The following is a 144,179-nucleotide window of genomic DNA, read 5'->3' as shown; positions in this document are numbered from 1 at the left end:
GACTGAAGAGAAAGCATAACTAAGTGATGATATATAATTAATAAGCCAATGAAGGAACAATAAATTTTATTTTATAAAGTTCTGCTTTTTATGTGTATTTATGGATCTAGATGATCCATAAAAACACTGACTCATTCATGGTAGTCATGACCAGTATCATAAAATGAACTTAGCATGTTTGCAACCCTTGAGTGTATTTGACAACAGTCAAATATATTCCACATAGCAGTGAGGTCTTCAGGATTGTTCTTTTCTTGGCTGTTCTGAGAAAATATTTTTTCTGCCTTTTACATATTGTTTACATTTTTCAAAAGTCCTTCAGGTGATCTTGTTGGTTATAGTCTTTTTTCAATTACTGTAATATAGTTTGTTAGTTTTGTTACATCTCTTTTCTTAATGCTTCTGAAGGATGAAGTATGGTTGTGAAACTTACTTTTGAACAGCCCTTCTATCATACCACTATATCACTCTGAGGCAGTGATATGGAGTTTTTGTCTTTCATGCTCTTCATTTTGGGACTTGAAGTCCCATTATCAAATTCTATTGATAAAAACTCTATAGTCAATTGCTAAATTATAGCATACCTTAACTTCTGCTTTTTAAAAAAACACATCAGCTATCAGGAGACTGATTTGCTTTTGACTCCATTCTCTAGAAAATCTCCTCTGTTAGTAAGACAAAAGTTTATATAGGTGCAGACATGACTGTGTGGTAAGAAGTTTGCTTCCCAACCATATGGCTTGAGTTCAGTCTTGCTGCATGGTTTCATAGGCATGAATCTTCTACTCTGCCCCAAGTCAACCAAAGCCTTATGAGTGAATTTGGTAGCTAGAAACTGAAAGAAATCTGTTGCATATATATATGTGTGAGTGTATATATATATATATATATATATATATATATATATATATATATATATATATATGTATGTATGTATGTGTATGTGTGTTGTTGCTGGTAAGTTTATGTTGTCAACTGTTGCTGGTTAGTTTGGTGCAATGAGCAGCTAGTAAAAGCAACAGACCTCAAAGAAATGAGTATGGGAGTCAATTTGATCAACTAAAACCCTTCAAGGCAGTACCCCAGCATGGTTGTAAACCAATGACTGAAGCAAATATACGATATATATTACCATGATGCTAATAATGCAAATGAAAGTAGAAACTATGTACTTTGTACACATCCCAAGACATACTGGTCTAACCAAACCTGAAGAAAAATTTCCTAAACCATTTTGGGCAATGTTTAGTTTTATTTGAAACTACAAGTAACATAAACTAACATAAAATGCATACACACACACACACACACGCACACACACATATCATACATTACAAATTCACACATATTTTATATGTACACATACATTACACGTATGTACTTTACACAAACACTCAATCACCTGTGTATGTTAGATTGGTCAGAATTAAACTGTTTGGTCTGCAGAGTTTGTGCAGACACATGCATAAGACAGGAGAAGCATGGACATATATATATGTGCATTTGTGTCTTTAAATCCAATGCCTCATAAAGCAAGGATAAAGTTCAATTTTTTTCATTCCCTGTAAAAGGACAGCATACCAATTTAAGTAATTGCATATATATATATATATATATAGTATAGTATAGAGCACAGTCAATACGTGTTTTAATCATTTCAAAATCACTAAAAAGCACTCACAATGGTTGAGTTCATTATTAGACTTTACTGACGTGTGTCAGAAGTTTGTGTGTGTGTGTGTGTGTGTACAAAAATGCATACAGATCTATCTGCATGTTTGTGTATATGTACATATATACATTTATATACTCATACACACATTTAAATGGCTTTAAATACTTAGTTATTTGTGATACTAATTGATTCGAAAATATTTCATGTCTTCCTTTAGGTTTTAATTCTGAACAGTATTGCTTTGACTGATAGAGAAATTATACATTTATTTTCATAATTTTATAAAATTATCATTTTTATTTTACCTTCTGTTCTAGTTTTATATTGATGCATATTTTGTTGCTGTAATATTTGTTTGCTACCTCAATATACATTTGAAAGTTATATTTCTTCATGTTTTATTAGCATTTGCATATGTGTATGATAATGAGCATGAGAGAGAGAGAGAGAGAGAGAGAAAGTGAGAGTATGTGTAATCATGTGTGTGTATATGTGTTAGTGTGCAGAGAAACCAATACCTATTTCAAAGGAAATGGTAACATGATTTATAACATAATGGGGTTAGTTTGTTTAACTGTTTTGCTCCTTCCCCTACCTGTTCAAAAACATTTGTGGTGTTTATATGGACAATCTTTCTTTATATTTTAATTTTATAATTATGTACATTTGTACATGTATCTAACCCATCATTCAATTTAACACCATCACATGGCTCTTGAATGTCATTAGCAGAATTGAAGTATTCCATCAGGTCCTCAGTTTTGAGGATGCTTTGGATGCACTGCTTTCTTCTTTAGCTATCAAGGAATTGCAGCTGTTTCTTCCCTTTCTTTCTACTTGTCGCTAGTGCCTGGCAAAGGACATGGATGTGTCCCCTTAATCCTCTCACCACTATAAAAAGGAAATATGTGATTGTCTAGGTAAACTGTGTCTATAGATTACATATCTTGCTCAATATGTGCCACTAAACAACATGAACATCTTAAATTCTTTTAACCCTTTCATCTCTGCACAAGGAGTGAGTTATTCATGTAAGTATGTGATTGGCTATTAAAAACATAAATTCCATTCCACTTTCAACTTCTTCAGTCATTTTTGTAATGAGATTTCCGTTTGAATAAAAACTTGCAGCTATTTTTGAATTGAAATCTTTTTGGTGGCCAAGATTATAAAGCACCATTTTGGTTGCTTCATTGTAACTAGTTAGATGTCTTTCTGCATTCAAATTCCATATTTAAAGTCAACTTTCATTACACCTACATTGATAAAATAAATACCAGTAATACTGAGTTGACTCTAAATACAAAATCTACAAGAAAAAAACAGAAACCAAAATAGACCAAATATCTGTCTTGTGTCTTGTGAAAAAGTGAATAGTTTGGTTTTTTTACCATTCCAATTATCGTTTTTATTCTTTTTTTCCTATTTTTCCTTAAAACTTTTCAATTTTACATGTTCTACTGAATGTCTGAAATATGGCTCTTATTTTGCTTTATTGACGACATTTAAACACTGATCTACTTGAAGTATGTGGTATGGATAAGTCTATCAACATTTTATTAAATTCTTTAAGTCTATATCTTTACTTAACACGTCAAAGAAAAAAAAAACAAATCTAGTTTATCATAAAATTGACTGGATTTTGGAAAAATATTGCACAGTTCATTTTTGACTACTAAAGACTTCTTTTTTTAAATTTCAATATATTTACATTTTCTTCAAAATTCATAGCAATGCTTCATATCGTAGAAATAACTTCATAATTATTTTTAACAAAAATCTTTTAGGGTTCCATGTCAATACTTATTGCCAATTTTTTGGTTCAAGTAATAAAACCATCAAAAGTACCAAAGTAAGCACGTATGTTTGTGTGTGTGTGTGTGTGTGCGTGTGTGTGTGCATGTGTTCTGGATTATGAATTGGGTTGAGGCTAAAAGTTTAAGGTGCTGAGTTTGTAACTGTACAACTTTGAGTTCTTATCTTGTTTCATCTATTGCAATGTGCCACTTCAGTAAGGCATGTTGCTACTTCTATTAACTACAGCTAATGTTATATAAATATTAAAATTGGCATATCTGTATGTGGAGGGATTTAAAAATTGAAATTCTTTAAACATTCTTTTTAGACTTACATATGGTTGTATAAAATGTTGATTTTTCTACTCATTATGATTATTTTTTTAGCAGTGTTATTTTAACCATTTGTTGCCTACCTCTGTAGCATTTCTACATCCCAGTGATTAACTTCAACCTTTCATGCCAATTAATTCTGCAAGTATGATAAACATTGGATTAAAATAAATCTCTACATTATAGTAAAATTGGCTGGTTGGGTGGTTGGTTTATTTCTCCAGTCATCAGTCACACTTTACATCATATAGAGAGAGTTAACATAAGAGGTGGAGGATGAGTGCACATACTAGACTTGGTGGGAGACAATGAGTAAAAGAATGCTCTACACAAGCACGAAGTAAGAGAAAATGAAATTATATAGACGGAGAATGAGGAGTGGTAAACAACTAAGTAGTTATGAGAAGAACTATACAAATGAGAAATTTATTTTATTCTAAGGTAATAAATATTTTTCTTCAGAAAATTATTATTCATTTCACCATTTTGTATAACCATCAAGAAATTTGATCAAAGTTAAATTATAATTATTGTATGTCTGTCATATTTCCTGATATTATCCATTTTGGCAAAAGTATTCTTCTAAATTTACCTCATCATATGACGTGAAACACTGTAGTTGAATTATAACTTGTAAAAAATGAAAAAAAAAAGAGTAAATATTTAGATTTATAGATAAATAATATTCAAACATATCTTTACTATGGTTCACTTTGCCTTTCTTTTTCCTGAAAATAAATATCTGGGTCCAGTGCCACTTTAAGGCATGGGCACACTGGGCAATTGCCCAGGGACTCCATGGGTTTAGGGGACCAATGCTACTATGTGTATACTGTTGTATATATGTAGATTAAGTATCTAGAAACCCCAGTGTATTACTTTGTTTGAGGACCTATAATACTGTTGAGATAATCCTGCCGTGATCAGATGTTAATTTCAGTCGAGTTTTCTTTATTCATTTCCATTATCACCAAAAGTAACATTTAAAAAAAATACAAAAGAAATCTAAGAGTGTACATGGCCAAGACAGTAAAATGCTGAACCAAATGCCTATTCTTATTATTTTGGTTTGGTTAAGTTCCCTGTTTTAACTGTGCAATTCTATCTAGAGTCTAATTTTGAGAGGGTTCAGTCAGATGTTTTTCAGAATAATCTGACCTCATAACTTTCAGAAATTGATTTTACTATTCAATCTGGTAACTAAATGTAAAATAACACTGATATACCATCTTTTTTCTGGGGTATTTGACCTCTTAATTTCCCAAATTGCTTTTGTAATTCTACCTGATGTCTATTGAAGACTAATTCTGAAAGACATTTTCTCTAGAGAATTTTACTTTTTTCCAACTTAACCCTTATTTTTATTGTGCAATTATACATGGAGTTTAATTGCAGAATACCTCTGAAAGACATTTTTCTGAAGTCTGACTTCATGGCTTCCAAAATTTGATCATGCAGATTTTATATTGAAGAAATGATTCTGGAGATTCTGATCCTTGATTCCCCACCAAAAAAACCAGTTTTATCCCAAGTCTTTTTAAGAAATGGTTCTGGAGTAGATCCTGGCTGTGTGACCCCATCTACAAAAGAAAAAATATATAATTGTGTTATTTCATCTGGGACCTAATTGAGATCACTTTGAAGACATATTCTGGAGAGTCTGGGATTAGACCTCACATTGTTAAAACGAAGAACAATGCACTCAACAAAGATTTTATGTTTATGTTTTTTAAGCTGCAAATATCTTTTGTGTTTTATATGAAAGTTAAAAAAAGACAAAAAAAATCTTATTTAGTTTCACCCTTTTGATACCAACCCACATGAGCTTGCTCTTGGTTCTCTTCCATCAACATTTTATGTTCATTTGTTCCAACCAATTTAATAATGACAGTTATTTTATCAAATATTTTACTACTTTAAAAATTGATGGAAACAAAGGTAGTATATTTCAATAGAATTATGGTAAAAAAAAAAAGGTTCTACAAACTTTCTGTGTATGCATTTATGTGTTGTTGTTTAATATCAATTAATTGTTCAAGTTCTATGACCATCTCATTTTTTTTTTTTTTTTTCAGGAATAGCATAGCCTGGACTACATTATCCAACTTGTTATTTCCTTATTTCAGATTGTAGAGTGTGATCTGAGGGAGATTTGGCTGCTACTTCTATAAAAGCAAACAACTAGGTAGAGGATTCCTCAATGGCTCTGTTTATATGCATTTGTTTGTATGTCTATGTGAACATATACACATTTATTTCAAACTAATAATGTGTGTGTACACATATGTGAGTGTGTGTGAGTGTGCATATGTGTATGTGTGTGTGAGATAGATAGATAGATAGATAGAGAGAAAGAAAGAGAGAGAGAGAGAGAGAGAGAGAGAGAGAGAGAGCACTCTAGTACTGGTGGTAATCTCCCGGTGAACAAAGTCTGCTGCAATCTATGTTTAACTGCTGCTCATTTATTTTTTATTTTGCATACTGTAATACATATTTGTGTGTGTGAATATGATTGTAACATGGGCATTGAATGTGTGGAAAGTTTGTGAGGACTGGAGAGAAGTGCTTTGGCTATGAATGATAATGAATTATAAAGGTGGAGTGAGAGTAAACTGAAAGGATTGAGAGAGAGAGAAAGAGAGTGCAGATGAGAATTAAGGGCACTGATGGATGTGTGTGTTCATGACAGATGATTACTTTAGTGATGTGGAAATGTAATTTAAAAGTACAAAGTTTGTATGAGTGATGAAAGTGCTGTGTCCTGGCCAAAAAAAAAAGTAAAAGATAAAAAAAAATAACAACATGGGTAGGAATGATAATGAGTTCAGATCTTGAGCTGTTGGTTCTCACAGACAAAAATGAGAAGACAGAATCAATACAAGTGGGTTGTTCGATTTGCTTTAATGCAGACCTATCCAACCCACACTAGCATAGAGAATGTGGACACAGTAATGATGATGATGACAATGATAGTGATAATGGTGAGGACATTGAGAGGTGATGGCAGCAGTGGCAGTGATGATGATGATGGTTACTCTGTGGGTGTGTATGTGTGTGTGTGTGTGTGTGTGTGTGTGTGTGTGATGTTAGGCTGGTATTTCCTATCTACTATGATCACATCGAACATTTCATGCTTGAGTGAAGTCCTTTTCTTATGTATTTTGTTTGTTTTATTTTTTTCAAACAAACAAACAAAGACGAAAATGGTGTTGAGAAGCTTTAAATGTAAATATCTCAAGGTTGTTACTTCTGAGTTGATGGACATTCTGACTTTTGAGATCTCTCAATTGGGTAAAAAAAAAATGAAAAAAAATCACTGACACTAAACATGGTTTCTCAGGCTCTTATACACATACACGTGTGTACTTGCACATGCATATATCTGCAGAAACACATATACATGTTTATGCATGTATTTGTGTATGAGAATACATATTCAAACAGATGCATCCATATAAAACTAAAGGGAATTATACATTCATTGACCAAAGTGATACATTTATGCTCTATTCACCTTTCATTACAGTCTATATATGATAACAAAAAGCCATTATGTTATGGACCGTCTTCTGGTCCCACATTGTTTCCATGAAGTTCTTCAATCTGTGAACCGTTTCCAATCTCCCATTGGTTGTTTCGTTAATGTTGTTTAATGCCTTTCAGAAAGGCGTGACTGTCATTTCTCATAAACCCACTTCCTCTCAATAAATCTGAGGCATTTTGCCTTTTTATGGAATCATATAAATTACTGTAAAAAAAAAACGTATATACAAATTGTTGTTATTTTTTCTTGATTTGTTTTGTCATCTTTCTATGACTGCTTTGATTTTCATAATGTTAAACTATAATTTAATTTGAAATAGACATACATACATACATGTATACATACATACATACATACATACACACACACACACACATGCATGCATACATACATACATACATACATACATACATGTTGGCACTCCGTCGCTTACAACGTCGAGGGTTCCAGTAGATCCGATCAACGGAACAGCCTGCTCGTGAAATTAACATGCAAGTGGCTGAGCACTCCACAGACATGTGTACCCTTAACGTAGTTCTTGGGGATATTCAGCGTGACACAGTGTGACAAGGCTGACCCTTTGAATTACAGGCACAACAGAAACAGGAAGTAAGAGTGAAAGAAATTTGTGGTGGAAGAGTACAGCAGGGTTCGCCACCATCCCCTGCTGGAGCCTCGTGGAGCTTTAGGTGTTTTCGCTCAATAAACACTCACAACACCCTGTCTGAGAATCGAAACCGCAATCCTATGACCGCGAGTTCGCTGCCCTAACCACTGGGCCATTGCGCCTCCACACATACATACATACATACACACATATACAGGGTTATGCAATATTTTAATAAGGAAAAGCAATAGGAAACTCCAGCTAAGTCACAAGTATTTACTCTCACTCAACTTTTATTTCCTGTTTTACAAGTGTTCAGTGTAGCTACCACATGCATCATGGGCAACATCAGTGTGATAAGAGAATTCTTCCCAGACATGTATCAGCATGTCATGATCCATCGAGTTGATTGCTGTTGTTATTCGATGTTTAAGGTCATCGAGGTTAGTGAGTAGTGGTGGAACATAAACACGATCTTTTACTTATCCCTACAAGAAAATAAATCACACACATTGAGGTCTGGGGATCTTGCAGGCCAAGCAGATATGTGTCTGGGAGGAATTCTCTTATCACATTGATGTTGCCCATGCTGCAGGTGGTGGCTGCATTGAACACTTGTAAGACAGGAAATAAAAGTTGATTGTGTGTAAATACTTGTGACTTAGCTGGAGTTTTCTATTGCTTTTTCTTATTAAAATATTGAGTAATGAAATCGGTTCATTCTTTTTGAATAACTTTGTATATATATATATATATATATATATATATATATATATATGAAGGGGTACCCAAAAGAAACTGGAATTTTGCAATATTTTATTCACTTAGTTTTACATGTTTAAACTTTTATTACCTTCAAAGTATTCTCCATTTGAAGCAATGCATCAGTACAGATGCATTTTCCACTGTTTGAAGCAGTCCTGGAATTCTTGCAAATGCCTCCATGTTTTTTTTTCTTCACTTCTTCCACATCTGCAAACGTTTTCCTTTAAGGACTTTTTTGCATTTGGAGGGACAAAAAATGTTGCAGGGAGCAAGATGGGTGAATAGAGAGGTTGGTAAGTGAGGTCATGCCATTTTTAGTCAACAACTGTCTCATACTCAAGGTGGTGTGCACAGGTGCATTGTTGTAATGAAACCACCACTCTCCACTTTGTCACAGGTCGGGGTGTTTTTGTCTTATCGCGTCTTGCAAATGCTTCAGAACTGCCAAGTAAAATGTCTAGTTAACAATTTGACCAGGAGGAACAAATACTGCGTGGACAATTCCTTTTGCATCAATGAAACAAATCATCATCATCTTGACATTGGACTTCACTTGACACTCTTTTTGAGGGTGTGGTGACATTGAATGCTTCCATTGACTTGATTGCTGCTTCATTTCTGGGTTGTAGCCATAGCACCACCTTTCGTCACCAGTGATGACCTTTGAATAAAGGCTTGGATCAGTTTTCAACTGTTCTTTCAGTTCACAACATGCATTCAGTCGTGACTGCTTTTGATCTTCCGTGAGTAAGCGTGGCACAAATTTTGCTGCAACTCTTTTCATTCACAGTTCCCCACTCAAAATTCATTGGCAGGAGCTCCAGGACGCATCAGTCATATCAACAAGTTTGTCAATTATTCAGCAGTGGTTCTCCAAGGTCAGTTCATGAATTTTCATGAAGTTTTCATTCATTTGGGAGGTTGATGTTGGCCCTGAATGCGGTTGGTCTTCAAGCAACAAGTGACCATTCCTAAAACATGGGCACCATCCTTGTAAGCTGTTTGAAGCATGAGAACTGTTTCGGCCACTGTTTTCCCCAGCAGAAAACAGAATTTCATAGAAGCATGCTGTTCCTTTCTTTCAGTCATTGCAAAAATTAACAAACAGGGAAGAAGCATTGCAAAACAAAGATGCATCATGTGACAGTAAGACTTCACACACCACTGCTGGTTGGCAGACAGATGTCTGAGGGTCACATCAAGTGGCTTCTAGTGGTGGAAGCCTGAACTACAACAGACTTGTCCCACAGAGGGTGTTTTCAGTTACTTTTGGTTACCCTCTCATATATAAACATATACATATATATATATATATGCACAGGTATAACTAAAGTTATAGGGGCAGGCATGCCTGTGTGGTGATGCACTTTGCTTCTCAACCAGATGGTTTCAGGTTCAGTCCTTGTATTTTAAAAGGTACAGCCTTGTTATACAATGTGTCATGCTGATTTTTCTTGAGAATTAGATTTATGGTACACGTCTGGGTGGAGGTGCATGGCTTAGTGGTTGGGGATGTTGGACTCATGATTGTAAGATTGTAGTTTCAATTCCTGTACCAAATAATGCGTTGTATTCTTGAGCAAAATGCTTCATTTCATGTTGTTCTAGTCCACTCAGCTGGCAAAAATGAATAATCCCACGATGGACCAGTGTCTCATCCAGGTAGGGAATCTATACACCATGCAAACCAGGAAACTGACCCTTATGAATTGGCACAACTCGAAAAAGTAACTTTACCTTTTTTTACACATGCCTGTAGAATGCTCAGCCGCTTTTACATTAATTCAGGAGTAGGTAATTCATTTGATTTGACAAGTGAATCCCCATTGTCAAATGACAGGGACCTATCGTTCTCTGATATAACATTTCAATCTCAATAACCAGAGATCACTGTGCATCTCATGAGATTATGGATCTGCAACTGAAAAGCTTCTCTCCAGAGCACATGTTTGCAGTATTCTTTTTGTTTTTATGATGTCAAATTGGCTGAGTTGTTCAAGCATCAGATAGAATACCTTGTGGTATTTATTCCTGCTCTTCTGTACTGTGGATTCAAATCTAATTAAAGTTAACTTTAATGTTCATCCTTTCATCTGTTCATCCATTTTAGTGGGGTCAATAAGTAAAGTACCAGTTCAGCACTGTAGATTGATGAAATTGTCAGGGTTGGATGAGATGCCTTGCTGTATCTATTCCATTTCTTTGCATTCTAACAGTCATGTATGCTCTGACATTGATGCCAAGCTGTAGTGGAATCGCCTTTCTCTTAGATGACATTGATGACATCAAGAAAGTAGATTTACTGGTCTCCTATGTAAAATAACATTGATAAATATCTCATTTATGTAGTGTAGTTGTTCTGGCTTTTAACCTCATCATTTGATATGTAAAAAATGTTCTAATATTCATATCCACGCTATGTGTTGACTATTTTGGCTTGTGATCATTGTTAGGTGATTTATTCCAGAATGTATGGAGGTGTACATTCAACCAAACTGGATTTGAACTAAGAATCTTTATTTCTAAACGTTGGGTAATAGTGTATCAGTAAGTCATTGCTCTTAGTTTGGAGATGTACCTGGTTTGAATCAAATTTGAAACTTTGTACACTTCTAGAGATGAGACAACAGCAACAGTGATAATAGTGTTGATGACAACAATGGTGATGGCAGCAATGATGGCGATGAGGATGATGATGATGGCAGTGATGATGGTGATATAAAATTTAGTGTCAACATAAATATTGGGAAAAGAATTCTCATCTCTAAAGTTGAAATCATTATTAGTCTGAAAAGTTATCATCTTATCAACAATTCAAATTTAGATCAGCAATTCTTAACCTGAGGGAAATTTTATGTCTGAGGATAGATTTTAGGATATCAATAAAAACTTTGAAAACTTCAATGGAGAAGTTGTTTTCATATTGAAAAATTCTGCATTATTTGCATTTATTTTCATTTGATTTATTTTCCTTAATGCTAATCTTTTAATGATGCCAATATTAAATTAAAATAAAGCTGTTAATGTTATGCAATAAATTGTGGTGTATACAAGGCATTTTCCTGATGATATGTGAGTAAAGAATCGGGATGATAAACTGGAAAAAGGAAGAAATACTGAAAAATGTTAAAAAAACACTGATTTATATAGACTAAAAAAATTACTAAGAACCTTAAAAAGGTATTTTATGTAAAGAAATAAACTTTTTTTCAGTGAGAAATAATATTTCATTGGACTACTTATAACAGCATGGAAAGTAGAAGATAAACAATGATGATAAGTACTTGTTTGTCTGCTGTTTTTTAAAAATTTTATTCTTTTCTTTTGCATGACATTTGTCGAACTCTTTACCACTGAAGGCAGTTTTCCAGCATGGTCGTGGCTGTTATTACTAAACAAACTAAAATACTAACGATTCAAAAGTATGAAATGGTTCTTGGTAAAGATTTTTAACAAGCTGTACAGCTTGTATGATTTTATAAACTTGTTTGTATTTTGTAAAATACCCAATATTTTATGTTCATTGCTGTGTTAATTTGTTATTTTGAATATAACCTAACAAAAGTTTCTTACATGGAATTACAATGGATGGTCTTTTATTGAAATATGAAAATTTCAAGACCAGTGGTTGTCTATCTGAAACCAAGAAGTGGTATTGGACAGGTATGTATAAAACAGATTAAACTTTGCTAATCATCTTCAATAGTTTATAACCTCTTTTAGAGCAGCCTCTTAATCAAGGAGTCTTGTCTTTCAAGTTACTGGGCAATTTCAGTAGCACCAATGACATGAAAATGTACCCAGCACATCCTCTAATGTGGTCAGCATTAGAAAGGGAGTTCAGTTGTGGGGACCATGCCAAAACAGACAATGGAGGTCAACCAGTCAGATCTTGTCAAACCATCCAACTCATGCCAGCATGGAACATGGGCATTAAATGTTGATGATAATGATGATGATGAAGATGATGACGACGACGACGACAACAATGACGACAATGAAAGCAATAGAGTTGAAATAGGTTTTTGGCTGATTCTCAAAGTAATGCTTAGTAGTTAGATAGGAAGCCAGGGGTTGTAAGCAGCCAAATTTCTCTCAGAGACTTCTTGAAAAGAAGTCTAAATCTAAAATTGGGTGACAATGCTGGAGTAACTTTCATCAAAGATCTGTCCAATTAGAGCTGGCTTGGTGTTAATCAACAGTGACAACAACAACAGCACACGTGCATATATACAAACATGCACACAAAACACAATGCAATGAATAAGACACAATACTCCAACATGACAAGAACGAAGCTCACAAATACCTAAGCTAAAGAATTACATATCAGTTAGTTAAGATTGATCTCGTCATGGTCATTTATTATTTAAGCTTAAAAGTTGGCAAGCTGGCAGAATTGCTTGCATGCTGGACAAAATGGTTAGTTGCATTTCTTCAGATTTTATGTTTTGAGTTTAAATTCCCCTGAGGTTGACTTTACCTTTTATCCTTTTAGCATCAATGAAATAAGTATGAGTTGAACACTGGGGCCAATGTAACTGATGACTCCCTCCCGCAAAATTTCAGACCTTGTGCATATGGAGGAAAGAATTAATTAGTGTTGGTTACTGAGTTTTCAATTTTATAACTAAATCCAACTTCCTACACAATAAATTTTTCTCATTATCATTTAGAATATAATGAGTAATTATTCTCAAATAGATTTACTACTTCTGTCAGTTATATGAAATTTCATATTTTAGTAATTTTAACCATTGTTGGTGCCTAGACTCAGGCCAATTTTGATTGAGTAGACCTGTGATCAAAGACACTTCAGTTGTGAATGTCTCTTTGTATATCTATGAATACATTGTTCAGATTTTTACAACAGTAGGGTGTGAACTTTCTATTTCTAGCAAACTGAGTGACTGCATAAAAGATTTTCTTATTGCCATATATTTGTAACTATTGTTGCTTGGCACCAGATCAGCTGTTATTAAGCAAATTTATAATGAAACACATTCTAGGACACAGCATACAAGGTGGTACCCAAACAAAACTGGAATTTTGCAATATTATTTGATTCACTTAGTTTTACATGTTTACGCTTTTATCACCTTCAAAGTATTCTCCATTTGAAGTAATGCATTAGTCCAGACACATTTTCCACTGTTCAAAGCAGTGCTGGAACTCTTGCAAAGTGATGGCTTTTAATGCCTCCGTTGTTTTTTCCTTCACCTCTTCTACATCTGGAAATTCTGTAGCACCAGTTTTGTTATCAGTGATGACCTTCGAAAAAAGGACTGGATCAAGTTCAGTTCACGACATGCATTCGGTCATGACTGCTTTTGATCTTCCATGAGCAAGTGAGGCACAAATTTTGCTTCAACTCTTTTCACTTGCAATTCCTTATTCAAAATTTGTTGACAAGAGCTCCAGTACACACTGGTCATAACAAACTCATCAATTGTTTGGTGATGGTTCCTGAATTTTCATGATGTTTTCTTTCATTTGGGAGGTCGATGGCTGTCCTGAATGAAGTTGGTCTTCAAACAACAAGTGACCATTCCTAAAGCAGGGAAACTACTTGTAAGCTTGTGTTTTGCTCAAGGCAGTATCCTTGTAAGCTGTTTGAGATACGACAACTATTTTGGTCACCATTTTCCCCAGCAGAAAACAGAATTTCATGGAAGCATGCTGTTCCTTTGTTTCAGCCATTGCAAAAATTGACAAACAGGGAAGAAGCACTGTAAAATAAAAACACACCACATGGCAGTATGACACCACACGATGCTGCCGGTTGACAGACTGATGCTTGAGGGTCACATCACGTGGCGTCTAGCTGCAGAAGCCTGAACTACAACAAGTTTATCCCTCAGATAACATTTCCGGTTACTTTTGGGTACCCCTCATATGTTTCACTACCCAATGTATGCTTTTTTTTTTATAATGATGCAATAGGAAGGAGATTGGGCTGTTGTTTCTTGCAGGTTAAATGACCACATAGAGGCTCTCACATTAGCTAGTATTTTAAGTTGTTCATTGTTATGTTGGCATATGGAAATACAACATAATAATACATGGGAATGAATCAGAGTTATTTTAAGGGAGATAGTTTTCATTTTTAGTTTTTAAATCCCTGGATGTAAGTTATAATTGCTAATTATAAATGCAAATAATGGCATCAAAATATTTTTATTCTCTATTTTTCAAAGAAATTTTTTACCAAAACAGAAAATAAAAGGAAAATACTTTTAAAAAGAATCAATATTCTCTCATTAAAAAGAATAAATAACTTGACTGAAATAGAAATATATTTATCTATGATAGGAAAACTAATTGTCAGGAGATGGTGAAGAGAACAGACACACATACACACAGAGGCATGGATGTGTGGTAAGATATTTGCTTCCCAATGACATGATTTTCAGTTCAGTTCTACTGTATGTCAAACAAAATCACTCCAGAAGTAACCACAAAAATGACAGATATGTATTTCACTATAGTTGCAGCTGATCCATATGTACACGATGGACTGCCTCACAGTTTTCACCTATCAGATTTATTCACAAGGTATTGGTTGGCCTGAACACTTGCCCCTTCCCTCTATGTCAGCCTGACTGAGCAGCTTTATGGTCTAAAGTGCTCCATCATTGATAATCTTGGCTTCCTATTCAGACATGATTGATCCTCTGTTGGTTTTGACAACTGTCAGTTGTTCAATTAACTAACCTAGCTGCTTATTAAAGTAACGTGTGAATGGCTGAATATCCCATCTATGACACATGTTTTCTTAATATAATTCTTCGGTACCACCGGACTGGCCCTCGTGCTGGTGGCATGTAAAAAGCACCCACTACACTCTCAGAGTGGTTGGCGTTAGGAAGGGCATCCAAATGTAGAAACTCTGCCAGATCAGATTGGAGTTGGGTGTAGCCATCTGGTTCACCAGTCCCCAGTCAAATCGTCCAACCCATACTAGCATGGAAAGTGGACGTTAAATGATGATGATGATGCCAAATCAGTCAAGCACAATATGTGACAAAGCTGTTACAGTTCATCTTTATTCTTTTACTTGTTTCAGTCATTTGACTGTGACCATGCTGGAGCACCACCTGATGGGTTTCCACACAAAATTTCTTTCTACCCACTTTCACTCACAAGACTTACCACTTCATGCATGGTGCTACAGTTTAGCATGATGTCATGTGACTTTATGGTTAGGGTGTTACACTCATGATTGCAAGATCATGGTTTCAATTCCATGACCAGCAGTAATTGTATTTTAGAGCAAAACACTTTATCTCATGCTCCTCCAGTCCCCTCAGCTGTAAATAGGTAATCCTGCAATGGATTGGAATTCTGTTGAGAAATAACATTGGCCTGCTTATCCAGCCAGTATGATGGCATCATTTTAAAGCTACAACAATGCAAGGAAGTGCAGTATCCATTAGTCTGGTTGATACAGTGATTACTGTGTAGTACTGTCATGTAGCTAGCTGTTAGTAGGTACCACATGGTGGTATAGTTCTTTATAGTAAGCAGGGTACCATTTTGCTATAGTAAAGCAGCTGTTTCTTGGTATGTTATGGTGGTATAGTTCTCCATTGTAAGCAGGGTACTATTGTGCAATAGTAATGCAGCTGTTCATAGGTACCTCATGATGGTATAGTTTCCCATTGTAAGCAAGATACTATTGTGCTATAGTAATGCAGCTATTCATACGTACCTCATGATATAGTTCTCCATAGTAAGCAGGGTACTATTTTGCTATAGTAATGCGGCTCTTCATAGGTACCTCATGGTGGCATGCTTCTCCATTGTAAGCAGGGTACTATTGTGCTATAGTAATGCAGTTGTTAGTAGGTACCTCGTGGTGGTATAGTTTTCCATAGTAAGCAGGGTACTATTGTGCTACAGTAATGCAGTTGATAGCAGATGCCTCAAGATGGTATAGCTCTGCAGAATATCTATGTTAATATAACAAACTTAAGCTGTGTGGGAGAGGTGAGATTATAAATATAATACACTTGGCTATGACAGTCATAATATTCAGATTCAGTAATAAATTGCAAGTCAGATTAACTGAAGCATTAGGAAACTATACACTACCTTGTAAGCTTGTTCTAAATCTGATATGGGTAGCATAGTCTTAATGTGTAAACAGAGAGGAAGGGGGCCTGGTAAACATAACTATTACAAAGTAATTATTGTGGTTCTTGAAAGATTCCTAGAAGCAAGCAAAATTACACTGTATAGGATAAGGTAACATGGGTAATACAAAAAATGATTTTCTATATATAAAGAGTGAATTTGGTAGAAGGAATCTGTGTGGAAGTCTATGATATATATACCATCTTCATTATCATCATCACCGTCATCAGTTAGCATCTGCTTTCCATGCTGGCATGGGTTAGACGGTTTGACTGAAACTAGTAAGCTGGGAAGCTGAACGAAGTTCCAATCTGATTTGGCATGGTTTCTACAACTGGATGCCCTTCCTAAAGCCAACCACTTCAAGAGTGTAATGGGTGCTTTTTACGTGCCACTGGCATGGGTACCAGTTACATGGCACTGGTATCAGCCACAACTATGATTTCTCTAAGCTTGATGAGTCTTCTCAAGCACTGGCATATTGCCAAAGGCCTCAGTCACTTGTCATCACCTCTGTGAAGCCCAACGTTTGAAGGGTGCTTTTCACTAGCATAGGTGCCAGTTATGTGACATTGGCATCGTCTTTGTGTTTGTCTTTGACCCACACAGTGCTTAACAACTGGTTTTGGTTTTTATATGTCCTTGTAGCTTGGTGGTTTGGCAAATGTGACCAATAGAATAAGTAGCAAACTTAAAAAAGCAAAATAAGTACAAAGTGGTGCACCAGTATGGTTGCAGTCAAATGAATGAAACAAGTAAAAGATAAAGATAGGAAAACATTGGACACATTAGGGGTTAATGATGCTAAAGAAAAGGTTTAAATAAGACCAAAACAATGTAAAAGATATGAAGGATAAAATCAAGACAAAACTCACAAAAATAGCAAGAAAAAATGGAGAAAACAAACTTCTCTGTGACCAGCATCCGGCAATATTCAACAGAAAGGAAGTGAAGCAATATTAAAGTCAGCAATAACTCAAAAGATCGGGAATAAATGTAAAAACAAATCTAATTTTAGATGTGTAAGATTAATACCGAAACCACGAAACAATGCTAAAATTAAGTAATAAAATGGAAATTCATGTCAACTGCTAACTATGCAATCATCAAAGTTTGCTGTTGACATAAATTAACATAATTTATGGGTGATTTTTGTAAAGACAAAATATATCCACATATATTATTAGGTAGCTATAATAGGTGCAGGAGTGGCTGTGTGGTAAGATGTTTGCTTCCCAGCCAAAATGGTTCCAAGTTGAGTCTCACTGTGTGACACCTTGGGCAAGTGTCTTCTACTATAGCATTGGGTTGACCAAAGTCTTGTGAGTGAATTTGGTGAATGGAAGATGAAGCAAGCTTGTTATATATATGTATGTGTCATCATTATTATCATTTAACGTCCGTTATCCATGCTGGCATGGGTTGGATGGTTTGACTGGCCTGGCTCGCTGGAAGGCGTGAAGTATTCTTTACATGCCACCAGCATGGGTGCACTTGGCTTGATGGGTCCTCTCAAGCACAGCACATTGCCAAAAGTCTTGGTCACTAGTCATTGCCTCTGTGAGGCTCAAAGTTTGAAGATCATGCTTCATCACCTAGTTCCATGTCCTCCTGGGTCTACCTCTACAACAGGTTCCCTCCACAGTTAGATATCAGCACTTCTTTACATGGCTGTCCTCGTCCATATGCATCACATGACCATACCAGTGCAGTTGTCTCTCTTGCAAACCACATCTTATTCCTCTTATGCTTAACTTTTCTCTCAAGATGCTTACGTTCTGTTGAACATGCATACTGACATTACACATCCAGCGAAGCATATTGACTTCATTTCTTTCAAGCCTACGCATGTCCTCAGCTATCACAGTCCATGTTTCACAGCCATGCAGCATTGCTGTTCGCACACAGGTATCAAACAATCTGCCTTTCATTCTGAGAGAGAGGCCTTTTGTTTCCAGCAGCGGTAGAAACTCTCTTAACTTTGCCCATCCTAATTTTATTCTCATAACTATGCTCTTGGAGCATCCACCTCCATTACTAACTTTGTTACCTAGATAACGAAAGCAGTTGATGGAGTCTATTTTCTGCTCATTTTCAGCGTTTATTGTACTTGTATATCTTTCAAATACAAAAGCTAGTTTCCCTATTAACCTTCCTCTGATATTGCTGCTCCTTTTATGTGTCCAAAGCTTACACTGGGTGCATCTTATGGAGTTTCTCCCTACACCTTTTCTACAGTTTGAGCAGGACCATCTACCTGAAGGGATTTGTGATTTGTCTGTCTTCCTACTCACTAAGACTTTGGTTTTTGCTAGGTTAACTCTACAGCCCTTTGATTCTAGACATTGCTTTCATACCTGAAACTTCTTTAGCTCAGGTAATGATTCAATTATATGAACAAGGTTATCGGCATAGATGAGCTCCCAAGGGCAGCCTGTCTTATATTCCTCTGCTATTGCCAGGAGGACTATGATGAATAAGAGGGGGCTGATCACCGATCCTTGGTGAACCCCTACCTGTACTCTGATTTCTTCACTGGACTCATTGCCAACCCTCACCTTACTGGAAGCATCCCTATACATAGCTTGTACAGTTCTCACCAACTACTTGTCTATCCATAACTTCTGCATTGACCACCAGATAAGGGATCAGGAGACCCTGTCAAAGGCTTTCCCCAAGTCAACAAAGGCTAAGTACAGAGGTTTATCTTTGGCTATGTATTTCTCCTGCAGCTGTCTCACCAGAAATATAGCATCAGTAGTGGTTCTCCCTGGCACTAAACTAAACTGCTACTCATCTAAGTTAACTATCTTCCTAACTAGTTGGGCTATGGCTCTCTCCATAACTTTCATCACCTGACCCAGCAATTTGATACTTCTGTAATTATTTCTATCTTAAGCATCACCTTTACCTTTGTGGCAGTTGACGATGGTGCTGCTACACCAGTCATTGGATATGACTCATTCATGAACCACCTGATGGTAACAATATAGGTACCTAGACTATAACACACATCGCAGATATTTTAAGCATCTCAGCAGTTATTCCTGATGGGCCAGGGGCTTTTTCTGTTTTCATATCCTTAATTGCTTTATCTACCAAGGAACTGTTGATTCAGGTAGCAGGTCCCTCAATTGGGTCAACATTTGGCAGACTTTCCTCCTCCCACTCATTCTCTGTGTTCAGCAATCTTTCATAATGGCATTTCCAAGCCTCCTTTTTTGCAGAATCATTACATGCAAGTGCACCATCATCCATATGGACACGTTTCTCTCCTGTGACATCACAATTTTCTCTCACACACTGTCTTGCAATCCGAAACACTTTAGTTCTTTGGTCCTCATGTCACTGAACATTTCTTTTCTGCTTCTCCCTTGATTAGATATATTTGTATCCTAGCATCCCTTCTGGCAATCTGACACAGTACCCTGCTACCCCCATTCTTCCAGGCATTCCACTGGAATTTTGCACCAGCCACTGATCTGGTCTGTGGCACTCATCAAGCTATTCCTCAACAATTCTCAGTTGCCCTCTATGTCACAAGTCTGTAGCTCCTCCTCCCTTTCATTTCTCAATTTCTCAGTTAGGATGTCCTTAAATCTCTGACCATATGAAAGGTCCTTTAGCTTCCAAATCCTTCTTTTCCAAATTGGTTTGCTTCTTGGCATCCTTTTGGCTTGGAGTCTAAAGTCACTTTTGACTAGACTATGCTGTGGGGTACATTCTTCACCAAGGAGGGACTTTGCATTTAGGAACAACCATGCATCCTGCTGTTTGGTGAGAATGTATAAATATATATGTCTACATGTGTGTCTTTGTGTCAATATTTGTCCCCCATCATTGCTTGACAATTGGTATTGTTGTGTTTACATCCCTATAAGTTTGTGGTTTGACAAAAGTGACCGATAGAATAAGTACCAAGCTTTACAAACTGTTGTGTGGACGACCCCAGGCGATAAGTAGGCTAGTCCACTATGTATAAATAGCTAGATGAAAAGTGTTGCGTAGAGCGAGCCACAGCCGTCGGTAGACTAGACATAGAGTTGTTGGAAGTGAGAGTTGAGTAGTTGTGTAGAGGTCATCCGCACGTGTGATATAACAAACAAAGAAAGAAAATAAGTTCTGTGGTCGATTCGTTTCACTAAATTTCTTCAAGTTAGTGCCCCAGTATGACCACAGCTGAATGACTGAAACATGTAAATGATAAGAGATTGTAATTGCGTAACATGCAGATTCTTCCACATGCAAACTGATGATAAACAATATCAATATAGTTTGAATCTAGTATGTATCAATGGCTATGATACTATGGAATATGTCGAGACTGATAAAGAGATAGAAAAAGAGCCACCCTGATATCATGAACACAGACCAAAATGAAACACTGTACATTTTTATTTCTTTATTGCCCACAAGGGGCTAAACATAAAGGGGACAAACAAGGACAGACAAAGGGATTAAGTCGATTACATCGACCTCAGTGCGTAACTGGTACTTAATTTATCGACCCCGAAAGGATGAAAGGGAAAGTCAACCTCGGCGGAATTTGAACTCAGAAGGTAACAGCAGACGAAATACCGCTAAGCATTTCACCCGGCGTGCTAACGTTTCTGCCAGCTCGCCGCCTGTACATTCTGATAAGCATCATGATTTCTTTTAATCAAAATTCTTCTGGAAGATAACAGACATTACCAAAGTATAAGGACTTTGAGCTGGAAGTAATTGTACTAGTTGTAACTGGCAAATTAACCCTTTTATTGCAAAAATTAAATTTCATGGTTATTCCAGAAATGATCTTAAATATGTACCAAAAAATAGTTGAAAATAATTTAAAGCATCACTTAGTCGAGGTGATCTTAATTTTGGGAGCTATATGAAGAGAAAATGCACCCAGTACACTCTAAAGTGGTTGATGTTGGGAAGGGTATCCAGTTGAAGAAACTATGCCAAAGCAGACACTGGGATATGACTCAGTCTTTCAACTTGTCAGATCCTGTCAAACCATTCAACTCATGCCAGCATGAAAGACAGATAGATGTTAAAAGATGATAATGACACACGTATACACACACACACACACACACACACACGGCATTCAGGCTAAATTTGTCAAACGTTTATGCCACCTTTTTTTTCAGGAACAACTTAATATATTGGTGAAACATCAATGGCATTGGAGAGCATAAAGATTAAAGATGTAGTTGAAAAGAAGTTAGCTGACATGGAGGACTGGAAGCCATCTGAATACTGGAAAAGAATTACCTGTATCATGATGATTTGTACTGGGTATCAAGATGCTGACATCATGACTCAGTGCTCTGTGAACAGTGTAAAGGCCGTAAGACATGACTTGGACAGCTGCAATGAAGACTACAAAGCTGTAGGGGACAGAACAGGCATTCTGATTGAGTCTGCACACTGGAATTCATCCATCAACTGCAGGACAAGGTGATGGAAGATCTGAAAAGGGAATTCAGGATTTGGTGAGGGAGATGTATGTTGGAGTCACCACCATAAAGCTGGCCATGAATGAAGGCCTTCACTATCACTTGTACAAGAGGTACAAGAGATGAATTTTGATAGCTAAGGCCAATGCGAACCACTTGGTAAAGAAAAAACTCCTGAACAAGCTGAGACATCTTGTTGACCCAGGGATGATCTGGTTCTTCTCAAACAGAAAGAATTTCTGCCGGGAGCAGTTGCACAACATCCAGAACAACAGGTGGCTTACCTACAATCCATGTAATGACCCACATGTCATGAAAACTAAGTTTCCCCAAAGTATGATGTGTCTCCAGTGAGGGTGATGCCATGTTGCCACACATCTTTGAACAGAGTCTTAGGCTCAATTCAAATGGCGATGTGAAGCTGCTGGAGATGAGATCAAACCCTGGCTGGAGAATGTTGCTGCTGAAAGGCAATATGTGTGGTACTAGGATTTAACTTTTTGCTATACCCCCAGAAAGAGTCAGAAGTGGTTGTCAGAGAATTTCTATGACTTTACCAGCCCCAATGTTTGGCCTCCTAATTCCTCTAATTCTGATCTTATGGATTACTATGTGGGGCATGGTTGAGAAAGACACCAACTACTTTGCCTGCAACACCAAGGTTGAACTGGTGGCCAAGATCAAGGTGTTGTTTGAAGATGTTCCCAGGGACACAGTGAAGAATGCCTGCCCCAGGCTCTGGAGCTGACTTGAAGCTGTTGTGGAAGCTGAGGGTTGCTACTTCGAGTAAACTGTTAGATCCTTGTGTATATATATATGACAGGCTTCCTGCAGCATCTGTCTATCAAATTCACTCACCAGACATCAGTAAGCCAAAGGTTATAACAGAAGACGCTGACTTATCCAAAGTGGTGTACAGTGGGACCAAACCTGAAACTACATGACAATACCTGTACTTGTTTGTAAGTATCAAAAATTATTTAATTTCTAATGAGGAAGTTTAGAGTCAAGAAAATCTTATCAAATTATATATATATATATATATATATATATATATATATATAAGGGAGAAAGAAGGAGGAATGTAAGAGAAAGAGAAAAAAGGGGGTGTATGAGTGGGGAGAGAAGATAACAGGGAAAGAAACTACTTCAAAAATATGAGAGAAGGGTTTTCAAAAGTGTCCTAATATTGTTTTTTATTTATAAAGATAAGGTTACTAACCTGAAATATAATTTAATTATTCTCATTGCTATGAGACTTTTAGATGAGACAGATTTTTGTATTTGAAACAGCAGAGAAACACTATATCTTTATACAAAACGAGAAGCTAGTGGTAGTAATTAATATCTGACAGTTTGTATTAAAAACCCGTATTAAATGCACCAGTCTCGAACCAACTGACGATGATGATGGTGATGACGATGATGACATACCTCCACAGACACATTAACACATTTAACATTCCATCAGTACTCAAAATAAGACATCTCTCATTTACCCATACACTGAATATTTTACACAATTAATACACGTCAACAGATGCCTATACTGTCCACCACAATCACCACTACCACCACACCACCACGATCACCACTACCACCACACCACCACTACCACCATCGTCACCAGTGCTAAACATATGAGTTTGAAACTAAAGGGAAAACAATATAAGTACATATTTTAAATTAACAGACAAAAATGTTATTAAAAGCTGTTAGTCATGTGTTCAAAGAATTCATAAACTATACAAAAATGATAAAAGGCTTAATTTGTGTTTACATGATGCTATTGATGACAATGATAGTGGTGGTGGTGGCGGCAGAAGTGGTGGTGGTAGTGGTGGCGCTGATGATGACAGTATGATGATTGCAGTAATGCTAACAGTAGAAATGGTAATGCAGACTAACTGATCTGTGTTGTTGATGATGACAAGTTGGATGATAAGAGAGAGTGTTGTATATATGTTGATAGCAATGTCGTTGTTGATTAGTCTCAAGTCAGCCATGATTGAGCAGACTTATGAGAAAAGGCACTCCAGTCATAACTATTGGACACTGTAGCAATTCTGCTGCATGTAAGAGCATTTTCTGTCAAAGGGATTATGTCTTTTGAACGAGTTATTTTATCTTTCTCACTCTCCAGCATTAGAAAGAAAGATATAAGGATAAAGAAGGAGGGATAGTGAAAGAGAGAGAAAGAAAGTGTAGAAGAGAGAGAAATGGTGTAGGTTGAATGATCACATAAAGGCACCCTTGGTTCATACTGTTGTTATCTAGGACAACATTTCGGTTTGTGTTTGTGTGTATGCATTTCTTTACACATGTTATATCCATGGGTGCATGGCTTAGTTGTTAGGGTGTTGCACTCATGATCTAGTAATCATGGTTTCAATTCCTAGACTGGGTGGTGCATTGTGTTCTTGAGCAAAACACTTCATCTCACATTGCTCTGCAATCACTTTGACACCTGATGCATGGCATCTGTTCAGGCAGTGTCGATTTGATGGAGAGAGTGAGTTAATGTGTAGCATGAACATTTGGTCACTATAAACAATTCATTTGTGCAGGTCATTCAACAAAAGCTCGTACATTGTCTTTGATGGCAGAGTCTATTATTATATACATGATGGCCGTCCACTTGTGACCAAGGAAGACCATTGCTGACCATCACGAACATTGTGCGCTCTAGGACAAACTTATATTTTGCATTTGCGGCTCCATTGGTGGCTAATGGGCCCTGCTCTTGACATGCATACACAACTGCAAACATTGCAGACCAAGCTTTCCCTATTCACTATACGGGCCGTGCACTTTCGTGCAGCTCGCTTATGTTCTTCTTGCTGGATACATGCTCTCTCAAAAGTGTTGATCCCCTGTTTAACCTGCTTCCTCCATCTGTGGCGATGACACGCATTGTTCTCCCAGTCAGTGTCCTGCATATCACAGGCCTTTATATACATACATACACATGCACACAGACATGCATGCATACACATATATACATATCATTCATTTGTTTATTTAATTAAAGCATCTAAATAAAGCTGGATTAGCCATGACAAACTGTCAAAGGTATATAAAACTCCTTAGGTATTAGAAAAAAATGAAAACAAAACTGACTTAAAAGAAGAAAAAGAGGGTGAAAACTACAGATTAAGAATAGTTAAATGTTTCTGTTGTTAGACCTTTTGGTATGAAGATCTTATTTGTGGTCAGTGGATCCTTGAAATAAATTGCATTTCTAATCATAGTAGCCATTTTAAGACATTTCAAAATGTTCTCTCTCTGACTGGTAATTTTTGCTTTGGAACAAAGAATGCCAGCACAAAGGTAATTTCATACAACCTCTTCATGAGAATATTTGAAGTGCATTCCAAAAGTTTTAAAAGTGTTTTTTAGGAGAGGCTGTAATAACTGTTCTAGATTATTGTAATTTTAGTATATCATTACTATGTATCTAATAAGCTGAACTACCACCTTTTGTTATTCCAGATTGAAGGAGATAACTGTAGCAGCACTTTGAACACACCCTGCAAAACACTGCTTTTCACAGTTGACTAGTTTGCAGATGGGATGTAAAGCTTAAAGTTTTGAGTTATACTGGGCAAAAACACTACAGAGATATATTGAATACTCCAGATTGCTTATGGATTAACTTCTATGAGCCAAGCATCTGTTTTTCAATGGCACAAAAGGTTCAAAGACAGCAGAGAGGAGGTGAAAGATGATATGGGAGGGATGTCAGAACATCAGACCTGGTTGAGAAAATTTGCTCATTGTATGTCTATGAAGACAATAAGATTACAGTTTGGAGTTGGTGAAGCAACAGTACACAGAATTAATCATGAAGATCTGAACATGAGCAAAATTTGTGCAAAGTTTCTTCCCAGGGTGCTCAGTGATGAACAGGAGGAAAGACTTGTTGACTGTAGGGAGATGGTTGAGCTCATTACCTCCAATCCAAGAGAGCGTGAGACTTTGGTGACCTGTGATGAAAGCAGGATCTACTGCTATGATCCAAAGTCCATGAGGCCATTGCCTCCTGGCTCTCTATTGTAAAACAGTCTTTTACCACTTTTGTATCTGTCTTTTGACAACAGTTGTCGCTCTGACAGATATTGTTATATTCCAAATTCGTTGATAGAGTGGTTCTATCTGGCACTGTACAACCCCCAGTCATACAGTGTTATTATCCTCAAATGGTTGGAATGTTATAACGTCCACTCAGTACCACAATAAAGTTACTATATCAGCACAGACATGACTATCAACACAAACTACATGTACTTTTGACCTTCTGTCAATCAGCTACTGGTCTATTTATAATGGCTGGTTACTACCACTTTTTACTGAGAGGGGTGTACAGTTTCACTATACAACACTCTGATACCCAAGAAGGCCAGGCAAAGCAAGTCCACTAGAAAGCTCATGAGGATCCCCTTTTTCAACAGCAATGGTATCCACTACACCCACTGAGTTCCCTCTAACCAGATGGTCAACAAAGACTACTTTATGCAGGTTTTGAGGTAGTTCAGGAAGAGATTTTGTCATAAAAGACCAGGGTGTCTGTACCAGAACAATGCACCAATCCACAATTCCATTCTGGTAATAAACTACTTGAGATGAGCATCAAAACTATTTCTCATCCTCCATACAGTCCTCCCTACATTGAGAAGATGAAGGAAACTGACAAGGGTCCTGGATACCTTCATTTTGTGAGACTTACATGGGGCCTTCATGAAGTGGCTGGAGTGCTGTAACAAGGGCATTGAAGTCAGAGGATCCTACCTTGTAGATTAGAGTTTTGTACTTTGCAATAAATAAATCTCTCTCCTAAAAAGTCTCAAAACTTCTGGAATACATGTGGAGTTTACTATAGTTCAAAGGAATATGACCAATTCAAAGCCAACAAGTCTTTACTCAGTGTATGATATTTTCTGGCATACCAGTCAAATATTTTAGACCAAAATTTACAGCCCCAAACAGTAGGTTGGTTTGTAATACACCAAAGTGACTTTGGAGGACCAAAAATTTCAAACAATGAGGATTTGGAAAGATGTTAAAATGCTTACACTAAATACTGTCAACCTTTATACCAGAAAATGCAGTGTACATTGACAGACCTGACAGGAATAGTCATGTACTAAAGTTTGATAGTTTATCTCTGAATTCTTCCAGTATTTTTACCCCTTTGACTAATTATACCTTCAGTGAATGACTTTAAAATATAATGCATGCATGTATGCATGTACATATGCATGTATGTTGTTATTTTATGATTGCATGAATAGATATTTAACATGCAACAATGTTTGTGCATAGATATATTCAGTTTACAGTTATATAGTAAAGTAGAAGGAGTGTTTTATTCCTGTTTTTAATTACTTTCTTTATTTTGCTTACAAATTTGTTTGTATTTCTGTGACTCCTCCTCCTCCTTTTCCTTCTCAAACTTTGTTCAAATAGGAAAGAGTTTTTTTAGTCAACAGGCCTGCAAAGATTCTGATACAGATCCCAGTCAACATATCCAAGTTTCCTTTAGTGCTGTTGTATTCTAAGCAGCCATTTCAAAATGAAATTGAAAAATTATTTCAACTTTGTTATTATTTGTTTCACTTTGAAGAGGAGCTTTTATGTTCAAAATATTGTAAGATAAAATAAATGTTATTTGTTTTATAGAAAACAAAATCTGCATTGTCATGACTTTTTTCTTTTATTCAAGTACTCAAATATGTATATATGTGAGTGTGTGTGGCTGATATAGGTGTGTATATATTCATGTGTAAAAATAGGAACAAAAATATAATATAATTTAATTAAAAAAAAAAAAAAGAGAGAAAGGAAATAATTTTTTCAGTTTGCTTGCATATAAGTATACAAATGCCGGAGCTAAGAGCTTTGAGGCATTTTCATCGGCTATTTTGACGATAGACACTATGAAAACAAAACCGTTGAATAAAAGGGAAGTTATTCTAATCGGCATAAAAAAAATATAAAAGATATAGAATATAAAAAAATAAAACAAAAATTCACACCTTAAGCTTCAGACAGTGGGATAAAAGAAAAACGAACAAATTATCCAGTTATATATGGTTCTTAAAAGAATAAGATGTCAGCTATCAGATTCACTGGAAGATCTTGGCCAAGTGTAAACCTTATACCAACGGCAGTGGGAAGTGCAGTCTTTGTGATATGGAAAGATGGCTCGTCTGGAAAAGTTCATTAGATCCCACTACATGTCTCAATTCAAGAACTGAACTTTTTGGATCATGTCTACATATGTTACGGTTTTGGGCCCCCCAAGATCACGGATAGACCCTGCTTTTTTATTATGTCCCTGTACAAGCCTTCCATATGTCTTAACATTTTTTATTGCTTTATATATTTTTATATTTTTTTCATTTTTTTCTTTTTTTAATTGTGTGATTGTATTCATGTGTGAGTATATATATTAAATGTATGTGTGTGTATATATGTGTATGTATATGAGTGTAAGACTGCATACGGTGCATAAAGGTGACTGTCATACACATGTCTCCTTCCTTTATACGTATTTGTATGTACATATGCTTGTATATTTGCAGTTGTAGGTGTGTTGATTAATAGACTGGAGCCTGGTGTTGCCATCCGGTTTCACCAGTCCTCAGTCAAATCGTCCAACCCATGCTAGCATGGAAAGCGGACGTTAAACGATGATGATGATGATGATGATGATGTACCTCTACATATATGTAAATTCATGTATGCCGCGAATGTGAATATATGCCTCTACGAGTGTGCATATATGTATATGTTTACGTTTGTGTATGAGTATATTTATTTGTATAAATGTCTAATTTAAGTGTAGGCATATATGTATGTGAGGATGAAATTGTGTATACATATATACGTACAATGTGTGTATATATTTATACATATATATGCATATACATGTATATGTATATGCGTGTGTGTAGAGAGAGATGTGCATATGAGCATGTAAATGTGTGTATGGGTGTATATATATATATATATATACACATGTCTGTGTGAGTGTGTATGTATGTAGATTTTATGAACGCAGAAGGTTTCTATCTATTGTGAGAATGTGGTTGCATGTTTTTGATAAATTTTTTTATTTAAATAAAAAAATTTTTTTTATATTCTATATTTTTTCATGCCTATTAGAGTAACTTCCCTTTTATTCAATGTTTTTTTTTTTTTCGTAGCGTCTATCGTCAAAATATCCGATGAAAATGCCTCAAAGCTCTTAGCTCCAGCATTTGAAACTCTGAGTTCTATTATGACAACTTACTGAGTGTCCTATACTATATATATATATATAACTGATATTGGTGAGATTTGAACAGTGTGCAGAGACTCGGATAAAATTCTGCAAGTCACTCTATTTACTGCTCCCATGACTGAGCCAATTTACCACAATAACCAGTTGAATATTCTGGTCAATTTAATCAGCAATACTCCACCACATAATTTATGTGCGTGTGTGTGTGCATCAATTAGAAACACTTATTACATTAAAAGAATATTTTATTGTTTGTAAAGAAAAGAAAAGAAAACAAAGCAAAGCAAATAAAAAGAAATCCATTGAAATGATTATTGACATAAAGCTGAGAAAGTCTTTGAATAATAAATCCATTAAGCGTGATATAGGTATGTAATATACATTTAAATTTCATTTAGGTATGAAACTATAAATTATGCCATATTAATTTATATTGGGAAATTTATAAATCCTCTGAATATCTTCACACTTCAGTTGTGTGTGTGTGTGTGTATCTAAAAGTGCATACATATGTATGAATATATGGTCTATAACTTTGATTGCTGTATAATAATGGTTTACAGCTCCGGAGAGCTTTTAATTGGTAAATAAATTTCACAACATATCTTTCTGGCTTGCAATAAAGCAAAAAAACACAATGGGAAAAATATATATTTTAAAATAATTCAGTTTATGTCATTACATTTTTTACTGCTTTCTGCAATATGGCTGTGGCTATGCTGGAGATACTGCTATTATTTAATTTCTGAAAGAAAAATGTGTTTATTATATATTTATCATGTGTTTTGCATTAAATAAACTAGCAAATCTACCCATCTACGATGGAGGCATAGAATGAGGGAGGGAAGTCATAACAGCAGTATGTATTGAAAAATGTGTAATGGACTTGGTAGATTACTGGGTGGTGTCTTAGAGAAATCACATTATTGTTGGTGATACAGCATTCTATTGCAGCTATATGACATGTGTTTGTGACTAAGTGACATGTGATGACGGTTTGCTCCCCAACTAAAATAGGCTCCCAGCCACTGAATCATGAATGGTTAGGTGGACCACTCCTAACGAAGGCCAGAGCTTCCTTCAACCACTACATAAAAAAGTATTAAGAAAAAATGTTATTTAGATATACTTTTATCTTAGTTGTTTACACTATTTTATGCTTGTTTACACTATTTTACGCTTGTTTACACTCTTACATATTTAAAGTTCACAAATTTCCTTATTTAAATTATAAATCATATTCCTTTCGATAATATCAATACAATTACAAAATGTCTTTGTAGACAATATTTTCTGTTTGGTCAATACTAATTTTCAAATTATGGGAGTCCGTAGCTCTCCTCATAGTGACGTATAACTGGCTGTGTGTAAACACTGGAGTGGGTAAAAATACACCTACACAATCTAAAGTCTGGCCCTGTGCCTTGTTTGCTGTGAATGTGCAAGCGGAATCTTTGGAGTTGCAAAAAATCAAATTAAGACTTACCTCTCACTGTTCTATGTGAATAATGTCTTGATGTTCTGTTACCATGGGTTATTTTGATTGATAAAATTGAGATGTAAACAACAGCTGCTTCGATTAGCCGTTTCGAATCCTACTCAAGACTGACGCACTTCAGTAACCACTAAATAATCACACACACTATATACTGACACATACTTTTACCATTTTATTTTTGCTATTAACTGTTCTCATGACCCTCTTTGTATCTACGATGGGGAAACAAGCTATACAATAAAAATCCAGAGTTACTTGTGGTTGGTGATTTTTTTCCAACGTGGTTTATCAATCCAAAAATCGATATCCAGTAAATAATAATACTTTCTGAGTTTTTAAAGCAAAAAAAACCCTTCCTGATGACTATCTTTGTAATCCCGAAAAATATCGTAACCATTGGTCCAGCCGACTGGCTGTGAAGAGGGAACAGACAAAGAGACGGACAGTTAGACAGACATAATGCTATTTTTCCCAACCACAAAATCCCACGTCTTATGTGTATAACAAAAAAAGTCTAATGTTACTACTGTTATTAGGGCCGTGGATTGGCAGAATCATTAGAGCATCAGAAGAAAATGTTCTGGCTCTTTACATTCTGAGTTCAAATCCCACTACGGTTGTCTTTGCCTTTTATCCTTTCAGGTTTGATTAAAAAAAAAAAGTACTGGTCAATTACTAGATTTTATGGTACCAATTAAACACCTCCCCGCAAAATTACCAACAGTGTGCCTAAATTCTTTATTATTTTGGTAGAAGGCAAGAAGTTTTGAGGGAGGGAGCAAGTCAGTTACATGGACCCCAGTATTTAACTCATACTTTATTTTACCGAGCCTCTAAGGGTTAAAGGTAGAGGTGACCTTGGTGAGATATGAACTCAGATTGTAAAGACGAAGAAGAAATGCCATTAAGCATTTTGTTCGATGCACTAATGATTCTGCCAGCTTACTGCCTTCTTTGCACTTAAATTAGAAATCATTATTATTGTTTCTGTTGTTGTTGTTAGTAAAAGAAGATAGTAATTATGAGGAACTGTATTTTTGGAAAAGTTGGTGACCAGAATTTTTAGAGTCAAGTGATTAAATTAGAAAGAGTACAACCCCCCCCCCCCCCCCACCACCACCACCACACACAAGAAAAATAACACTCCAGCTAAATCAGGAGGCTTAGTGGAACAAGATGGCAGATTTGTCTCATCTGATGAGAAGGTGAAAGTAGGTTAGTTAATGTTTGGTCCATTTTAATAAGTGCATCTAGTTGAAAGAGAAGAGATGATGCATATTACTGTTACAGCACTGCTTTGCAAACCAGTAACGTTTCTGCTGTTTATGTTTGATTCAAAATTCAGTAATTTGATATCTATATGAAATATAAGGGAAATATAGAAGACATACATAAACACACATTTTCATATACACAAACACATATAAAAGTTTTCAATATATATCGGAGAATTTATGCATTCAGTTGAAGTTGAAGCTTTCCTCCTTTACTAGAGTTTTATATTTTCAAAGTTTATCATGACTGGACACACTGTCTAGAAGAGCAATGAGAATCAGTGACAAACTTTGGAATTTAACTGAGGGGAGTAATGAATAGCAAGATTAGTAGAATGCCACACAAAATGCTATGCAGTTAAGCTTTTTCACATTCTGGGTTAAAATCACACTGAGAACCAAAATTGTTTTTCATCCTTTCAAGGCCAATATATGTACCATTAAAAAACTCATCTGGTTCCAAGGTTCTCAATTGGGAAATTGTGAATTGTCACCACTAATCCCTGTTCTACACTTGCCTGAGTTCACAATATCTGTCAAAGGCCCCAGTTATAGGTCCTGTGGCTAAGGCATACATAACACAGAAAAACTGATTTCTTGAGATGCGTTTGGTTATGCTCTGAAGTCAAATGAACAAGGTCCCATGCCTAAGGGTAAAACACACTCTGTGCTTCAATTATAAGCTCTTCTGATCTTACTCTTCTGGTAAGCAGAAGACAATAGGAAACCTGGTGTATTTTTCCTGTGCAAAACCATGACTCTTCAGATTTTGGCATGGAGGTTGTCTATGATAGCTGATTCCTGTAGGAATGGCACACAAAGAGAAAGAGAGAGAGAGGAGGGTGAGGGGACAGTTCTTCTCAAATTTGTCATGTTCATGTAATTTATGAAATGCCATAAATATCTGGTAACGTGGGACACATACTAGTTACCTGCATAGTCCGTCAGGTTGTTTCATCCCAGGTAAAATTTTATTGAGCAGACTTATAAAGAGAAGCATTCAGACTATGACCATCTTATCTTTTTTTAGGAGATATCTAGGAATATATTATCTAGTGAGTCTTTCTTATTGTAAGATATCATTTGAAGTAGATTTGACTGTTATTTCTTGTAGTTCGATCATTTGTGCAGAGATTCCAGTCCAGTCATGCAGGATGGGGTAGCAATATTCTCGTTAACTACTACAAGGGTAGGGGAGATATTCCAGAAAGAAATACAGAGGTATGAAAGTAGTAGAAGGAATTATAGTAGTACAGGTAAATAGAAAAAATAATTAGTTTAGATGAGATGTTCTTCAAATCAGTATCATGCTGTAGGAACACCAATGCTCTCTTCTCAGTGATTAGCTTTCGCTAGTCTTTTTGTTTGAACATAAAAACTGATTCCTCTGTTATCAAGAAGAGAAATTAAAATGTTATCACTGGGAATGTGATAGAAATTAATCCATAGATTTCGAACTGGAAGAATTGTTAGAGAATCGAAAAATGCCTGGTGACATTTGTTCTGGCTCTTTACATTCTGAGTTGAAATATCGCCAAGATTAACTTTGCCTTTCATTTCTAGGGCCAGTAAAATATAGAAACCAGTCAAGTGCTGGAGTCAGTGTAATCAACTAACCACTAACTATCTTCCCTCAAAATTACTGTACTTGTGCCTAAATTAGAAACCTTTATTATTGTAACTTTGCCTTTAACCCTCCTGGGGTGGGGTGATAATCGACTAACTCCTTTCCCTTGTGTCTAAATGATATTATCATTACTCCTGTTGTCAGTTCTCGAAGTGTACACCCATTTGCTTCGCTCGGTATCTAAGTCAAATTTATAGCAATACCAAGGGAAATTTTCTTTGGAATACTAGCTAAAATGTTTTACAAAACTATGAAGAATGCCAACATTCGACGGTTAAAAGATTTGTTTTTACAGACATTTTCATAGTCAAAATATCCACAAAATCCAAATGAGGTACACGAAAAAACATTACAAAAGCTAACGAGGAAAAAAACAACACAAAAACTGCACAACTGCAAGTATAAAAAACGAAGAAAAATGAACATTTTAATGGAAAAATATTTCAAACAGTCTAACAACCAGTTTTGAAGATAGGGACGGTAACAACAGCAGTAGAGAGATATGCACTATAAGTTCCTCATATAGCTGTGTCAAAAGCTAGTTTTGCTTCAATTATGTAACAAACAGAATTTTTGTACATAACGTTTCCGAGGAAAAAATAGTTGGGGGGGGGGGGAATTCTCTATGACTAAATAGTATTTCATTGTCATGGAATCTAATTCAAAGAGAACACAGAAAATTATTATATATCTGTGCTTTAGAAAAGATAGCATAAGACTGAATATACCCTAATGACAAGAATAAGCACTTCAGGATATTTCGTAAGAAATTCTCTGAAGTAAAAAAGGTTAAAGTTATGGTACTCTCTGCTGTTCTCTCAAAACCCAACATCTCGGTAGAAACACGGGCTGAAATTGAATTCGACATACATCTACCCATGCATTTGTGCCCAAGTACATCAGGTAAAGAAATACAAGAGTGACAATAAGAAACATTGGAAATGATGTTGATCCCTGGTTAATCACTACTTTTGTATCGCAATATAGGCAAGCGGTTAGTTAAAACAGAGCTAGCAGTGGTCGGTGAAATAGACTTGCAAGCCCTACTGACCTCCGAAGGCCACAGAGCTATGTCGAAACTGTGCCCAGTAGAAGGTGCCGAGACAAAGGGCTGAGAATGATGATACAGAATAAAAAAGCTTAGCCGTTACGTTTATCGTAGTAAAAAAAAGAACCCGTTTACACTAAAGAACAAAAAAAAGATTAGGCAAGAAAATGAGAAATCAAAGTAGAGGAGACCAGCCGAGACAGTTACAAGAGAAACAAGCCCCAGTTTCCAGAACACCATTAGTCAAAATTTCAGGAATGGCGAGAGAATCGCTTTATGTCCAATCCAAGAAACAAGTCTGTCATCTATCTGAAGCAACGATTAGCATCACTCCAAAGTTTTGTAATGAGAGAACACTACAAAACATTGGTTCTCAAGGAATGTGTCAAAGAAAACACCAAAGAAAAACGCCCCAAACAAGAAAACATCAACTAAATCGTATGAGGTGGGACAACTTGCACAAAACAACAACGATGTGCCACTTCAAAAAAAAAATAATAATAATAATAATAAATAAATAGAAATGAAAACTATAATAAAAAAGAGAAAATGCTTTATATTTCTCATTTTGTGTAATATTTTCACCCATTCCCTTCCTAATTTCATTTAATTATCTGTTCTTCGTCGTAGGATGGTGTGGTTTTACAAGTTTGGGGACGAGGTATTTGCTCATCCGCTGTTTTTGATCCAGTTCTCTATCTGGTTGATTTTCTGCTTACGCTTGTTGTTGTCAGAAGACTTGGTACCTTTTTTTGGTCTGGCAGTTGTCCAGCGTTCCAATTGGTTGATTCTCTTAAGAAACCACTGGTTTCGGTCGACTCAATGTTTATTTGTTTTTTCCCTGAGGGTCCGGTTTTAACCAGAAAACACTCTCATTGGTTGATCTTAGGATGACGTCAGCAACTGGTGCTTGGGAAGGTGTAAGGTGTTATTGTACAGCAGTTTGGAGTTAGGGTTTCGAATCCCTGAGGTAGCCTGTTACTAAAACTTTTGATATATGTCTGTTGTCTCTGGTCGTTTTACGCGAATAAATTGTGTTTACTCATTCTGGTGTGTTTTTATAGGGTATTCGGTTGTGGTTTATACTTCTTAAGAAACATATTTTCCTCATTTACTCGGAATTGGGCTGAAGCGTTTCCAGTGCATTGATAGAGAGGGAAAAATTTGGTATTTCAGATTTCTGTTTGCGGGGTATTGATCTAAGTATTTACCTTTGGAATTTTCCTGGTTGTGGGATCACGAATCTGTTGCCTGTGTACTGTCGGTCTTTCCTTCAAGGTCAAGCTCATTTGATCCATGTATTCCCGACCACACCCGCCACATTTGTGAACATAAATTAATTTCCTCGTTGCACAGGTGAGAGGTTTTTGATGGAGAATGTTTGACCTGACTTGAATTCATATATTGAACATTCCATTAGGTTGGTGCAGGCCTCGTAATTAGGGCGGTTACATATTTTGACTAGTGGGGTTGCATTTTTGGTGCATGATTTGGCGCTAGTGATTTAGGTCGACTTTTATTTTAAATAATTTTATGTGCTTCGAGTGCTTTTTTAGTCGCAGGTAGTTCATGAGAATGGTTATATAATGATGGATGATGTTGTATGCTTCCATGTTTCTTGGATTGTATGTTGACACGAAAGATAAAGTTTTAGGTGTGTCAGAAGGTTTTCTTGTTTTTCGTAATTCTTGGATGCCTATTGTTTTTGCACGTTCTATTCCATTATTGATTAAACTGACTGGGTATTATTTTTCTAGCAATATATTTTAAAGTTCTTTGAGTCGTTTTAACCGAGTTTCAAGATTGGACACAATCATGCAAATTCTTCTTGCTAAGATAAAAGGTATGTTGATTTTAGTATGCTTTGGATGGCAGGAAGAAAATTAGTAGGTAATGTTTTGAGTTTGTTGGTTTAAAAGAATTGTAGGTTTCAATGTTTGTATCTCTTTTTGAGATGATTAAAATGTCTAGAAAGAGCAGTTGTTTTTTATTGTACTCCATTGTAAATTGAATATTGTGGTTAATGTTTTTAATCAAGATGTTCAGTTTGATGAGTTGATCAAAATTATGTAACCACAGAATGAAACAATCGTGTTTTCTGTTGGCGAGTAAGTATTTTCGGAAGTTATCACCAAATTTTAGCCTGGCATTTTCGTATATTTGGACTTCTAAGTATGCCATAACAAAGTTAGCAAAAGTGGAGGCTACCCTCGTTACCATCGCAGTCCCAAATATTTGTCTGTAGATACTGTAGTTGAAGTTGAAAAAGTGATTTTGTTGGATGAATTTTAATCCTTCAATGATAAATCCTTTTCCAGTTCGGCCAGGTATGTCATTTAGAAATTTTTCCAGCCAGAATTGTGTAGCTTCTATTCCGTATTTGGTGTAATTGAAGCGTAGATATTTATTACAACGAATAAGACATAAAGAGATTCCACGCTGGTTTTGCTCAGGAGATGGTTTAAAAAGTTCGAAGCATTTCTTATGAAACCCAGTATATACTGAAGAATGGGTTTTAGAAGACCGCCAATGAAGTTACTCACTCTATGTGTCTCACAGGATGGAGCCGCCTCAATTAGTGTCATTTTGAGAGATCTCTGGAATATAGAATATTAATAACCAATGTGGTTGATCTGCTACAGGCTTCATTTATGGCTTCACCACTGTGGAGTTTTGGAAGTCCGTAAAAGTTGCTGGTTTGCAGTCAAATCTTGGACGAGGGTAGTGAGCCTTTTCATTATTTTGGATTGTTGGTACTTGTTAATTTTTTCATAAAAGGTATTGTCACGTAGAAGAGAACGTGTAGTGTTTATGTATTGTTCCTAGTCCATAATGGCTACACTATTACCTTTATCATCTTCCTTAATATTTATATTTTGATCATCCTTGAGAGCATTAATGATTTACCATTCTTCTCGACTTGCATTTGGTTTAAATCTTGGATGTAGTAGTAAATTATAGGGGAAACTGGTTACAAAATCACAAAATTTGCCTAGAGTTTGGTTCCTCCTTTTTGTTGGATTGTAGTTGCTTTCATTATGAAACATTGAATGATCATTGATTTCTTTGTCGAATAGTTCGTTTGTAACCGGTGGTTTTCTACAAAATTCTGAGACATCATTCTGTATTTCATAGAAATTTTGGAGTGAATTTTAGTCCTTTCAGGAAAATTTTAATTTGTTGGGTCGACAGAGTTTTGTGTGAGAGATTAACGTATATATATATATATATATATATATATATATATACATACATACATACACATATATACGTGTAAGGTTTCGATACAATTGTAATGATATACTTTTGGAACTAATAACCTGCAATGTAAAAGGAATAGCGCAAAGTTAGGAGATATGGGAATTAATAATAATAATCCTTTCTACTAAAGGCGCAAAGCCTGAAAATTCAGGGGAGGAGCTAAGTCGATTACATCGACGCCAGTGTTCAACTGGTACTTATTTTATCGACCTCGAAAGGATGAAAAGCAAAGTCGACCCAGGGGAATTTGAACTCAGAGCGTAAAGACGGATGAAATATTGCTAAGCATTTTGCCCGACGAGCTAACGATTCTGCCAGCTCGCCGCCTTAATAAGGATAATCCTTTCTACTAAAGGTACAAGACCTGAAATTTGGTGGGAGGTGACTACTCAATTACATCGACCACAGTGTTTCACTGGTATTTAATTTATCGAACCCGAAAGTATGAAAGGCAATGTCGACCTCGGCGGAATTTGAACTCAGAACGTAGCGACGGGCGAAATACTGCTAAGCATTTCGTCCAGTGTCCCAACGACTCTGCCAGCTCGCCGTCTTATATATACTACTACTACTAGTAATAATAATAATCCTTTCTACTATAGGCACAAGGCTTGAATTTTTGGGGAAAGGGGCTAGTCGATTTCACCGACCCTAGTGCGTAACTAGTACTTAAATTATTGACCCCGAAAGGTTGTAAGGCTAAGTCGATCCCCGGTGGCATTTGAACTCAGAACATGGAGACAGACGAAATACCGATTTCTTTATTACCTACAAGGGGCTAAACACAGATGGGACAATACACACATGCGGAAACAATTAACACATGATAGAATGGAACAATGAAATTAAACAATGATGATGGGACGGCCGCGTTATTTCAATTATTTCAACAGTTCTCAATAGTTCCTTTCACAGTCTTCGATAGTTCTTTTCAAAATTATCTCAATAATTTATCCAAAATAAAAATACTCACCATTTTATATAATCTTTTATTTCCTCGTAGTTCACCACTGGAGCGCTGGGTTCGAAATTCACCTCGGGCCCCAGTGGGTTTTATTTCTGTCGGGAAAGCCTCTTAATTTTTTATACTTTTCTTTTTCTATTAAAATCCATCTCGTCTCCTTATCGCAACCGTCTGAGAGGTCCACTTTGACAATGTCTTATTTTGGATATCTTTTCAATTTTTTTTTGTGTATATCGATATGATATCAAATATATGCCGTTCCTATGTACCTCCTGCGTCTGTATGTCTGTTCTTCTATATTTCTTTGTGAATGTATATCTGTGTATTTATCTGTCTGTGGGTCTGCATGTTTGTGTGACTGTAAGTCTGGATGTTGTGTTTGTGTGTGTTTTCAGGTTCTGTGCTTTTAGGTTTCTTCAACTCTGCGTTATTTTCTACGCTTCCGAGTATATGTATGTCTGTGTGTTTATGCAACTATGTATCTGTCTGTCTGTGCGATTGTGAGACTGTATGGTTCTGTGGTAACGTTCTGCTATTATCCTCTTTCCTCAGCGATCCCACTTGATCCTGTGATTTGTATTTTTTCCCTTGTTCGACTTTCGGCGATGAGCTCCTCCTTTCTGTCTTCCTTGATTTAGCTTCCTCAAAATCAGCTCTCTTCTCTTCCTGTGGCTGTTTCCTCTCCTCTATCACGCCTTCTTGCGTTTCCATTTCTTTGTTTTCCATTATTTCTGGGCACCTTCTTCTAATGTGACCTCTTTTGTCATATTCATAGCACTTTGGAGGTTTACCCTCCAACATTATGTCTAGTTGGTCCTCGTTAGGCAGTTCCAGTGTCTCCAGTATGTCACTGTAAACCTTCTGACTTGCCATAAAAATCACCTCCAATCCATACCCCCAAAAATTTATTTGTTGGGTTCTGCTTATCATAATTATCCTTACATTTTCTCCTCTTTCAGGAAAAACTGCTGCCATTACCCATTCCAACTCTATTTTTGGTGGGATCCTACCCACTCTAATCCACGTTGGACGTCTACCCAACTTATTGGGAAAGAGCATCCAATTTCCTTTAGTTAACATCTTATTGGCGTATTTCTTTGCTGCCTCTTCCGATACAAATGTGATCTCTACAGACGAGTATGTCTTGCCTCTTGTAAAAAACGACATCTTCTTGCAATTCCTTCAAACACTCCTCCACCTCCTCCTTCGTTGTACTCTCTATTCTTTTATTTTTCCTTGAAAATGATTTATACTCCACGACTCCAATTTCCATCTACGTCCTTTCCTCCTCTGATGGGGTCAACTTTACGTTTGGCACCTCCTCCTTTATCATTTCTTTATATTTTCCAACCTTCTCATCTATGTCTTCATTCCAATGTATTTCATATTGCTTCAACAGGCCTGGGACGACGGAAGCTCGACTCCCCGTCGCTGCTGCATACGTCTTCATTTTCTCCATCTCAGCAACGTCCACCAAACAATAGTGGCGTTACACTAAAAGAAATCGCAGCGAGTAATAACACGTCCGACCAGTAAACTCACAGAGCCGCTATACCAATTTCTTTATTACCCATAAAGGGCTATACAAAGAAGTTTTAAGACATCACAAAACATAAAGACGGTACAAAACGCAACAAACATCGGGGAACTAAAAATACAAAAACAAATGATAATAGTTGAAGAAATATTAAAATAAAAAGACAATATGCAAGAATGAAAAAATGAGGCGCAATGTCCACTCGAACCCCGAAGTCGGCTGGTTACATTTATCCAGTTTTTCACTTTTACGTTCAACATCATGTAAACATTTTAACGGTTTTGCAACCCCCAAAATTGAAATACTCGCGTTATTTTTCTTCCATTAATCACTGTTACTTCCGTCTTTATCAACTGCAAATAATCAGTTCTAGGGGGTGGTGTCTCCACCAACCATACCCGTTTCGTTATTATATTTTCACCAAGTTCTTTTATGTACTCTCAGTAGTTTTCCTCATGTATCAAAATGCATTTCTCAGCACATTTCTCAGGCATCTTCACTCTAATTTTTTTCTCCAACCTCTCGACTTTTTTTCTCCATCTGCTCGCAATTCTCGTACTTTATCAAAACCCCCTCGTATTTCACATCTTTATCCGTTCTCTCCTCCTCTTCTTGTAGATTATTAGTTTCTGGCTTTTCTATCTCTTTTATGTTTTCTGTTGACCGTTCCTTTGACTTATTTTTCCTTCGCATTTTAGGGTTAGTAGCTCCATTTTCGTTCTTCTTCTTTGTTTTCTCCGTTTCACACTTCTGTCTTTCTTTCATTTCCTCAGTGTGGTCTACAATGTTTTCCTCCACTGCTTGTGCTTTCTCTTGCTGTGTGAACTCATATAGGGGGCATTTGGTCTTCATATGACCTCTTTCCCCGCATATGTAGCAATTTGGTTTCCTTCCTTCGACTACAACATTTAACGTTCTCTCATCCTCCACTTCTATCTGGTAGGGAATTCTTTCTATGTCCTCGAATGTGGCAAAAAGCCACATTTCGAGTCCAAATCCCCACCATTTGCGCACTTTTGATTTCGCCACTGGTCCCAATTCCGGCTCCTCCTTGGTTGCAGCCAGCACTGTTGCAACCAACCATTCTGGTTTAATTTCTGGTGTAACTCTGGGTATACGTATTTTCACACTTCTTCTTCCTCTATAACTTGGTAGTAATGCTATTTTTTCACTTCTTAAAATGTTGGTTGCATGCTTGGTTGCCTCTTCTATAGTGGCGAACCTCACCTCTACCGTACCGAACTTTCTTCCTCTGTTGATGTACGTGGCTTCATTGACAATTTCATCCAGGCACTCCTCGATTTCCTCTTCCGTCACCATTTCAATTTTACAGGTTTCGACAGCCTGTGTACGATACACAACTGTCCTCAGAATTTTTTCTTCTTTAGTCTCTTTTGGGGGCACAATTTGTATGAGTCTCCCTCAACTTCTATCAAATTCCTGCTTCTGGTCACCTCCTCCATATCCAACTTGATTAACTTGGTTTCTAGCGGCACTGGCTTCCTCACCGCAGTGGCCTTGGCATAGCTCTCCATACTGGAGACACTACTATTTGCCATAGCTGGGAAAAAATGCAGCAGCTCAATTATTACGTAACCGTAATAATTCCACAAAAATCACAATTATTTACCGAAACAGTTTTCTCAAAGTAACAACCGTATTCACAATAATTCACAGAGCCGTTATACAGCGAAGCAGTTCGACCGGCGTGCTAACGATTCTGCCAGCTCGTCGCCTTACTACTACTACTACTAATAATAATAATAATAATAATGCGCTATTCCTTTTACACTGCAGTTAAGTGGTTCTAAAATAATATATCATTACAATTGTAGCGAAGCCTAGAATCGAAACCCTACAGGTTTAGTAAGTAGGATCAGATCACACTTAGATCAAGCGACGTGCTCTTAATACTATCCAATCAGCTTGTAGAAATATCACCCCATATTATATAGATGCTTTTTCTTATTTCCCATTGCGCTGCCCTTTTTACAGAGAATGATCTTTTCAAGAATTTCTCACTTCAACATCTTGGTAATATCTCTTCCAACTGACCAGTTTTCTTAAAATTCTCGTATTGGTCTTTGCTAAGTAAACGTTCCATTATGTAAAGGTTTCCCAACACTGCATTGCCGTCCTATTTAAGAAGTCATATCAATTCAAAAGACTACAAATTCCCACGGGGATAAGTTTCGCAATGTCGACCAGTAAAATCTCAGAATCAAACTTTGAGGGTATCTAATTTTCAGGCAGAAGAGCCCCGTCTCTATTGCGGTTGATAAACTGTACATTAATCGAAACGTCTGCTTTCTGTGCAAGACCAGATAATAGATTATATATGCACGCATGTATGTATGTCATTATTCGGTTTTATTTCAAGATTCCTTACTAATAGTGAAAGAGCCGGTTTTTAACCTAGATCGGAGTCTCCTTCATTGAAATTTCAACATCAACAGGGTATGTATGTATGTATGTATGTATACGTGCAGATTTGTATGTTTTGTCTTACGTATATTTTCTTATGGAGGCGCGATGGCCCAGTAGTTAGAGCAGCGGACTCGCAGTCATAGGATCGCGGTTTCGATTCCCAGACTGGGCGTTGTGAGTGTTTATTGAGCGAAAACACTTAAAGCTCTACGAGGCTCTGGCAGGGGATGGTGGTGAACCCTGCTGTACTCTTTCACCACAACTTTCTCCCACTCTTACTTCCTGTTTCTGTTGTACCTGTATTTCAAAGGGCCAGCCTTGTCACACTGTGTCACACTGAATATCCCGGAGAACTACGTTAAGGGTACACGTGTCTGTGGAGTGCTCAGCCACTTGCACGTTAATTTCACGAGCAAGCTGATCCGTTGATCGGATCAACTGGAACCTTCGACGTCGTAAGCGACGGAGTGCCGACAAGAAATTTTCTCATGCATATACTTGCATATCTAGACGTGCTCATATATACGTAAATGATAAACTTGTGGAAAGTTTTACAGATTTTTACAGTTCCAGTGATGACTTGGCTCTGTAGTATGTACGTAAAATAATTCCAATAGCAGTATTACGTTAAAGTGGCGATAAACACTACCTTACAAAACACTTTTCCTTAAATGGATTGCACCTCTCTCGTATTATCTCCCTATATGAACCAATCTTCAGGAGTTCATAATTAATGGCAGCGTACTCATAAGTTAGGGAAAGTCATAAAAAAAAACAGGAAAAGTTATAAAAAACTATGGTTCCACAGACAAAATAAACAAAAATGTTAATTGAATCACGAGAAATAAATTAAATTTGTCATCGAAAGTACTTTCTAAAAATATGTATAAAAACACTTTATTTTGTTTTTCTTCTCTATTTTATATTTAGTCTCAAAAGTAGCAAAATAAATTAATTTAATGAATTTATCCAAACAAATTATGCCGGCAACTTAGTCAAATTTTTAATACAAATTTATTAAAAATGCCAAAGTTACAAACGAAAAAAAGCTGTTAATTTAATATGCATTTGAACTTAATTAGGGAATAACCTAATTCCCTGCTTAACTATCTGCTTAAGCAATAGGTGTGTCAAATTACTACGTTTTGAGTTCAAATTCCACCAATGTCAACTTTTCATTTTCATTCTTTGGGATCGATAAAATAATAACTCATGATGGTAGATTAGTGGAATTGTTAGTGTTCAACAGAATACTTTGTAGTTACTTAGTCAAACACTCTACGCTTTGAGAGTCCAGGCAGGGGTAATTTATTTGTCTATCTAAAACTAATGGCTATCTAAAACAAGATGTTATGTAAAAATTATCTGAGACAAGCAGCGGGAAACACCTTTATGTCTTTCCACGAAAATTCTATGACGAAGCATAGCACTTGTTAAGGAAATCACTCCTTGTAACTTAATGATAAAGAAAGGAAATCCATAATCTGTGTTACCCAAAAGAACTAAATACTCTAATGAGTTAGCCTCGTAGCCGCTACATAGGCGTCTGACCTACTAAAAGAGAGTCAAATCTACATCAAATTACAATCCTCAAAAAAGAATATGTGAGTGTGTTAGGGGGGGGGGGGATATATTGAATATTATAATCTTATAAGCAATAAGTTTGAAGAAAAAATAAACGATTTGGTGATTACTGTTAAAACCTCATTGATACGTAGATGTACTAGATCATGGTTGACGTGGCGATGTTAAAAATGAACGACAGCAGCAGCTAATTAACTCTAATTATATAGCAGGAATAGAAATGAAAACGAAATGGTGTGGTGTACATACTTTTTTTCCCTGGCAAGCTGGCGGAATCGCTCGTACGCCGGGTATGACGCTTAGCGGTATTGCGTCCGTCTTTACGTTCTGAGTTCGAATTCCCCGAGGTTGTCTTTGCCTTTCATCCTTTCGAGGTCGATAAAATAAGTATCAGTTGAGCATTGGGTTCGATATAATCCACTTACCCATCTCCCCGAAATTGTTGGCCTTGTACCAAAATTTAAAATCAATATTTATTGCACAAATTGAATGGAATGGTTACAACCAAGAAACGAAACCTCATTGCGTACTTTGCATATCAGTCATCACATATGCGTATCAAAGTATGTGTCGACGGATTTAGTTTTAATGTTCAATTGATTTATTTATCAGGAACTCATTACTTTGAAGTATGTTCCAGACGAGCTCAAAGATATTCAAAGATTTACGTTCAGATATTGGATTCGACCATAACCAGCTGGTGAGAGGTAATTACCACCCTGCAGTTAATAAATAATAGTTTGCGCACCATTTATTATATTCTATAAGCATAATAAGCCAGAGGTTTGCCATTTTGGCTTTGATTTCCGCCGCTACAAAGCACACAAGATGACAACAGTAAGTATTGTAAATTTATTTGAAGATCTGTTTTCCACATATCGGTGTACTGACAATATCCTTAAAAATATAATGCTGCTGGTTTTTCTTATAGCATCTTGCAACCATAAAATAGAAGAAAAAAGTATGAACATGTCAGAAAAGAATTGTCATTAAAAGAGAATTAACGCAAAGCGTTTTATTTTGTATGTTTAATATATTTGACAGAAAAAATTTAAAATGGAGTATTTAGTTTTTTTTTTTTCAGTTGTATAAGGACGAATTTGTTTTTCAAGTAACTATATAAAAAAATTTTTTAACGTAGAACTACTTATGTTCATGTTGTGTATTGGGTTGAAAGAAGTTGTGACCCTCATTTAACGTCTCCAGGAGTAACTACAAAGGAGTGTGGAACTATTCATTGTAAATTCAGGAACAAAATTTGCTTAGGGAATGCAAACCTAGTTTCAACTCGGTATGTTCGAAACATTTTCATTGCTCCTCCACCAAATTTTAGGCAGAGCGCTTGCACACCCTGTTCCCGAGCCTATACTGTTTGTTTTAGACACTCTTACAAAATGAAGCCCTTTTTCCATCTATATAAATAACGGATCTATTCCATGAGATAGAATAGATCTACAACTTTAACACGAAATAACTTCTGAAATACCAAATTTTGTCAAAAACGTTCAGAGTAAACGTGAGAAATTCTACCAGTATTCGAAGTTTCAACCTGTTGAAAAATTAATTAAATGTGTGATTGAGATGGAATAGGTTCCAAATAACAAATGAATGGTGATGTCATTGACGCATTTAAAGTACTTGAGAGGAATATTCAAGGAATTCGTCTTAAATATCTCAAAGTAACGCCAATCTAATAGCTATCTCTCCCTCCCTCACACGTCTACATCATTTATCGCTTGCCGTTGGACTGCGGCCATACTGGGACATCGTCTTAAAAGATTTAGTGGTACAAAATGAGTTTTACGCATTTTTTGAGCTTGACATTTATGCTATTGGTCTTTTTTGCTGGGGCATAAACTTACTGGGGCATAAACAAAACGGCTTTCAAGGGAACACACACACGACGAGTTTCTTTCAGTTTCTGTTTACCAATTCCACACACGAAGTCTGGTGCTATCAAAGCATACACTTGCTCGAGGTGCCGCACGCTCGGACTGAACTCGAGACCACTTGGCTGGAAAGCAGTCTTCTTATCCACATGGCTTATGTACTTGATATCTTGCGTTAATAATGTTAATATTTTTTTTTTAGTAGGCCAGTAGTCAATACGTTATTCTATTAAACTAACCTGTCTATCATTCTAGATCTTGTGCTATTAATATTTGTATATTAAATTGAAAGTCTTTTTCTAAATGAAATATATGTTGACGTAAATCTATCTAGTTTAGACAGACTTGTCTACGGTCAAAGGCGTGAGAATTCAAACCAAGAGCTAGAAAAGGTAGTGAGAAATGATAAAAGGAAGTGGGATACTCTCAATTTATTTCAGTAGAGCTGGTTTTAGTGTGAGCGCATTATCACATGATATCAACAGTAAACAAAATGTATTCCTTTTTTACTGCAACCATTCTCTTCATCGCTACTGATACGTGTGCCTCTTGGTCACCATATTGAAATGAGATTGTTTCTTTACTCAGTTGTTAGCATTGTCGTATTTAGCCTCTGTACCGCAGAGTTGATTAAGATTCCTAGCCTGTGCATAATTGCCGTCGGCTGCAATCGCCAGTCACGTAGGTAATAAAATATTCTCAACTGTATGATCATGTGAACCATAGATTCCACTGTCACGGTCTACGATTTGGCTAAAAATGTGCCCCAGGACTGTGATAAATCTTTAAACTTTTCAAATTGCTTTTTTTTTTTTTTAGTTTGTCTTTGGAGAAAGTGTGAGAAATTGCTTGTGCAAATATGAAAGCATGAGATTGAGTTAAATAGTGAGGCCCACGATGTTGTGAGATTTGGCAAGTATGTACAAAATGTTTTCTTGGGCATCAAACCATAAATGAATGCTTGGCTATTAGTACTTCTGAGTTTTTAGTTAAACTTTATTTTATGCTTACTCATCTACTTTACAATATCCTATCTAATATAGACACACAACCTGAAATTTTACATGAGGGAGCTTGTCTACTACATCGATCCCAGTGCTCAACTGGTACCCGTTTTTTTTTTTTACCTCAAAAGTATGAAAGGCTAAGTCGACCTTAGTGTAAGCTGAGCTCGGAATATAAATCTGGAAGAAATATTGCAAAGCATTTTATCCGGTGTGTTAACGATTCTGCCAGCTGATAATCTTCCTTTACTTTATATTCTGCACTGTCAGTGTGACGTCCTGGTAAAAGAAGTCACTGCAGGGGGGAATCATCATCCCTCATTGTGGTGTGGTTCCAGTGTGAAATGATGGTGAGCACAACTATCCAGAGGGATGTTGCCCTTTTAAAACCAACCCCTCCATAGTGTTTTTTATGTGTCACTGGCACAGGTGCCTTTTTACCAGTATGGGTGCCTAATTAGAGTTGAATAAACATCCCTATAATCAAAAACATTCTCTCCTCATAATTTAAATTCAACCAAATATTTAAATCATTTTAATTACAAAATTATGCATAAATTTCCTCTAGCAAAGTCTGGGCTGTCCTGTTCATCGAGTTCAGACGACAGTAAACCTCGTTTGACAAGGGTACACAGGCCATATTTTTGTGGAAGGATGCAGCCAACCAAATCCAGTCTGGAATTTGACTGTTATTTTATTTCATTGACTCCAGATGGAGGAAACTACTGTCAACATTGAAATTTCAGCCTTTTCAATATAAAAGGCTGTTGCTAAATACAAGATATTTAATCAGTTGAGTTGTTTATTCTGGTTGTTTCCCTGCTCTTATAGTCATGCTTTCATGCCTCTAATTTTGGGTCGGGAAGGGTTTAATCAAGTTAATGTATTATTAATTGCTAGTTTATATTGGTGATAACAATGGATTGCAATTTTAATAATCCTGTATTTTAGTTTTCTAATTTTACATAAACTGTCTAAAAAGACCAAAAACAAATGGGATGTTCATAGCTTTTCTGCTATTTGCTTGGTTTGGACTAATCAACAGCTGACATTTTAATAAATACACGATCTGTAGATGAAAGGAAAACTGAGTTTTAGTGCAATTTGAACTCTGGACATAAGTAAATATTGCAGAACATTTTATACACTACAGTTTCTGCTTATCCACAGCCTTAATAATTATTTCTACTGCAGGCACAATACCTGAAATCTTGAGGGGAGAGACTCGTTCTTATTAACCCCAATGCTCAACTGGTCCTTATTTTATTCACCCTGAAAGGATATAAAGCAAAGTTGGTTTCTAGCAGAATTTGAACTCGGTACATAAAACCAGAAGAAATATTGCTAAGCATTTTGTCTGGCATTCTAAGGTTTCTGCCACATCAGTCTTAGTAATAATTCTTTCTACTATAGGCACAAGGCCAGAAATTTTGTGGGAGGAGGCTCAAGTGGGACCAACTTTATTGATTCCAAAATGGTGAAAAGCAAAGTTGACTTCAGTGGAATTTGAACTTAGAAAACAGACAGACAAAATACTGCTAAGTAGTGCTAATGATTCTGCCAGCTTGGCACCTTAGTAATTTCTTATGAAACTAAATTTTATTGACTCTTAATTATTTCCAACATTCTATTCTTTCTGGCATTTTGCCTGTGTTGGTGTATAAACTGCTGCTAAAGTGTCAATCAAGCCAACAATCATTGAGATGAAAAACAGTAGCCCCTAATATTTCTAGTGACTGAATACCTTAGAGGGTCGAATTAAGGCTGGAATACATGCATTTTTGAATGAATTAGTCCACTTAGAACATGTAACAAAATAGTTTGTATACTTGTATTTATAAACACCATAATAGATATATTTATTTCTTCATTGCCCACAAGAAGCTAAACATAGGGGACAAATAAAGACAGACAAAGGGATTAAATTGATTTAATCGACCCTGAAAGGATGAAAGGCAAAGTTGACATCGGTGGAATTTGAACTCAGAGCGTAAAGGCAGACGAAATACTAAGCATTTTGCCCAGCATGCTAATGATTCTGCCAGCTCACCACCCTATCATAATAGATATATCAACCGTTGTAGAACAAGACATTTTTCATTGATGAATCTATCATTTTTTAGCTATGTTGGAGGGGGAAATGACAATTATAGCATGCATGTTTCTCTCAAGTCTATTTATTAGAAAATAGTGAAGTGAAATTGCTAAAATTGGTAATTGAAACTAAATCACAAATGTAATTACTGTGAGTTTACTGTAGCTCTTGTCTTGACCCTATAAACATAAATGTGTGCCACTGTAATCAATACCCACCACTGTGTGGTTGAGATCTTTGTTTCCAAACCACATGGTTTCAGATTTAGTCCCACTGTGTGGAACCTTGGGTACATGTCATCTGCTATAGTGCTGGGCTGACCAAAGCCTTGTGAATGGATTTGGTTGTTGAAAACTGAAAGAAGCTTAATTGTGTGTGTGGTGTATTTTCTGTGTATGTACAAGTATGTTTGTGTCTCATTATCTGGACATTGTGTCATGTAAATGAATGCTATTCATTTCCAATATTCTGCAAAAACATATCAAACTATGGGGAAATATCTTGTTTGAAAACAGGTGATGGTTGGTGACAAGAAGAGCATCTAGCTATAGAAAATCTGCCTTAATATACTTTGAACCATGCAAGCATAGACAAATGGATGCTAAAATGTTGTTGCACACCAGTTGTCTAATTAGCATAATTAAGGAGCAGTATTGAATAAAGTTTCTTATTTCTTTAGAAAACCAAAAGAAATAAGATGTTCTGAGTTCAAAATCCTGCCAAGGTCAGTTTTGCTTTTCATTCTTTCAGGCTTAATAAAACAAAGTACCAATCCTTGGTACTAGATTGTTACAACATTGAATGAAATGCCTTGCAGAGTTTATCATAGATCTTTGCATTTTGATTTTTTTTGAATGGTAGACTTAAACCATTGTCTAGTTTTATGCCACTATCAGGTCCTTTGATGTGTTTAGTGAGGCTCTCTCTCTTGCTATCATTGAGGCAAAACACTTGCTTTGAGGAAAATTTCTTCCCCATCATCTCAGAAGCCTTAATACTAAAGCTCTGAGGTCAATGCCCTTTTAAAGCAGAACATGCATGCATACACAGCTCCAAAATACTTAAAGGTCACTGTTTATCATGTTTGACTGGGTTCTAGGATGTTCACTGTTCTACTTTAGAAGCTACTGAAGTTAGATTTTTTTTTTTTAGTAATCGGCAGCTATTAAGCTAATTTTCATATTTTTTTTTCCACCTGCAATTTGGCTTTTTTTTCTTGGTCATTTCTATATATTGTTTCATCTCAGTTACGTTTATCCCACATACTAAGCAAATGCTAAAGGTTTATGCAAAAAGTAAAATCAGTGGCCTGTGAAATATGCAATAGATATATATTGTAAGAAATTGGTATATAACAATGACTTTATATTGGGTGACTTCAAGTCATAGAAAATACATTCGAATACTGACCTACATATAAAAAATAAATTTGCATTTAATATGGGTTCAAGTAATACTGGGAAAAATGTGTAGTAGCATTAGATCTGTCTTTGTATTCTGAGTTCAAATTTCACTGAGGTCAGCTTAGTCTTTTATCCTTTGGGGGTAGATAAAATAAGTACCAGTACAGCACTGGGGTCAATGTAATTGATTTACCCTCTCCTTTGAAATTGCTGGCCTTGTGCCAAAATTTGCGAACGATATAATTGCAAGTATTTCTTGATTGTGCAATGGAATAAGGCTGTATGCATTGAATTCAATTCTATATGCTTCCATACAAGATTGAGACTAAGTGAATGATGAATGACTTCTAGTGTGTTTTTGGTGTTTGATACTTGCCCTTTCAGTTTAAGTTTTTAGAGTTGACTTCACCTCTATTGGTCCAGGTTCTATTAAAGTACCGGTAATATAAAAGAAAAAGTGAGCAGGTCACTTAAGAACAAGACATGAGATGGATGAACAGAACCATGAAATGGATTCCATGGGAGCAATTGAGGTGGGTCCAACACAAGGAGATGCTGGGATGATATTGTAGAATACATAAAGGCAATAATGGGTGATACAAGTATGCTGATTAGAACCAGAATGGCGATGGACATAATGTTTGAAGAGGGATTGTCTGAATGTGGACAGCTGTATCCAAAGCGTGAGAATGAATAAACAATTCTTCCACTATAAGAAGTAATTCATTTTACCAAACTAATTTAAATTGATTGCTTTTATTGGTTCAAGGTTATAGATTTGTAGGTCATTATCATTTAGCCTCAAGTCAATCTTGATTTAGCAGGCTTATGATCAAAGAATGTCCCATGATCAACCTCCTTTTTGTATGTCAGGAATATACATTAATATATTGTACTTTTAGACAGCACTGTATAATCTGAGAAAGATTAAGGTGAAATTCTAGCAGGTTAAGGAATTACATAGAGGCTCTTTTTAGTCTGAGGGAATAAAATACTGTACTACCTGCCCAAAGGCCCAGAGTTTTTTGAGACAGTTTTATTTTATACTGCATCATCTTAGTTCACTTTGCTCTTTGGAAGAGTTATTGGGTCATATTTGAGTCTTACCTGCAATAGTGTTACCTGTTCAGGACATGATTTCTTCTGTTTAATGCCATGTAGCCAAAGATAAGCCCAATAAAGTTTAAGAAAGCATTTACATTCTGCTTTAAGTTTTATTTATAGATTTATAGGTATTGAGGCTGGGTGAGTATAGTTAATTAAATCTATACTAGTATATTACTGGTACTTTAACTCCCCCAACTCTGATGTTTTAAGGTGGAGTATTGAGACGAAATCAAATAAGCATTTTGTTCAGTACTCAACTGTTTCTTCTTTTATTCCACACACATTTAAGATAATCATCATCCTTTAATGTTCGTTTTCCATGCTGATATGGGTTGGACAGTTTGATCAGAGCTGGTAAGCCAAAAAGCTGCATTAGGTTTCAGTCTAATCTGGTTTGGTTTCTATAGTTGAATGATCTTCCTAATGCCAACCACCTTACAGTGTGTGCCGGGTGCTTTTAATGTGGCACCATCATGAGTATCTTTTTTTACAAGGCACTGGCACAAAGCTCTTGCAGGCCAATCCTCTTTATCAGTGGGAGTGGCATTAACACTTCTGCTGTGGAGTAGAAATGTAAATCAATTTCATTACTTGTCTGGTACTTTTTTTAATTGGTCACTGATGAATTGTGTGTATATGTGTATGGGTTTCTGTACATTTTCCATTCACTAAATCCAACAGATGAGGTATTGCTCAGCTTGCTCAAGGTGCTGTGTAATGTGATTGAACCCAGAACTAAAACGTTTCAATGTGAACTTCTTTTCCATATAGTCATGCATGTGAATGATGAGTAATCATCGTTATAGTATTCCTTTCCCTAAACTGATAGAGATTACAGGGGCCTTCAGTAAGGTTTTGACAAATCCTAAGGCATATTTCAATTCTGTCAGTATAAAAGATAATATATTCTAATCCAAAACTAATAACAGATTAAAGGCTGGTTAGATAGATAGATGAATAATCCTTAATTTTCATATTACTACACATTATTAATCTTTAGTCATTATTCTTTTTATATAACTTCACTCGCCATTATCAGTCTGAATGATTTTTTTGTTTTCAGTGCAAATATCTTCAGTGTGTAACTGTCCACTTCTTACTGTATACTTTCACTTGCATCAGGTAAGTGACACCCAAGCTCTTGTTTTTGAAACGTTGTTGTCATTAATATTTAACTTATCTAATTAACAAGTTGAGTTGTCGGGCTTACAGCCACATTTGAAGAGAACAGGAATTTTATTGAAGAAGATTTATCTATGATGAACAGATTGATTTTGTTTAGCTCCAGGTCAGTTCTGACTGACCAGACCTATGTCAGCCAAGCAATTAAACTGACCCTTAGATCTGTTGTTCCAGGTATACCGTACCTCTGTCTAACTATACTATATACATGAACATGCAGTAGTGGATTGCATGAGGTGCAGTAAGATAGTCTGGACATGTGGCATCCTTTTACCTTTTCAGCTCATTTCTATATCCAAAGAATCTCTGTATAGCTACTGTTTGACCTGCTAGAATTAGCAGCCAACTCTCCCCCAAAAGTGATATTGAATAGTTATTTGATCAAGTTGTTTACTTAAGTATGTTTGTAATTACTGTTTTCCATTTTCCCCATGGTACATGGTTTATTTGTCGAAGCAGTTTTAGAAGCTGGCTACTCTTCTGCTCTTTCTACTACAATCTATTCAGCTATGGAAATGGGTTTTGTTTGGCAAGCTGTAGCGAATTCTGCACCGGAACATAATGGCATGACAGCAGTAACATATGAACTTGTAAGCCGGACATCAAGTATCCTATCTTCAAATCCATGTAGTGGGTTTGAGTAAGAATAATATATAGCATTCATAAAGTTGTGATCACTGATAATGGATCATTCATTGGTTCTAGCAATGATTTGTAGTTGCTTAATCAACTAAACTGCCCACTCATAAGTTAGCATGTAAATGGCTGAGTATACTCAGGTAGAATCAGTGTGGCATAATGCACTTTTTAAATTGTGAGTACAATTCATCTAAAGGGTTCTGCATATTTTTGTTTATGCAGTTTCACTCACAAGGCTTGGATCAACACAAAGCTATGATAAAAGACACTGAAGATGTCATGTTGTGGGATTGCACTTCACAATCATAAGGATTGAACTACAATCCTCATGATTGCAAATTTCACGAATAATAAAACACATGCACCAGTTAAATTAGAATTATCATCAGTGGGTGCTGGTGCCATGTAGAAAGCACCCAGTACACCCTGTAGGGAGGTTGGCATTAGGAAGGGCATCCAATCCAAGGAACCAAGCCAAAGCAGATTATGGGACCTGGTGCAGCCCCTGGCCTTGCTAGTTCTGGTCAAGCTGTCTAACCCATGCCAGCATGGAAAACAGACATTAAATATTGATGATAATGATGAATTGGTTAGTTAAACTAATAAACAGCTTGCTTAATCTGTTGGTTAATCAATTAGTCAGTTGTTTGTTGAAGTCCCTTCATTGCTTTTCATAAGCTCACAGTCTTCTCTCCTTCAGGCCTGTTTCAAATCTGTTAATTATTTCGATGTAGACCTGGAAGACAGAGGGCATGTGATTGATACGGTTGTGAAGGGGCATTGGAAGGACTTTGATAAGCAACGAATCCATTGAGTGATAAAGCAAGCAGTTTATTAAATAATTAACCCATTGACCACTAATAAAGTGAAATTGAATCAGTACACGTATTTATTATTGGTTAATTGAGTCACCTAATATACAACTAAATCTATTTCACTGCACAATTTTACATTAGATATGATATGAACTTCTTAACAAAATAAAGACATGAACTTCTTAACCATTCAGCTGTATTGGCACAATTCTAAATTGACTGTTAGTATTGGTGTGAAGATGCATGGCTAAGTGATTTGAGCATTTGGCTTACAATTGTGAGGTTGTGAGTTCAATTACCAGACAGTGCTGTATTCTTGAGCAAGACCTTTTATTTCATGTTGCTCCAGTTCATTCAGCTGTAGAAATGAGATGTAATGTTACTGGTGCCAAGTTGTATCAATTTTTGCCTTTCCCTTAGACAACAATAGTGCTGTGGAGAGGGGAGAGTGGTATGCATAGGTGACTGCTGGTCTTCCACAAACAACCTAACCTGGACTTGGGCCTCAGAGGGAAACTTTCTAGGTGCAATCCCATGGTCATTCATGACTGAAAAGGTCTTTGATATTAGTGTCATGAAATTTGTTACTTTGTGTCATCCCATTTTATCTTGTCTTAATTCTTTTGCATTTAACCATACTATAATAGTTCATTTATTGGGTCAGGTTTTTAGATTTTGCTGTTTATTACCCCTAAATTGCAGTTTTTGTCTGTGGAAAACTCCCTTTAAAGACGTATAGTGGTAAAAACCACAGTATACTTCAAAGCTAGACAAAATGAAATTGCCCCAAGTGACCTTTCACCATAGTCACAACATAATAATGTCACTTACTCATGTAACTTATGAAACAAAACTGAATCTGCTTGTGTGAAGTCTACACAAAGTGTGTAAACTATTTGCTTGTTTGCAATGGTGCTGCTATGACCACTACTGGGGCGATTGCATTTTGCCTTGCTCTGAAATATGCTGTGCTTTTAGCATCTTCAAAGGGATTTTTCTGCACAAAAAATATGCAGCTTCTGGTATTTAAACAATATACATTATGTGGTATTGATAAGTTGTTTTTTTTTTTTATTATAAGACTGCTTCTATTACATAATTTGATTTTATAGTAACAAATATTTGAATTTTCTTTTTATGTTTGGCAGCATATTATGTTCAATAATTTTGATTGTATGGCCAATGAACAATACCCGGGTGTGTATTATTATTTTATTAATATCTCTTATTTCAATAAATCAATGTCTTGGTAATTTATTCTTCAAAATATGCTAATTTGTTCACACTACTGTTTGTGTACAACATTTTTGAAAATCTATTTTATTAAAGTTGAAATGAAAATTAAAAGGTCTGTCCACTCACTCCTTTGCCCATTCTCTTGTTGTTTGACAGCTCCTATATGAATACTGTTCATTAGAATGAGCAAAAATACAAGCTATGGAGATTATTACTGGCAGAGCAGATAATTGTATCACTAAAAGCACCAGATTAAGTACTTTACAGTATTTAGTTACATTCAGAGTTCAAAAGCTTGCTGAAGTCTAGTTTGGTTTTCAGCTTTACTGGGTTTATAAAATCTAATACTAGTCAAATAATGGGACCATTTAACTGTCTTTACCTACCTCCTAAAATTAAATGGGTTTATACCAAAGTTTAGGAGTCATTATTAATGTCAGAACCAATATTGTCAGATAAAACCTCTTTACCTTTCATCCATCAATGTCTGTTTAATTTATTATGGCATAGGCGTGGGTATGTGGTAAGAATTCTGCTTCATAATCACATGTGTCTGGGCTCAATCCCACTGCAGGGTTCCTTGAACAAGTATCTTGTTTTAGGTACTGGCTAACCAAAACTTTGAGTGGATTTGACAGACTGAAAGAATCCTGTCGTGTGTGTGTTTTTGAGCTTCCTGTTGTGTGTGTGTGTGCGTGTGCGTGTGTGTGTGCATGCATGCACACGAGCCTGTGGTGTGTGAAGCTGTTGCATGCACATGTTTCCATTGCTTTGCCATTACACGATAGTTATGACCATATTGCAAGTGGTATCCTTTGTTTCCACTATTGTGGAAACATGTCTGAGCATGGGGGAAATATTACCTTTACTTGTTAACAAAGGTTGATGACAGGAAGAGCATCCAGCTATAGAAAATCTGATTCATGTAAGCATGGAAAAGTGGATGTTAAAACAAAGATGATGCTTTGTCTGGGGAGAGATGGCAGTGCCCATGATCCTTTTCAGATCTCTGAATGATGGTAAAGAGGGGTAAATCATTCTCGGATTAGTGACTTTATCTGAATACCTACAATAGAGCAGGTATCACTTTAGAATTGTAAAGGGCTAGGTGGTAGTGTTACACTAGGTGATCAAGAAAGTATCAGTCAAGTGCTGGAGTTTATCAAAATGTGTAGAGCTGTGCCAAAATACGAAAACATTTAAGTGTTGATCTACTTCTTCTACATACCTCATTAGTTTAAATTCACTGCTGGCATTTCATTCTGTTTCAATACACAACACTTCAATCTTCATTACATCAGTTGACTTTACCATCAGATTAGGTGCCACCTTTCTTCTCTCTCCACCTTACCGTCTGAGAGAAACTCTGGTTCTGATTATAAAGGCAGTAGAGGTGTGTGTGTGTGTGTGGGGGGGGGGGGTATGTGCAATAGTTTTATTCTACGTAAAACATATGTACTGGTTATCATGTACAAAGTTAACATCTTTAATGTCCAAATAGTCATTATATATGCTCAACTATAAAGATTTGTGATGTGTGATATTTCAGCACATTATTTTTTATTTAAGCTTTACTATGGTTTCTTTAGTGGAAGAAGAGCAGCACATCTGCTGATTTTGTAGGACATATATATAATACTTGTAACCAATAATATTTGCAATAGAGAAGACAATGCTAAAATATCCAAATGAATTAAGTCTACCACCCTCTGGTAGCAATTTTCATCTAGTAAATTTCACTAAAAAAAAATTAATTTCCTGGTGTGCTGCATATTGAAATTGAACTCAGAAACATGTGAATGCAAAAAGAACTTTACTTCATAGCTATGTTTATGTATATGTGTATGAATGAATGTGAGTGATAGTGGTGGTGGGGTTTAGGTGTGTACGCGTGCATGCATGCATACATATGTGCACATGCATACACACACACACACACACACACACACACACACACACACACACACACACACACACACACACAGTCACTAATAGATTATTAAATGATGGAAAAATACTTCACCACTTAAGATATATACATTTTACATTATAAATATACAGCAAAGCAATCTTTTTTTTTTTTTTTTTTTTTTTAACTCCCATTTCTATTCCAGCACCATGTAAGCTTTCGTCAAATCGGAACTGCCAATCTCTTGACAGCGATATCAATATTTCTGCAACCTGTTATTGCCTATTTTTGGCATGGTACCTTCACATGCTGTATCAACTCCTCCTTGGCAACAGTGAGTTATTCATTGACGTCTATTACTACTTTAAAATTTTTTTGTCATTTTACTTGCTTTTCTACTTTTCCAGAAATAAATTCAATTTGTTTTTTTGCTTTTTTCATATATATATATATATATATGTAGACTCTTTTTTTTTTTTTTTTTTTTTTCTATGAGCAGCAACTTTCGTTGATGTTTTAGTATGTCATGACAATATTTTCAAATGCATCTTTGGTGTAAAATTCTTATTTTATTTACCTATTTAAAAAAATGTACAAGAAAACGTGTAAAAATGCAGTACATATAGGATTAACAGTCATGTTAAACTAGCAGTGATGGTTCATTTTTTTTGTTTTCTTTCTACAAACTATTTACTTTAAGAAGCAGGAAAAATTTTACATATAGTGGCAGTGTTGATAATGCATTAGGATTTCTTTTAGATTTTTGATACTCTTGATTTCTAGTGCTATTAAAGACAACATACATTTTCATACCTCTGATATTGATAAAACTAGTGATAATGATATATTCACTTCAAAATTTTAACTCTTGGGAAGGTACATTGAAATGGTATCCTTGTTGACTTGGTTATAAAGATTAGGATTTCTAAGCATTAAAATGGTAAGTATGATGCTCAAATCCTTCCTTTCCAGCATTATCAGTAATGTGAATTGAATAGACTATTCTGTGACCATATTTTTCATTGAAATGCACTACTTTTGTTTCAACTAATTTTGACAGTAATGAAGAATTTAGTAGAATAGCTGTCATTTTATGCTGGTATTTTATCAGACAGTGAGCTGGTAGAATTGTTACCATGCAGAAGAAAATGCTTTATGTTCTGAGTTTAAATGCTGCCCAGGTTGACTTTGCTTTTCACTCAACTGGGATCGATAAAATAAGTACTAGTTTAGCTATGAGGCTGATGTAATTGACTTGCTTTCTCCTCCAAAATTTCAGGCCTTCTGCTTGTAACAAAAAGGATTATTATGCTGGTATTTGAGGTGGTGAGCAGACAGAATCGTTAGCATACCAGACGAAATGCTCAGAATTTCTTCTGACTTCATATTCTGAGTGTAAATGCTGCCAAGGTTGACTTTGCCTTTTACCCTTTCAAATTTGATAAAATAAGTACCAGTTGAGTACTTGGTTGGCATAATTTACTAAACCCCTCTCCACAAAATTTTGGACTTTGTGCTTATAATAGAAAGGATTATGCTGTAATTTGGATTATAAATTAGCATAAAATTTTGATGGAAGGCTTTAATTTAGATCACTTAAGACAGAAAGTTTGTATCCCTGCACTATGGGCAGTCTCGGTTAGATTGATGTCCAAAGGCATGCAAACACTATGAAAGAGTGTATGCTTTTGCTGCTGGTCATTTCTTCCTGACTACTGCATAGTTCTGCATAATTTATATATGTGATTTCATTGGTACATACTTAAGAATAGTGGAGGCATAATGGCCCAGTGGTTAGGGCAGCGGACACGTGGTCATAGGATCGTGGTTTCGATTCCCAGACCGGGCGTTGTAAGTGTTTATTGAGCGAAAATGTCTAAAGCTCCACGAGGCTCCGGTAGGGGATGGTGGCGAACCCTGCTGTACTTTTCCACCACAACCTTTTCTCACTCTTTCTTCCTGTTTCTGTTGTGCCTGTAATTCTAAGGGTCAGCCTTGTCACACTGTGTCACGCTGAATATCCCTGAGAACTACGTTAAGGGTACACGTGTCTGTGGAGTGCTCAGCCACTTGCATGTTAACTTCACGAGCAGGCTGTTCTGTTGATCGGATCAACTGGAACCCTTGACGTTGTAAGCGACAGTGCCAACAACCTGACCTAACCCCGACTTAAGATCATTTGACCACTTTGAGCTGTTAAATATCAGAAAGTATTTTTGTAGTATACTGTATGGTATCAATTAACATATTAGTTTCAAATTTTGGCACAAGGCCTGCAGTTTCTGGGGAGTAGGTATGTCAATTACATTGATACCAGTGTTCAACTGGTACTTATTTTATTAACTCCAGTTGGATGGAAAGCAAAGTCATCCTGGTGGCATTTGAACTCAAAATCTAAAGTTGGAAGAAATGCTTCAAATCATTTTTCTGGTGTGGTAACAATTCTGCCAGCTCACCACCTTAATGCATCACCATATTGCTTCTTGTTTTATCATACACTGAAACACAGCTAAATGGAGTCCTATAATTCCAGTGATATACTAAATGACAGAACTAGTCACACTGTAGTAGTAGTAGTACACCAAAGATAACATTCTTCTTATTGCATTATTAGTGATAGGACAAATATTATAAGTTGCAGATGAATGATATACTATAAATCACCAAATATACCTCTATATGGCAACTCAAAATTATAGAAATAACAGCTTATTTCCATTTCACCATACCATCTTAATAATAGCTGAATATTCTGTTAGCAGAAAATAGAGGAAAGATCACGATTGTTATGTCAGTCTATATAATACTTACGGCTAATAAAATGTATTTCAGCTTATCACAAAGTTTGTTTGTTTATAGCTGTCATAACTCATAACATTAGCAACACTTTGTATTGAATTGAAATCTAAATTTCATTGTGAGCTCCTCATGATAACCTTCTTATGTGGTGATTTAATTTTTCTCTAATCACACATCATCTCAAATTGGTAAGATACATTTGATGTGCGTTTTTATTTTGTATTGCAACTGGTGAGCAAGAGTGACAAGGGAGTGTCTGTAACTCAGTGCAAGTACCTCAAAAGACTTCACCATAGATATAAGAAAATACAGAAAGTAGTTTGAGCAAGTAGTTTCTTGCTGTGCCCATCCTATCTTTATTATGAGGCATGTTATCCTAATATTTAGGACCTACAAGAAATTTTCCTTTTGTCCTCCCCACAGTTTTTATTAGACTTGTATGTAGTTTGAGACATTGCTACATTGTAAGGGTGAGTGACTTTGTAGGACGTTGGTTTCTGACCGTAGGGTGTCACTGACAAAAACTGAGGGTGTTGCAATGTTATAAATCTAGTATCTCAATCAATAAACATACCAAAATCTATTACCAAAACAGAGCATGTGTAGAGAGTGAGAAAACATACTTAAGATAGATTTTCCTCAGGAGTTTGTTTTCTTTATTGAAGTAAATCAAGATTGTTGCTTTCCTTTGGCATAGGGAGATAGTCAGTAGGTCACAGTAACATAGGACACCATTGGCTTAGCATTTTCCTCATTACAAAACTGCCATGTTGATGTTAGTGTTGGAAATAATGTTGTTTCTGATGTTGATTAATTACTTTCTGACATCTGTAAATTCTCACCACAGCAAATCAGGAAGCCTCTGTGGTTGTTCATCCTACAAGTAATAGCAATCAAATCTCCCTTAAATCACAATCTATTATTTTGAGGAAAAAAAAAAGATGCATTGTATAATACAAATGAGGACAAGAATAGACAGTTGCAGCTGGAAAGCTTTTCATTGAATGTCTTCATATTCAGGTTTGATATTGTACTAAACACTAATTGTTGCTGACCATTCCCTTGTGCAGTAGATGTAGTTGTTATTTTCATAGTTTGATCATGTCATTTATAATATAACATAGCATGCTGTACTATATGTTATGGATTTCATTAATTTTATTTTCAATTAGTTATAGGTCTCTTATGGATCAGGCACTAGTTCACTGTTTTTCTTATAATAAAAATAAGGCACTGTCTATGTGACTTAAGTAGAGCAAACACTACACAAAGAGCACTTTTTTTTTTGTTTCTTCAATATTTACATTTTTTTTGTCAGTCTACTGACAGGTATGGCTGTGTGGTTAAGAAGCTCACTTCGCAACCATGTGGTTTCAAGTTCAGTCCCACTGCATGGCAGCCTTGGGCAAATGTCTTCTACTGAAACCTCAAACTGACCAATGCTTTGCGTGTGTGAATTTGGTAGAGGCAAACTGTGTGGAAGCCTATCGTATGTACGTGTGCCTTTGTGTTTGTCCCTCACTACTGCCTGACAACTGGCATCAGTTTGTTTATATCTCCAATAACTTAGCAATTTGGCAAAAGTGACTGACAGAATAAGTACCAGACTTAATGTGCTCTGGGGTTGATTGGTTTAACTAAGACCTTCAAGGTAGTGCCTTGCATAGTTGCTGTCCAATGACTGAAACAAGCAAAAGGCAAAATACTGTATCAAAAGATACACATAAACACACACACACAGATGATGGCTTCCATACAATTTTTGTCTACCAAATTCCATCCACAAGCTGACATGATAGCAGAACTTTGCCAGAAGTGCTACAGAGCGACTGTAAACCAGGAACTGCATGGTTTGCAAAGCAAACGTTTTAAGCACACATGAGGCTTGAGATTGTTTCAGCTCATCGACTATAAATGTTATTGGATTTCACTGTTTAAAGCTAATTGCATCAAAAGATGGTATATTTATGTTTCTCTGTGAATTTATTGTCATCAGAGTATTTTAGTTGCAATGTACAAAGCACTTGACTTTTATGGCACACTTTGGTTTTAGAATGTAATATTTGTTTTAAAGAGGAATATTTAGAGATTACCATACTATTGTGGATAAAGGCTAAAAGTCTCTTTCACTTGATCTAATATTTCATTTGTTTATTCTCCTTTTGAGATATATAAGCAAGCAAGCATAAATGAAAACGTACACACACACACGCGTGTGTGTGTGTGTGTGTGTGTGTGCATGCATGAATGCATATATATATATATATATATATATATATATATAAACAAGCAGACGTAAATGAAAACGCGTTTATATATATATATATATATATATATATATATATATGTTTGCTTGCAGACTTTTATGATGATAACATTCTGCTTGAAATTCCTGGTCTTTATAGAATGGTACAAGCACATGCAAAACACTCTCGCTCGTTCCAACAGCCAGTTGGTAAGTTTAAATTTATGTTTACACATGTTTCTTTGATCATTTATACAATTTATATAGAAGTGTATTCTGTCATAGCTTGCTGTCTGCTTTTGCTTTCTTCTTATACTTCACAATAGATACAGGTGGGGAAATTGGTAGAATAGTAAGAGCATTGAATAAACTGCCTTGCGCTCTTTGTTTCTCATTCTCTGCACTGAGTTCAAATGTTGATGTCAGATTTTCTATTATTTATTTTTGGGGTTAAGGTAATAGCCCAGAGTGGAGGCTCAGCAATCTTGTTAGAATATCAGACAAGTTTTTTTTTTTTTTTTTTTTGCAATATTTGCTCTTTATATCACTGGTTTCCTCACTTCCAATAAAAACTGGACATTCAGTGATAAGCCTCCTATGTCAGGTGGAGCAACATCTTCATCACATCAATGCAAATAAATATATATATATATATATATATATATATACACACAAATAATAAATGAGTACATGCATATATACGTACATGTATGTACATACTTACATCTACCTGTATATATAGATGCATATCTGGGTGCAGGACTTTGTAAACAAAGTGTAGACAAAATGATAAACGAGTACAGAAAGCACACAGGCCACATAGAGAACATCTCCTTCATCAGCTGCCCCCATTCTAACACAGGCGTTTCGAAGAGTAGGGCAGGACATATCGCTAAAACCGCTCTTGCCATGGACCACAAATTAAATTTAAATTAAAATTAATTCAAATTAAATTTGTAAAGTGGAGGAATGTAGTGGCGGACAGAACAAAACAGGAAAACGAAACAGAGAGAACAAACAAGAAGGCTATGTGGCCAGACGTGAAATATATATATATATATAATATATTTATGAAAAAGAATGAAAATGCAACTTTCTTAAAATTGGGTACATCTTAATTTTCCTTTATATAAATACATTAAAAGAATGTTTTGGTTTTGTTTTACATGTTTTGGTTTTTGAAAAACCTTATCAAAAATATGTACTAAAATGGAATATGTTGAGAGAAAAGAGCTATTAATAAAATCAAATTAAGATTAACATTCATAAGACAACTTGTCACACCATGAAAATTAACATTCATAGTTTACTTTCCTTTTTTCTGCAAGAGCACATGGTAATTTGTTAATCTTAATTGTAATTTACTTTTATTGATAGCTCTTTTCTCTCTACATATTCTATTTTAGTACATATTTTTGATAAGGTTTTTCAAAAACTGAAACATGTAAAACAAAACATAAACATTCTTTTAATGTATTTATATAAAGGAAAATTAAAATGTACCCAATTTTAAGAAAGTTGCATTTTCGTTCTTCTTTTTCATAAATATCTACTTACTTGTGTGTTACCTCTACACATTTAAAAAAATATACATATATATATTATATATGAGCAGATGTGTATGGCTAAGAACCTCACTTTGCAACCATGTGGTTTTAGGTTCAGTCCCACTGTATCACTTTGGGCATGTTCTACTATAGCCCTGGACTGACCGATGCTTTGTGAAAGAATATGGCTGATGGAAACTGGTCATTTTCTAGAATTCCTTCCTGTTTAATTTTCTTTCCTTCAGTTCTTGGTCTACAAATTTTCAAGCTGACTATCAACTGCATTAATATCTCCATCTAGGAGAGCCTACAAATCTTTTCTACCCTAGGCACAAGGCCTGAAACTTTTGGGGAGGGGGCCAGTTTATTAGATCGACCCCTGTATGCAACTGGTACTTAATTTATTGACTCTGAAAGAATGAAAGGCAAAGTCGAGCTCAGCTGAATTTGAACTCAGAACGTAAAGACAGATGAAATACCACTAAGCATTTCACCCGGTATCCTAATGTTTCTGCCAGTTCGCCACCTCACAAATGCTATTAGCACAACCTCCTTATCATCAAAGCACTGAACTGATGTATCTCTATCATCCAATATTGATTAGTTTCTCACATAGACTCAAAATCTCTGATTTTACTGGTGAGACAAGGAAATTTATGCTTTTCTCATAAAATTGGGATACAAAATTAGAAGTGAATTAAAATCAAGTACTAAATGGGATTCAGAAGCTCACTTCTATTCCATGACACTACATATACTGATATTTCTCAAGTTTAAAATCATATCATAAATGAAAAAGTTAAAAAAATATGAAGACAGAATATAGATACACTGCTTGATGCATCTCTCTTCAAGCATGAAAGTTGTTGGTAGTATCTCTGGCTCCTTAATGCTGTTGTACCAACTTGATACTGACTAGGGCTCTGTCAGTCTTAATAAGCATTTTTGTTGAGTAGAAGAAAGAAATGTATAGTAAAGTGCCTTGCCCATGACATAATACATCTATTGCATAAGGAATCCAACTTGCAATCTTTTGATCAAGAACCCAGTTGCTGAACCACTTATCAGAATGTGTTAAATTTTGGAATGGGAAAAGGAACAGCTTTTGCCATAAATTCATCATCATTTAATGTGTATTTTCCATGCTGGCATGGGTTGGACAGTTTTACAGAAGCTGGTGAGCCAGAGTGCTATGGCAAGTTCCAATGTCTGACTGCATAGTTTCTATGGCTGGATGCCCTTCTTGAAGCCAACCACTTTACAGTGTACACTGAGTGCCCTTTATGTGGCATTAACACCAGAGAGATCACCATGTAACTCTCAAAAAATAAGACTCCTCAACTAAGTGGGGTATAGTATTGAGGCATGTGACTTTATGCCAGGTGATGAGAGGTAAAAGTGTGTTAGAGGGACAGAAGCAGATGCCTTGCTGTAAAGGAGATAAATGGCTACTGCAATTGGAAAGGAGAGATGGTGGTGGGGATGTGTTGGGACATACCCTCAAACTATAGGAAGGTGAATATAAGACTATTCACTCTAATATTGGGAATTGGACTGTGTAAGTGGGTGAGTTCATGAGGGTTTGAAATTACCAGATGGATAGAGGGGAATGCAGTGAGTGGTGACCATGGGTATTGTGAGGTGGTTTAGGAAGATGAGTTTCAGAAGAGTGGATGATAAGAAGAGTTAAAGGAGAGAGATTCATTGAGGGAATGATTGTGTGCTGGGGTGTAGACATAGATGGTGTTTTTAATGCCTCAGTTTTGCTGAGAGATGGATGGGTCTTAAGTACAACAAATCACCAATTATCTCTGTTCCATTAAAAATTTCTTTTGTAAACATAGTAGGAAAATAAATATATGGAGTCATAATATCCATTTATATGTAACCTAAATTTTTGGTAAGATGGAATTACGGTTAAATAACAAAACTTTCCAAGCAGAACCTCTTAAGCTATTGTAAAAAGAACCCATGAAACTAATTTCACTGCAAAACTAAATACTTTCGGATACGACTTCATTTATTAATAGAATATAATTAGTTTTTCTACTTGCATGCCACATAAATAGAACAGCTAACATATTGGAAAGTGATATTTAACTGCTTGTCTAACTATATATGGATGTTACTCTAGATTCATGGTTGAAATTAGAAACCCTGGTTGAAAGCCATGGATTTGTATGACTGATATATAACAGGATTATTTTGAAGTGGAGTGTTACCTATCATTCTGTCATATGATAGAGCATATGAAGCTTGTTATAGACCAATTTTATTAAGAAGCCTACGTTTCCTAAAGGTTATGAATCCTGGATCATGTTTGCTGGAGCCTATAAGAATCAGACATTTTATTATGTAATGTATGAATTCCAAAGGTTATGGGTCATAGAACTTCTAAAGTATAGTCAATGAATCTTGGATTTTTTGAGTATCAGATTTTATGAGCTCTGAATTCTAAGAATAATGCTGCCTGAATCAAATACTCTCTGAATTTTGGATTCTACAAGCTGTGGAACAGGTAGAACCAAAAATCTTATGAGTTCTGAAGTTTATGAATCATGTAACCAATGATATTTAAAGTTCATTAATTGTAAAAATGAATTGTGCTACTTATATATTTCAATTTATCTAGTTGTCAGTATTCTAGTCATGTGGTAGAGTCGTTAGCACACCGGGTGAAATGCCTTGTAGTATTTTGTCTGACATTACATTCCGAGTTCAAATTCTGCCGAGGTCGGCTTTGCTTTTCAGCCTTTTGGGGTCGATTAAATAAGCACCAGTTATGCACCAGTGCATATTCCACTGCTTGTCTAACTGTATATGAATGTAATCGACTTAATCCCTTTGTCTGTCCTTGTTTGTCCCTTCTGCTTAACCACCCCCTCCTGTGGGCAATAAATAAATAAATAAATTGTTATTTTTATCTTTTAGTCTAACAGTAACAGTTAATCCTCCATTTTGTTATTTTGTTCACTTATTCTGCTGTTCCTCAGTCTGTTTTTTTTTTGTTTTCTTTTTTTTTTTTTTTTTTTTTTTTTTTTGACACTTTAGTACATCAATGTACTGATCAGTTAAATAAATTTGAACTTATTTTCATTATTATAAAAGTATTAATATATTATTCAGGTTAAAGGGTCAGTTCTTTAGTTTTAATGAACTTTGTCTTAGAACCGTTTGGGAATGGCAAATGCTTGCAACAGAGAGGTACTTTGATTTCTGAATTGTTTCCCTGCAATTTTGGGGACTTCATATAATTATTAATGGTACATCCCCTCCACTATATATATATATATATATATATATATATATATATATATATATATAATCATACATACACTCACACATCCAGCCATGCTGATGCCAGGTAAAAAACAGCCACAACATTGTAAAGTGGTTGGTGTTAGAGCATTCAGCTATAGAAACCATGCTAAAACAATTGGAGCCTGTTGTCGTTCTCCAGCTTGCCAACTCCTGCCAAGCTGTCCAAACCATGCCAGCATGGAAAGTGTGTGTGTGTGTGTGTGTGTGTGTGTATGTATGTATATATATATATATATATATATGTATATATATAAAAAGGGGTTTGTATGATAGTGTATAGAGGAATATATTATTCAAAAGAATTCCAACTCTTATAAAATTAATGTAGGATATGGAATATATAATATATATAGTAAAATGAAATGAATTATTGAATAAATTAAATATTAAAGGACTAGTATACTTTCCTGCTTTCTAGCAGTCTTCAAGATTCCAGGACCTTGAAGACTGCTAGAAAGCAGGAAAGTATACTAGTCCTTTAATATTCAATACTTCATTTCATTTTACTATATATACTATATATTCCATTTCCTACATTAGTTTTATAAGAATATAAATAAAACATAAAAAACAGACAGTTGGAATTCTTTTGAATGAGATATATATATACGTATATAGAAAGATATATGCACACAAACACTTCCAATATAAGGATAGAATTTTTCAGAAAAATCTTAACAGTGACCAGCATATTAAAATAGCATTTCAGGTGAAAATTATAAATAAGGGCAAAAGAAAAAAAATTTCTATGCCAATATGCTGAAAAATAGACTTGAGGTCGTTTAACCACATACAATATTTTTCACTATAAATACAGTGTGTTGAAAATGAGGAAAGCAAGCTAACAGACATTTTAAAAATTCCATTATCCTGAATCAGACCAACTTCTGGATTAATCCAAAAGGATTCTTCCTTCATCAGTGAGGAACACGATAAGAATAAATGGAATACTTACATATACCCATGGAAAAAGCAGATGCAAAGTCATGAGTACATTTAAGTACCCAAACAGAATATATACCCAATATATCCAAACAGAAATTCTGTAGCAAGCCTCAACATATGTTTAGTCTGTCAGGAAACTCACATTTGGAGATATATATATATATATATCATCATCATCATCATCATCATCGTTTAACGTCCGCTTTCCATGCTAGCATGGGTTGGACGATTTGACTGAGGACTGGTGAAACCGGATGGCAACACCAGGCTCCAGTCTGATTTGGCAGAGTTTCTACAGCTGGATGCCCTTCCTAACGCCAACCACTCAGAGAGTGTAGTGGGTGCTTTTACGTGTCACCCGCACGAAAACGGCCACGCTCGAAATGGTGTCTTTTATGTGCCACCCGCACAAGCCAGTCCAGGGGCACTGGCAACGATCTCGCTCGAAAATCCTACAGGAGCCAGTCAGGCGGTACTGGCAACGGCCACGCTCAAAATGGTGCATCTCATGTGCCACCCGCACAAGAACCAGTCCAGGGGCACTGGCAACGATCTTACTTGGCTTGCCGGGTCTTCTCACGCACAGCCCATTTCCAAAGGTCTCGGTCCGTAGTCATCGCCTCGGTGAGGCCCAATGTACGAAGGTCTTGCCTCACCACCTCAGCCCAGGTCTTCCTGGGCCTACCTCTTCCACGGGTTCCCTCAACTGTTAGGGTGTGGCACTTTTTCACGCAGCTATCCTCCTCCATTCTCACCACATGTCCATACCAGCGCAATCGTCTCTCTTGCACGCCACAACTGATGCTTCTAATGTTCAGCTTTTCTCTCAAGATACTTACACTCTGACGGGTATTCACATTGACATTACACATCCAACGGAGCATACTGGCTTCATTCCTTGCGAGCTTACGTATGTCCTCAGCAGTTACAGCCCATGTTTCACTGCCATGTAGCATGATATATATATAATCCTGTATGTATATAATTAAGTTCATTTGGCAGCAGTAAGGTTTTGGATTCCAGCTTACTGCATGACCTCCTAAGCAAATGTCATTTTCTATAGCCTTGGGTCAATCCATATTTTGTGAGTGAAATTATTTACATTATTTACAATTAACGGATATTTGTCCTCATCTTGTTTGTTGTTAACAATGTTTCGGCTGATATGCCCTCTAGCCTTCACCAATTGTCTTGAGGAAATTTTGAACCTGAGTTCTCATTCCTAAGGTATTTTTTGATGTTATTATTATTCAGGTCACTGCCTGGAATTGAACTTGGAATCTTGGGGTTAGTAGCCCATGCTCTTAACCATTACACCATATGCCTGTGGGCATATGGTGTAGTGGTTAAGAACTGTCTCCATTGAAGTCTAATGTTGGCTCTGTTCCGATTAGATAATACAGTTCTATATTTAAGAGATGAGGAATTCTGTACATTATTTACAATTTTACAAGATTCCAAGTTCGATTCCAGGCAGTGACCTGAATAATAATATCGAAAAATACCTTAGGAATGAGAACCCAGGTATGAAATTTCCTCATGACACCTGATGAAGGCTGGAAGGTATAACAACAAACAAGATGAGGAAAGATATCTGTCAAATGTAAATAATGTACATAATTCCTCATCCCTTTAATATAGAACTGTGAAATTAGGTAGATGGGAACTATACAGAAGACTATTTAAAAGGTACAACCTTATTATGCTGTTGTGCTGATTCTGCCTAAGAATTATGTTAAACTCCTGTCAGTGGAATGCTCAACATTTTACGTGGTAATTCAGAAAGAGTTAATTCAGTTGATCAAACAACTGATTCCTCATTGTAGATTGATAAGGATCCACTGCACCATCTGTGTGATTTACTATAGGGCCTAATCATTGTTCTGAAGTGAAGTCTTAATAACAATAACCAACTGATAAGTTTAAGAAAATAGACTGAAACCAATTGATATTATGCATAATTATGACAAGTGACTTCCACTTTGTGTGTAGTCATGTACATGTGTGTGTATGTGTGAAGATACATATAGAAGATATGTATAGGCGCAGGAGTGGCTGTGTAGTAAGTAGCTTGTTTACCAACCACATGGTTCTGGGTTCAGTCCTTCTGTGTGGCACCTTGGGCAAGTGTCTTCTACTATAGCCTCGGGCCGACCAAAGCCTTGTGAGTGGATTTGGTAGACGGAAACTGAAAGAAGCCCGTCGTATATATGTATATATATATATGTGTGTGTGTGTGTGTTTGTGTCTGTGTTTGTCCCCCCAACATCGCTTGACAACCGATGGTGGTGTGTTTAAGTCCCCGTAACTTAGTGGTTCGGCAAAAGAGACTGATAGAATAAGTACTAGGCTTCCAAAGAATAAGTCATGGGGTCGATTTGCTCGACTAAAGGCGGTGCTCCAACATGGCCGCAGTCAAATGACTGAAACAAGTAAAAGAGTAGGTGTGTGTGTGTGTGTGTGTGTGAGTGTGTATATACATGTTTCAAAGTGTCTACTTGTGTGGATTAGATAATTATATTATGCACATGTATCATATTTCTATACATGGATAGTGTCTATATATATATTTGGCTGTTTTGTGTGCTAATGTATTTGAATGTTTTGTAGTATTTGTGCTCTTGTGGCAAATAAAGAAATCACTGTAATGCTTATTACTTTTAATTATCATTATAATTATAAAATCATTTTCATTTACAGTTATGAAATCATTATTATTTCTTGTCTAGGACAATATATCCTGCAGCTGTCTAAAAGCTATGAATGTCATTGCCTGGTAATGTATTATTATATATGCTTCTTCTCTCCTATTTCACTCTTTCTCTTCAGCTCACTCTCTCTCGATGTTTAAGTCTCTCTCTTTTGTGTCTATTTGCCTCTCTCACTTCTCTCTCCAGCTCTCCCTTCCTTTCCTCTCTATGTCTCTCTAATTCTCTCCCTTCTCGATATCTCCCTCTTTCTTTCAATCTCTGGCAATGTGTAGTTCTCCTTTCTCTTTCTCTCTCTTTCTGTTTTTTGTCCTCCCCTGTGCCCTTTATTTTTCCTTTTGACACTACCTGTTTATGTAACGGGGAATCAAATATTAACATGAATATTTAAATTGAATGATCCACTTCTCTTTATCACTTCATTATCTTATATACTTTTATGTTTTAAATTTCTTTTAGCTCTCTGTTTTAAATCTATTCTTTCCTAAGTCAAGTTGTTATTTTGCAAAATTAACCACTTTTACAGCTGTGTACCATCACTAACAACTCAACTATGAAGCAACGTATGGAATTTGTCACATTTATCTATTTATAAATAATTGACATCTCAGTGTTCTTTTTCTCAAAATTTTTTTTATCAGTACTATACTGTACTATATAATATACTGAATATATCTAGACATCTTAACAGATTTTCTGAATATGTCTAAAGATCTTTAACCAACACTGTATATGTAGACAGAAGTGAACAATATTAGACATGGATAGTGTATATTTGACCAGATGTTTACACCTGTCTAAACATAGATTAAGCTAAACGTGTGTGTGTGTGTGCGTGTGCGTGTGCGCGTGTGCGTGTGCGTGTGCGTGTGCGCGCGTGTGTGTGCGCGTGCGTGTGTGTGCACGCATACACATACTGTAGCATAATATACTATCTATTTATAATGTACACCTTGTAGAGAAGTAAGCCAAATCATATTGAAAACATGTTTTATTGATAAAGAGATAATTCAATCAGCGAAACAAGGAGTTATGTACGTTGCATGAAGGCACAACACAATGATAGACACTAGTAAGAATTGAACTTATAACCATGTTGGCCAGCAGATTACTACTTTAAGTTTGCACACATACAAACATATTGTTTTCTTATTTTTTAAGTGGATAGTAGGTATAGGCATAGCTGTATAGTAACAAATTTGATTTCCAGCAACATGGTCCTGAGTTCAGTCCCACTGCATGGCACCTTGAGCAAGATGCTTTTCTTATAGCCCCAGAAAGAAGTCTGTCATGAATAAATGTGTGTATTTGTGCATGTGTGCTTGAATGCATGTGTGTGCTTGTGTCTGTGTGCTTGCATGCGTGTGTGTACTTGTATCTCTGTGCTTGCATGCACGTATGTGCATGTGTCTGTGTGCTTGCATGTGCGTGGGTGATTGTGTCTGTGTGCTTGCATTGCGTGTGTCTGTGTGCTTGCATGTGTGTGGGTGCTTGCATGCAAGTGGGCATGTTACTGTTTCCTAGTCTTGATGTCACATGATGATTGTAAATGAGTTACAGCCATGCAAGTGATGTCCTTCATTTCCAATCTTCCAAAACACATCTGGTCATGGGGAAATGTTATATTATCTGGAAACAACTGAGTGTTGGCAGCAAGAAAGGCATCCAGCTGTAGAAAATCTACTTCAACAAATTTTGTCCAACCCATGTAACCATGGAAAATTGGATGTTAAATGATGGTAATTCATAAGTACCAAATTAAATCTAATGTCTTAAGTTTTCTTCATCATCATTATCTTTGTTTAACGTCCGCTTTCTATGCTAGCATGGGTTGGACGATTTGGCTGAGGACTGGTGAAACCAGATGGCTACACCAGGCTCCAATCTGATTTGGCAGAGTTTCTACAGCTGGATGCCCTTCCTAATGCCTTCATGCATTCAATTTCACAGAGGTCAGTGGGAGTAAGGAATGAACTAGTAGTGTTCAGGACTAATGGAGTCACAGTATTTAGTGCTATTCTTTATGTTCAACTGTTTCACCTCCCAACAATTGCTGACAATCTAAGAATCACAAATGATGCCCACAATGGACTATTACTCCCATATATGAGACAGTCCTGCTACTTTAGACACTTGCATCCTGGGGCCACATCAAGAGAAAGGAAACCACTACCATCATCGCCATTGTTGTAATGTCCACTTCTCTGTCATCATCATCATATATCTGGTTTCCATGCTGGCATAAGTTGGATGGCTTGACAGGAACTGGCAAAGTCAAGTGCAGTACTGGATTTCAAAATCCGTTTTCATTTGAATTCTACAGCTGGATGCCCTCCCTAATGACAACCACTTTACAGTATGTACTGGGTGCTTTTTTTATGTGGTACCTGTACCAATGCTTCTTATGTAGCACCTTGTATTTACGAAATTTGTTTTGGCAGATATTCTGTAATTGGATGTCCTTCCTGTAGCTGGATTTTACCTCTTTCTTAACAAGGTAAAAGTTCACCATGGGCAGACCTGTTTGCTGGAAAAACTGGAAATGAAATTTTAAAACAAGGTGCATCCACTCAGACATGCACACATTGATGTGCAAAAACACATACCTATATATATATATATCTTGTTTATATATATCATTGGACTGTGGTCATACTGAGTCATTGCATTAAGGGGTTTAGTTAAACAAATCGTCAATCCCAGAACTTTTTTTTTTTTTTAAACTGGTACTTATTGTATCAGTCGTTTTTGCTGAACTGCTAAATTAGGGGTACATAAACAAACTATCAGCAATCAAGTGGTGGTAGGGGACAAAGCCACACACACACACACTATGGGCTCCTTTCAGTTTTTGTCAAGCAAATCCTATCACAATGCTTTGATTGGCATGAGGCTATATGAGGGGGTGCTGAAAAGTTCCTGGCTTTAGGTAAAAGAAAATACTGAAGGATCAGTTAATTATGATTTTGTTCAACATATTCCCCTCTCAGATTCACACACTTATTGCAGCAGTCCTTCAGTTTTTATAAGTCCTGTAAAAGAACTTGGAAGGTTGAGCTTCCAATCAGGCTTTTTGCAATACTCTTAAAGCCAGGAACTTTTCAGCACCCCATCGTGTATGTGTATACGTGTGGAAGACACTTGGCCAAGAAGCCATGCAGTGGGACTGAACCTGAAACCATGTGCTTGGAAGCAAAGTTCTTACCATACAGCCACCTCTGTGCACACACACAAAATGGGCTTCTTTCTGTTTCTGTCTATCAAATCCACTCACAAGGCTTTGGTCATCCCATACTTCTAGCATAAGGCACTTGCCTAAGCTGTTGCAATGTGGGATCAAACTTAATCACATGACCATGCAATCAATAAAATCCCTGGAAGGCTAAACTCAATGGCTGCAGTCCAATGACTGTAATCAGTAAAAAAAATTAAAAAAAAGTTGCCCCCTCAAAAATATAGATAGGCACAGGAGTGGCTGTGTGGTAAGTAGCTTGCTTACCAACCACATGGTTCCAGGTTCAGTCCCATTGCATGGCACCTTGGGCAAGTGTCTTCTACTACAGCCTCGGGCCGACTAAAGCCTTATGAGTGAATTTGGTAGATGGAAACTGAAAGAAGCCTGTTGTATATATGTGTGTGTGTATGTATGTGTATATATATATATATATATATATATATATATATATATATATATATATATATATACACATGTGTGTGTGTGTGTTTGTCCCCCCAACATTGCTAGACAACCGATGCTGGTGTATTTACATCCCCGTAACTTAGCGATTTGGCAAAAGAGACTGATAGAATAAGTACTACGCTTCCAAAGAATAAGTCCTGGGGTCGATTTGCTTGACTAAAGGCAGTGCTCAAGCATGGCTGCAGTCAAATGACTGAAACTAGTAAAAGAGTATAGATGTATTGTAAGAAGTTTAGTTAGTCTTTATCTATATTGTAACTGACCTGTAACTCTTAACTGTAGTAACAAGTGATTAGATTAAACTTTATTGGTGATGCCAGAGTATCAAAGGGCTTTCTAGAACAATCACTTCCTATTGACATTTGAGTGACATATAAATAAAATAGAGCAAAACATAGAGGAAGTGGTCTTCTTCAAAATAATGTCAGTTTGAAGAAGAGAAGTGGTGGTAGGTTGGAGGAAAACTAGACTTGTTTAGTCCCCAATTCAGTTCCAATCTAGCAGGCTTATAATGAAAGATTCCAGCCATGACCATCCTGTATTTATTTTCATGAGTATATCTAGGACTGTATTATACAATCACTTTATATATGTATTTGTACATATATTGTATACACATTTGTGTGTGTGTGTGTGTGTGTGTGTGTGTGTGTGTGTGTGTGTGTGTGTGTGTGTGTGTGTGTGTGTGTGTGTGTGTGTGTGTGTGTGTGTGTGTGTGTGTGTGTGTCATGCAGCTTGCATGAGAGTGTTCATGCATTCATATTTATTTTCAATACTTTTCTCACAGTATTTATTGCATGTTGGTTTATTTTTTGCATCTGTGATTTTATTTTTGGTCTTCTATGTCAATAAAGATATTTCCTTCGTTTTGCTGCTTTTCTTTCTACGAAATGAGAAGATACATTGCATAACTTATTTTAATGAGTTATCAATTTATCACCCAATGAGACACATCTGCACTGTCTGATGCTCCTGAACCAGTTGTTGAATTTTCCATTTATGAGGGATCAATGCTAGATGTGTTGAAACAATTCTTGAGATTAATAATAAATTCTTGTATATTTCAGCTTCCATTTACCATATATATATATATATATATATATATATATATATATATATATATATATATTGGAAGGTTTGGAGGTGATGTACAGGAATTATATTATAGAAAAAAATTAAGGTACTCAGAAATCTGGATGGTTGTACATTTACAGATTTTTATTAATGTCACATGTTTTATAAATCATATAAAGTGCTTTTCACCTAATCGTGTAGGATTTTCAAATTTTATATATATATATATATATATATATGAGAGAAATAAAGAAAATAGGGTGTATTTTGCTGTTTTACATGGATTGCTCAACCTGTTAGAAATAGTAGCTTAATCCCCATCAATCTTAACCTGGGATCAAATTTCCCTCTGGGAGATGGATTTAATGATGCAATTTCAAAATTCAAACAAAAATTGAACTCCAGTGGGGGGAATTAATTTTAGGCTGAATTTTTTTGTTATTCACAATGCTTTAATTTGATTTATTTTCCTCAATGTTGATCTTTGAGGATGTTAATGTTAAATTAATGCAAGACAGTGAATGTTGTGTAATAAATTATATTGTATACAAAACTAACTTGTATGTGGCTGTGGTGGGGGTGGAATCAGATGACGTGGTAAAGAAGGAAGTAAAATAAAAGTGGCTAAGAAACATTGATGTTTACTTGAAGTTTCCTTAGTTGCATGTAACTTGATTGCTGATGTAATGTAATGTAATACTGTTAGTCTTGTGAACTTGTTTCCAGGGGTAGCCTAATATCTATTCTTTATTCTTTTCTTTTTTGAAACTGGTGTTTTTATTTATTTTATTTTCCTTGAAAAAAACAGGATTAAAAAGAAATGACAGTATTGATTTAGTAACTTGCTTAGTTCAGGTAGCTGATACTTGTTATTTACAATATTTTCTCATATTCCATTTTAAAATATAAACTAGAATCTCTGAGATTCCTCTCAGACCACATAGTTGTTGTCTGCAAATAATAAAAAAAGTGATACATTGTATAATGTAATTCTGAAGAAAATATAAGAAAAGAAAGGATGGAATGCTTTAGATTGTAGGGATTATAAAAAGAAAAAGAAGTTGTTTTTGGAGTGTCTACACTGTCACTGAGCTAACAAAAAAACTGCTAGCAATAACAGCCAAATGGCACCTTTTTGTCTTAAAAAGGGAAATATAGATAGTTTGATATAGATAGTTATGGCTGCAATGTCTTTGGCGGACAAGTGTTTCAATCAAGGCTAATGTGAAAATAATCCGGCTTAAATCTTTTGTCCTGGTTGGTTTCAACTAAGAGGATTTGCAAGACAAACTGGATAGCCTCATTTACATTATTTACATTTGATGGATATTTGTCCTCCTCTTGTTTGATGTAAATAATGTACATAATTCCTCATCACTTATAGAACTGTGGATAGCCTCAGCTGCTAGCTCTATGCCGAGGCTCTTTTGGCTGCTAGCTCTATGCCGAGGCTCTTTTGGCTGCTAGCTCTATGCCGAGGCTCTTTTGGCTGCTAGCTCTATGCCGAGGCTCTTTTGGCTGCTAGCTCTATGCCGAGGCTCTTTTGGCTGCTAGCTCTATGCCGAGGCTCTTTTGGCTGCTAGCTCTATGCCGAGGCTCTTTTGGCTGCTAGCTCTATGCCGAGGCTCTTTTGGCTGCTAGCTCTATGCCGAGGCTCTTTTGGCTGCTAGCTCTATGCCGAGGCTCTTTTGGCTGCTAGCTCTATGCCGAGGCTCTTTTGGCTGCTAGCTCTATGCCGAGGCTCTTTTGGCTGCTAGCTCTATGCCGAGGCTCTTTTGGCTGCTAGCTCTATGCCGAGGCTCTTTTGGCTGCTAGCTCTATGCCGAGGCTCTTTTGGCTGCTAGCTCTATGCCGAGGCTCTTTTGGCTGCTAGCTCTATGCCGAGGCTCTTTTGGCTGCTAGCTCTATGCCGAGGCTCTTTTGGCTGCTAGCTCTATGCCGAGGCTCTTTTGGCTGCTAGCTCTATGCCGAGGCTCTTTTGGCTGCTAGCTCGATGCCGAGGCTCTTTTGGCTGCTAGCTCGATGTCGAGGCTCTTTTGGCTGCTAGCTCGATGTCGAGGCTCTTTTGGCTGCTAGCTCGATGTCGAGGCTCTTTTGGCTGCTAGCTCGATGTCGAGGCTCTTTTGGCTGCTAGCTCGATGTCGAGGCTGTTTTGGCTGCTAGCTCGATGTCGAGGCTCTTTTGGCTGCTAGCTCGATGTCGAGGCTCTTTTGGCTGCTAGCTCGATGTCGAGGCTCTTTTGGCTGCTAGCTCGATGTCGAGGCTCTTTTGGCTGCTAGCTCGATGTCGAGGCTCTTTTGGCTGCTAGCTCGATGTCGAGGCTCTTTTGGCTGCTAGCTCGATGCCGAGGCTCTTTTGGCTGCTAGCTCGATGCCGAGGCTCTTTTGGCTGCTAGCTCGATGCCGAGGCTCTTTTGGCTGCTAGCTCGATGCCGAGGCTCTTTTGGCTGCTAGCTCGATGCCGAGGCTCTTTTGGCTGCTAGCTCGATGCCGAGGCTCTTTTGGCTGCTAGCTCGATGCCGAGGCTCTTTTGGCTGCTAGCTCGATGCCGAGGCTCTTTTGGCTGCTAGCTCGATGCCGAGGCTCTTTTGGCTGCTAGCTCGATGCCGAGGCTCTTTTGGCTGCTAGCTCGATGCCGAGGCTCTTTTGGCTGCTAGCTCGATGCCGAGGCTCTTTTGGCTGCTAGCTCGATGCCGAGGCTCTTTTGGCTGCTAGCTCGATGCCGAGGCTCTTTTGGCTGCTAGCTCGATGCCGAGGCTCTTTTGGCTGCTAGCTCGATGCCGAGGCTCTTTTGGCTGCTAGCTCGTATCTGTCTTTGATCACAGTTTAATCCATTAACATTTTACTGGCTGTATCTGGCCCAGATATTCAGCCTGTATTATGTCCAATTTGACCAGTTCTAACCTCTCACACACCTCTACAATGTCATTTTTAAAATAAACCATCACCTCATTGAAATCTCGAAGCTGCAAGATAATGCATGATAGTTCAAAACCATCTGAATAAGCATTTAATTTGACAGTAATCTGAAAGCCAAAGGGTTAAAACACCTAAAACAGTCAGGCTCTTAAAACAATTAGAAGCATGGTACAGTTTACCAAGTCAAACTCACTTGTGAGTGACAGCTATACTTTGCTTTAAGTTTACCTTCAACTCCAATTAGACCTTGAAGAAGGAAAAATGATTTACTTTTAACTTTGTTTTTTTTAGAACATGAAATGACTTTTCAAGTAGAGGAAAACTGACGACTTTAATAGATCTGAGAACTATTACTAAGAGCTGGTTTGAACTTAGATATGAGAATTTGTGTTGCTCTTCGACAAAATTTAATGCCAACCAGAGATATGAACTCTGAGCAATCTACATGATAGCCTTTGGGCTACTTGTGGGCTGTGTTGCTTGCAGGACTAGCATGCTTAATGAAAAACTAACTTGAATTATTTTTTTAGTTGTGCAGTTCGATTAATAATAAGCCATATCTCATGTTGCCTACCTTTTGCAAAAGGTTGCTCATTCCTGCTCTGATTGCTTGACCTGCTTCAAATAGCAGCAAAATCTTCCATGAATAATTTTTTAATGCCTTAAATATAAAAGACTCATTGAAAACAGTCTGGGTGGGGGGATGCAGGATGGTCATAGTAGCTGAAAAATTTCCTTTGATCAAAGGGTAGTTCAATTAGAGCTGAACTGGAGCGAAACAATAACAACAAAGAACATGAGTTATTTTTGAAAGACAGGTAACTGATGTCAATTAAGATTAATCTTTCTTTTCTAAATTTGCAATTGTCTGAAACTTAACTCTGAAAGGACGACAGGCAAAGTTGGGATTTGAGCTGGTGGGATTTGAGCTCATAAATTCCATTGAGGTCAACTTTGCCTTTTCAACTTTGCCTTTCATCCTTTCAAGGTTGTTCTCTGTAATCAAAGAGTTCCCTTCAAAATTGCTGTCTTTTGCCTATGCATGGAAATTCAAAACAATATGAATAAGTTTCCTTCAAATTCATTGGCTTTTGCCTATATTTAAAAACAATTATTAATATTTATTTTTCTTTCAATTTCCAGGATTACCCCAGTTGTCATTCTGATAGGTTGGTTCTCATATTTAAGAAAAGAGTAAGTTAATTTTTTGTTTTTCAAAATGTTTATAGTATAGAAAGTTTGCTTCTGCATTGAAAAGACCCATCAAGCCAAGTGAAATCAGTCATGATTTCACTTGGCCGATGCTGGTGTCACATAGCTGGCACTTTTGCTGGTGGTATGTAAAAAGCACCTTTTGAGCATTGGCCTTCAGGGAGTCAAGGTGACCAATGCTGGTGGCACGTGGAAAGCATGTTTCTAGTGTTGGGCCTCATGGAGGCAATGATGAATGATTGAGACCTGGCATTATACTGTGCTTGAGAAAACCCATCAAGCCAAGTAAAGTCATAGTTGTGGCAGATAATGTTGTCATGCAAGTGGCACCCATGCAGGTGGCACATAAAAGCACCCATTACACTCTCAAAGTGGTTGGCGTTAATGAAGGGCATCCAGCTGTAGAAACCATGCCAAATCAGACTGGAGTCTGCCTTCCAGCTTGCCAGCCCTGGTCAAACTGTCCAACCCATACCAGCTTGAACAATGGACGTTAAATGACGGTGATGATGATCAATATTTTTCTGGTTATTCAATTATTTATGAAATAGCTTAATCTGGAATTTTTGTAAGTTTCATGACAAAAGAATCAGCAGCTGAAGATAATTTGTAAGGCAATGACATTTTAAAAAGAAAAAAAAATTATCTTTTACATTTTAGCTTGTTTCAGTCATTAGACATGTTGGGGTACCACCTTGAAAATTTTAGTCAAATGAATTGACCCTAAAACTATTTAAGTCTGTTACTCTATCAGTCTCTTTTGCCAAACTGCTAAGTTATGGGGATATAAATACATCAACATCAGTTGTCAAGTGGTGTTAGGGGACACACATAGCTATATATTGTGTCTAGGGAGGTTCATTAAGCCAATAAAAATTAAAATGCAAAAATGGGGGAGTGCGCACGCGCACGCGCACGCGCACGCGCACGCGCGCACGCACGCGCGCACGCACACGCACAGGTGCCATGTGGTGGGGCTGAACCAAAAATCCTGTGATTAGGAAGCAGACATTTTACCATGCAGCCATACTTCATAATTTTTATTTTATTCCATTTTTGGCTTGGGTAAAATGATAGTAACAATACTCTAAGTACTTCAACTGCAGTTTTTCTCCAGTTTGAAATTTTGATAGTGGTGGTATTTTGTTTTAGATCAGCTCTGATCAGAGGCATGCTAACTGTGATCATATCCCCTTTTATTTAAACTTAGTGGATCTAAGATTAAACATGCCTTATTTTCAAGATGGCAGAAGTGATTTAAAAAAAAATTTTTATTGGAAGAGTTATTTGCCATTTCTAGCAGGATAAATGACCACATTGATTCTGATGCTTAAAGTTGAGAAACATCATTAAAAAGGAAATCTCAAAGGGTCTTTAACTTGCAGAGCCTGGATTTCAGGAAGAGCCCAAGGCTTTTGCTGGCACTCTTGGATCACTATTGAGATATATATCCTTGAGGCCAACTCCTGCCAGTATTGAAAATAGACATTAAATGATGTTGGTGACATTCCTCTTGAATTTTTTGTAAGTCAGCTCCTATGAGAAAGAGATGAATAGGGAGGTAATTCCTGTGAACCAATTGTTTGAGAAGGAAGGGAGGGGGAGGGGAGGTTTCACCACAACAGTGGTGATGAGGGGAGACAAATGGGTCAGGAGTACTCGAATGTACCTTACTGACTTTGAGGCAGGGACCCTGGGAACATGAGGAGCAAAGGCTTTGGTAGTAAGGAAGAAAAAGCAGATGCAGGATACAGCATATCTGTGGGCCAGAGGCTGGTGTAGGTTTTTGCATGACTTTATGTCAGTCAGTTTGTCAGGCCCTTTTCTGGGTGTGGTTTAGGGTGTCTGTGTAGCAGCAGCATCCCAGCACTGGGTATAATACTGTGGGCTTCATCTGAGCTTTGCAATTTCAGCAAAGTGATAAACAGAAGTGAGATGGGTGAGCTGAATTTACATATTACATATTACAATCTCTGACTCACACATTTGCTGTTACTGCTCTCTCTCTCTCTTTACTTCATCAGTTACTATGAATGGCCTTTGTTCCTGGTATCATGTGTGACAAAGCAAATTATATTTATTTTCATTTGTTAACCTTTTGACTAGTATCTGGTTAAATGTGTCTTCTGGTGATGGAAAAGAACAGGAGAGATGTAAATTGCATAGTCCAATTTGTTTTTGTATTCATTTCAGTACCATTTTAATTTTAAAAATAACAAAAATAGTAACTACTCTGGCAAAATCAGTGAGATGAACATAGTCTAAAATTAACATTAGTTTTAAAATGGTAGAGTATAGCTGGAGGTGAAGTGGGGATTTAGTTATATATCTATCTATCTATCAGGTCACATGACAACAGATTTGTTGTCTTATGTAATAAATCTGGGGAGTATACCTGTGGGCTGTGGAGGTGCAATGGCCCAGTGGTTTGGGCAGCGGACTCGCGGTCATAGGATCGCGGTTTCGATTCCCAGACCGGGCGTTGTGAACGTTTATTGAGCGAAAACACCTAAAGCTTCACGAGGCTCCGGCAGGGGGTGGTGGCGAACCCTGCTGTACTCTTTCACCACAATTTTCTCTTGCTCTTTCTTCCTGTTTCTGTTGTGCCTGTAATTCAAGGGTCAGCCTTGTCACACTGTGTCATGCTGAATCTCCCCGAGAACTACGTTAAGGGTACACATGTCTGTGGAGTGCTCAGCCACTTGCACGTTAATATCATGAGCAGGCTGTTCCGTTGATCGGATCAACTGGAACCCTCGTCGTCATAACCGACGGAGTGCCATACCTGTGGGCCATAACTTGCCATATGGCCAACTGTTTACTTGCATGATCTGACCCAGGACTGCAAACAACAAGAAGCACACATTAAAGAATGAAGTACAACATTCAGTATACCTGATGTTAGATAGTCTAGTCATGGTTGGAATGCATTTGGTTATATATTTGCTCATTCATGTCATAACAACAATAATTAATACTATATAAAAATGTAATAAAGACAATCTCAATAGCTTAGAGTATTCTCTGGAGTCACTCATTTGTAAGGAAGGGTGGTTATTATGATTAATGTACTCAACCCAAATGCCAGTGATTTTGATTCAGCTTGGTTTGGTTGATCACACTCCTCTTTCATTTTCCATACTGGCTGAATCTAGAAGAGGCAGTGCCCATGGCCTTTTTAGGCCTCACCAAAGCTGGTGAAGTTTATGTTGTTGGTGTTCTGTCTTAATTGTTGCAATTCAGCAAGTGCAGGAAAGATATGACCAAGAAGCTTCCAGTAACCCTATATTTTTAGGAGAAATGTCTAGGAATAGTAGTTAGTGTAAAATGTGAGGAGTTGGACAAACAACTGATGAGGGGTGGAGAGATAAATGGATCAGAAGTGTCTGATTAGAGAAGGTTTCAGAATAACCAGATCTGTGGTACAGAGACTGTTATTGTAACTATAATAAACACATTTCAACCTCTGCCCCACATTCATGCTGTCTCTGTTATTGATGTAATACTAATCGTTACATATGTGTGACTATGTACCATGTACTCTTGGGAAAACAAAACAATCATCACATTATTTTTGAATAGTTATATCTACCTTTTGAACTCCTCTTGCAACTGGACAATTCCAAAAGAATATTCTGTGAAGGTAAGTTTGATTTCATTATTTTGTGTTACATTTTCCATTTATGGGTGGAATAGATATTTGCAAATATCCATTTTTTGACCAGTTAAATGTCTCTCAGATCATCTCTCCCAAAATATACACATACAAGAGGTAACTATAGAGGTTGACAAAAAAATGGTATTTGACCATATTGTTCGCACTCCGTCGCTTACGACATCGAGGGTTCCAGTTGATCCAATCAACGGAACAGCCTGCTCATGAAATTAATGTGCAAGTGGCTGAGCACTCCACAGACACGTATACCTTTAATGTAGTTCTTGGGGATATTCAGCGTGACACAGTGTGACAAGGCTGACCCTTTGAATTACAGGTACAACAGAAACAGGAAGTAAGAATGAGTGAAAGTTGTGGTGAAAGAGTACAGAAGGGTTCGCCACCATTCCCTGCTGGAGTCTCATGGAGCTTTAGGTGTTTTCGCTCAATAAACACTCACAACGCCCGGTCTGGGAACCGAAACCGCGATCCTATGACCGCGCGTCCGCTGCCCTAACCACTGGGCCATTGCACCTCCACAATTGTGCATGTATACATATATGTATGTGAATCTTATGCATTTATAAATAACATACAAGTTTAAATTGGTAGATGTTTATAAGGCTGGAAGGTATAATATTTCTATATTTGGGGTCCATTGCACAATATATACCCGTTTCCTCTTCTGCTCTCTGTTTATTTGCTACTCTTTCATCTGTCTATCACTCATCTTTTTTATCAATGTCTCTCTTTCTTCAGCCAAACTGTTTCTATTCACTTATCCACTGCCTGACTAAATAGGGTGTGTGTATGTGTATGTGTGTGTGTGTAAACTAGATTTTTGGAATGAGCATGAATGTATATATGTATGCATATATATGTATATATATTATATTTATATCCACTAGCACTCATTGTTGAGTATTCAAGTATGCACACATTTTCCTTACCTATTGAATGGCATAAGGGGCAAACTATATTTGAAAAATATGAATTATTCACGTAACATTGTAATTGTTGTTATTTGTTCTAGAACTATCCATGGAAATACCATTATCACCAGTATATAAATGTATAACCCCTTAATTTGTAACTAGCTTGAGTGCTAAAATACGAAACTCACTGTCCTTGAGTCACTCTTACTTCTGCTAAATATTCTTTCATATAGTTATATTTTGAAAGATAAGGAGGTATCAAATTACTTATTCACTTTAAGGTAATATTTAGTCTTCTATGTAACCATGAAATAGACATGTAACCTGTAATCAGATTGTGTCAGATATAAATAAATTTGTAATTTTGGATGAATTCACATGCAGTGGATAAATATGTTTGAAGCTTAAATTTGCGTAAAAAACTACAAAATGAAACAAATATATCGTACCTTATGTGCAAGAGAATTACGCAAAGACTGAGTAAATTAAACGGCGAACTAATTTAATTTCAATTTAGATTAATGCTCAACAATAATAAGATATACGTATTTAAAGGTCATAATGACGTAAGGGAAATAACCCCGTCCTTAAATGTAAGGGAGGCCACTCTATCAGCACCGAAAATTGACTTGTCAATGAAGAAACTTCCTCGACAACGACCAAACTGGTCTCGCTGTTTATTAGTCTATCAAAGAAAGGAATATATTATATAAAACCGTCCTAGATACACAATACCCGAGAAAAGAACAGGAGTTTTTTGGATACAGATCTACTTTATTACAGTTAACCTAGAGTTAAACAATTATTTGAAGAGACCAGTGATCTTTGTCTGCTGATTTCTGTTACTCTTTTATTTGTTTCAGCCATTTGACTGCGACCATGCTGGAGCACCGCCTTTAGTCGAGCTAATCGACCCCAGGACTTATTCTCTGGAAGCCTAGTACTTATTCTATCGGTCTCTTTTGCCGAACAGCTAAGTTACGGGGGACGTAAACACACCACCATCGGTTGTCAAGCGTTGGTGGCGGGACAAACACACACACATATATGTATATATATATATATATATATATACATATATATACGACGGGCTTCTTTCAGTTTCCATTTACCAAATCCACTCACAAGGCTTTGGTTGGCCTAAGGCTATAGTAGAAGGTGCCACACAGTGGGACTGAACCCGGAACCATGTGGTTGGTAAGCAAGCTACTTACCACACAGCCACTTCTGCGCCTAATAAATTTTTTAAAATTGAAGGTGCTGTGGTGTGAAGAGGCAAATTCTAAAGGTTGTGAGCTGGAACCTTTGTCAAAAGAAGATTACCAATTATACAAGACACTTATTTCTACACCACTTCAATAATACTGTCTCCCCACTTTTTTTTTTTCATAATGTTACTCCAGATTATTCCATTGCCTTTCAGGCACATCAAACAGAATAGTCTGTGTGTGCTGTTTAACTCTTTCACTGCAAAATTAAATTTCATGGCTATTCTTGTAATCTTAAATATCTACCAACAAAATAGAATTTGTATTTTCTGGAAGCCACATAGCTTCAATAAATTTGACAGATCTTGACAGAAAATAGTCTCAAATATTAAATTCCTCAACAAAATATAGATTGGTATATAAAATTGTTTCCATAGTGAAGGATAATAAAATTTTGTGGGTACACACCTGCTTTTTGTAGTGAAAAACTGAGGAAAATGTCTTTCTTAACCATTTTACTGCATACCTGCTGCATGAAGACTTAATAGTAAAGTTGGTGTTAGGCCATTTATACTAAGCCAAGAAACCTTAATTATGCCATTAATTATATGGCTTAGTCTGTGGAAGAACATTGAAACTCTAAAATAGTTTGGTGGGTTGGACATGAATGCAACTTTCTTCAAGTTAGTAAAAAAATGACATTGAAGAAATGATTTGGAAAACTTAAAGATCTCAAAAACAGACTGGTGTTGAAAGGTTGTCAATGTGTAAGATAAAAGCATACTTGTTATGAGCAATTCTGGCCAAACAATACTGAAAGACAAACCCTCAATATTGGGGATTGAATCTGACTTTCAGCAGTTCAGTGACAAATGTAGGCATGTTTCTGTATTATCCCATCAAGAAAGTGTAATCTTACCATGACTGCAAAAGGTAGTGAGGGAGAACACTGACTGAGGTAATACCAGTTAAGAATTATTTCAAGATTGTTTTCACTGCCTTTACTGACTCAAATTAGTTTGTTCTCATCACTGTGGATATAATTTAAAAAAAAAATTAATCTGGATAGTGTGTATATTATCTTCAATAGATAATGTATGTTTGAAATCTTTACAAACCCATGTTTTATTCTGTTTCAGAACAACTCCATGGCATTCCTGTTCTGGTTCAATAACAGCTTTCCAGTAGGAATCTACATCATAGTTTTAATTGCTATCCTGGTTAGTACACTTTATAAAATGAGAATGGCTTGCAATATTTTGTTTGGAGGGGAAATTTACAGATGGTGTTTACATATCATTGGTGGTTAAAAAAAGGAATAACATCTAAGAGAAAGAAATGAACAGTTTAAGTTGATATTCCTTGTAGAGTCAAAATTGTTTCTATCACTTGAACATGGTTCTGGTGGGTCTACTTTATGGTAACTCTATGAATCTACCTTTTGTTTAGTTGCCTCCTTTTCTGTAAGAATGAACAATTTGTTTAAATTAAAAAATTATTAATTGTTAAAATGTTTATAGTAGGAAGCAAGAAGCACTTTTTAATTCTGTCTCAACTAAGGAGTGGTAACTGTTTATACCTAAGCATTAGATAATTTTACATTGCAATATATTTCTATAAATACTTGAAATTGATTTTTAAGGTTATAACTCCAGTATGAGTGGCCTGATGGTTAAGGTGTTGGAATCACTATTGCAAGATCATGATTTTGGTTTCCAGACTGGGTAGGCAGTGCATTCTTTTTGCATTTCTCCAATCCATTCAGCTGAAAATTAGCACCAACAACAGCTGAAAGTTAGTCCTGTAACTGACTTGTATCCCATTTTAGGGCTGTGTTGTACTCTGTTGCTTATATACCTCAAAAACTTGGATAAACCCTTGCCTAATAATTCTGTAGGCTCATGTTAAACCTAACCCTATCCAAAAGGGAATATATGACTTTGGTGAGGTTTCCAATGTTGACCTTCTGCTTCTGTGTAGTTAGAACCTTGCATATTCAATCATTTAGGTTGTGTCAGGGGATATCTGAAAAAATAATATTTTGGTAAAATAATTTCAGTAATTAGTACTTCAAGTCTTGTAATACACTATTGAACAGATGATTTAGTCTGAACATTAACATATGAAAAATGGTTAATGCAAGGAGCATTAACCCTTTTAATAACAAACCTGTCTAATACATTCCCTGGTTTGATGATACAAACTGCTTATTTTAAAATGATTTAATTAAAACCATCCATCAAAATTTCATACTAACTTTTGTTCCAAACACCAGCTTAATAATGATGAATTTAATTTAAATTCTTTATTATTTTGACAATTAATCAAAATAAAGACTGAAATATTATAAGAGTTAAATAGCTAGCTCAAAATAATTGTAAAGCAAGAAAAAATATATTAGTCATTGACTTATTTGATGAAATAATATAACTAATAGGTTTCATATTAATGATTTTATATTTACTGGCAGATATTGAGTTGTAAAGTAATTAAAATGTACACCCAAGCAAACAGAAATCGGGGTAAGTTAACATATTGCTCACTTTCTCTTTCATTTTTCCATTTTTTGTTTTTGTCTTATTTATATGCAAACAGTATCATTCTGACATCCATTCTTGCATGGACTGGATGGAATTTGTGGCAGACTTTCTGCTAGGGTTGAATACCCTCCCTGTTGCCAACCCTCAGTTTCCAGGCAAGGTAGTATTACCCAATGGCCAGATGTTTTCTTGCAGAATATTGGTAATGAATGATGCTGCTTGTATGACAATGACTAGCATTTTATAAGTATTATGCAATGTCACGACAAGGTAACCCATGCACACACACAGACACACACACACAGACACACACACACATACATTGTGATTGTTTTTCTTCCATTTCTGTCTACCAAATATACTCACAATGCTGTGGATGACCCAAAAGACATTTGCCCAAAGTGCCATGCAGTGGTACTGAATGAACTCCGATCCACGTGGTTGGGCAGCAAACTACTTATCACATAATCACGTCTGTGTCTATGTCTTCTGCAAATCTTAGTGATATTTACAAGATAGATTCTGATTTTAAAGAGATGATAGAGGGATAAAAATGGGTGGACATTTACCGTATCACAGACTTAAGCAACCTGGACCAACATGACAAAGTGGATGCCAAAATATTGATGGTAATGATGATACACATACAAAGGGTGTGGTGTGGTGCAATTGAAGAAAGGTTTAACTTCTGAATTTAAGGATACAACTTCAAGAGGGTTACTGACCTATTTTATAAACACTTCTGCAGGTTGATACTTAAGATTATAGAGTATTAGCCAGTAAAAGTGGTTATTTAGCTCCAGAAGGGTTGTAATGAAGCACTTATAGGATCAGAAGTATTCAAACTATGATCATACATGTCTTTGTGCATATAGGATTATATTATCTCCTGTCTATTTTTTGCAAAATGACAGTTTGATGGAAGGTGGTGGTGGTAATTTGGCTGCTATTTCTAGCAGGTCAGTATCCTGAAGAGAATTGCTTAGATCAGGCAAAGTAAAGATCTAGCAGATAGATTGCCATTTTTTTCTTTTCTTTTTACTTTTTCTCTTTTTTTACAAAGACATTTGGAATACAGTTTAGAATAAGTGTGGGTCAATGCCAGTGGCACATAAAAAGCACCATCTAAACGTGGCCAATGCCCCTTGACTGGCTCCCATGCCAGTGCTGCTTGACTGGCTTCCATGCCGGTGGCACATAAAAAGCACTCACTACACTCTTGGAGTGGTTGTCAATAGGAAGGGCATCCAGCTGTAGAAACCTTGCCAGATTAGATTGGAGCCTGGTGCAGCCCACTGGCTTGCCAGACCTCAGTCAAACTGTCCAACCTATGCCAGCATGGAAAACGGACGTTAAATGATGAATATTTTAGTGATTAATTGTCTTTTCTTTTGTTTTAATCAATTTGATCCAATTTAGGTATAATTGGTTATTGCCAGAGACGTCGAGAACATCAGCTGAAAGCTCATCTTGCATTTGATGTTGTCATTTTTATGATTTGTTGGGGACCTTGTAAGTAACAGTTTTCTTTTATCAGCAAACCTTTCTTGTGATATGTAACCAATATCTTTTTACTATCTATCGGTATTTGGCTCTAGATCAGCTTTTATACAGCAAACCAAAGCTCAAAGGTATTCCAGCTGTGATTGTCTGACATAGTGTTTTTTTAAAAATTTTTTCAAATGAATTTTTTTTTTATCAGCATAGAGTAGCCAAGACGTTATCATTTCAAGTACTGTTATAATGCAATATTGGTAAGACTTGCTGGCTATTTCTAAGATTGTTAAATATTGAGCAGCCTCTCTCTGAAGTTCTTATTTATAGTTAAAAGTTTAAAGATCCATAGTCCTATGAATACACTGTTTCTATTAGTTGGACTGGTATCTTCATCTTGATTGTTGCTTTCATTACAATCAAGATGAAGGCACCAGTCTAATATAAACAGTATACATAATATAAATTCCTCATCTCAGAAATATAGAATTGTATTGGGTCATCCCATAAATAATGTAGTTTTTTTCAATTGCATGAACTAAAAGTTGGAGGGGGACGGGATAAACTTACTATAAAAGCAGGTAGTAATTTTACCTTGTCCTTATTCTTAGTGCGAGTTTTGAAGAGGGCAGTTCGATTTGAAAGAAACACATTTAGCAGGGCTTACATATATTACTATTTATAACAGTTTGATTTGGCCCCATACAACTTTGTGTTTTGTAGGCTTTTTACAAAACCGTGGCTCATTGGGCTCAAGTAGTAGAATCATTATACACACACTCTTTTACTGATTTCAGCTATTTGATTGTGGTTGTGCTGCAATACTATCTTTTTTAAGGTATAATGGCTTACATCAATCCCAATAATTACTTAATTTTCAATTGTATGGTTGAAATGATCCAAAACACAGCTGTGGGAAATTTGAACTCAGTGTATTTAGTACAAAATATTTTGACACTCAACAAATTCTGCCATCACCCCGTCATAATGATTTTTATATAATTCTTATATAACACTCATTTAAAAAAAAATACACTAGCATTTTTTAAATGTGTTTAATGTAATTATTGTATGTGATATCTTTTTCAGCTATTATCATCAATATTACCATGTTGTATAACAGCTGCAACCATACCCCAATTTGTATTTCTAGGATAATCTTCTTATTACAGGTAAGTGACATGGCTTTTAGCATAACTACAATAACTAAAAACTTAAATATTTTAGTAGTAAGCTTCAATAAATTTTGTATTGTCAATGAAACAAGAAAAGATATGAGCTTTGCTTAACTGCTCAATAAAATGGCTATAGGAGTAGTTTAACCATACATGAGCTCTGATCGTATAGTCAAAGATGGTATTAGATTAAGACCATGTCACCGTTTTATGTTAGTGATCACATTGCTCAGTGTATCCTATATTTAATAAGACATGTTTTGAGGGAAATTTGGTTTCTGTTTTAGCAGGTTCTGTGACCATACAGATCAGGCACAGGCAACTTTTTTCAAGAAGCAGGCTGCATGTGACAGGGATCATCAGATGGGTTGCATTTCTCAAATTTTGATGATAATTTTTCATTGAGCATACAATTCAGAAATCCTATGGGTCACAGTTTGCCCATGACTTCTTGACTTGAAGTAGTAGTAAAGTTGGATCCCTCTATTCTATTGTCTGTATTTTAACTAACATAACCTCATAGCAACCTTACAATATTTGCAGACATAACTACATACTTTGTTTCATTTTGAGGAATCCAAGTTTAACCTTCTATTATTACCATCTTGGTTTTTGTTTACAGGCAATATTGGCACCATCACAAGGAATTATCGATTTTGCTGTCTTCTACTTCAATGTAAACCACTGGTGCTTGTTTTTGGCAGAAGACGACCCAAATATCATGACACCACTTCTACACAGCAGTTAGCAGTAATTTTGTTTATATTAAAAGATTGTTTTGATTCAACTTGAAAGTCTAAAAACATTTACCACATCAAGAATGCCAGGTAATAATAGAAATTTGTTGCATCATCCTTGATAATGAAGAGATGTGAAGTGGAAATAACAAAAAAAAAAAAAAAATTTTTTTTCTTGAAAATCATTATAATTGGAAGAATGTGTTGCTAAATTTTGTAGTTCAAATGATTTAACAAGACATTTCAATCTTCCTACTTCTCCACAAGAAAATATAAGAAATAGTTGGGAGAGAGGAGTTGAGTTGGAGAGAGGACAAATGATGAAGCATTGTTATTATAATTATTATTTGTTTAATTATAACAGTTATTATTACCCTTATGTTAAACAAAATACTTAGCAGCATTTTGTCTGTCATTGTTCTACGTTCAAATTCTGTTGAGTTAGACTTTGCCTTTCATCTTTCCAGGGCTGATAAAATAAGTACCAGCTGAGCACTGTGGGGTTTTTGCAGGAGGCCACATAAATGACTTACCCTCTCCCCTGAAATTACTTGCCTTATGCCAAAATTTGAAACTATCGTTATTACAATTATTCTTATTTTTATAATAATTATTATTCTCATTAGCAGACCAAATAAAATTCTTATCAGCATTTCTTCTGGCTTTACATTCTGAGTTCAGATTCCAACATGGCTGACATTGCCTTTCGCACGTTCAAGTTTGATAAAATAAGTACCAATCAAGCTCTGGTGTGTGTGTGAGTCAGTCAGTCATTGTAATCGAGTAGACCCTCTACCAAAATTTCTATAGTAGAAAGGATTATTATTATTATTATTACTACAGCAGTTAGAAAATCCTTAGTGGTACTTGTTCTGGTTCTTCACTTTCAGAGTTCAAATCCATCCTGCTGAGGTTGACTTTCTTGTTATCTTTCTGGGACTGATGAATTAAGGTACTGTTAAATGTACTGAGGACAGAATTAGCTTCAGCATAGAAGATTGTAGAAATAAGTATGCTAGCAATTTACCATGTTAAAAAAAATAAGACCAGGAACTGCAGGTCTTGAGCAATTGGCTTTCCAAAACTGACATATATATTATGTAAGCAGGCCTGAGAGACTGGATGCTATGGGTAGTCTGTGGTTTGTGTTATATCACATGTTCGGATGGCGTGCCTTCACCAATAATGTACCTCTAATCAACTACCGAACTCTCACTTCCGACGACTCGACTCAACAGAACTCGACGTCTAGACTATCGATGGCTCCAGCTCGCTCTACCAACACTTCTTTTTCTTTATTATAGGCGTAAAGCCTGAAAAAAAAGAGGGGACATCACAAGGACAGACAATACAAAACATGGGGTACATAGAACGTATCATATGAATATAATAAATAAAAGAATGAAATGGCTTACCTGCTCCCCAAAGCAAGCAGTTCCATTCTACTATTCTAATTAATCATAATTTCATCATTCTTTTTATACAGTCTTACATATCCTGTATGTATTCCAACAAATCATCGAACAAAACCACGTTCGGTAATGTGTCATACTGGAAAAAGTCTTGTTAGTTTTACTTCCTTACCAAACAGTGCCACCAGTTTATATGCTCTATCTTCCTCTAATAGTGCTGCTATCTCATTGCTGTGAAACAAGTCTAAGTCTTTGTCCAATTTTTCTCTTGTTAAATTTTATACTTTCACAATCCTGTTTTCAATCTCTTCTTATACATCACCATCATTCTTAAAGTCTGTCCTCTCGGCTGCCTTGTTTTCCTTGTTTGCACTATTTTTTCTCTTATCCTCTTCCTCCACCTCTCATATCTCTCTTGACTCCTACTTGTTGTCGGCTCTGGTTCCAGGATTCGAATCACACCCTCTTTCTCTTCTGTTTTTGCCGCCTTTCTTTTTTTTTTCTTTGTTTGGACTTTTTGGCAGTGACTCTGCACTTGTCCTTTTCTTGTTTGCCACTGTTTCTCCTACCGTTTCTTCCCCCACCACTGCTTTACCATCTCTGCCTGGTTTTTCTCCAATTCCTCCTGTTTATGGGGACACTGCCTGCATGTGTCCTCTACTTCTACAATTATAACATATAGGAAGTCTTCCCTCTACCACGATTCTCAATTGGGTCTCATCGGGGAGCATCAGCTCCTCTACTATTTTATGCATGTCTGGTAGGCTTATATGAATCACGACTTCTAGACCATATCCCCATCAGTTTATCTCATCAAACTTCTCCACCTTAATCACCTCCGCTTCCTTTTCACAATTATAGAGGATGGCTGCCACTAGCCATGCCTCATCTATTTCTGGGGGCACTCTCCCTATCCTGACTCTTGCAGCTCGTTTTCCGTAGTAGGTTGGCAAGAGTGCCCACTTAGCCATTCTCAAAGGCACCATGGAGCACCTTTTTGCTCCTTCTTCATTCATGAAGCGCACTTCCACTGTGCCGTATTTCCTTCCTCTGGCGTAGACTGTGGTCACTCCTTTGACTTCCTGCATACACTCTTCAATGGCTACAATCTCTGCTACTTCCACACGTTTAATTTCAATAAACTATTATTTTCTTCTCGGCTTTTTGTAAAGCGTCGACAGGTGGCATTAATCGGAGGCAATCCCTCTCCTTTTCAAACAATCCATTAAACTTAAAAAAATTTTTCCTTCTAACTTCACTTATTTCAGTTGCAGCATGTCGGCTGAAAGGCTCTTGCCTGCTACTGCAGTGTAACTGCAAGCTTCCATATCTTCACCCCAAAATGGGGAAGAAATTAATAAATTAAACAATAATTAACAAAATTCCAACAATATAGCAGTTTCAAAAATTCAAGATACAACTCCCCACTCGCGACAACAACACTATCGTCCAACCAAATCAACAACGCAACTTGAAAAGCTGCGCGACACTTATTTCTTTATTTGGCGCTACAGCCACAACACAGAGGGGGACACTACAAAGACAGACACAACACTACAACAGGGACATAAAACGAATGAGAATGAGATGTTATATAAAAATGAAGATATGAAATGGCTGCATGGGCTCCACTCTCATGGAGTACCATTTGAACGTTTATATACACTATTTACAATCGTTCTATTTTTCTATTGTTTTTTTTCTTAATCATCTTTTTTTCTTTTTTTAACATGAAACACTTTTCTTTTTCTTTTTTTTTTACCTTTCAACAAAACAATTTTATTTACTCATTTTAATATCTCATGAAAGGCTCCAAGTCTTTTAGCTCAACTACTGGTGCCAGTTCGTCGAACTCCACCAACACACCGGCCGGGTCAATCCCGCTTCGGCACATGTCTTCAAGTCTCTTGTATGTATGTTTGTCGACCACAATGGCCTTCACACTTTCAGAATACGCATCTGTGGGCAACTTCACTCTTATGATATGCTTAAATTAAAAAAATTTTCCTACCGTTTCTTTGTTTTCGCATAGGTTACGAAATTCCATCGATTTTTTTTTTTTTTTTTTTTTTTTTTTTTTTTTTTTTTTTTTCCACTTCTTGGTTTTCTCTTTTTCTGTTCCACTTCCTTTTCTTTCGCCACTCTGAACAGTCTCTCCATTTCACCCTCGTACAGTTGCACTCCTGAATCTTTTTCCTTCGCTGAGATAACCGGTATCTTCAACACTGTTTCCTCCTTCTATAACTCCTTCTCGAACACTTTTTCAATTTCTTTCTCCACCACCCTTTTGTCTTCCTTCCTTCCGGTCGCAGCTTTCATTTCCACCTCTTCTTTTTCTGGTTCTCTGGTGGCGGGCTAGCTCTTCCACTTCTCTATTTCATTAAATTGGCTATTAAGGCCTTACAAAGAGGGGACAAACAAGGAGAGACAAACGTAAAGAAGCTGTGGGCTGGACACGGACATTAATGAGATGAAGGTGATAACAAAAAAGGTTGAAATAAAAATGGGAGGGGCACCGGCGCCCACTGACCGATAACCCCTCGAAAACATTGTTCAATTTAAATATGCATGAAAAAAAAAAAGAACCCAATCATTTGGGTCCCCAAGCAATTTGACTTGCCGCCCGCAGACAACTCTGCAGCGACAAGTCAGGGCCCGCAAAAAGGAATGCGAGCTCTTTTTTGTCAAGGGTCATGGAGACCCTTGACAACAATGAATGCTGTACTATCTCCGCAGCTACCTGCGGAGGCCACAATGGACTGAGTGTGTGCTTCGAGAACCTAAGTTCTTGGTTGCACTGGTCATTCATCCATTCTCTTACAGGCCCTTCCATGTGATAAAGGAGGACAAACTCCTCCCCCTCATGGGCAGGAGCCTCAAGCTGCTCCGTCAGTGGCACACTTCCCACCGACGGAGCCTCATTCACAAGTGCCGTCGGCGGCACATAAATGTCCGCCGGCCGTTTCCCATCTCTCTTCCTTCTCCTTTTCTTTTTAGAGGTTTCGGGGGTTAGGGTCTCCTTTGGCACACCCGAGGGGGTCTTCACCTCCCCCTCCACCTCTGTTTCAACTGGTGAGCAACCATTGTTGCTTATCTCTGTTTCAACTGGTGAGCAGCCATTGTTGCTCACCTTTCTTTTTCTTTTCGTGGAGGCACCTGCCTCCACGACTTTCTCCGTCTCCCCTTCCAATGGGGGGGGGGGCAGCGGGCACTTTATCCTGCTCCATGGCCTTATTACGGCCTTTGGGGCAGTTCTTTTTGATGTGGCCAGCTTCCAGGCACATATGGCACCTCGGTTGCCAACCCTCAATATTAACCGGGTACTTTGCTCCGGCCAACTTCAAGAAATCCGGAAAGCACACGTCTCCTACAGCCACTGGGGACCACAAGGTCAATGTCGCCTTGGCGCCCTGCCAGTTGACTGCAGGTGACATGTGCACATTAAGGAGCCTAGGTCCACTGTCCCCCAAGCCCTGCCGAATGGTATCAGCGATCCACTCGGCCTTGTAAATTGGAGGTAGTCCATGAACCCAGGCTCTAATTATTCTTCTTCCGCAGTAAGAGGGGAGGAACAAAATTTCCTCCCCCTGCAGAGTCTGGCTTGCCGCATTAGCAGCTTCCTCAGGGGAGTCAAACAACAACCACACCGTTGCATATTTGACCCCCCTGGAGATGTAATATTTCTTTGTTGGCAAACAAATTGCCAACTCTTTTTCAATTACCTCTTTATTGAAGAGAGTAATGGTATTGCGTGACCTACAATAGGTCCGCATGACCACCGTCCTCTTCTCCATTTCTTTTAACCACTGCTTGGGTGGGCACAGTTCCCACTCGACTTATCGTTTTCCTTCCCACCACCGTGAATTCCTCCTCCGTTGTTTTTTCTTCCATCTCCACATGTACTACCTTGTCCGTACTCTCCTGGTTCTCCGTCTGTTATCTCTGTGGGCACCTCGCCTTCATGTGGTCTTTTTCCCCACATGTAAAACATACAGGCGGCCTGCCCTCCACCACCACCACTCTCAATCTCAAGTCATCGAGCAGCACTATCTCCTCAACAATTCGGTTTAAGTCCTCTATTGTTGCTTGGATGGTCAACTCAATCCCGTATCCCCAGTAGTTGATTCTTTGTGTCCTTGTGGCCTTCAGTATCTTGGCCTCCCCCTTCATGTTAAACATTATCTCTGTCATCAGCCATGTTTCTTTTAGTTGTAGGGGCACTTTGCCAACTCGCACTCTGGCCACACGTTTGCCACAGTATGATGGCAAAAGCACCCACTCCTCCGATCTTATTGCCTCCGTGGAATGCTTAATTGCCTTTTCCTCTGTTGCAATATCAATAACAATATCAACAATTTGAACAGTAATAATCAAACAAACAAATATTTAACGCTCTGACTGACGACAAAAACACTCCGTTATGAATAAATCAAACCACCTACACTACGCGACGCTCTTTCTTTTTGGCATTACGGCCATAGCATAGAGGGGGACACCACAAGGACAGACAACACAAAACGTCGGGTACATACAAACATATAACGAATGAATAATGAAAATGAAATGGCTTTCCTACCCACCAAAGTAGGAAGTTCCATTTTTCAGTTATTTAAAATCAGTAATTATTTTCCAGTTTGTATAGTGTTCACACCAAATAGTTTATTAACTCCTCGAATTCTGTCACTGATGGCATTTCGTCATATCTAAATCGTAATGCTGTTATTTGTATCCTGTCTGAATATTTCTCTCAATCTTGTTGCTCTCTCATCTTCCAGCAACACTGCTTTCATATTCCGGTTCTCCACCTTGTCTGCCAGTTTTATCCTTATTACGCCTTCCATCTTGGAAATTATTTTTTCTATTTCCACGCTCTTTCCGTACTGAAGCATCACTCTTTCGTATTTCCCTTTCGTAAGTGTGTGCTTTTTCTTTTATGCTAAGGGCGTATTGCTTCTGCTTGTTGTTGCTGATGGATCTGCTTCCTCCCGTGTTTTATGTTTCTTCTGTTGTAGCTCCATTTTATGTGATGAATTTCTATCTTTCTTCCTTGTTTTGGCCTCTATGAACTTTGTGTCTTGTTCTACGTCTTCTGTCTTCTTCCCTACTTCCATTCCACCTTCTTGTGCTTCTGTTTCTGTAGTTTCCTTCGTTAGTTTAGGACACCTTCTTCTGATGTGACTCTTCTCTCCCCACTCATGACAAGTCGGAGGCCTCCCCCCCCCCCCCAACATTACTTCGAGTTTATCCTCATTGGGCAGCTCCACTGTTTCTGGAATTGCTCCGTATTCGCTCTGATTTGCCATGAAATAAATCTCAAGTCCGTACCCTTATCAATTTATTTATTGGGTTTGGGTTATCCGTATCACTTTCACATCACCGCCTCCCTCCCCTTCTCCTGCAGTAAAAACTGCTGCTATTATCCATTCGGGATCAATTCTAAGTGAGATACTACCCACCCTGATCATGGTTGTGCGTTTACCCAGGGATGCAGGCAGGAGTGTCCATTTTTTCCCACGTAGCATCTTAGTGGAGTGTCTTCTCGCCTCCTCTTCAGAGACAAAGGTAACCGCTACTGAGGCGTACCTTCTTCCTCTAGTATAGAATGTTATATTTTCTTTCAACTTTTCCAGACACTCGTCCACCTCCTCCTGCGTCACATTCTTGAGTTTCTGACTTCTTTTCGAAAACGTTCTGTAAGTTATTGCTCTACTTTCCATTTTCTCCATTTCTTCTGGGGAGGAGGGTCAACTTTATGTTCGACCCCTCCCTCTTTATCATCTTTTGCTATTTTTTGAGCAGCTCCGCATTACATTACAATACAATTCACTTTGTTCCAGCATACCTGGGACGACAATGCCCTGACTTCCCGTTGCTGCCGCGTAGCTCTTCATTTCGATAAACAGTCACAGGCCGCCAAATAATGATGGCGTCACACTCACAAAACTCCCTCTTGATTCAACTCGTAAAACTCCTTTTTTTTTTAATACAATTCGCAAAAAGACAAGTATAAAGTATACATAGATGTATTTATTACCCACTAGGGGCCAACAAAGAGGAGACAACACATCACATGCGGGACAAAGAACAAGTAAAAAAAAAAGGAACAAAACAACTTATGAATAATAATGAAAAATGTAAATGGGACCCACTTACGAGCAGCTCCGTTTTCTACCCTTTACTTCCTTTTGAAACCCGTTCCCTCGATCCCTCGGGAATATCAATCCCAGTTTCTTTCAGAAGCCTATCGTACATCGTAATTTCCGGCAGTGCTTCCCAATCGAAATCCACCTCGCCGAAACTGTAACCGTGCTTATACTTAAATATTTTTTCCCCTTGTTCCTTTGTTGGTAGCACGCACCTGTGCCAATCCTTAATGTTATCGAAACACACAGTTCCTACTTCGTTTATATCGTCCCAGGACAACACCTCTTCAATCAAATCGTCATTAGATCTATATATAAAAATTTTACATTTTTTCTTCCTTCTTGTTGACTGGTAAGAGGGAGTTTGTGAGTCTTTGTGTGTACTTGTCTTTTTTTGTTTTTGTGTCGGAAGGGAATGGGTAGGCTTGGTGTCTGTGGGCAAGGGTGGGTCTGAGAGGGTGTGGGTATGGTTTGCGGTTTAGAGTTCGAAACACTTGCCTTCTTTCTCTTTTTCCCACTTGTCTTCTGATATTACTTCCACTTCCTTTCTGGTTTCTTCTTCCCATTTGGTGGTACTCTCCAATCCTATTTCCATTTGCTCCTCCATATTCTTCAGTCGCTCTTCCTCTACTTTTTTGATCTGTGAAGGGCAGTTCGCTCTAATGTGGCCTTTTGGGCAATATTTAAAACATCGAAGGACTCTTCCCTCCACCCTGTCCCTCATTTTCACGTGATTCTGTGATATTTTCCAGTATTTCACTTCAAACTTGGACAGTCATATTCAGTACCTGTCCTTTCCATATGGCACTTTATTTTTTTGTGGCCTGGAGAACCACTATGTTGTCCTCGTTTCCTAGAAGGACAGCGGCTGCTACTCAAGCCACATCAATCTCTGGTGGAATTCCTACGCTAATTCTCGTCGCACGTAGACCACGGTAAGTGGACAGAAGCACCACTTCCTCACTCTTGATGGATGTCGCTGCTTGTTTCCTTGCTGTTACCGCGTCCTTAAACCTCGCCTCCACTACTTCAAACATTGAACCTCTTGCGAGGTACACAATATCACTCCATATCGGTCTTAATGCCTTCTCTACCTGGCCTGTAGTCACAACGTCGATTTTTCCTTTTGAAACTGAAAATGTTCGGTACATAATGGTTCTTTCTTTAATACTATTACGCGTCTCTTGCGGGAGGGACAGTTTCACTTCAGAATTATTCCGACTCAAAAATTCATTGTACATTCCCAAATTCTCAATATCAATCTTCTTTCCCTGGCATTTTGCCACGTCAGCAAAATTCCTCTTTTCCTTGTTCAATTTCTGGTCCATCTTCCGGACCGCCTCCAACAATTCCTCCTCCAAAGACGATATGTCTGAGAAGCTGAAGTCTTCTACAGACATATTTTCCCAAAGCTAACTCTCCTCTACGAGAAGAGAAAGCATAAACAAGCAAACAAACCGCAGCAAAGCAGCACAAAACGTTCACACACGATAGAAAAAACACTATGAAAAACGCTAACAACCAAAGTATAAAGTATACATAGATGTATTTGTTTATTACCCACAAGGGACCAATGCACAGGGGACAATACATCACATGTGGGACAAAAAAAAAACAAGAAAGAAAAACAAAACTATGTATGAGTAACCTGTATGATAAAGAAAAATGTAAATGGGACCGCTCACTCCACTTACGAGCAGCTCTATTTTCTACCCTTTACTTCCTTTTATAATCTGTTCCCTCAAGAATATTAGTCTGTTTCCTCTAGAAGCCTATCGTACGTTGTAAATTCCAGCAGTGCTTCCCAATCGAAATCCACCTCCCGATAACTGTAACCATGTTTATGACTGAATATTTTCCCCCCTTGTTCTTTCGTTGGTAGCATTACACCTGTGCCAATCCTTAATATTATCCCCCCCCCCACCAAGTTCCTACTTTTAGATCACCCCAAGACAAAACTTCTTCGATTATAAAAACTTTACATTCATTCTTTTTTTGACTGGGGGGAGGGAGTTTGAGGTTCTTTGTGTGTACATTTTTGTTCTTGTGTCGGAGGGGAATGGGTAGACTTGGTGTCTACGGGAGGAGGGTGGGTCTGAGAGGGTGTGGTTGGGGTGGGTGTGGGTTTAGAGTTCGAAACACTTGCCTTCTTCTGTCACTTTTTCCAGCTTGCTGTTTCCCACTGGTCTTCTGTTGTTATTTCCTCCTTCTGGTTCTCTCCAACTTCTCTTCCATTTGTTCCTCTACATTCTCTTGTCTTTCTTCCGCTGCTTCCTTGGTCTGTGAAGGGCAGTCCGCTCTGTGGCCCTTTAGGCCACATTTATAACATCGAGGGATTCTGCCCTCCACCCTTACTCTCAGCACTGTACCTTCTATGGTAATCGTTTCTGCTAGTTTTTCTAGGCTTTCCGTTGAACCCTGAATAATTAGGTCCAGCGTCTGTCCTTTCCAGTTAGTACTTTCTGTCATAGTGGCCTGGAGGACCACTATTTCTTCCTCGCTGCCGAGAAGTACAGCGGCCACCACCCAGGCCACGTCAGCCTCAGGTGGGATTCCTTCTACCCTCACCCGAGATGCCCGCCTTTCCAGGTATGTAGGTAGAAGCACTGTACTATCCGTTCTCAGTGTTTCCGCCGAGTATTTCTTCGCTTCAGCGACGTCTTTCAGACGAATCTCTATATCTTGCCAGATTGTTGCCAAGGCCTTCTCAGTCTTCTCCGCCGGCATAATCCCTTTCTTTTTTTTCAATGGAGTACACCTTGAATACAATCGTTTTTTCGTTTAGTACTTTCAAAACTTGTTGTGAAGGAGACAACCTAACATCGCCTTCCTCTCTCACTAACATTTTCTCATAACATTTTAAATCCGATACATTTACCCCCTTACTCTGGATTTCAATGATTCTACCGAAACCCTTCTAATCTTTTGTCCATCCCCTTTATTCACGCTACCAATCCTTCTTCGGAGGAAGACATGACAGACGCACTAAAACCAACGCACAACATTCTTCAGCTGCTCTAAAGCAGAACACACACACACACGCACACGCACACGCACACACATTAAACCGTCTTACCACTGTAAAAATACCAGTAGAATACCGCATCCAAGTATAAAGTATACATAGTTGTTGATTTTTTTAATTACCCATAAGGGGCATACACAGACAGGACAATACATGACATGTGGGGACGTATAACAATTAAAAAATAATAAAATTATGATAAATATGAATGAAAATGATATATGGAAATGTGCTACTTACCCCACCTCAGCAACATCATTTACTTCCTTTTAGATCCAGTTCAAATTAATTCCATATCGTTCTTCCAGTTCCCTTCACACTGCCTCTAGAAGTTCTTCTTCCAAGGTACGTGGGTAAGACAATCATCCCTTTCCGTCTTCATAGAGTTTACGGAGTATTCCCTGGCCTTTTCCTTATTTTTAAAATGCACATCAATTGTGCCGTATCGGTTTTCTCTGACAAGATATGCTATATCTTGCCAGATTGGCTTCAAAGCATTTTCTATTTCTTCCGTAGGTTTGTTTTCTATTCTTTTTTTCCTTAATTGAATATACCTATATACTATTTTCCTTTCTTCCATGTTTCTTAAAACTTCTTTAGGTGGTAAGTTTTACATCACCACCTTCTCAATTCAACATTTTTTCGAAATTCAAATTTTTTAGGCTTGCCTCCTTCTTTGGAACCTCCGTCGCCCCCACGAAACTTTTACCCTTTAGGCACTTGTCCATTTTTTTACCGATTTTACAAGCTCCTCCTCGGATGACGACAGTTCTGAAGACGATACCTCTGATCCGCTCAGGTCCGAAGTATACATAGATGTATATAGTGGTCAAAGTATTGCGCTTTATATTTGTATTTGTAGAACTGGAAGATGTCAATTTAATTTTTTAAAGTTAATGCAACTGTAAGAATCCATTTATCGTAGATGAGATGTGCACGGATTCGAATTTCAGGAAGAACTATTTAACATTCATGTAGTGTATAATTTATGTTGTGTAACTATGCGTATACTCAAATAATTCTAATTAATTTATCTACCAACTCGTTTGTAAATATCCCCTTATTTTGATATCACTACTAGAAAGAGCAAAGAATAGTCACAAATGTAAATCCTTGTTAGATCTTTTATAATATTTAAAAGTTTTATAGAACCTATGTATACATGTTGATAGCACTTCCGATTGACAATTTTTAAAATTCTTTTGTCTATATAATAATAGATATAGTTTCTATTATATTTGAGGAAAGCTGTAGCGATTCTTTTGTATAGAAACGGCAACTAAAAGATTTGTGTGTATGGTGTAGCTGAGTCTATTATTGACCAATCTAATCTGCAGTTAACTTTGTTTTGTTTAAGTTTGTGTATATAAGTAGCTAATGAGGTAGTATTACTAGTTATACTCAGCTTAAAAGAATGTATGTGTGCTAAAAAATCTTTAAAATTAACAGAACTCTGTTTGTATACCATACTATTTGAATTATCAGTTAATATAATGATGCATTTGTATATTACATTAAATCTTCTACATTTGCCTTCTAAAGGACATAATTCTTTATTTTTACATGAACAATTTTTATTTTTATATTTCTGTTCAGAGGTATAATGCCTAATATTATTATGATTATTTGTTAAGGTGCATGGTATTATCATTGAATTTACTGTGGGATCGTTTGTCGTAGAGTTAGGTATATTTACTATTTGTGAATTATTATTATTAGCTTGTGGTGTTGTTATCTAAGGCATGTTGTATATTTTCAAATGCATGATTTTTAGAATTTTGCTGGGATTTTGTGACATCTATATTATTGCTAGGTGTTCTCGCATTTTGAGTATTAAATGAAATCCTAGTGCTACTGTTTATTTCGTTACTAATATTGTTATTGTTATTTCTAAAGTAATTTTTATATTTATTAATTTTTCTTCTATTAGAACTGGCGATAATTGATCCTATGTTTGGCGTTGTAGAGAAGGATATTTTAATTGATGATCTGTTAAATATGTGGTGATATTTATGATTACTAGGAAAGCTTTTTTTAAAAACTATATTTAAAAACATTTTTGCCTAACTCTTAACGTTTAATGAAAAGGGAGGTGTATACCAAATAATTTCTCTCTTTCCGCTCTTAAGTAATTTATTACATTTATATATTGATTTAGGGATTTGCGTAATTTTCACTGAGTGTTTTTTTGTTATTACTATATTTAGTAACTTTTTTTATCATCACGTTTTCTAGATTTGTCGTTGTTTTATAGAAGTTTCTTCGTTTCGTATTGAGTATTATTGTTATAGTTAAGGTTACCTTTATTTCTTGTTTTAGTATAACATGCAGTTTTGATTGATTCCATCTGTGCGATGTAAATCTTTAGTATCCTTTATATATTTAATGCTTTGTTTTAATCCACTAGCAGCTTAAGCCTGATTGTAATAGCTTGCATGATTATTAAAAAATTCTTCATTATAAGATAGATCAGATACTCTACAAGATATACTATTTACGATACTATTAAGTAATGATATATGATGATTTGAGTTAATGTTTATATATTTAAGGTATTCGTTGGGTTTATGGAAAGGAGAGTAAGTAGAAGTATTAAGATCTAGAGTTACGTCTAAGAAATTTGCTTTAGAGCAGCTTTCCTCAAATATAACAAATAAAAATTTTAATAAAATTTTTGTAGTTCTTCTCCCATTTTTCCTATTTTTCTTTTGGATCTGCCGTTATATACTAGGAGAGTATCATCTCTCTATAATCCTCCCTTCAGAGACGGGAAGTAATGCTTGGTCTCGTATAACAAATATAATCTTACTAAGTCGGTAATTTGTGCGGAATTGGACAATCTCATGGTGATATCAAATAAATAAAATAAATTATTATTGTCAAAGTGGCACCATAATTTGTCATTGAATTTAATAAGTGTTTTTCTAGCTAATAGAATAATATCGATTTCTAGTGGTGTAATATCAGTGAGACTTGACTAGAATTATAGTTTTATTTAATACTAGCAGAAATACCCGGCATTGCCCGGGTGAAAGAGAATAATGAAATCTAAAAACGCCGTCTAGACTACGCAACCCTCAACTGTTAGTAGCTACGATACCATATTTCTACATTAATAACTCTCCAATCCATGCCAGCATGGAACATAGACATTAAGTCGAATGCCAGTCTCTCATCTGGGAAGGTTTGGAATCAATGTTACCAACTGGGGACTGTGTCTCGCAGTGATAATAAAAAGACTCAAAGGAGGTCTGCAACGAAATAATTTTACTCAACACTTTGCAAGTGAATCAGTCGAGGCAAATATGCGTCTCATTTACTTGACAATTTATGCACCACATTGCAGAAATCACAATGTAAGTATATCTGAAAGGGTAGTCTTACACTGTTGTACCGTTGAATTACAAATAATGCTCATCTGTTATGTTCGGCTTAAAATTTCATTAACATCAAAAATATATGAATTTTCATGGGAGTTATGGCCGTTATACATAGAATATAATTTCCAAATTTCATAAAGATCCATTTAGTACTTTTTGACCTAGTTTTGGATAAGAAAACAAATGCCTAATGTGTGTGTTTATGTGTGTGATGGGTGTATATATGTATAGATATCTGTATGCATGTGTATATATATATATACATATATATATATATATATATGTACATATTTCATGTACGTCTATATATATATATATATATATATATACATCTACACATATGTATACATATACATGTATGCATATAGATCTATATCTCTATATATATATCTATACATATACGTGTACATATACATCTATATGTATACATATACATCTTTCTCTCTCTCTCTCTAAAGGTATCTGTCATTACAGTATCGAAATATGATTGTTTCAGTTAGTGGAATAGTTTCATTTTTAAAGTGAAAGTATTTGACATGAGTGTTTTTGTTTTACTTTTGACACGTAATACTTAAATAGTGGAGGAGATATTATGTTGCCGTGGGCTCGAACTCTGCAAGAAGTTAAAAATTTTCTTTGACTAAAACACAACTGGAACCTTAAGTAAGGCATCTGTAAAATTTGAATGAAATTGGTTGCGTAGTTCTCGAGTTTTAGGGATTGACAGACAGACAGGCAGACAGACACACATTCTTATTTTTATATATATAGATGATCGCTAATATAGATGCATAATAGTTATTAATGTCAAATTGTAAGAATGACAAATTGGTTTTATTTGGTAGTAAATGGAGCCAAGTTATTACTTCCTCTGTACTGAACCAATGGTTACAATTGAGTTTTTTTTCTTTACTATAGGTATAACTCTGTCTAAAATATTTTTTCTGATCTTCCTGAGGTCTGATTTAGTCGGACAAATTAATATTATAGTAGGATTAATATTAAAATCCAATTTGTGGCCCTTCACATTAAAATGTGTATTTGGAGTGTATATTTCCGCGCGGTTTTAACATCCAATTTATGCACAATTATACATTGTTCTTTGTGTCATTTCTAAATGTGACGGGTTAGTAATTTTGCATGATTTACGTATTTCATTATGTATAAAATCTTGGTATTGAGTTGGGGTTATAGAATATAAATTTCCAGTTTTATCAGAGAAGACGTGTATATTTGGTGGCTTAATAATTTGACTATTTTAGCTAGATTCTTTTGATATTTGGAAGAAAATGTTGAGAATTTTATGGATTTTGCCATTTCTAATATTGCGTTTTCAAAGTCAATTAATAGTGGATTATATGGTGGATTTTTATAAGATTTGAGTCTGTAGTTATTATTACTTTGGTCTTTTACAGTTTCTTTGTTAGCATAAAAGAATGCCTTCCATCTCATTCTTTTTATTAAGTCGTTGGTTTTCTGAAGTGAGGATAATAAGTATGTGTCCTTAGGAGGAATCTGTATATCTTTAAGTGATATTCCAAGATATTGCTTTTCCATGCTTAAAAAATCCAGTATTAAGTGCTCTTTATATATAAAGCTCTATATATATATCTTTAATTAAATATTTTCTATGGGAATATGATATACTGAATTTGAAATGAGTGCTCTTTGTATAGAAGTGTCAAAGTATTAATATTATTAAAGTATTTAGACATTTAATACGAGCGATTATATATAATATAGTGAAATAATAGGAAAATCAATATAAAAAAAATTTTCAAAGATATATATGTAAAATAATATTGTATCATATATATATATATATATATATATATATATATAGCATATGTAAATATATAAAGTGTGACGGTTTAAAAGTTTAAGTATTTAACGCATCCTACGATCGTTTCGCTAATATTGCCTTTATAATGGAATCCAAGATTGATAGACATTGATAGGCAATAGTTCCGCTCATCAGTGATGGAGAGGGCGAAATTTGTATAATTAATCGAATGTTATTTTAAAAATATGAAAGAATATAGGAAAGGGTGCTTTTTTTTTTTTTTTATAAATTAAAAGTTACTGTCTTTGATTTGCGTAGATACACTTTTGTACAAAAATTATGGAGTCTGTATATGTATTCTTGGTAAATCTTCCGCAGTAATCCATAATAATTTTGTGCTGTATGTATCCAGTATTTTAACTTGCATTCCATATGTGATTCATAAATGTAGAAAAGTGTAAAGTATACATAGATGTATAAAGTAGTCAAACTATTGAGTTTTATATTTGTAGAACTGGCTAGGGTTTCCTTGCGGATTTGGCTGTAGTGTCTTTCTGAAGACGTGAGTCTTGGATATATTGGCAATTGGACACTCGCTTCCGTCTGGATAACGATGAAACGAGACCGCTCTAATTCCAACGTTGGACGTATCGCAAACCAGTCTTAAAGGCTTATCTGGATCGAAATGTACAAGGAGTTGATCTGAGGGTAAGCTTTTCAACTGTTCAGACGCTACTTGTTCCTCATCTTCCCACTTCCAGTGAGTTGCCTTCTTGGTTAAGAGATAAAATGGTCCGGCCGTAGTGACCAGGTTTGGGATGAACTTCCTGTAGAACTGAACTGAACCCAAGAAAAACTTTAAGCTTGAGACGTCTGGAGGAAGTGGCATCATCATGACTGCTTCGAGCTAAGATCCCTTCGCAAATCCTTCGGCCGATAAGGTGTGGCCAAGATATTCCATACTGAGTTGTGGGAATAGGCACTTTTCACGACAGAATTTGTCCTTTGTCGTTCAGACGTGAGAGCAAAAGCCTCAGGTTGCTCAAGTGGTCATTGGCACCTTGCCTGCTGACAAGCATATCGTCTTGGCAACTCCGGACAGATCACTGGTTAGGATCTCCATGGACTCTTGGACGTTACCAGGCGCTGAGTTGATTCCAAATGGGAGTCGTTGCTGTAGGAGTATTCCATAGTGACTGCTGAGGGCTAGCCTTCGTTGACTCTCTGGTGCCAGCTTGATCTGGTTGTAGGCATCAACAAGGTCAATCTTCGTGTAACTTTCCAGCTTCTGCATCACTTCCTCTAGGGGTGGCATTGGATGACGGTGTCCTCTAGTTGATCGTTGATACTGCGTAGTCACCACAAATTCAAAATTTGGGCTTCGGGGTGCCCGCACTATGTTCCGGGCGTTCCATATTCGTTGAACTGGACTTACTTCAAGACTCCTTTGGCGATAACTTATTCGTAACCTTTGATCAGGTTATCACGAAGAGCGATCGGAACCGGTCGTGCTTTGTGAAAAACCGGCTTCGCCTCAGACTTGAACTTCACTTCCAGTTTGAAATCCTTAAGACATCCCAACTCTTCTTTGAAAAGATCTGGGAACTCGTCACAGAGATTGTGGAAATGTCATTGCAGGGAAGCATAAGGCTCGTTAGAGGTCTTAGGATGCGATGTTCTTGCACTCTCACTTTTGTCTTGACTCTATGCATCTCAGTCCAAAAGCATTGACCGCAGAGATTCCCAGTGTTTGGATAGTGTTTCGCCTCAGCAAGTTCAGGTCAGGGATCTTGGTGACTATGTAAGGAACTGAGCTTTGCTTACCAGTCATTGAATCCTTGGTTTAGCCTGGTCCTGGAACCGTGAACAGTTTCCTTGACAACCTTCACCGCATCTTCGGTATCGATCGCGACTTGGACAGCACGGGCAAAGTCCAGCTCTGTGTCCTTGATCTTGAAAAGAGCCTTCAAGACAGCTTCATTGTTGACAGAACATGAATCTCTAAGAACTTCATCTTGAAGGTCTGTGATCGCAGGAAAGTCACAGGTAGCAGTGTCTTGACGTATACGCGCTGCCAGCTCCTGGGGAATTTCAACTAGCTTCCGTTGCATGTCACTCCAGAACTTGAAACATTCTCGCACAATGAAGCGTTTTGGGTTGAATTGTTCTTTCTTAAAGTTAATTTCCTCCATCGTCACCTCGTTAATATCCGCGGGCGGACTCTGTTGAGTAGCCAGATTCACCAGTTGTTTATAAATAGTAGCGGTTTGATTCATCAAGAAAACTTGAGCCTTGTGCTGGTCAGGCATGGCATTAACCACAACAAATGTGCAAAATCTTGACCAGTAATGAGGCTACAGTTTTGATGTTGAATCAAAATGGTGGGATAGCAGTTGAGGAAGTTGGAAGACGGAAACTTGGACTGAAATCCTTTTTAGAAATTTGAACTTGAATCAGCCTTCTCAAAGCTTCCATGTCTTTTCTATGCTGTTGCGCCTGTACCGCCATTTATTCCCTCTGAAGGTGTTGTATGAGCAACTTTATTAGTTCACTAGTTTGTTCTGCCATTGTTGTCAAGGTAAAAATAGGTTACAGTAAAACTCTATATTACATAAAATAACGTATATTCCGTAAAACTTTTGACAAAACAATAATTTAACTGATACTAGAAATACAGGAAGACAGAAGCTTATGTGCAAAACTGGTTGTTTACCTTTCAAGGATCGTCTTTCTTATCCTATCGGCGACGCCACTTTGCTGTGCTTCTGTCGTTCACTCGCAAAGAAGATAACAGTGATATTCCAGATAGGTTTTGTTATGTTTTAATACAGACTTATGCACGTGAAAACTCTTTTTCTTTATTGCCCACAAGGGGCCAACACAAAGACATGTGGGGATACATAACAAATAAAAGAAGCTTCTTTCATTCCTGTTGGCCCACGAAGTGTCCGACTGCTCAGAATCTGACGAGCTGATTTCTTCCATTTTTCACTTGGCTTACCCTCCTCTATGCGGAGGGAAAGCACAACTAGCCTGCCCCAAGGTAGCAAAAGCAAAAGCGTTCAAAGAACACAACAATTTAAACAATGATAAACTCAACAGCAACTTTAACAATATCCACGTGAAAACTCGTCCAGCAATAAATGAGTGAACATCGATTTTTTATTACCTATAAAAGGCTAGACTTAGATGCTCTTCGACAAATACAATACAAAACGCGACAAAACATAAACTAGGGGAACTAAAAATTAACAAAAAGTGGATAAGATTAGAAGAAAAAATTAAAAGAAACGAATGATATAATGAAAGAATGAAAAGAGGCGCAATGCCCACTCAACCCCCGAAGTTGAGTGGTTACATTTTCACAGTCTTTTCTCTTTTTCTTTTTAAAGTCTACATATATTTTTCAGTCATTTTTTTTCTTTCCCCTTTTTTTTTCCAAGTTCATATTAGTATTGAAAATTCTTTTACCTTTATTTTTCCACATCTTTCTTATATATATATATTTATATATATATATATATATATATAAATGTATATATATTTTCACAGTCACTTTTTCCTTTCCTTTTTTTTTTTCCAAGTTCATATTAGTATTGAAAGTTCTCTTACCCACGCTTTCCAACCTCTCGTATTCCACTACAGAAAGTGTATCATCATCCAACCAGTACTCCTTTATCCATATACCGCTCTCATCCATCTCAAATCCTTCTCTCGGCAGCTTCACTTTCACCAGTCCCTTCCATTTAGCTATCCTTTTCTCTGTGTCCACATTCTTCCTATATATTGCCAGGTAAGCCTTATTTTTGTACTCTTCTATTGTTTTTTTGCGTATTTTTAACTTCGGTTCGTTCCTTTCCTTTGACTTTTTGTTTTCTGTTGGATACTCTCTTGTCTTTACTTTTTCCCTTCTTTTGGGGCTGATAAAGCCGTAACCCCGCTCTTTCACATCCTTCTCCTTTACGTCGCTGTCGCGCTCAGCATCACTTCCATCCTCACTCGTTTCAATTTTACTTCCATCTCCTTTTGTTTTTTTTTTTTGTTCCTCTTTTTCACTCTGGATAAATTCCAGCAAGGGGCACTGAGCCTTCATATGGCTCCGTGATCCGCAGATATAACAGTTAGGGCGTCTTACTTCTACCACTATATTCAGCATTCCACCTTCCTTAATCTCAATCTGGTAGGGGATTCGCTCTGTCTTCGAATGTGTGGCCTGTATTATTATTTCGAGGCCTTGGCCCCATCAATTTTGTTGCAGCTTCGTGACCTGCAGTGTGGAAACGCTACTTTCCAAATCCAGCAAGACGGCGGTCACGAGCCACACCACGTCAATTTCTGGTGGGACTGCCTCAATTTTTATTTTAGATGTGCGTTTACCTATATAAGTGGGCAGTAGCATCAGTTCGTTGGTTTTCAAAGGCACTGTGGAGTGTTCTGCTTCTTTTTCGGAAGCTAACCTTTCGTCCAAAGTGCAGTATTTTTTCCCTCTTACTACGTATTTGGTATTGTCCTAAATGGGTTGCAGGAATTTTTCTATGGTTTCCTTTGGCATATGTTCAACTTTTTTCGTTATAAGTGAAAGTGTTTTAAATATTATTGTTTTACTGGCGTATTCCCTTCACGCTTTTCTACGCCTTTGTTTTTCGAGGTCAAGTTGGTTAAATTTTAGGTTTTCTGGTTTATAGTTTACACCGACGCGAACCCGCGTCAGTTTGGTTTGCTCGATTCATTTTCTTTGTCAGTAAATTCTTGTTCATTGTACATTTGGGTGTCCTTCTTAGCGTTTACCGTATATATTTGTTTTTTTTTCTGTGTTCACTTCCTCCTGTTCGCGACAGTGAATAGCTGGAAACATTTCTTGGTACATCTCATTAAGTTTGCTGATATGGGGGGGGGGCGCTGTTTGTGTTTTGGCTGGAACCCATAGTTTTAAAAATGTGTAAATAAATTACACAAGAAGTTTCAAAAAAGTTCAATTCGCCCATTAATAGGAGAATTTCTAGACTCGATACTTTCCCTGTTAAGCAGTTTCAGAGCTCGATAATACATATTTCTTTATTGGCCACTGAGGGTCCAACATAGAAGGGACAGCACAACGTGGAGACATAAAACATAGATAAATAAATGAGGATGAAATGGCTACTGAACTCCACTTACAGTAGTACCATTTGACTGCTTTTTTCATTGTGCACCCTTTTACTATAAAAACAAATACTTACCATATTCCACCACTGGAGGTAGAGTGTCAAATTTCACCCCCGGACCTAGTGGGTCTATTTTTTTTCCTAAATGTTTCTTTTAATTTTTTAAAGTTTTCTGTGTCAACAATGACACATTTCATGTCTGATGGGTACTCCTCTTCTGATGCTTTAACTTTTATTGCTGTTTTTATTTTATTTATCAATGGTCGAGCTCTTCATATAGGTCATAATATATGTCCTGTTTCTATGCTCGGCCAGAGAGGTTTGTCGATTAAGTATGTCTGTTTGTGTGTGGAGGCGCAATGGCCCAGTGGTTAGGGCAGCGGACTCGCGGTCATAGGATCATGGTTTCGATTCCCAGACCGGGCGTTGTGAGTATTTATTGAGCGAAAACACCTAAAGCTCCACGAGGCTCCGGCAGGGGATGGTGGCGAACCCTGCTGTACTCTTTCACCACAACATTCTCTCACTCTTTCTTCCTGTTTCTGTTGTGCCTGTAATTCAAAGGGTCAGCCTTGTTACACTGTGTCACGACGCTGAATATCCCCGAGAACTACGTTAAGGGTACACGTGTCTGTGGAGTGCTCAGCTACTTGCACGTTAATTTCACGAGCAGACTGTTCCGTTGATCGGATCAACTGGAACCCTCGACGTCGTAAGCGACTGAGTGCCAGCAACATCGTCTGTTTGTGTGCCTGTATACATATTGAGAGAAGCTGGGTTGTTTGCAGTGATGGTTTCTTTTTCTGGGGTGTCTGCAGAGGTGAGGTGGGTGTGCTGTCTGTCTGTGTTTTCTGCGTGTTGAGTAATGTGTGTTGTTCGATTTCCTCCTTTTTTTTTGTTTTTGATTTTTTTGGGGGTGGTAGGAGTGGGGGTGAGTTTTCTTACTCCTTCCTCTTCCTGCTTGGAACTTCCTGGAATTCTTCGACTGTGTGTGTTTTGTTCCTGTGTTTTCGATGTCGTTGTTCTTCTCATTTTGGTTTTCCTCTTCCGGCATTTGGTTATTAATCTCGGGGCAATTCGCTTTTATATGTCCCCTACTCCTACAGTGGTAGCAGGTGGGACGTCTCCCCTCTATTACCACTCGTTGATTTACATCTAATAGCTAATGGATGATTTGTTTTTAATCACATGATACAAGTTAGTTTATGAGTATTGCTTAGATTAGCTATATTTATCAGTCTGCACGGGGATGAATTGCTTAGATCTACTGTGCTATACAGGAGGTTATTCATATTATTCATGAATTCAGATTTTTCGCAATGTTTAGGCGCTAACCTGTCTGAGCAAGCTTAAATGTGTTTTCCCTATTAAAACAATGGCGGAAAAAGCTAAAACCGATTAGATTTCACAACATATGGACAAGTACGAGGCACACGATTTTTATAACATGTGTGCTGTTATAGTTTAATATGAAGGGAAACAACTCAATAAACATGTTTGCAAGGGAAGTAACTCTTTAAAATGCTTGCATGAGTGACGGCTAAAACCCTCAAGGCAAGGAGACATTAAAATACGCACACACATACATAGGTGTATAGTTATATACACATGCATGTATACACACATAGGTACGTCACATCTGCGCGTGCGTGCGCACACACACGTGTATATATATATATATATATATATATATATATATATATATCTTATAGTAAAAATAGATACATAAATGTGGAAAACCACAGGAACAATACTATATGTCCAACGCAAGATATATGTGTGTGTGTGTGTGTGTGTGCTCAATTCCTTCAAGAGTCAATAAATAAATTTATAGTTTTCAGTCTCTAAAGTGTCTAAAAGGTACGGTAAAAAGACAGGCAAATACAGAAAGCAAATATTGATTCTGTAAACCACATGTATTGAGTACATAAATTGCGACCAACCTGACTGTCTTACCACGACTGAATGTCAAATCCAGGACGACCAGCTTGCCTCCTGGATCAATAAAAATAGACTTTACCTCAGGAACCCGGTCTCTTTTTAGTAAGACCAACACCCCACCCCACCTCCCGGCCGACATGGAGAGACGTATCTCTCGTAGCCGTTCAAGAGGGGGAGCAGATCTCTTGGCCTGCTTATCCGGGCTTCTGTGCTGAGTACGTTAAACATTTTCATAGTTGTTTTATAAACCGCTTTTCCTTTTTTAAATTCTATTCTTTTCATTTTTTCTTTATCAATAGTTGCTAGATGGTTCATTAGATCTCTATTTGAGGTTCGCACCACCATATAAACACTGTCTTTTACTTTTGATTCACATTTTTTTTTTCTTTTTGCTTTTCTTTCGTTGGGGAGGGTTGTTTTCTTTTGTTGGACACAATAGTCCAACCCTCTCCAACCTTTTCCACTGGCACCGGTGTTTGCTCCTGTTTCTCTTCCACCATCTCTGGATTCTTTTCCTCTTCTTCTGTTTCCTTCCTTTTTTTTCTCCATTTTTCTTCCCTTTTTCTCCAGTTTCCTTCTTTTTTCCTTCTGTATCCTCCTGGTGGTTAGTCTTTCCTTCCTCCGTCTTCTGGTTGCAGTTCGCCCTGAGGTGACCCTTCTTGCCACACTGGAAGCAACGAGGTTTGCGGCCTTCCACTGATACGACTAGTCGTGTGCCGCCAACCTCAAAGCTTTCAATTATTTCTTTCAGTGTGGCCTGTTCTGCTTGAATAGTCATTTTTAGGGCCTGGCCGAATCTCAGTTTTGGTTCAATCACAATTGCGTCTAGAATTGTGATCTTGTCCTCCAGGCCCATTGTCGTTGCAACGACTAACCACTCTGGGTCAACTTCAGGGGGAATGTTTTGAATTGTTATTTGTGATGTTCTCCTACCCATGTACAGTGGTAGGAGAACCACATTTTCCGTTTCCAGAGGCTCCACAGCATGGAGTCGGGCAGCTTCCTCTGACTCCATTCTCACCTCTACCGTAGCATAACGCTTGCCTCTAGTTATGTATGTAATTTTTTTCAGTAATGTTTTTAGGCACTTTCCGACCTCAGCCTCTGAGACGTATTCTATTTTTTTCCCTTTTTTGCTATAGGTTTTGAATATTATTGTTTGTTTCTGTGTTCTTTCTATAAAGCTTTGGGGAGGGGTTCTAACAACACCATGACCTTCCCTCTTCATCATATGTTTATGCCTCTCGGCATTACCGACGTTTACCGTTCTTTGCCTGTCGCCAGCGACTGCTGCAAAATCAGACCTTTTCCCTGATTCTTCATTGTCCTTTGCTACTTTCAGACTTCCTGCTTCGTTATTATTCCTTTTCGCCAATGCTGGTCAATCTTTTTCAATCAACTGTTCTTCACATATTTTTTCCATTTCATGTGCAGGACTGACTCTTCCTGCTTCGGCCATCGTGCAGGCCTCCCTACACGGGGAAACCATTGCTGGTTTCACCAACTGTGACAAAGAGATTTCTTCGCTTTCTTTCAAAATTTAACAGTTACAGCACAAAAACAAACAAAATTCAAAAAATATTCCACTTGTACGTTAAAGATCACACTATCCAAAAAACGTCCACTGCAAACACCTTACATCAAAATTTTTTATTACCCACAAGGGGCGACATAGAGGGGACAATACAACCTGATTTGGGGTCAGATGAAAACGGATGAATTAACAAAAACATGCATTTAAAAATTTTACAATGGAATAGAATTATAGTCGGATGATGCGACAGACCGGAAGACATTGCGGATGGAGTGGTAAGGCGGGTTTAGCACGGACCCCTCGTGCCCCGCCTCGCCACTGATAGCTGAGATGAGTCCTTCGTCTCATTCATGTGGTTACATTTATTCGCAACTTTCGTGCTACACTCTTCCATCGACTCTCAAACATTTTCGCAGTCAGGCATTTTCTCTCTAGCTCTACTTTCCTTTTGAGGTGAAAGGTGAAATAATTCAGCAGTGCAGAGCTAGGTATGAAAATGCCTGACCTTACACCTTTTACCCTCGTTTTCCAAATAACCTGTCTCGCAACTGCCACCACAGTGAGAAAACAAATCTTACCTTCTTTCGAGAGGAAATCCGGCGGGTCAATTTTTACAATTGATTCAGTCGATAGCTGTACTCTTCTACTACCTGACAACAGTTGTTCAGCACATACCCACACCTCCGACACCTCCGAACATTGTACAATAGCGTGCGGGACGGTTTCCCTGTCCCGCTCGCATCTTGGACATGTCGGAGGGACGGCGCAACCATGTCTTGCGAGTTTGTCCCGAACAGGTAAGGCCCCTCGGTAACACTGCCATGCCAGAGACTTCTGAAAATTATCCAGGGTCTTTGGCCCGAATGTACGTCGGAATAGACTGGCCAGCTGATTTTCGTCGAGACCTGGGGTTTCCCCTAAAGTGTCATCACATTTCGCCTCTACAAGCCCTCTATAGAAGAATGCGGTGGAACCCCCACCGCAGGCATTGCACAAGCAACGGAATAGCAGGAGTGCCTTGCGGCACTCCGTGTACCATGTACCCAACTTCGATCTTCGATTCAACCAGGTTTCCTATCCACTGAAACTATTGAACTTGGGAAACATCTGCTTCGCCAGCGGAGACCACACCTGTTCACCATCCAGGTAGAACCAAAGATGCCTCAACCTCAGCGCATGTCTGCGCATCAACAGCCAAGGCATCCAAAGTCCACTTTTTAACGGTTCTTGGCAGCAAATAGAGCGTCTCACAAGCGGTTTCGAGCACTTCCACAAAAAGCGGAATAGCTGTCTTTCCAGCTTGATCAACCACGAATCAGGGCAAGGAACGACGGTTAGGCGGTAGGTGATGACCGATGCGATGAACACATTGGTTACCTCCGCCCTCCCTTTCAGGGATAGCCACCGCCAAGACCAGGTCTTGACTATGTGGGTCACCCTGCTCGATACCTCGGCCCAGTTCTTCTCTATTTGGAGGTTTGGTCCAAACCAAACTCCTAGCAACTTAATCGGACCCTCCGTCCAACGTACTACGACGCTATCAGGAGGCATCGACTTGCCTCTCCAGGTGCCGAGCTGCAAGCCGACTGACTTTTCACGATTAACTTTTGCTCCTGCCACCGTCTCGTAAACCTCTATGGCCTTTCCTACTATCTGTAGGTGGTCCATTTCGGTTACGATGATGGTGATGTCATCTGCGTAAGCTGAAACCGATTTTCCACAACCTGGCTGTCTCGGAATGCCGCTCAATTTTCGCAGTAATGGCTCAAGAGCCATTACATACAAAATCGGGGAGAGTGGACACCCTTGACGAACCGAGCGTTTGATGTTGAACGGCTTCGATGAGAAGCCGTTCACCCGAACTACCGAGTCGATGTTATTGTAAATCTCGATGATCCACCTGAGAAAACCAAGACCCAGACCGAACTGCGCCAGAACGGACACCAGGTAGCGATGATCAACCCTATCGAATGCCTTAGATTGGTCTAAATGGACCAGTGCCCCACCCTTGCCAGCATCATTATTAAACTCCTCTAAAGTGTATCGTGTAAGATGGAGATTATCCTGGATGGTTCTGCCAGGAACGGCACATGTCTGTGCCTCCCCGATCAGACCGTCCGTGACACGCGCCAATATTTTCGATAACACTTTGGCCAAAATTTTCAACTCTGCGTTTAGCAGAGTGATGGGCCGAAAATTATCAATGGAATCCCCCTTGTTCGGGTCCTTTCTGACAAGCGTCACCACTCCCCGGCGCACAGATCTGGGAATAAATCCGTTCTGCTGCCAGTTCGCGTAGACATTCGCCAGCATGTGCCCGAACAAGTCTGGCATACTCTTATACAACTCGTAGGGTAAACCACCCAGTCCTGGCACCTTACCCGCGCCGCAGCCCGCCATCGCCTCAATTACTTCCTCAGGTGTGATCGGCCCTTCACCGCGCTCCGCGTCCAGCCCCGATAGGCGCGGCAGCCCGCCGAGGAAGTCCGTTAGGTCCCTCCTGCTATCCGGCCCGCTGCCCCCACTGAAAAGCTGGGTGAAGTACTCCTGAAAGGTCTCACACATCTCCCCGGGTTCGTTTATCAACTTACCTTGTTGGTTCGTTAAAGATCGAATTGTAGCATCATTACCACGTTGGGCTTCCACCACTCGGGCCCATCCTGCGGCCTTGATTCCCTCACAACCCATAGCACGAAGTCTAGCCCTGACAATGCAACCCATGTGTTTGGCTTCGAGGTCGAGGTGCTGGTTTAATGCCAGTCTCTTGGCCGTCACCTGAGTCGCAGAACCAGTTCTCATTGCTTCTTCTAATTCCTTAACTAAAACTGATACTCTCCTACTCTCTCTAGCCACTAAACTTATGCTTTCTTTCTATTTACCATCGGGACGTCTGGCATGTTCATTCTTCTGATTCGATCTTCTCGTAACTTCGTTCATCAGACATCTCATCTTTCCTTCTACATACCACTGGGGTGACTGGTATGTTCATTCTTGCCCAACCCAGCATTCCACAGCCCCCTCCGACAATAGGCAGTGCATCCACCCGATGCCAACAGCTCGTGGAAAGCAAATTCGTGCATCCACCCCTCCGAAATGGTGAGGTGTCACACACCGTCGAAGCTCGAAACGATATGCGAAAAAACAGTGGTGATCCCCGGTGGTCATCCACCTGCAGTGGACCAGAGGTCACGACTCACCGGACCTCACCGAGACGAATGGATCATAACGTACCACGCAACCCCGTCCGGAGCGGGTCTTCACTTACAATTGACGCGGGTCATAACATACCCTGTGTCGGTCAGTCGATTTTACCAGGAGGCAGGCAATCAGCAGCCCACCAATCACCTCCGGAAGGCCCACGTCTTTCAATCGGGATCAACCCACACACTACATGGTCCCCACCAGACTCGCTAGAACCGCTACTGGGAAGGGACACATTTAGTTTGTTCATGCGGGGGCATATATTCGGCATGGTTTTTTCAACCTATCCGACATACCTCCCCACACGGACGTAAGCACTTTCACCACGCCAAGGTAGTGTCCCAAAGAGTAAAGCCTGGCAGTGCATCCATCAATCAGGCAAAATTCAGTAGATCACCTCACTCGCCCATCATCCACCGAATCCCGAATGATCATAACATACCAGGCAAACCCGATGGTGCATCCACCCACTGACTATTGGCGTCCTAGCTGCCAATATACCTTCACAGGGCAGGCACATAAACCCACCGCCACCAGTCACAGCGACGTATCCGTAGGCCATCGCAGGTGCAATTACTACTCGACAACCGGCCACCGACCGTCTCTCGACTCCAATGTTCCAATAGGACACTGCAGGTGTTTACCCCAGCCGTAGCAACCCACACCGATGTTCCAATAGGACACCGCAGGTGAATCCGCTATCGATAAGAGAGGCCCACTAGCCTAGGGCGGGTGGGCCTCCTGGGGCCCACCCCCTGCAGGGGAACGACCGATGCACTCACCCAACGCGGAGAGATCGGTCAGACCACATCTAATCAAGCCCCAGCATATCATAGTGTGGTTGTGACATCGTTCGGTAGAAAGCACACCCACCTGTGACGGAGCCATAGGTGCACCCACCCATGCAAGGGACAGTGGGTCATAACACATCAGGCCCCACGAAAACAGACTCAAATTTATTGGCTCTCTTGAGGACATACCACCATTTATTTTTAATAATGGTACCGGTTAATGCCCTCTGAATCAACAACCTAATCCGATCTCTGTACTCCTTAATCGCCAAAAGGGACGTATTAAGTTTCCAGTAGCCGGAGCCTCTAGTATATCGCTTACTATATCAAGCCTACAGGTGATCATTTTATGATCACTGTAGCTGACTGGGTAAAACTGTGGACACTTAGCTATATTTCTATCTACTTTTCTAATTAACACTATATATGACCTGGAAGATCCGTCGCTATTTGACCAAGTCCATATTGGAGCGTTCGGAAATTCCAACCTATAAGGGTCTGCTAGCTCAAAGCGACTTTGCAGTTCCAGGAAGCAAGAATTACCTTTTCTAGTAGTTTTTGAGCTAACATAATATACGCGTGCCTCGCAAATTGTGTTAAAGTCACCTGGTACAACTAAAGAATGTGAAGTACCGAGAAAATTCTCCAGATTCCGAAAAAAAATCACTTTTCCCGGATGGCTGGGGTGCATAATTTGCAACCAGTCTGAAAACTTTACCATGGCTGAGCGTCAAGTCCATGACGACCAGCCTACCTTCTGGATCTGAATAAATTAACTTTTTCTCAGAAACCCAGTTTCTTTTTAATAGAACCCCACCCCCTAGAAGGACAGCCTGGAGAGAAAAAACTCTCGTAGCCATTCAACAGGGGGAGCAGATCTCTCGGTTCTCTTAATCGGGTCTCTGTAGCAACAGTAACATCCAAATCCCGCAACCTGATGTCATTAAGGAAGCAACCTTGCTCCCAGCCTAACATCAGGCCACGCACATTTAAACAACCTACATGAATGTTTGCCACTACCTACCTCTGCATCAATGGTTCGGGGTTCCTTCTTCCACTTTTTCTTCCTCCTTTTCCTGGGCTCGTGCCGTATTTGGACGTAGGCCCTCGTAAATATAAGGAGAAAAATCCATTCTGAGAGGGCCCATGTCGTGAAAGAATTCAGACTTGATCCGTCCGTAATCCTTCCGGCCTATCCTGTAGATTAGAAAGTTTTTTTATGTTGTTTTTTCCACTCGTTTGGCAGATGAAATAGCTGCCAAACGGTTTATTAGTCTATTGTTGGACGCCTTGATGGTTATGTACGTGTTTTCTTTTTCCTTGTCGTTTTTCTTTTTTAAATTTAGTGTGGTGGGGGCGGTCTGTGTCTTTTCTTTTGTTTTTTAGAAGCAGTCTCTCTATCCTTCTCTTCACTCTATCCTTCTCTTCACTCTATCCTTCTCTCTATCCTTCTCTTCACTCTCTTCTGTCGATCTTGGTGTTATCTCTACTTTCGGTGTTGACGCTGGTGTTTCGTTTGTTTCTTCTAATCCTTCTTTCTCTTGTTCTTTTTCTTTTTCTTGTTCTTCTTTCGGTTTGCATTCCGACCTGATGTAGCCCTTTAACCCGCAATTAAAGCACCTTGGTTTTCTTCCTTCCACAAAAACTATTAGTCTTTCTTCTCCGCCTACATTTATGATTTCTGCAATTTCTTCAAGTGTTGTGGCTTCTGCTTGAATTAACATTATCAAGCATTGTCCCTTCCAGTGCTCCTCTTCTTCCACAGAGGCCTGGAGTATAGTTAGTTTGTCCTCCAGGCCCATCGTAATAGCTGCTACTAAACAAGTGGCATCAACTTCTGGGGAGATATTGATTATCCTCATCTTTGACGTTCTTCTTCCCATATATACGGGAAGAAGAACCACCTCCTCCGTTCTGAGGGACTCCTAGGAGTAGTTTTTGGCTGCTTTCTCTGACCTAAACCTTACTTCGACCGTTCCAAATCTTTTACCGCGGTTAATGTATGTAATCTCTGGCCAAATAGGTTTAAAGCATTTTTCTACGATTTTCTCTTCTGTTTTGTAAATCCTTCCCCCCCCCCCGCAATGTTGTACGTTTTGTGTGATTCTTCTCTTGTTGACTGTGTTGGTTGTTTCTTTTGGGGTGACCACTTGAATTTCCGACCCCTCTTTTTTTAATATTGCCATGAATCTTTGCAGATAACTTCGTTCCGTGTTTAACTGTGTTTCTTTCCTTCCTGCTACCTCGGCGAACTTTTTGGGCGACTACTGCCGGTGAATTTTCTTCCCCCAAAATATTTAGTTCTCTCGGTGTTACTATCGGTGAAATTATTTCTTCACCTGCTTCAGACACAGGTGAGTACTTACTTGGTGGAAGCAAAGTAGTTTCCATTTTTTCCCCCACAAAATTGGCTTAAAAGCCACCAGATATAATAACAATAATACCCCCGCAGGGAGGAATTTCAACAAGTAGCTTTCACAAAAGTAATTAAATTATCTTTAACAAGATAATAGCAACCACCCACAACAGTACTTCAATCGAACAAAACACGGAGGAAAAGCAAAACGTACCAACAGCAGGTGCTTCCACAAGAATGAGAGTATCAAGACGATGTATATTTTTTTTATTACCCACAAGGGGCCAACAAAGAGGGGTCATACAATTACATTGGGGACGCATAAAATGTACAATAAAATAAAATACAAAACAAATGAAACGTATGATATAATGAAAGATGGATAAATGTAAAGATGGAAATGGTGTTACCCGCCCCATCAGGCAACACCACTTGCTTCATTTCCCCTACACTCCATTATGTCCAACTCAAATCTCTCTGTCAGTTCGTCAGACCAAATAAACTGTGGTAGCTTCTCCATATCGAGGTTGACATTTCATAATCTACATTATGTCTCTGTATGTCCATCCTTTGCTGTGCCGATAATAGTAGCACCACAGCATTCATATCTTCTGCGCTAACATGGACCATATTTTCCCATTTGAAAGCTTCTGCAAACAGTTCTTTATCATGAATTATACACGCAAAACTTCTATTGGAGGGGGAATTTTTTGAAACACTGTTTGTATGTACTCTCTTCTTTTGTCTTTGTGATGGAGGGGAATGAGAAGGCTTGGTGTCTGCAAGGCGAGGGTGGGACACAGAGGGTATGAGTGGGCCTTGGGTAGTTGATGTGTGAAGTTCTGAGTGTATTGGACTTGCCTTTTTTCTCTTCTTTCTCTTTCTTCTCTCTTCCCATTCTTCCTCTTTTTCTGAAATCAATTCCTCCTCCTCCTGTTCTTCTCGAGGCCTCTCCTGCATCTTCTCCTTGCTGCTGTCTTCTTGCACTTTCTCCACTCTTTTGTCTGGTAGAGGGTGCATTTCTTCCACTCTTTTATCTGGTAGAGAGTATTTCGCTCTCATGTGGCCCTTCTGACCACATTTGTAACATTGCGGTATCCTGCCCTCCACTCTTACATTCATTACAACTTCGTCCAGAGTTATTGTTTCCACCATCTCTTCTAATGCCTCACTTGAACCTTGTACTATCATATTTAGGACCTGGCCTTTCCAGTTTGCACTTTTTAACTTAGTTGCCTGGAGCACCACTACTTTGCCGTCAGTCTCGGCCAATACAGCTGCCGCTATCCAGGCAACGTCAATTTCCGGAGGAATTCCTTCTACCCATACCCGAGACGCTCTACGTCCTAGGTACGTGGGTAGAAGTACAGGCTCTTCCTCCTTCAATGAAGTTGCCGCATGCTTCTTCGCCGTGTCTGCGTTTATAAATCTCACTTCTATTTCACCAAATTTCGGCCCTCTGGCAAGATATGATATTTCGTGCCAGATTGGCCTCAGCACCTTCTCCACCTGCTCCGTCATCATGTGGTCTATTTTCCCTTTCTTGATTGAGTACGTTTTATACATTATTGTTCTACTTTTCATCTTTTTTGTGGTTTTGAGCGAAGGGGACACGTTAACGTTGTAACCGTTTCGACTCAACAACTTCTTGTATTTCTCCGTATCAATTTCCACATTGTCATCTTTTTCTCGGGCGATATTCGTGAACTTCCTCTTATCTAATTCTATATCCATTGCGTCAACAGCCTTCAACAACTCTTCCTCAGATGTCGACAACCCAAACCCGCTAAAGTCTGAGTAAAAGGAATTCCTTCTACTTTTATTAGCCATGCAAACTCTCAAGGAGAGAAAGCACAGCTACACCGCTGCAAAGCAGCACGCAAAAAACAAAATAATCCTTGCTGAACGATATTTCGGTATCTCGGATGAGACTATCAAGACGATGTCAAAACATGCGATTTCTTTATTAGGCATAAAGCCCCAAACACAGATGGGGACACCACAAGGACAGACAAGACCACAGTGGGGGCCAAAGAACATAAAACGAATGTAAATGAAATGAAAGTTATATAAAAATGAGAAAATGAAATGGACGCACGGGCCCCACTCCCATGCATTACCATTTGAACTGTTATATGTACATTTTACAATTGTTCTCTTTTTCCTTAATTTCATACTTTTTTCTTGTCTTTAGTAAAACTTCATTAGTGGTTCAATTTCTCTTAACTCCACTACTGGTGGTAACTCTTTAAATTCCACCTTTACTCCTGGCGGGTCAACATTATCCCCACACATCTCTTTCAATTTTCTATAGTTTTCTTTTTCGATCACTATTGCCTTTATATCCTCCGCGTAGACGTTTGAAGGCACCTTTACTGTTACTATTGAATGTAACTTGATTATTTTTTTCTCTGTTTCAACATTTTTCGGGTACGTTACATAATACCATACTCCTTCTCCTCCTCGTATCTTCTTTCCTTTCTCTTGGACTTTTGGTTCTCTCTTTTCTTCCTCCCTAACTAGTCTCTCCATCTCCCCTTCATACAGTTGGGTTTCCGACTCTTTCTCCACTGATAACTCCACTTTCTTTTTACTTTCTTTTTCCTTCCTACTGCCCTCCTTCACAGTTTCTTTTCTCACCTCTTCTCTCTTCTTTTTCTGCTTCTCTGGCGGAGAACTCATTCCTCCGCTTCTCCTTTTCTTTTTAGCCATAGTGAATCCCTTCTCCGCTTCTTTTTCTGTTGCCTTGCCCTGCACTACCTGGTCCACACTCTCCCGTCTCTCCACCTGTTCTGTTTGTAGCTTCCTTTGGGTGCACTATGCCTTCATGTGGCCCCTTTCTCCACATGTGAAACACACTGGTGGCCTACCCTCCACCACGATCCGTAGTCGAGTGTCATCGGGAAGCACGAACTCCTCTGCAATATTATGTAGGTCCGGTAGGGTAATGTGGGTTAGGATTTCTACCCCAAAACCCCACCATTTGATTCCTTTTGACCTTTCCACCTTAATTATTTCTACCTTGTCTTTACATTTGTCGGAGGGGATTGGGTAGGTTTGGTGTCTGCATGGGGAGGGTGTGGTGAAGAGGGAGAGGGTGGGCATTGGGTGAGTTGGGGCTCACAGGCACTTTCTTCCTCTTTCTATTTTTCTTCCTCTTGACCGTTTCCCATTCCTTATCCTCTGGTGTTTCTTTTGTCTCTTCTTCTTCCTCTCTCCTTTCCTGTGGTGGCGGCTGTCGCCCCTCTACCATTTTGGTTGATGGAGGGCAGTTCGCTCTTATGTGGCCCTTCTGACCACATTTGAAGCAGCGCGGTATCCTGCCCTCCACTCTTACGTTCATAACCACTTCGTCCAATGTTATCGTTTCCACCATCTCTTCCAACGCCTCGCTCGAACCCTGCACTATCATGTTTAGGACCTGGACCTTCCAGTTTGAACTTTTTGACTTCGTTGCCTGGAGCACCACTATTTTGCCGTTAGTCTCAGCCAAAACAGCGGCCGCTATCCAGGCAACGTCAATTTCCGGCGGAATTCCTTCTACCCATACCCGAGACGCTCTACGTCCCAGGTACGTGGGAAGAAGTACAAGTTCTTCATCCTTCAATGAAGTTGCCGCATACTACTTCGCCGTGTCTTCGTTTGTGAATCTCACCTCCACTACACCAAATTTCGGCCCTCTGGCAAGATATATTTCTTGCCGGATTGGCCTCAGCACCTTCTCCACCTGCGCCGTCAACATGTGGTCTATCTTGCCTTTCTTAATTGAGAATGTTTTGTACATAATAGTTCTGACTTTCATACTTTTTGTTATTTTGAGCGGAGGGGTCACGTTAACGTTGTAACCGTCACGCTTCACCAACGTCTTATATTTCTGTGTCAATTTCTACATTTTCCTCTTCTTTTCGGGCAACCGCCGCAAACTTCCTCTTATCGAGTTCCACGTCCATTGCGTCAACCGCTTTCAACAATTCTTCCTCAGATGCCGAATACTCAGACCCGCTAAACTCTGAGTAAAAGGTATTCCTTTTACTTTTAGCCCTACCAACTCTCAAAGAGAGGACATACGACTACACCGCTGCAAAACAGCACGCAACAAATACAACAATCCATTCTGAACGATATTTCACAAATAATACAAACCCTTACTGGCGAACTCACACTTTGAACATCGATTTTTTTTTATTGCCTATAAAAGGTAAAACAAAGAATCTTCCATTAACATTACAACACATAGAGACAATACCAACGCGACAAACACAAAATCGGGGAAATAAAAATACAAAAAGATGAAATCAGAAGAAATTAAAATAACGAATGGTAATATGTAAGAATGAAAAAATAAGAAATGGAAGTGATGTTACCTGCCCCTTCAAGTAACATCACTTACTTGCCTTTATGCCTGTCCTTCATAATATCTATACCGTATCTTAATTTCAGTTCTTCGTATTCTATATTTTTCGGTAAATTCTCCATATTGTAATTCACCTTCCATACTATAAAGTCCTCGAATTTTTTGATTTCGTTCAAATGTCTTTCTGTTATTAGAATTACTGTGATTTCTCCAGACTCATTCATGATCGTCCACGTCCACATGGACTGTGTCTTTCCATCTCTCCACTATCTCCTGCAGTTCTTTCACTGCCTCATAATACACCAAACATGCATAACATTCAGAGAAAGAGGAAGTTTCTAACACATTGTGTGTGGTGTCCTTCTTTTTCTTTTGTTTTCGTGTTGGTGAGAAATGGGTAGGTATAGTGTCTGCAGGGGGAGGGTGGGACGAAGAGGGTGTGGGTGGGCATTGGGTGGGTTGGGGGTTCTGCATGTGAGAAGCCTACATTCTTTCTTTCTCTTTTTGAACTTTTACTCGCTTTCCATTCCCTTTCTTCTTTTTCTTCTTCCGCCGGTATTGACTCTTCTGTGTTATTTTTTCCTGTTTGTTTTTTAGTATCTCCTGTGTATTCCGCTCTTCTGCTTCTTTGTTCGGTTGAGAGCAATTCGCTCTAATGTGGCCCTTCAGACCACATTTATAACAGCGAGGGATTCTGCCCTCCACCCACACTCTCAGACTTATGTCGCCTATGGTTATTGTCTCTGCCAATTTTTCTAGTGTTTCTTTATCGCTTTGGATGTTCATTTGTAATGTTTTCCACGTCCCGTCTTCAGTTGATGTAGCCTGGATAACGGACACCTTTTCCTCACATCCGAGGAGTGCAGCCGCCGCCACCCAAGCCGCTTCCATATCCGGTGGTATTCATTCTACTCTGACCCTGGAAGTCCTTCTTCCAAAATACATGGGTAGAAGGACTACATTCTCAGTTTCACCGTTTTTATAGCCATCCTTTGTGCTGCCTCTTCCGACTTGAACTGTACTACTATTGAACCGAATTTATTGCCTCGTGAAAGGAATATTACGTCTTTCGTTACAGTTCGTAACGCCTTTTCTATGGTTTCAATTTCAATAATTTCCACTTTATTTTTTTCTGCTGCAATTAATTTATACGTAATGGTTCTTCTTTCCATACTTTCCTGCGGTGGCGACAGTTTCACTTCTCCACCCACTTTCGTTGCCATTTTCTGATATTTCAACATTTTCGTGAGGTCCACTTCACATGATTTAACCTCTGCTATTTCTGCAAAGCTTTTCTTCTCCTTCAAAACTTCATCCATTTTGTCGAGAGCCCTAACCAGTTCATCTTCCGAGGATGACAATTCTGACCCACTCAGGTCAGAACAGAACATATTTTTTGCCATTTGGTCCAGTTAATTCTCCTCAACACGGAGAAAAAGCACCGCCGTCAAAAGCTTCACACAAAAATTCAAACAGACAGCAAATCACCAATAGCACGCACTGCCAACTCACACTTTGAACATCTGTTTTTTTTTTTATTACCCATGCAGGCTAACATAGAGGGGACAGAACAAAACATGTGGGACGTAAAACATATATAAAAAAAACAGAAATGAATGTTATAACGTATGAAGACATGAATATGATAAAATGGAAATGGAACCACTCGCCCCACCCACGAGCGGCCCCATTTTTTACCTTTTAAATCCTGACCCCTCTAACACATCGATACCTGTTTCCTTCAACCACCCATCGTACGTCGTAAAGTCTGGGAATGAGCTCCAGCTGCAGTCCATCTCCCAAAAACAAAATCGAACCATATATTCATGTATTTATTTCTCTTGCTTCTTATTTGGTATTACACACTTGTGATGCCCCTCCACGTTATCAAACCCCACAGTTCCAATGCACTTTATGTCCCATTCCACCGAATCCCTTAACAGTTCGTCACTATGCAACATGTAAATCCTACACTTTTTCCTTCTCTTTTTTGACTCGTGATTGGCCCTTCGCAAGACTCCGCATCCGACCCCGAGAGACACTGCAGACCGGCAAGAAAGTCCTCGAGGGCTCTCCCACCACCAGGACCGCCGTCACCACCGAACAGCTGGGTGCAGTACTTCCGAAAGGCCTCACACATTTTCTCGGGTTCGTTTACCAAAACGCCATTTTGATTCGTCAAAGATCGTATAGTGGAACGATTTCCTTGCCGAGCTTCCACCACTCGGGCCCATCTAGCGGCCTTGATTCCTTCATTTCCCATCGCACGTAACTTAGCTCTGGCAATACTTCCCATGTGTTGGGCTTCAAGATGCTGGTTTAACTCCAATCTTTTCACTTTTGCTTGGTCCGTATTACCAGTCCTCCAGGCTTCTTCTAGTCCTTTAACTAAACCATCTCCTATTCTACATCCCTTCTTAACTAAACTTATGCTAAACCTAATAGACTCATATTTGATGGCTCTTTTTAGGGCGTACCACTATTTGTTATTAATGATGGTACCTGTCAATGCCCTCTGTATTAATATATTGATTCGCTTTCTGTATTCCTCAATCACCAAAAGGGACGTATTGAGTTTCCAGTAGCCAGATCCCTGACTATGTAACTTATCTATTGTCAGTTTACAGGTAACCAACTTGTGGTCACTGTAGCTGAGTAGAAAAAACTGTGGACACTTAGCTATGGACTTATCTGTTTCTCTAATTAAAATCATATCTAGATATGTTCTGGAACACCCGTCACTATTTGACCACGTCCATTGTGGATTGTTCGGGTGTTCCAACCTATATGGATCTGCTAGCTGAAAGTGACTTAGCAGATCCCGTAAGCCTGGGTTACATTTTCTGTTCATGATCGAGCCAACACAATCTGTGTGTGCCTCACATATTGTGTTAAAGTCTCCTAACAATACTTGCGAATGCGACATGGCCAGGAACTTGCCCAGGTCACGAAAATATTCACATTGCGGGTCCATAATGTTGGGTGTATAAATAGCAACTAGCCTGATTATCTTGCCACAACTGAATGTCAGGTCGAGAACGATCAGCCTGCCTTCTGGATCAGAAAAAAAACAACTTTTTCTCGGCTACCCGGTTTCTTTTTAGTTGGACCAACACCCCACCTCCCGCCCGACTCGGAGAAACGTATTTCTCATAGCCGTTCAGGAGTGGGGGGGGGGGGAGATCTCTTGGCTCCTTTACCCGGGTTCCGTTGCAACAATCACATCCAATTTTCTTGACAAACGAAGCGTCCTTGCTTCCAGCTAGACATCAGGCCACGAACATTTACACAACCAATGTGAATAGACATGACTTACCTGTTAATCAGGGCTGTCCGGTGGAGAGGGACCCTCCACCTTTTCTTGATACCGGGTCGGAGGTGGCAGGTCTTGGGAAATAGATTGGTTAAAATCCAGTCTCATTACTGACACAGACTTTCTATACGTATTTAATAAAATATTATGAGTCTTTTTGTCCATTTCATATAGTTCATAATTTTTGTATTTGTCCGACAGTTTTGCTACCCTGGTGGCTGATTTTTTTTGTTTTTATCTCTCATTAAATCCTCATTGTTACTAAGTAGTGCCACAATCCCTCTGTCTGCTATTTCTTTCCTTGTTGTTTTTGGTTGGACTCTTTTTGCTATCTTTTTTGGTCGTGGTTCTGCTTGTTTTGGTTGGTTTGCATTTTCTTTTTGCTAGTAACTTTATTTTCTTTTTTTCTTTTTCTTCCTCCTCATCTTCAGATTCCTCCTCGCCTTCCTTACAGTATTTTTTTATATGGCCTAGCTGGCCACACAGAAAACATCGGGGTTTATACCCCTCGACAAAAACGTTGAGGAACTCCTCCCCAACTTCTATTTTTTCCGAAAGCTTTTCTAATACAGCTTGTTCAGTTTGAATAATGAGGTGGACCGTGTGGCCAGTCCAATTTGCCTTTTCAGAGACGGTAGCCTGAAGTAGTTTTATCTCATCTACTCTTTCTGACAGGACTGTCGCCATCAACCACATAGGGTCGACTTGAGGTGGAACCTTTGGTATCCGTATTTTGGCTGTCTTCATACCCATGTATATTGGTATTAAAATTACGTCTTCTGTTGCCAAGGATTTCACTGAGTGCAATTGTGCAGTTTCGATATTTTTTAGGTGTACCTCGATGGTACCGAACTTTTTTCCTCTGGCTAGATATGTGATATCCTGCCAGATGGGTTTTAAAGATTTTTCTACCTTATCCTCGCTTACTCACTCGATTTTTCTTTCTTTTTGGCAGTATGTCTTGAATATAATAGTTTTTATCTTCTCTGACAATAAAAACTCCTCTGGGGGTTGAACCTTGACAACGCCATCTTGAACTGTAATCATGTCCTTGTACATCAACAAATCATTTTTATTCGTCGACAGTTGGCGAGTTCTATCTCCAGCTGCAGACGCAAAACTTATTTTCTGTTTGCCTTCCTCCTTTGAAGGCTTTTCACCTCGATGTTCCTCTTTGCAACGGGAGTCTTCGACAATAGTGGGAATTCATTTTCAGACGAATCTGAAACATCTTTCAACAATATTTTTTCAACTTTTTTTGCCTCTAAATCTGTCGAATCCTCGTTAGACGAAGACAAACTTCTTGGCATTTTGCCGGCAATTAATGTTTTCCCCCACGGGGGAAAACACAATAGTTTTCGAACGAAAACTGTAAAACAAATTTAAACAGCAAATACAACAGGAAATAACACGGAAACAGTCCACAGAAACTACACTTAAGGTACAGACGCACTTCAGCAATAATACTTCCAGCTCACAGAGACGAAATACCAATTGCTTTATTGCCCACCGGGGGCTAAACATAGAGGTCACAAACAAAACATGTGGGATATAAAACATATATGAAAAATAAAATGGATGTTATAACGTATGAAGACATGAAAATGATAAAATGGAAATGGAACCACTCGCCCCACTTACGAGTGGCCTCATTTTCTACTTTTAAAATCCTGAACCTTCTAACACATCGATACCTGTTTCCTCCAACCACCAATCATATGTAGTAAATCCTAGGAATGAGCTCCAGCTGAGAGCTGCAGTCCACCTCCCAAAAATAAAATCCAACCATATACTCATGTATTTTTTCCTCCTGCCTCTTGTCTGGTATTACACACAAGTGATTTTCCTCCACATTATTATACCCTACAGTTCCAATACACTTTATATTCCATTCCGCCGTATTCCTTAACAGTTCGTCGCTAAGCAACATATAAATCCTACATTTTTTTCCTTCTCTTTTTTGACTTGGGGGAGGGGTTTTGGGCTTCTTCTGTATTTTCTGGTTGCTTTTTTCTTGGCTTTGATGTACATTCTACTCTTATGTGTCCCTTCAGGCCACATTTAAAGCTGCGTGGAACTCTTCCTTCCACCCTGACAGTCATAATTGTTTCTTCCATGGTTATTGTTTCTGTAATCTTTTTCATCGTTTCTTTTGACCCTTGGACTATCATCTCCAGTTGTTGACCTCTCCAGTTGACACACTCTTTTCTTCGCCTGGAGCACAACCATGTTATCCTCATTACCACAGAGGACCGCATCTGCCACCCTGGTCACATCAATCTCCGGTGGGATTCCTTCAACCGTGACCCTTGTTGCTCTCATGCCTCTATACGTGGGCAACAGCACCACTTCTTCGCTCCTAATTGTCGACCCTGCATGTTTCCTTGCTGCTGCTGCATTACGAAACCTCACTTCTACTGTTCCAAATGTTGAACCTCTAGTCAGGTATATTATGTCTTCCCAAAATCTGCTTTAACGCCTTTTCCTCACGTATCAAAATGCATTTCTCAGCACATTTCTCTGGCATTTTCACTCTTATTATTTCCTCCAGCCTCTCGACATTTCTCTCCATCTGCTCGCAATTCTCGTACTTTATCAAAACCCCATTGTATTTCACATCTTTATCTGTTCTCTCCTCCTCTTCTTGTACATTATTAGTTTCTGGCTTTTTAATCTCTCTTTTGTTTTCTGTTGACCGTTCCTTTGACTTATTTTTCCTTTGCTTTTTAGGGTTAGTAGCTCCATTTTCGTTCTTCACCTTTGTTTTCTCTGTTTCACACTTCTGTCTCTCTTCTATTTCCTCAGTGTGGTCTACAATGTTTTCCTCCTCTGCTTGTGCTTTCTCTTGCTGTGGCTGTGTGAACTCATATGGGGGCATTTGGTCTTTATATGACCGCTTTCCCCGCATATGTAACAATTTGGTTTCCTTCCCTCGACTACAACATTTAACGTTCTCTCATCCTCCACTTCTATCTGGTAGGGAATTCTTTCTATGTTCTCGAATGTAGCAAAATGCCACATTTTGAGTCCAAATCCCCACCATTTGCGCACTTTTGATTTCGCCACTGGTCCCAATTCCGGCTCCTCCTTGGTTGCAGCCAGCACTTTTGCAACCAACCACTCTGGTTTAATTTCTGGTGTAACTCTGGGAATACGTATTTTCACACTTCTTCTTCCTCTATAACTTGGTAGTAATGCTATTTTTTCACTTCTTAAAATGTTGGTTGCATGCTTGGTTGCCTCTTCTATAGTGGCGAACCTCACCTTTACCGTACAGAACTTTCTTCCTCTGTTGATGTACGTGGCTTCATTTACAATTTCACCCAGGCATTCCTCGATTTCCTCTTCCGTCACCATTTCAATTTTACCGGTTTCGACAGCCTGTGTACGATGCACAACTGTCCTCAGAATTTTTTCTTCTTTAGTCTCTTCTTTTTTTGTGGGGGGGGGGGGGCACAATTTGTATGAATCTCCCTCAATTTCTATCAAATTCCGTCGGGCACACTTTTCTTTTTCTCTTCCAGGACCTTCCCGCGACCCTGGGGGCAGTTTTTCCGGATATGGCCAGCTTTTAGGCCCAGGTGACACCTGGGTTGCCTACCCTCAAGTATCACCGGATACCTACAGCCAGCCATCTTTAGAAAATCCGGAAACACAATATCTCCCACAGCTACCGGGGTCCATAGGGTCAAAGTTGCATTTGACCCCTCCCAGTCAACTGCGGGAGCCACGTCTACATTTAGTAGCTTGGGTCCACTCTCTCCCAAGCCTCGCCGTATGGTGTCTTCTTACCATGCCGCCTTCGTTCTTGGGGGTAGCCCGTAGACCCAGGCTCTTCTTATTTTCTTCCCACAATAAGTGGGAAGGAACAATATTTTATCCCCTTCAAGGGGCCTGCTGGCAAATATACCAGCCTCCTCGGGGGTACCAAACAGCAACCATACCGTCGCAAATTTGGTCCCCCGAGAAATAAATTTTATAGTTGGCAGGTGGTCTGCCAACTCCTCCTCTATCACATTCTTGTCGAAGAGGGCGATGGCACCACGTGACCTGGAAAAGGTCTGTAGTACCACCGTCCTCTTAAGATCTTTAATCCAATGTTTGGGTGGGACCACCTCCCACTCCAAAGCAGCGGCACTGTCTATAAATTCCTGCTTCTGGTCACCTCCTCCATATCCAACTTGATTAACTTGGTTTCTCGCGGCACTGGCTTCCTCACGGCAGTGGCCTTGGCATAGCTCTCCATACTAGAGACACTACCACTTGCCATAGCTGGGAAAAAAACGCAGCAGCTCGCGTGAAACGTAACCGTAATAGTTCCACAAAAATCACAATTATTTACCGAGACAGTTTTCACAAAGTAACACAACAGTATTCACAATAATTCACAGAGCCGTTATACCGCCAAGCACTTCGTCCAGCGTGCTAATGATTCTGTCGGCTCATTGTCTTAATAATAATAGTAATGATGATGATTTCAAATTTAGGCACAAGGCAAACAATTTCAGGGAAAGAGAACTAGTCGATTTCATCGACACTAGTGTTCAACTGGTACTTATTTTTATCGACTTCAAAAGGATGAAAAGTAAAGTCGACCTCGGCGAAATTTGAACTCCGAACGTATAGACAGAAGAAATGCTGCTTAATATTGTGTCCGGTGTGCTGAAGATTCTGCCAGCTCTTCTTGAAAACGTTATGTTAACATGTATTTTCGGATATATTAATTTGAATGATATTTTTTATATCTAAATATGGTAATACAACAGAAATGAACGTTGGCCTTGTAACATGAATTCTACAAATAGAGATATAATTTTCTCTATCTGTATTTTTGTCGTCTAATACTCCGAATTCCTTAAAATTCTTTTAAATGATATTTCTGCTTGTATTACACGAGGAAATACTTTGGATGTGTATTCTACTTGCATTTATTGGAGTCTGATTGTTTGATATAGGTAACCAAATTCGTTTAAAATTGAGTGCTTTATTGATATCTGCCTGGAGTTTTTAATCCCATTTCTCCGTCTCTCTTTCTTTCTCTCTTACAGTTTATATATATATATATATATATATATATATATAAACCGTATCAATTAGAGTATTGAATATCATTATACATCGCTGGTCACACTGCGAAGAAGCGCATTGTTGTAGCATTCGAATAATGAATCCCGCTGGTAGTCGGGTAGGTCAACGTTCCCCTTGGGCAGAACGCTAGTCTGTCACAGACTTTCTCATTTATAGCTGAGTGGAATGGAGCAAAGTGAAATGAAGTGTTTTGGTCAAGAACACAATGCACTGCCAGTCTGAGGATTGCTAGTTTATATGATCTAGAGCATTTGCATACTTTTGAAGCTCTATTGCTTTCTGTTGCTACTAGTTTTCATATATTCCGAGTTTAGTTTTGACAGCAGTGTTTGAATGTTTGATAGCGATTCTTTTAAAAGTATTAATCTGAAGAGTTTCTGTGACATCTGAGTCTTTTGCATATCATCGATGTGATGATTGAGCTTGATATTGTCGTACAAATCTTGGCACTTTTTTATTTTGTTTTGAAGAAGTCAATGATATCCTTCGTTATCTTAGTGATGCTCCTTCGAATTATGATCGACGGCTGTGGGTGGACAGTTTGAACTCTAGTCATTTGAAAGCTGCCTCTGATGACAGGGTTTTGAAACTCCGAAGTGTCTTATGCATAAACATCACCATTCGAGGGCAAACCAATTCATTACCGTTTCAAGCATGTGATGACAAAACGGCGGTCTGCTCAACAGGATTCGGCTCTGGGAGCTATCCTGGTGATGAGAACATTATTTTTTTACCAAGTTGTAGGATGAGAGCACAGTTCAGAATATGTCTGTGTTTTGAGCAAGTACGCATCCACGTGGACTTAATTCAGTTAAAGAGTCGGAACTGAGTGTTGATGGAGGAATGTTCCGAAGAGGTCAAGTTGTTAGTTGGGGTTTCAATTGTTAGTACCTTCCTTATTAATAGTATCTTTTTATAACTAATTGTCTCTATTTCTGTTTCTGCATTAAATTTAAGTATCGACGTTTTTTTTTTAATTGGTACTTTCAAAAAGGTGTTACTCAGCTATTTGTAAAATTAATTTTAAAAATCTTAGACGCATTACACTTTACTCACTAAAATTCGTTGACGTTGTTCGTTAATGCCAGTTAAACTTAGATGATAGGCGTGAAGATGCTGGTCTTATCAGTAAACCGAATTCCTTGGATTATTCTCTGTGGTTTATCCTTTCTTTTGCGAAAGATACTAAAAACAGAAACTGATTCTTCAAGTTTTCTTTTCTCTGAGAGTTGTGCTCCACACTGAGCAGCGATACCGATGTTGAATTGAGAAAGTTCTTTCGAGAAAACGCTGTAGTACGATTATCTGGTCTTCCTCCGGCTTTGTTAAGCTCAAGAAATGTTCCTATGCTCTGGATTCCAAATATCAGGTTTCCAGATTCTGTTTTTCTTATTTTCTTAACCACACGGATGGTGACCCACTGGGGGTAGTTGTCTAGCCAGATACGTAAAGGGACTTCCTATTTTAACACGCATTTCTTCATAGCTTTTCTGTTTAAGGCTGACAGAGGTGTTCCCGAATAGCCCTGCCCACTTCAAATGTAGAAACAAATTCAAAAGTAACCACTGAATTTGAGAAGGCGACTATCACATTTCTACCGCTAAAAAACAGGTCCACACTAGAAGGTTCAAGTAACAGCAAACCTATTCCGACTGTCCCTTTCTTATCGCTTTAAGGTTTTTCAAGTAAAATAAAAATTATATAAAAAGAAATAATGCTTATTCCTTGTTCTCTCTCTCTCTTTAAGATATATTGCTTTTTTTGATGTTCAGTTATAAAAAAAGAAATTTTTTTGATAAAAACAATTTTTATTATAACTGAACATAAAAAAAAATTACATTAATCAGATGGGTTACTCTATATTTTTCTGGAGTAAAAATTATTTTTAATAATATATATATATATATATATATATATATATAATCCCGACACATCCAATCTAATCTGGATCTGTTGTTTATAAGCTGCGGTGAACGTCCCGACAAATCATTTCTTGTAGACAAATGATAAAAATCATTGTAATTCTATATCAGCTGACTAAATTTCGCCAGCAACGACGGATAGCAATACCGTATCACGTGATTTCACCGTATTGCGGATCGTCAGCGATAACCAGCCTCGTACCTAATAATGCCAGAACGGAAATCAGTCAAACCGATATAGTATAATGTTGGCTGGATCGACAGAGATCTACCTTCATCACTATATTCGTACATGTCTGTGTTATATATATATACTCAATTCAAATAAGCGAATAAAAATATGAACGTGAGGAGGTGCACAAGAAATGTATTAGCTTGATGGTATATAGGAAAACCTGTCGGATATCGCTAAATAAACAACTGAGAAAACAATTTTGACTGTGACCCATTTCCTGAGTTGTTTACTTAGTGACATCCGACAAGTTTTCTCATGCTCTCACTTTCTCTCACACCCGCACATTCTCAAACTTTTTCATTTGTGTATATGAAACTGCATGCAGGAAGTAGCAACACTATTTTCTTGATTTGAAAGAAAGGAAAAAAAAAAAAAAATGAAAGCTACATAAAACAAATACTAGAAAAATCAATGTTTACTTTAAAGTGCTGCCAGTTTTACTTTAATCAGTCAGATATATTATTGATACTTACTTTATCAGCCACAGGGAAGAAGACCAGCGAAGTAGAATCCTATCCTCTCAGAATTTCTAACATCGAAATTTACAAAGCTCAGTGACGTCACTAAATGCTGTCTGATAATGTTACAACTAAAACATTTTGCAAGTTTGTCATCTTGTAATTTCTCAATAATTAATAGAAAAATATGTTATGAAGAGCTGCATTGCACGCGTATATATTATTCATGTATGCTATATCTGTTATACTAGTATATTAGTAAAATTTTCAATAATCTTAGATATGTTGAAATGATTTACATGAAAAATTCATAAATTTGAAATAATTTATATTCATTGGAGAGCGAAGTATATATATATATATATATATATATATATAGTGTATGTGTGAGTATATGATTGCATATGCGTGTATCTATGTATATGCAAATGTATGAATATGTGTGTGTGTACTCACATATAGTCTAACGAAGTATTGAAAGGACAATTTATTTAACGAGGTGTTACCAGCGAATAACTGACCTATCAGTAAAATGTCCGCTTGATGTTGTGGAAGATATGAATTTTGAATTACATATTTTAAATCGACCTTACGATCGAAATCTCATTAATATTGTATTTATCTGGTAGGATGGCTGCAATAAAAATGCCCCTTTTCCTTTGAAAACTTTACTAAATTTTGAATTACTAAAAACTTACAATTATGATAAAACATTCAACAGTGTTAAAATATCACTATTTTGGTTGGTTGACTCAATGGTTTGACACTCTTTGCTGGTGTAGTTGTTAGTTAACTCCATGTCTGTCACCGTCGAAGAGACTTATAAGAAAAAGCCTTGAAACTATGAAAATACGAGTATTTTTTTTCTTACATTGTAAATATATGAGTACATTATTTGCATACATGAATGCATAGGCAGCGCTTTCTTTCTAAGAAGAATTCCAATAAATATTGGGTCATCCCATGAATAATGCGGTTTTTCCAATATTAAGATAAACAAAGTTCTTTTTAAATCTAAAACATACTCTTTCATTTTCTACAGTGTTCTTCCATCTATCTGGAAGGCCTCTCTCCCAAACTTCACTTGACGGTGAAGAAAAATACTCCTCCAGTACTGCTCTGACTTCGTCTACTGAATTTATCTTTTTTTCCGTCCAAATGTGGAATAAATGATAGTCAGATGGGGCAATATCAGGTGAATATGGAGGATAGGGCATCGTCTCCCATTCAAAATTCTCCAGCCTTTGGAATGTCATCCTCGCTGTATGTGTCCGAGCACTATTGTGATTGAAGAACATCTTTTGTTTGTAACCAAAGATGGTCGTTTTTCTTCTAGCACTAACTTGAATGACTGGTTAAATGACCAAATCCAAGCTTTTCTGATAGTTTCTCAAGAGTTACGATGGGATTTAGTTCCCACAGGGTTTGCAGGACGTATTTGTCGAGCTCTACAGATCTTCCAGGACGAAGCTCGTCTTCTAGGCTGTACTTTCCGGCTCGGAATTTCTGGAACCACTGTTGACACTGGCTTACGCTAATTGTCCGATCCCTATATACTGCATTAATATTCCTCGCACTTTCCGTTGTGTTGTTGCCTTTATTGAACTTATAAATCAAAATATGCCGAGTATTCTCCTTTGTGACTTATAACTTTGAAAAAATAACTGTTAAAATTGAACTTCACTCTTCAAAACTTGCACTTAGTAACTTTACCTTGTCCATATTCTACCTGCTTTTATAGCAAGTTGATACAATTGAAAAAAAACGCATCATTTATGGGATGACCCAATATACATTGATGCGTGTGTGTGCGTGGTTGGGTTACTAGATGTATAAACCATACATAGAACATATTAATTCATGTAAATGAAGCATTTCTTCACTGAGAGAGCTCTGCAACTCATTTAGTCGGGGCTGCAACAAATATTCAAATGAATGAAATGAACAGGAAAAAATAAATTTTAAATACGCATGCAAGCACTCGTATTGTAATATTTTGGGACGGTCATTTGTTTTTGCCAGATATACACAGGCACTATATATTCGTTCTTCACTTCATCTTTATTATTGTTCATATTTTACTGTCCTATGTCTTAAACTTTACATCACTCATCGTGTGACCTCTTCAGCGTCTCTCCATCCCACACGTCTACTTCTGTTTAATCCATCTTATTTAAGTTTTATTTTCTAAGATGCCATGATTTTTCGACAACTTTTTATCTCTCCAGCTGGTGGTAATACAAATAGTAGTCAGCTACGAAGGGTTAATATATAATGCGATATGGAATTGGGGGGAAAAAAAGGAACAAAGCGAACGCTTTTATATAGTATAGAAGAATAATTCTGTTTTGTGAGAAAGCAAAAATAACAGTCAGTCCTACTGGGAAATATATTAAGTCAGAACGAATATAATATCCGGGAGCTAACAGCACACGTGCATACACAATCACTTTCGTGTGTTTGTGTGTCTATGCTCACGTAATGTTTGCAGAGTTTTCATGCTAGAACGCAAAGTGATCAATATACAGTAAACTCTGTTGGACAGATTGGATTAACTCTTCATACTTTTGGCGAATCTTACTTCTCAGTCTCACGGATGACGTCGATGAGCCTCAAAAGAATACATAATTAACCGAAAAGTATATATACATAGGCACAGGGGCGGCTGTGTGGTAAGAAGCTTGCTTCCCAAACACATAGTCCTGGGTTCAGTCCCACTGCATGGTATCTTGGGAAAGTGACATCTACTATAACCTCGGGCCGACCAAAGCCATGTGCATGGATTTGGTAGACAGAAACTGAAAGAAGCCCATAGCATATACATATATATATAAATATATATATATATATACATATATATATATGTGCATGTGTTTGTGTTTGTCCCTCCCACCGTCGCTTGACAGCCGATGTAGGTGTGTTTACGTCCCTGTAAATTAGCGGTTCGGTAAAAGAAACCGATAGAATAAGTACTAGGTTTACAAAGAAGAGGTCCTGGGGTCGAATTTTTTCGACTAAAGGCAGTGCTCCTGCAAGACTGAAACGAATAAAAGAATGTACTTGATTTCTGGATAATTATATGTTCTTGTACACACACGCACACATATATACACAAAAAATTAATGTTTTGTTTTTATGTTCAGTTATAATAAAAACAATAATACATTAATCTGATGGGTTACTCTATACTCTTGTAAAGTACAAAGTTATTATTCTGATACAAGAATGTTGCTGACAGTGACTTTGAAGTTTTGGCAGTGCGACGATGGCCTAAGTGGTCGAAACTTCGAAGTTACTGTCAATAACATTCTTGTATATGAATAATATATAAAATACCCCCCCCCCCCCCACACCTCTATATGTATATATATATTATATAATGGCATTAATTGCAATTAAACCACTGAAATATCAAAAGTATAGAGCAGCATTGACTGTATTGGATCAATATAACTTATTTCTTTTGGGTGTCTTCTATTATTCCGGTCTCAATTGACTCGAAGTGCAGATTCTTGTATGAACGCTTGGCTGATGCTAAGCAGTATTCACTAGTAACCTCTCAAAAATAGTGTATTGTAATAAATGATCTTTTACCAAACTTGTGATATACTACGCTTTAGGTCTCTGCTTTAAAAATAATGTACGATTCATCTAAAATGTGAAGGGATACTTACATTCAATAGTGGCTTTCATGTTGGATAAATTTTTCATAGACATAATCCGAAAAACCTATATAATGGTATGTAAGAAAATTACATTTAAAACACTCTAGCTAGAATTTCCCTTAAGCTCAGTAGAAATGAAAGATAGAGATAGAGATCTGCAAAGTATTCCTTGTCCAAAATACTCTTTATACACGATTACGACATAAAACTGAAGCTATGAATGTCATCAAGGCAAGCAATAAATATGAAATATTTCAGAAATGAAGACCATGGCTGGAAAAAAAAAAGAAAAGAAATTTGAAAAGTAGAAAATACAATAGTAAGAAAGAATATCTCACGTTGCTTAACTAGATAAATCACTGACAAAAGAAAAAAAACTTTAAGATAGTGAAGCAAAATCAATTATCTCATGAAATTGGGAGCAATGTGAACAATAAAGGAAGTAAAAAGATAATTAAAAAATCTTAAATCTTGTACGGATTTACCAAAGAAACAAATTTAGGTCTTTACAAATTAGGCCAGTGTTTATGAAAAGTAGTTCACTTATTGCAGATTGTCAAAAAGACAGAAATTGTGAATAAACAAACAAAATTCTAACAACCTTACTAGTATGTGCATAGAAATGAACTAGATGAGTTATTGAACAGTATATTTATATAAGTATAATCGACAGACAACAATTAAATATATGATATGTGTTATATATATATATATATATATATGTAAAATTAGCGTACATTCTAAAACTGCGCTTGCGCTGTGGATTTGAAAAACAATGTATAAAGATGAGACATGTGCTCCCTATTTGTCCCATAATTATACATTAATTATTAGCGCCCTTGCTGCTGAAGAACACGCGTAACAAATTATCTTATTTGTTCATTAATGTTCGAAACCTAGGTACAAGTGGTAACTATTGAACATGTTTCTATGTTTCAACCCCTTCGAAATTACTCTTAACCGTGGTTTGGACTTTGACTGTTCATTTTAGCATGTAAGGTGTCCTGTTAGGATCACCTCTTTTGTGTATGAATGTACACTGATTTTATATGAAAAATATGTTGGTTGTCTATCGACTATTTTATGCATGCAAGCCACTGGTAGAAAATTTCTCTACCCAATAAATATATATATATATATATATATATATATATATATATATATATATATATTTTTTTTTTTTTTTCCTCCAGTTTCAGCTCAGAGCTGCGGCCATGCTGATGCACCGCCGTTTTGCTACACTGTTATTACTCAGAGCCTCCTCCAATATGTGGCGCTTGATGAAGAATGGAGTTTGATGTAGCTACCCTCATTTGCACCTCTTGCTGTGAGGTAGGTTCATCTGGGACTCTCGACAGGAAGAAGTCCAGCTTTGATTTAAAAACGCCTGCATCTACTTTGTTCTGGCATTAGTGTAGCTTTCAATGCCAAAATTTGGCACAATTCCTTCCAGGATCTTCCAGATGTATATTACTGCATACCTTTCCCGCCTTCTCTCCAGGGAGTAGAGTCTTAGCTGTTTCAGCCTTTCCCAGTAGCTGAGCAGTTGCAAAGAGACGATCTTCTTTGTGAATCTTCTCTGGATTGCTTCAAGGTCCGCTGTTAACTTCACACAGGTGGGTTACCATAGCTGTGAGCAGTAATCCAGGCAGCTGAGGACGAATGTCCTCCAGAAGACCATCATGGTTTCCTTATCTCTGGTTCTGAATGTTCTCAGGATCCAGCCAGTCAGTCGTCTGCACTTTGTCGCCATCCCGGTAATGTGCACTTGGAAAGAGGTATCATCACTCATGTCCATACCCAGGTCCCTCATTGATTTAGGCTCTGGGATTGAAATTCCCTGCAGACTAGTGTACTCTGTAAGTTTCATATTCAGTTTTGGACGCTGGTAGCGCAGGACTTAGAATTTTTCAGCATTAAATATATATATATATATATTCTTTCAGAGGGTCTTGATTGCATGCAGCAAGGTCTCTTAGGAAAGAAATTTGGCTTTTATTATGATGCAACAGGCCCCCAATATTTAGTAAAAATATTGGCGTGACGACTGTGCAGGCGTTAGGGGAGGCCATCCCGTGTCTGTTGACTGTAGTGTTCTTGCGCAGTGGTGGGAAAGGTTCCTTGTTTGCGCTTG

At 37.8% G+C, this 144,179-nt stretch overlaps 2 protein-coding genes and 1 long non-coding RNA gene across 21 annotated transcripts in view; all 3 read left to right on the top strand.

Moving 5' to 3' along the window:
- The window catches only part of LOC106880276 (choline/ethanolamine transporter flvcr2a), a 319,269-nt gene extending 311,691 nt beyond the window's left edge, over positions 1 to 7,578 (top strand). For all 5 annotated transcript variants that reach the window (XM_089349395.1, XM_089349394.1, XM_089349397.1 and 2 more), the window contains one exon: positions 5,880 to 7,578. Coding sequence is in view for 3 of the 5 variants with exons in the window: in XM_089349394.1 (XP_089205520.1) it covers positions 5,880 to 5,885 (6 nt within the window). In the remaining 2 variants the exon portion in view is untranslated. The remainder of the gene's footprint in view (positions 1 to 5,879) is intronic.
- Positions 7,579 to 17,423: 9,845 nt separating this feature from the next.
- Positions 17,424 to 27,991, top strand: LOC128247300 (uncharacterized). The gene is made up of 2 exons (XR_008263672.2): positions 17,424 to 23,265; positions 25,796 to 27,991. It is a non-coding gene; the product is annotated as an uncharacterized LOC128247300 (long non-coding RNA).
- A 14,581-nt stretch (positions 27,992 to 42,572) lies between these two features.
- LOC106879094 (transmembrane protein 116) lies at positions 42,573 to 129,805 on the top strand. 15 transcript variants are annotated; one of them, XR_016241143.1, is made up of 14 exons: positions 42,781 to 42,831; positions 53,370 to 53,428; positions 56,091 to 56,139; positions 58,293 to 58,421; positions 63,246 to 63,341; positions 71,674 to 71,720; positions 80,488 to 80,538; positions 84,139 to 84,199; positions 87,494 to 87,574; positions 88,825 to 88,876; positions 90,314 to 90,406; positions 91,478 to 91,560; positions 92,186 to 92,390; positions 129,381 to 129,805. XR_016241143.1 is itself a non-coding variant. In XM_089349384.1 (14 exons), coding segments are annotated over exons 2-14 (882 nt in total). In that variant the 5' UTR covers positions 44,847 to 45,645; positions 47,517 to 47,612; the 3' UTR covers positions 92,312 to 94,468. The 15 variants fall into 15 exon arrangements, 14 of the variants coding, with proteins under 14 accessions (XP_089205511.1, XP_089205507.1, XP_089205506.1 ...); XM_089349384.1 differs by lacking the exons at positions 42,781 to 42,831; positions 129,381 to 129,805 and adding exons at positions 44,847 to 45,645; positions 47,517 to 47,613 and having other exon boundaries at positions 63,292 to 63,341; positions 92,186 to 94,468; XM_089349392.1 differs by lacking the exons at positions 42,781 to 42,831; positions 129,381 to 129,805 and adding exons at positions 44,851 to 45,645; positions 50,476 to 50,520 and having other exon boundaries at positions 63,292 to 63,341; positions 92,186 to 94,468.
- The last annotated feature ends 14,374 nt before the right edge of the window (positions 129,806 to 144,179 follow it).

The sequence above is a fragment of the Octopus bimaculoides genome, chromosome 3 (genome assembly GCF_046866305.1).
Source record: "Octopus bimaculoides isolate indiv1 chromosome 3, ASM4686630v1, whole genome shotgun sequence".
Classification (NCBI taxonomy): domain Eukaryota; kingdom Metazoa; phylum Mollusca; class Cephalopoda; order Octopoda; family Octopodidae; genus Octopus; species Octopus bimaculoides.
The sequence above is the reverse complement of the archived record's forward strand: the minus strand, read 5'-3'. Positions and strand labels throughout refer to the sequence as shown.

Bases quoted from the DNA above. Each gene is read 5' to 3' on its own strand.
- LOC106879094 (XM_089349379.1), top strand. From the start codon at position 42,796: ATGATCTTTTCAAGAATTTCTCACTTCAACATCTTG. The intron at 56,140-58,292 runs GTGTGTATTATT...TTTCTATTCCAG, and splicing joins GGCCAATGAACAATACCCGG to CACCATGTAAGCTTTCGTCA. The intron at 71,721-80,487 runs GTAATGTATTAT...TTCAATTTCCAG, and splicing joins GCTATGAATGTCATTGCCTG to GATTACCCCAGTTGTCATTC.